This window comes from Haliotis asinina, chromosome 5 (genome assembly GCF_037392515.1).
Source record: "Haliotis asinina isolate JCU_RB_2024 chromosome 5, JCU_Hal_asi_v2, whole genome shotgun sequence".
Taxonomy (NCBI): domain Eukaryota; kingdom Metazoa; phylum Mollusca; class Gastropoda; order Lepetellida; family Haliotidae; genus Haliotis; species Haliotis asinina.
Genome location: NC_090284.1, coordinates 56,519,067 through 56,630,940, shown reverse-complemented (window position 1 = coordinate 56,630,940; position 111,874 = coordinate 56,519,067). Strand labels below are relative to the sequence as shown.

The 111,874-nt window shown below is 39.8% G+C and overlaps 7 protein-coding genes and 1 long non-coding RNA gene across 8 annotated transcripts; 3 read left to right on the top strand and 5 right to left on the bottom strand.

Moving 5' to 3' along the window:
• Positions 1-6,607: 6,607 nt before the first annotated feature.
• On the bottom strand, positions 6,608-10,144 carry LOC137284723 (uncharacterized). The gene is made up of 2 exons (XM_067816642.1): positions 9,646-10,144; positions 6,608-8,951 (listed from the first exon to the last, which is right to left on the bottom strand). Exons 1-2 carry the CDS (start codon positions 10,061-10,063, stop codon positions 8,524-8,526), a joined length of 846 nt encoding a protein of 281 aa, XP_067672743.1. The 5' UTR covers positions 10,064-10,144; the 3' UTR covers positions 6,608-8,523.
• A 396-nt stretch (positions 10,145-10,540) lies between these two features.
• On the bottom strand, positions 10,541-13,769 carry LOC137284457 (uncharacterized). Its single transcript, XR_010956905.1, has 3 exons — positions 13,662-13,769; positions 11,053-11,209; positions 10,541-10,752 (listed from the first exon to the last, which is right to left on the bottom strand). It is a non-coding gene; the product is annotated as an uncharacterized lncRNA (long non-coding RNA).
• Positions 13,770-16,443: 2,674 nt separating this feature from the next.
• Positions 16,444-30,899, top strand: LOC137284889 (uncharacterized). The gene is made up of 11 exons (XM_067816918.1): positions 16,444-16,579; positions 20,876-20,970; positions 21,265-21,374; positions 22,195-22,317; positions 24,472-24,706; positions 25,451-25,610; positions 26,335-26,522; positions 26,816-27,001; positions 27,095-27,176; positions 27,735-27,784; positions 28,099-30,899. The coding sequence occupies exons 1-11, from the start codon at positions 16,492-16,494 to the stop codon at positions 28,201-28,203; spliced, it is 1,422 nt and encodes a 473-aa protein (XP_067673019.1). The 5' UTR covers positions 16,444-16,491; the 3' UTR covers positions 28,204-30,899.
• A 3,950-nt stretch (positions 30,900-34,849) lies between these two features.
• Positions 34,850-55,342, bottom strand: LOC137284888 (tRNA-dihydrouridine(16/17) synthase [NAD(P)(+)]-like). Its single transcript, XM_067816917.1, has 12 exons — positions 55,184-55,342; positions 50,373-50,629; positions 47,026-47,185; positions 46,322-46,434; positions 45,419-45,501; positions 44,824-44,927; positions 43,578-43,722; positions 43,270-43,366; positions 42,199-42,296; positions 38,590-38,788; positions 36,875-36,950; positions 34,850-36,022 (listed from the first exon to the last, which is right to left on the bottom strand). The coding sequence occupies exons 2-12, from the start codon at positions 50,601-50,603 to the stop codon at positions 35,793-35,795; spliced, it is 1,536 nt and encodes a 511-aa protein (XP_067673018.1). The 5' UTR covers positions 50,604-50,629; positions 55,184-55,342; the 3' UTR covers positions 34,850-35,792.
• LOC137284887 (cilia- and flagella-associated protein 52-like) lies at positions 55,341-65,978 on the top strand. The gene is made up of 12 exons (XM_067816916.1): positions 55,341-55,549; positions 58,471-58,679; positions 59,213-59,349; positions 59,782-59,910; positions 60,464-60,563; positions 61,108-61,382; positions 61,693-61,768; positions 62,461-62,573; positions 63,174-63,322; positions 63,425-63,755; positions 64,256-64,493; positions 64,991-65,978. Exons 1-12 carry the CDS (start codon positions 55,492-55,494, stop codon positions 65,135-65,137), a joined length of 1,962 nt encoding a protein of 653 aa, XP_067673017.1. The 5' UTR covers positions 55,341-55,491; the 3' UTR covers positions 65,138-65,978.
• Positions 65,979-72,545: 6,567 nt separating this feature from the next.
• LOC137283611 (ubiquitin-like protein ATG12) lies at positions 72,546-77,517 on the bottom strand. The gene is made up of 4 exons (XM_067815202.1): positions 77,320-77,517; positions 75,358-75,494; positions 74,841-74,903; positions 72,546-72,794 (listed from the first exon to the last, which is right to left on the bottom strand). The coding sequence occupies exons 1-4, from the start codon at positions 77,492-77,494 to the stop codon at positions 72,735-72,737; spliced, it is 435 nt and encodes a 144-aa protein (XP_067671303.1). The 5' UTR covers positions 77,495-77,517; the 3' UTR covers positions 72,546-72,734.
• A 7,738-nt stretch (positions 77,518-85,255) lies between these two features.
• LOC137284885 (cytochrome P450 3A5-like) lies at positions 85,256-97,009 on the bottom strand. The gene is made up of 14 exons (XM_067816915.1): positions 96,691-97,009; positions 95,884-95,980; positions 95,417-95,460; positions 95,037-95,133; positions 94,596-94,712; positions 94,422-94,510; positions 93,460-93,608; positions 92,531-92,664; positions 91,052-91,133; positions 89,895-90,052; positions 89,134-89,222; positions 87,495-87,632; positions 86,758-86,914; positions 85,256-86,001 (listed from the first exon to the last, which is right to left on the bottom strand). The coding sequence occupies exons 1-14, from the start codon at positions 96,762-96,764 to the stop codon at positions 85,906-85,908; spliced, it is 1,521 nt and encodes a 506-aa protein (XP_067673016.1). The 5' UTR covers positions 96,765-97,009; the 3' UTR covers positions 85,256-85,905.
• A 5,940-nt stretch (positions 97,010-102,949) lies between these two features.
• LOC137284884 (tripartite motif-containing protein 2-like) lies at positions 102,950-108,614 on the top strand. Its single transcript, XM_067816914.1, has 3 exons — positions 102,950-103,045; positions 104,892-105,195; positions 105,361-108,614. Exons 2-3 carry the CDS (start codon positions 104,934-104,936, stop codon positions 107,028-107,030), a joined length of 1,932 nt encoding a protein of 643 aa, XP_067673015.1. The 5' UTR covers positions 102,950-103,045; positions 104,892-104,933; the 3' UTR covers positions 107,031-108,614.
• The last annotated feature ends 3,260 nt before the right edge of the window (positions 108,615-111,874 follow it).

Here is a 111,874-nt window from a genome sequence, read left to right as displayed (position 1 = left end):
AGCCTACCTTTCGCTCTCTTGTCCATTCGTGACAAGCTCGTGTTATTCCGGGACAGGAATGCGCATGTCCATGATGTGACCTTCACCTGGGGAGTTCACCCCCACTTTCTCATCTCACGCAATGTTAGGAATCCAGCCATACATGTCTCATCGTGTGTCCGACCGTCGTTAATTCTGACCGTCGTCATTGTCTGCTCGTCATGCCGAAGACCCGAGTTCGATTCCTCACATGAGGACAAGGTTTGAAGCCCATTTCTGGTGTCCCCCGCTGTGATATTGCTGGAATATTGCTGAAATCGGCGTACAACCATAATCACCCAATTCGGGTGACGGTTAAACGTACCCTTTTCCTTCCGGTGCGTCCAGTTTGACGATTTCCCATTGTGCATATTCATCAATGAATACACAATGCACAAAAAAAACGTTTGATTGGTGAAAAGGGAAGTCACATTCAACAATGAGCACTGACCGTTGTTATGACAACGCTGCAAGCATGGCAAACGGTTGATGCCAAGTCCGTGCACTCGCTAATCTAGGAAGACAGAAATTCAAATACAGCTAAGAGTGCTCAGTGGAGTCAAAATCATTTTCTATATTCCCTTGGAAGTGTAAATATGTTAATTTCATGAAATTAAGCAATCCTTCTGATTGACTTATCTTATTAAGTTACAATGAGTAAACTGAGTGAATGAATAATATTGAACAAACCTCCAGATATCATGTATTGGAGGTAAATTTCACATTCAATGTCTGGACTGTCAAATGAATTTAATACTACTACTATGAATACGAATTTAATACGAAAATTTAACAAAACAGTTGTTTTGCATATACACGGTTATGTCTAAACATATTTATAAAGTTTAGTTCAGAATATTATGCTCAGATGATACAATCCTAGACAAATCAAAGAGACATTTTTTTAAAAAAATGAAACAAATTGGTCAAACGTAGCAAGAAAAAATAATGTTTGATGTAAAAAACTGCACCTCACATAAATGGGGTTATTTTACCTTCAGAAAGCAAGAATCTGCATCCGAGAGTATATATTTCTTACAAAGTCCGGTGGTAGTATGACCCCGCACTCCATGCATTGAAATGTTGAAAGTGCCACACCTAATAGAAGAAAAGTGAACTATATAGCCTATACGACCCCGGACAACGTCTTTATTGTGAGTAACACAACGTTTCGGCGTATAACCTCCTTCAATATATGTCTTTGATTTATCTGATGGAGTAAGGGTATACTCCGAAACGTGTTCCTCATTAAAAAGAGTGAGTGATGAGTGAATCTGGGGTTTAGGCCGGTTATAGCAACATTACGGCGTACGGGGGAAACCAGGAATGGGCTTCATACATAGTGCCCATATGGGGAATGAAATTCTGGACTTTGGTATGGGGAACGAACGCTTTACCCGCTAGACTACCCCCGACCCTCATAATAGTGAGTGAGTTTAGTTTTACGCCACACTCAACAATATTCCAGCTAAATAGGGGCGGTCTGTAAATAATCGAATCTGGACCAGACAATCCAGTGATCAACAACATGCTCATCGATCTGCGCAGTTGGGAACCGATGACATGTGTCAACCAAGTCAGCGAGCCTGACCACCTGACCCCGTTAGTCGCCTCTTATGACAAGCACAGTCGCCTTTTATGGCAATCATGGATTGCTGAAGGCCTATTCTACCCCGGGGCCTTCACGGATCGACCCTCATAATAAAGACGTTGACATCCATACCACTCTCCTCATATTGAAATATGATTCCTTTTGTTTGAGATTACATGATTGGATTGTCATATTTTCACTTGTTAATATTATTTTGGTGATGGATGTATAAAGATATTTATTTGGTAAGGCCTTGTACATATTTACAAATGTTTGTATTTAGAAAATACAGAATACACAGTGTCATCTGAAGTAAATACTGATCGACATGTGAGAACAAACCATCACTACACGTTGTGTTCTTGAAAAGGTATTTTTATTGTAGACGCCATGCAACCTTTGGCCAGAGACTTTCATGTTTTCCGAAGTAATGAATTGTTTTCGAGAAAACAAAACTAACTGCATTTTAGGGGGGAATCATGTTTTTTTTTCATACATTTTCCCCAATTTTTAAACAATGATGATAAGGATTCCCACAAATTACAGTTCAAAATGCGGGAAATTAAATACTGAATAATATTTCACGAAATGTCACTAAATTTGATATTCAAATCTATTCTTTCAAGGCCTGGCCATAGGAGTACGTGTGAAATATTTAAACGACGTCACCTCGACTCCCAGCGCACAAACATCCGGGTCGGTGATTCTAATGATAAAATCAAAGTCAGTTCTTAACAAAAGCATGTCACTGAATTCTACTTGCAGGTGTACCTTGGCTATACAAGATCGTCTAAACAACATTCTTCTCGGTAATGATTTCAAGATCCTCTCAAGGAAGGTCACTTTCATGAGTGAAGTGAACAGGAAACGGTCGTCATTCACTCTGAGAGTTAGATCTGCCTTCCAACTAGGAAAAAAGTTTAAGTTTGCTGTCAAGTACTCAGTCGCCGGCTACGAGGTGTGTTCATCATGTTTACCCTGTTGCCATCATGTTAACCCTGTTGCCATCAAGTTTACCCTTTTGCCATCATGTTTACTCTGTTACCATTATGTTTACCCTGTTCCATCCACGTCATGGATGTGTTGTACAGCTTGTTCAGCTTGACCTGAGCTACTCTGCATATGCATAACCCGGGAGGTCAAATGACACAAAAAGCTGGTCGAGTTAACTTCATTAAATAGGGGAGCTGAGAATGTTGTTTTTGTTGCGTTCATGCGAAACTTGCAGACATGAATTCGTTTCAGAACTTGCTCCTGAAAATAACTCTTCTGCAAAAACAATCATTTCATGTTTTAATTGAATTGTTTTATAGTCTTAAGCTATCATTTTTACAACGTAAAGTCAGTTACTCTCAGAATCTGCTGCTGCTGCTGCTGCTGGCTTCCTAAAAGCCCGAATAGAAAACATTAAACCATCTGTAGATAATTGTTGAAGGACGTTAGGACATTACTGAGGATTTCTCGACACCGAGATGTCAAACGATGACCTTAATTGTCTCGGTTGTTCGGACATGTTGACAATTACCCGACAAAGGCGCAACCCTTCACAAAGATAATAAACTCAACCAGTTGTGACACGGCCATGCAATGCATTTAATTTTTGTAATCACTTGATCAGGTCAAGCTGGACTGTAAGTATAAAACAGATGGTCTGGTGGAAAAAGAAACGAACGTTTGAATTACAAATAGTCCCTGGACACGCTTAAATCTAAGATTGTGGGTTCGAATCCCTGTTCGCATTGTTTCCCATTCTCTTCCCACAGTGGTTACTTGTCACATCTTCCTACGTAACCTCTGTTCTAATACGACCCTTTCATGGTGCGAGTGTTCAAGACTCAAGATAGGAGGCAATCAAATTCAGTAGTGCAATCAGCGGCCTTGTTTCAAAAGTGATCGTTCGCAAGATCTCGGTAATTTCCGGATGCATCGTGAAAACTAGAACCTCTTCCCGAGCGCGATACTCAAATGTTTCTTCTAGACAGAACTCAGTCATGTCATATTTGTTTCTCCACATTGCTTGCATTTGTCAAGTTGATTCTAAGTCGATGTAACACGTGTTCTGGTTGGACAGAAAAAGGGAGATAAATCTGCTGCCATTTTTTGCAGCTAGGGGATTTTATGAGAACCGCTTAATATGGCCGTATTAGAACAGAGGTTCGTAGGAAGATATGACAAGTAACCTCTGTGGGAGGAGAATGGCTGTTTCCAGGTTTGTCGATTTATGGGCTTTACCGAAGTGGTAAAATTCTGACCGTCGTTTCTTCGGGTATTTGTAACACCGCATGTTGCCATGATGCCATTTTGTAGGTACATTTTTCAAAGCGGTGTAAGACCAAACGTAGTCACTCAATTAAAATCAGATGTACTACAGATAAATGCCAGTTATTTTCTGACATTTGAGACCCGTGAAGGTCCGGGGTAGAATAGACCTCCAGCAACGCATGTTTGCCATAAAAGGCGATTCTGCCTGTCGTAAGAGGCGACTAACGGGATCGGGTGGTCAGGCTCGCTGACTTGGTTGACACATGACATCGGTTCCCAATTGCGCAAACTAATACTCATGCTGTTGATTACTGGATTGTCTGGTCCAGATTCGATTATTTACAGACCGCCGCCATATAGCCGAAATATTGCTGAGGGCGGCGTAAATCTGAACTCACTAGGAGGCTTGGCGTAATTCCCATTTACTTCCATGTTAATTCAGTGTAGCATAAATAATTTTCATGAATTAAATTTTCGCAAGATCCATGTCAAAATTTGCACCTTTGGGAGGTGTCGGTCTGTAAATAATCGAGTCTGGACCAGACAATCCAGTGACAAACAGCTTGAGCATCAATCTGGGCAATTGGGAACCAATGACATGTGTCGACCAAGTCATCGAGCCTGACCACCCGATCCCGTTAGTCGCCTTTTACAACTTGCATAGTCGCCTTTTATGGCAAGCATGGGTTGTTAAAGGCCTATTCTATCCCGGACCTTCATGTGTCAGTATCACTAAGTGATTGTTTGGCTACAACTAGACCCTTGTCGAGGTAAGATATGTTCTAAGTGAGTGCCTGCATATATTCAAATACAAAGATATGGTGTACATAATAACATATCATCAGCTGTGTTTTCCACAGAACCTTTAACAACCTAAACGCGCGCAAGTATTATTTTAGTGCTATTTTAGTGCCGTTCCTCGTGTTAATTGCAAATGACTATCTTGTCATTCAAGCCCCATGGCTTCTCTTTCGGAGACATAAAAAACTTGATAATTTGTTGGTGATTACAATTTTTAAGTCTTTGATTCGTTTTCTTTGGTGCCTTTTCTTGGCTGAAGATCCGGGTAAGAATTGGTCTTCAGCAGCCCATGCTTGTCGCAAGAGGCGACTAACAGTATCGGGTGGTCAGGCTCTATCACTTAGTTGACACGTCATCATATCACAGTAGCATAGATCGATGCTCATGCTGATGATCACCGGATTTTTTGGTCGAGATTCGATTATTTTCAGACCGCCGCCATATAGCTGGAATATTGCCGAGTGCGGCGTTAAACAATATAATTGTTATTAACCAACCTGCTCTCCTTGGGTCTGCACTCGTCACCTTGTTTTGATTCCAGGTAAAAGTGGACGAAGCGAAGATGCCCCTATTCAAACACAAGACGGACAGCAGGCCATATTTGTTCAACTGGTACGGAAAATGTCACTTTGCGAATGCCCGAATGCATTACTGACCCTTTCTGAAACGAATCCGTTATTCTACCAGTTGTAAGGACTACTAGAAGTATGCTGAATGGAAACATACAACGGTGGCAGATTCTCACACTGATGTAAAAGCTATTTCATCATGTCCATGTCTGGAAAGAAAGATCCATTTTCATCAATGTTAGAACTTGAAGGACGGAGAGATCATGTATACAAATATTAATAAATAATATATCATTACCATGGCAACCAAGCAGTCTCCAAGTTTGCTAGTTTGAGTGTGGTAATTCAGACAAAAGCCAAAATTGTCCATTTTGACCCGGAGATATGTTGTCAACTCGGGTACAGATCACTATATTATGATTATAAAACGGTTACCATAGAAGCAGTAGAAAATGTCGGTTACTGTTCCGCACCTTGATACTTCCAGCTATAGTTTTTAAAGCGTTAGCACGTTACGACGAAGACCCGAGGTCGATTCCGATTCCGCCTTTGTTCTCAAGGCAATCCCGGGGCTCCGCTCTTTACGCCGAAGAAACACGTTCAATTTTTGACATGGGCACTTTGTGTGAAGCCCATTTCTGGTATCCCCGCCGTGATATTGCTGGAATAGTGCTTAAAGCGGCGTAAAACACAACTCACTCAAGACAATCCTAACTTCGACGAGGCATACCGGATATTATTGCCCTACAAGGAAGGTTTCATAGATAAGTATATTAGATTCTTCGTTGTTACAATATACTGACGTAGACAATCAAGTAGACGTCTGATGCTTGGAGACCAGTTTCCAAGACACAATGACCGAGTCGTAAATGTTTTGAAAAGTGTTTTAACTGTGGCTTAAAAGTGCGACATTGTGTGCCTGTTGCAAAGACACGACCGACCCCGTCTTCAAAGGTAACGTTCCCTCCTTAGGTTCCTAGCCCAGCGTAGACAATTCAGCCGATGTCGACGGGTTCATGACAGGGTCGATGGCGTTCCTGTTGGTGCGGTGATCCAACACTGTTGATGCTGAATACGTCACTGTTCGCAAATGAAAAACGCGTCATCTTGCGCGGCATTTGTCACTACTCACCACTTCCGTTACCTCGAAGAGCCTATCACGGAATAACACGAGTTGGAAACGAATGCTTGTGCGGTGGTTGCTCTCGTTCATGCACTTCTGCTCCTGTCAAATGTCTGGCAAGATTGGTTTACCTGCCTCATTAAGTCTGATGATGATCTGACTAGTACAGCCGAACGTGCTGTCGGTGTAGTTGTTCGGTTTATAGGTCATAATCAACGCCACAATATTTTCGACCAGGCTGTATTGTGTACATCAGTTTATTGCAACGACGAAGAAGCTAATATGCTATTAATACAGTCCCAAAACTACATGCGAGGACTTTTTGTACATCACTTTAGATGCAAAAGTATTTGGCGGTCACACTGATACACTCTCCAATGGTATTTGTTGGCCATTTTTTTCTGCACATTTTTTAATTTTTCTTTTTTTCAATTGCATATATGCATAAGGACAGATGTTACACATGCGATACGCAAGTAGGTGTATAAAGCGAGGTGCTACAATGCTTCTAAGTCAATCCACGTTTATCTGTGTTTCACATAGAAATGAAAATATTATCCACGGATGTGAAAGTACCATCCTCTGAAATGTACATCATTTGGCTTTGGCCAAAATTAATTTGGAAGCACAGGTTTTCTCTAATGACATATCTCTGGTATGGTGTTTCTCTTCCATAAGAGTCACACTCTATCTAAGCTGTGAGCAAATGCGTATGTTTTGTCTGTTAGTGTATGGAAGTAAAGACAAGGTCGTAGATTAAAATTAAAGGATAGGCTGAAACAGAGATAGACGATAATCAAAGGTATGAGTGTAGGTAGGAACAATGACCTTGCCTCTGTTTTGACCTTGACCTTGGTCGAATGCAGTCGTCGAGTTGTTTAAACTTACTTTAAGATATCTGATACAAGAAACGATACGCCATTCTTGACTGAAAGCAAAAATCAACGTTACCCCATGGAGTGTGATGCTGACACGTTGCCAGTATGTTACTGAACACGAATGTGTTTCTGTGTTACAATATGAATGAGGGTTTGAGTGTTTTGGATGAAGACCTCGCGGATCGTAGATGTGTACCACATTGAGAAAACCCACGTGCTAAATATCAAAGATTCGAATCGGAGCGAATCGGAGACTCGGAACACATGACACAAGGGTTCGCAACTGTCTTCAAAACGTCTAGTCGAACGGCGTTTTCACAGTTTCTCACTTTTGTATACCAGAACTGCATTCATAATTTTCTCGACGAAGATAATTCTATTCACATCGGTGATGAGAAGGTAAGGCGGTAGGAGTTTGCGTCATCGGAAAGTAAGTCACAGAAATATGTAACCTCTTGTCTGTTATCACTCACGTCATGATGATTCTGGTTAACGCACGCAAATCAAATGTTTGCAAGGGGCATGGATGACCGATTCATCTATAACGCCACACTCCGATGTGAAGAGTTGCGTCCCTTGGGTGCGCCGGTAACCTATGGTCGCGGTATCGAATTTGTTTCAAGGTTTGTCAGAAACCGAAGAGTGGAGTGGTTATCACCAGTGTGGTAAATGTCTGTGATGTGTATCACTTCAAACAATTCTCAACTTTTATGCCGTCTTACTATGTATAAAATCTTCTCAGAAGCAGTAACTTCACACCCTTGTTTCCACAAAATGACGTCCCAATCTGGTGAAGATGTTCGAATCTTCCTCGGTCTTAACGAGATGACCTCAGCATGCATTTTGTTCTTTATCGTGGCATGATATTTCGCTTAAACCACTAAATCTTATGTTGGTACTTACATTTAGTTTTATTAATCAACGGCATTTGTTGCACAATTCATCAGATCCATTCATTACCTTCAGCAAGACCTATATGGTGCAAAGGTCACCGTGACCCCGTCAACGTTAAACGACTATGATGTAACATGTGGCGTCAACCCCACGTAGATAAAACTTATGATGCACACATCATCGTCATCCACTTTAACCATCGACTATGATGTAACAAACGCCGCTGTCAACTACACAGGAGTAAAACGTCCGCTGTGGTTCACACGCTATCGCCATTCATAGATAGGTAATGAGGAGAATTGTATCTGAATAAGGGTACTAGTGATTCCCTTATGTATGTAACCGTTGCCTCTTGGCTACAAGATTTTTTCAATGAAAATGAGCATTTCAACTGTGCCGACGCAACAAAACTCCACCATATGTCGATGCCACAGAATCACGTTTATCTCCATGAATAACGGTAGCTCCAGAACCCTTGATGAACCACACCTCATCATCTGCCTTCAAGAACGTCACCGTCAGCAAACTGGCAACACTCTGTGTTACAGAAGTTGACGTTTCCGTATGCGCATGGCCAATGACCTCATGGCTGCTTTTGGCGTAGATGCGGATAAAGCTGTTGGGTTCAGTCAGTCTAACGCTTGCCCATAACATATACGAACCACTGACCGGTGCTCTGAATACTCCCGTGTCCTTTTGGTAATGTCCTCCAGAGTTTATGTGAACTTTGTCAAATCTGAGTATGTCCTTGTCGCCTACACTGTGCAGGGAGTGTGATAACGATACTTTAAATGAAACGTTTGTACGTATTGCACCTGCAAAGAGAATGGTGGAGAAGTCATAGCTGTCAAGTTTGTATTTTTCAAAGGCCAGACGGTAGGATGAAAGAATTATCAAATTAAAGTGTATTCTCCTAAAATATTGAGAAATATTAATAACATGGCGTAAGTACTAATAACAGGTAGCTGAAGAAACAACATCGTAGAAATGAACAATCCAACACCAAACAATGCATGTTTGCATATAAATAAAGGTAATTACACATAAAATTAGTGTTACGTCATTTTCACCCATCTTCATTCTGTTATCATACATTTACATCAACAATCAGCCCCCGAACACTCAAGGACAGATAATCCTATTCTTACCATCTTAAAACTTTACAGGAAATCCACTGACAATGTTGTTTTGTTCATAAACAATCTATTTGGGGCATATTTGTCTCCAGGGCTCTAGGAGTATATTTTGATTTATCTTAATACCGAACATACCTAGTCACACACAGTATTCCACCTTGTCAGTTATCCAGCATGTCATACTATCGGTACCCTTCATATGACGCCAAATATATGAAAAGGTGCAAGTTTGGTTCTGGCAACAAACTGATTGGTGTGCCTAAACTTCTTCCTCTTTTACCCCATTCCACTAGCCTACTATACATATGGTCCAAGTTAAACCTTGTTCCATGAGATATACAAGCCGTAATTATTACACTGCAATCACACTTACCAATTATGTCCGATATATTAGCAACTGAGTGAGCATTGCCAACACAGGCGGTCTTTACTTGCCGGCTTTCTTCCTGTAAGCGTGATATTTCTGATCGTGTGACGACCAACTCGTCAGATGCCAGCTTCAATATCTGACACTTGGCATTCAGCTCAGTCCTGAGTTTAAGACGTGCATCTCGACACTCCTTCAGTTGGTTCTTTACGCTAACCAGTTCCGTCATGGTAGATTTGAGTTCGGAGTCGAACTGCTCCTGTAGTGTAGACACCTGGTCTTCAAGACTGTTTATATGGGAGGCAATGCTGCCCAAGTCGGTATCGCCATCGGTGTTAAAGATAGATGTAATGGGACAGTGGACCACGGGGAACGCTAGTACCAGTGCAAGAAACAGGCGATGTTCCATATTGGTATCTGACATCACCCTCTCTTACCTGCATAATTACATGTAATGATATAACGAAATGAGCAATGGTTCGGTCCACGTGCCCTGCTATAAGATAAGGTCCATGTTTTTAGTATGGAAGTCCAACAGCTGTTTCAAATGATGTAGGATAACAGACGTTGACAGAAGATAAAGGAACCATGTTGTACTGCAAATGACACATGTTCAGGCCCAGATTTCTCAAAACAATCTTAAGTCTAAGATTTCTAAAATTTGAGAAAACGAAGGAAAAAGCAACTGAAAAACTGAAATCGATAATAATCTATAGTGGATAGATTACTTAAATTGTATTTTAGAAATGCAATTAACTTAAATTGTTATATCCAGCTGGTTCAAATTGTTAAACTCAGTTTGAAACTTGAGTAGACAGTTTTTCAGCGTTTAAAACAGTATGTACGTGTAATGAGTTGATGAGGCAAATATGTTTATCTACAATAAAAACAACGCACAAAATCAGTTCCGCATCTTTTTTATAATCCTTGAATTACATCATTGCTATTGCTTTCCATTTCATCATTGTTTGCCGTCCAGTATAATCCATACAAACCAGACCGTTCGTAGACAAACTATGTGTACAAAACTGTCGCTGGTGTTTCGTGAACGTCTCCGAATGGGGGAAAAAGTCAGATCGGTGCACGCTGAGCGTCCATTGTTCTTTAAGTCATCTGAAATAGACACAACACGTCAAAATGTAATTCTAGACACCCATTTGTCCGGAAACTATCTGAACCGCGATCAGTTTGAGACAAATGAATTCATAAAATTCAACATGTTATACTATAAATCAAAAACTGGGGACTTGTTTTTAAACAAAAATACACGTATATACTACCATTTCGCCTATATGCGAGTATACGTCTCCTACGTTTCCGTCGTCCTGTCAGAATTGTTGCCATAATTAAAATGCATTTCGACACAAAAAGGTATAATAATTCAATCACTTAAATAGAAGGTTTGCATCTCACCGTCAAAGAAGACAGCGTCTACTTGGCCTTTGTCCCGGAGAACATGCTGTACTTGTACACCAGGAAGGCGGCCATAAACAGCAGGAGGAGGAAGAGAAGCGCCAGGGGTACCGCCTGGGTCAGATGGTGGATGTGTGGGATCGGCATCGTGCCCTCTCTGGGTGGCATATGGCAAAAAAACATCTGTACTATCATCATCATCATCATCATCATCATCATCATCACATCTATTGAACACCCCTTAAGATTCTTCTGAATGACCTCTTAATTGCTTTCATCAGATAAACACAGAACACTGAAAAGACATTATTGATGACAATTTATAAATAAGATTCTGCTGAATGACCTCTTAATTGCTTTCATCAGATAAACACAGAACACTAAAAAGACATTATTGAAGACAATTTATAAATAAGATTCTGCTGAATGACCTCTTAAATATAAATACTCCACGACGTGTTGGGACTAGTTGCTAGAAAGGTCCCTTTATTAGTTACAAGGAATATATTTAACTATAATCTGTCCATGACTAAAAGCTCTTGTCATATGTATTCCTATTTGAAATTACAAGCTGTCACACTCTAGGGTTCACTGATAGGTTCGGGGCCCTACATGAATATGAGTATAAGTATAACTGAAATATGTAATAATATTGATGCCGCGCAATGGAAGGAAATATCCACTATACCTGAGTCAGCCGAATTGTTTTCTAAAACTGTTTCGGTAAAATAATTCCGTAATATAAGCAGGACTCTTCGACCTCTGGACATTGCACAGTTTTAGGAGAGTGCATAGACAAAATACTTGCAGGAAAAGGACTACACAGCAAACACAATTATTTGAGAACACCTTGGGAGATGGATAATTCCTATGACACTATAAAGACGTTGAGATAAGGTGTAGCAGGGAGAACCACGAACAAATTGTAACTACCCGTTTTGTGGTATTGTTGAGAAGTAAGATATGGCTTATCGGCCGTGTATGACTGCCCAAAGAAACCGCCATTGTGCAGTCATTGCCGACGTGCATTGTGGCGCAAGCGCAGCATACCAAGAAAATCAGATTCAGAAAAGACGTGCTCTTCCGTCAAGACAGAACAGTTCAGATATTGCAATGGCTACAGTTCACCACTGTCGACATTCTCCTCATCTACCTCTCTCAGACTTCCATCTCGTCCGAAAGACAGACTGCTTTACATTTTGACTCGACTGATGACGTCATAACAGTTCTAGGGAACATTTAAGACAGCCAATGGAGTGACATGTAAGAAATTGGGTTAAAATCTCTTAAACCTCGATGGCATTGTTCCTCATTGCTTTGTGCGGAATAATATGAAACTAACTCAGTGCAGATAAAGAAGATGGAGCAGGAGCTAGGATATTTACTCTTTGGTACAGGATCACAGCGCTACATGTTATACAATGGCTCTATACAGCTTTTAGAGTTATGCTGTTGGTCGTAATAACAATACGTAACGCATTATCATATCATCTCAGTATGAACAAACTTAATGCATAACAACTTCTTTTATTTCGTGTGTTGTTTTGATATAGATTCTTGTACCTTTGACAGTCTAAGTAAACTTAGACTCAGTATTATTCGTTACACCGCTATACTAAAATTATGTATCGAAACGTCGCACTAACGAAATAAAAGGTGTTATCCATAACGTTTGTTCATATTGAACTTCCCAACCTCTAAAAAGCCACTCGATCAAACAAGATAAATTCTGGTACTGGAAACACATACTGGAATCATTATGCTTGTAAGAGGCGTCCAAATGATTTTTATTGGTCGGGTGATCGGGTTCGGTTACATCTGCCAGTTGCAGGTCATCTCAGTTGAGTGACCCGAATCTCTTGTACCTTATCGCAGGATTGTCTGGTCCAAACTATGATATAAAATAGCGCCACCATCTCGCTGAAATATTTTCAGATGAGGCGTTCAACAACAAGCAAACAATCTCCGAGTGGACATTAGAATGGAACCATTTAGGGCATACAGTAATATTTTGCTGGCCATATTGAGAGAATATGGCTTACACGTTCTTCCCATAACTATAAGAAGCGGGAGACGGAGCAGGTTGCACTTAATGTGCTTAGTCCGGAAATTCCAACGACATAACCACGCGCCTATCTCACCGCTCATGTCCACACAAACCGGTACCCAAATCTAGCAACAGGTTTGCTAGATCCAGAGAGTTATCAACACGTAAAGAGTTAATTTAAACATCTTAGAAAGAAAGCCCTATAATTATTACTGTTATTACTTTCCGGCACTTCTAATCGGCAAAGAAAAAACACGAATGAAAAAATCATATTGTTAATATCGAGTTCAAAAAGTGAAAATTTGCAATAGTACACAGGAAATTCGCAAACCACTAACTGTTCTAGATAAAACTTCCATGAGCAACTACGCATTTCGCCAACAAGACAATTCTACGTTTACCTCAAGAACTCTCGTTCCAAATATAGACCCTAACGATAACCTAGCTATAGCTTCCGTTGGCTTCTACGTGGAGAATATATCACTGGAACCAGTCGGATCGAGCGGGTGGTAAAACTACTTATTTCGATCAGTTTGCTTTCTTGGAATCTATATTGACCTACCAGATCTGTCTGCGGGGATCTGTATCACGGTCGCATAACACTTTAAGTATTCTCTGCTTCTGCTAACTTTCTGACAGATGAATGTACTTGTGTTCTACGTCATCAGATCATGCGTACACAAATCTCAGACTGGCTTGTTTTGGCAGAGCCTGGAAACACCCTTCCCGTATTGCTTAAACATCGTGGGAACTAATTTATAACACGTGTACTTGTACATAATCGCAGATGCATGACTGGCATATGTTACATGTTTCCTAAATAATTGCTCTCTAAAGTGTGCCTCGGCGCATATTCTAAGACTCACATAATCTGATTAATGAACGGCTTCATAATGCATATGAATCAAACAGTCTCTCTAGGTGTATAGTAATACATACAAACATGTGAAATTGTCATGGGTGCATATGTCCCTTGAACATAATGTTACAACGACATGGTACCGCTTTCAAACGTCCCTTGTGTTCCTTTCTATCATCTACGAGACCTTCCCCTTCTACGTACGAGAATTTGTTTAATCGTCACAGGCGGATACTAGGGTGGAGTGCAGGGGTATGCACCTCCCTTTTTGTTCTGAATGTATATTAATTGGCCTTTGAAACTCTCGTGAAAACGGATGAAAATGAACTCTGCCCCTTTTCTATAAGTATCCGCCCCTGATCATGTGTGTATAAATGTTATTCTCTGTGTTAATTTATGTTGTCACCATTACAGGAAGACAAGGCCGTGGTTTCTTGAATTGAAAGAGCAACATATCTGATTTGCTATTCATGACTTATAAAATTTTCACTTAAGTTACCCATGAGCAGTTTACCTGCCCTGACATCGCAAAATGACGTTCTAGTGCAAACATGAATGTATAATGTACATTCAGCCCTTAGATTCTGCTCTCGACTGGGAACACACAGTCCCTGTTTGTGTTAGTGCTGTGCTTGCGTCTGCGTCTGTGATTGGTTGCGATGTGTATTAACGCGTGACCAATTTCAAAATGTCATATGCTAATGATCCTTATGACGCTAGAAGAAATAGAAGATGTGTCCAAGTTATTATTGTAGCAGTTGTTAACAGAAAGGCCAAAGAGGTCTGATGTATCCTACCTTATCTAAAAGACTTCGTTTGACGAGGTAATTGAAATTTGATTCTAACAGATTTAATGATTATTTGAAACTCCCACGAAAATCTTCTGAGAAGAAAAGGAGGACATTTAGGAAGCTGTTCGGCCCCGAGAGAGTATTAATCCGGTTAGAGCGTCCGCCAGAGAGCTAAAGGTCACGGGTTCGATCCCCAGCCGCATCATACCAGGAGCCGTAAAATATATGCCTTGGAATGATAAAACAAGGAGTTATCCGCTCGGAGCGAAATATTCTTGAGTATAACGTTAAATCCCATTTCGCTTCACCTATTAGGCTGCATAGAAGAATTAAAAGTTTCTCGGTTACATCTTTTTCAAAAGTGACGAGGGCGGTAGGACTTTTTAAAAATTTTGATGGGAAAAAAGTGACGAGGGAGGTACTCATCTTTGTATTTTTTCTCTCAGAAATACAGCTTGGAAAGTTTAGCACATTTGAATGAGTTGTAGATTCAGTCACACTCGTTCTTACAGACACTCATTGTTATAATGGACAAATGAATGATCGTGACGCTGCAAAGTCGAAATTATTTTTTTAATGGCAATGAAAAATCGTTACGCGCACAAATAAAGAAAGACACCAGAAATTGGCTACACACATTGTGCCCGTGCAGGGAACATTGAATCTGGATTTATGGCGTGACAAGGGAACACTTTAGGCACAAGGCTACCCCACCGCCCCAGTCAGTTTGAAGAAAGTCTCTCGGCTCCATTTTATCATACATGTATTTTATAATTTTTACGAACTTTTTTTCTGTAAGATATTTCATTTCGGAGACCGCAACAAGTTTTATGTTAAATTATGATATTAACATGGGTAGAGGTCCCGCACTGTGATTTATATACACTATATATGCTTACACACACGTACACACACGTAGGCTTCACACACGTACACGCACGTACACACACATGCATGTGCAATGTTATGACTCGATATGGTATCCCATTATACAAGACACTATTATGGATGACAACTTCTTTAATTCTTTTAGCACGACGTTTCAAGGCTAATTCTTGCCCCTTCGTCATCCACCTGACGAAGGGGCAAGAATTAGCCTTGAAACGTCGTGTTAAAAGAATTAAAGAAGTTGTCATCCATAATAGTGTCTTGTATTACCTCACCAACTTCTAAATGCCCTTGAAGAATGGTATCCCATTAGTTGTAATGGTGTGTAAAGCTATAGAAACTTGAGAAAGCTGTATCCGCTGTTGCTCAGTTTGACACACCATAAGTTTGTTTAGGTACGCTGTGTTTATATGTCAGTGTGGAAGGCAAGCTGGGGATTTACATGGGGTTTGGATATAGGCCTATGCATTCTATTCAGCGGAGTTTGCTTGCAAGAACTGCGGACTGCGGGGGATGTTCTTCCAAAAAAAAATTCTCCTCAGGTATACATATTTCCTCATTGTCCGTAAGTAGCGTAACAATTCGGGATATTCTCATCCCATCCCAAGCTGCATCAGAAATTAAAAGAACTGAGATTTTCCTGACAGAATGTATTTTATTTCATAACCTTACCCATAAATTTATTTCAGTGACTGTTTATGCTAAAATGTTAAAATATTGTTTCCGCTGGCGATATTGCCCAAGGTAACTACTTTAACAGTGCGCCGTTTCCGCCAATTACGCCGATATTTCAGGGGACTCAACTTTACACTACACCGGTTAGTTGTCGCAACCTGCAGACTCACGCTGTCAAAATGTCGGAGGAAGAAGGGTACCCGGTTCAATGTTATGTCTACGATATTTCCAAGGGCATGGCACGTTCACTATCCCAGGCATTCATAGGTATGTAGCTCCAAGTGTTATGGCTGAAACACGGTCGGACATAAACGGAACGCGCCGCTGACATCATGCTGTAATTTTCAATCACAACAGTTCGGTTTTCGATCAGCTGATTCATCGACTTAATTAATTAGATTCACCCTTTGGACGATGTACCTGGCATGATTTGCGTATTGTTTGTGATAGAGTATGTTAGTCTGTTACTTTTATTGTAATCATGTTTATCATAGAATGGTAATTCGATGTTTTATTATTCATAGACGCGAATCTATTATTTAAACAGTTTATGATTTATGATAATATTATGATAAGCCAACTATCACTTGTATTAAATTCTTATTATTGTGAAATATTTTGACTTGTTATTATGTTTTAATGACTATAAGTGTTCCCAAGTCGATTTCCCAACCCAATGAGATACTTCAGGAAGTTATATAAATGTCAGGGGTAGACATCTTTGTTTAACCTTACTAACTCTTCAGATCCTTTTGGACTGGTTATTAAGGCAAGGTGATATGATTTAGGGGAAAGTCACTTATCCTTCCATATTTTCACTGTCTCAGACTAACAGACCATTCGCTGTGTCTATCCAGACATATATGATATTCTGGTAGGGATGACACAGCTGATAACAACGTTGATCCTTCTAGAATGTGAGAGCTTCCTCTGATGAGTCAACACATTCACTGTTTAGACCATGTAAAGCCTAACTAGTGGTTTAACTAGACCCATGTTTGAGTAGATTATCTTTGGATATTTTCAAACTGCTTCAAATAAGTTACCCCTGGGTTATCATCCCCTCACATGGATTTAGTCAGCATGTTCCTATGTTTTGGACAAATGAAAATTGTAAAATTTACACAAGAATTACTCTAACATACAAAATCAATGCTAATGTTTCATAATTTCCTAATACTTGAAATATCAGTATCCTCAGACAATGGACAGTATTATGTCCATATTATGACTCTCCATAGGATAGTGTCTGCTTAGTGCTTCAGTCATAGCAAAACAACATGATTTGCTGATTATGTTCAAAAGGGAAATTAGAGTAAGTGTTCAAGTGTTCACACAAATGAGTAAATATTATAGTAATACATATAAAATATGTTAAATAGACCCGGTATAAACCTTCACTGCAAATAGTTCATAATTCCCATGTTTATCACTTAGTCACGATTATGCAATCGACCCAAGATTCTTAGCAGTGGTTCGTAATTAATATAGAAATGGTCATCAAACTGAAACATTGCTCAGACAAACTCTCTGTAATAAAGAAGTTGTTCGTCCACATATTGTTATCCTTCCTTGATGATATGTGACATTTAATATGACCTGTATCATGATACCTGCAAAATCACATCGAGATTATTACATCCAAAAATGTGTCATATGAGTTATATGAAATGACTGTGAAATTAATTTTGTATTGCCCAAGCAAGGGAGATGGTCAGTACCCTGTTTTGCAAGAGTTTCATATAGGTTGTGTGGCACACTTGCGAGTGTGATACTTTCTGTATTATCCATTGTAGTCATGTACATTTGTGCAGTAAAACATGGTACACAAGTGTGACTGCCCTGTTCATTGACATCACGTTCAGTCGTGTAATCATGCCACAGAGGATGAAATACAGAAACAATGTTTGTTAGGCATAAGTGACATGGGCTCATGTGCACTGGTTATGTATCACCATATTGATAATAACTATTATTACCCCCTTAATGGATAAATGTCCATTGACATGAGCTTCAAAATGTACCAGTGTGTTACATTTGGGGATCTCTATTGCATTTTGACAGGGACTCTGATCACCTGATGAGTAACAGGGCGTGTACTCACTGTTGGCAACCAGGACTGGTGCATGTTGAGAGTGGCTAGTGCAAATCTTTGAACTGAATTGAAGGTGTTAAAACTACCACCTCTAACCAGGTTGCTAGGGGGGAATGTGGAAGATTTCCTGTATATATCTTTGTGTATAAGCGCTGAATTAAAGTTTGGCACAAGTTGTTGAAAATGCCATCATCACGTTTTCCCAGAAAATGTTATAATTTAATGTTATTGGATGTATCCAATGGTAAAACTAACTGGGCTGCAAAACTTAGAATGTTGTTATATAAGATGGGGTTTGGGTATGTGTGGGAAAGACAATGCATTAATAATATTGATGCATTTTTATAAACAAGTAAACAGGTATTTAGACAAGAACTTTATTTACAGTGTATACAGGTGAAGAAATTCTGTTTTGCTCTTGCTCACTTCTGTTGCAGTTCTCACCAGTTAGCCATTGAAAATGGTAGATATCATAATATACCTAGATATCTCAGATATTGTAATATGTGCTCAGGTAACCATATTGAAAATGAATACCACTTTCCCTTAATTTGTCCAACTTATAATCATCTGCGCACTCTTTATATTCCTCAATATTATTATAACCCTCCTACTCTGTTTAAATTCAATGCATTGATGTCTGTAGACAACCCAGTGGGATTAAGAAATCTTGCAATGTATGTCTTTCAGGCAAATGGACTGCATAAAAGCCGTTTGTTGGCTGCAAAATAACTCATACAATGCTGTGTATTATGGGCCGATGGCCTACATACTCCTGAATGAAAAAAAAGAAAGAAGGGCATTTGGATGTGGAATGCATAAGAAAAGCAAGATTTATGGATGTCAACTTCATTATCGTGAATAACCCGATGTTTTGGAGCATATGCTTGCACCTTCATCAGAATACTCAATCCATGATACCACAAAGCAGTTCACAATACATAGAGAAATAAGTGTACACACTTGACACTGATGTACAGGCATGATAGACACTTGTCGTTGGTCAAAATATTTCATTACTGTCATCATTATGTTTATCAATAACTGTAATGTATATAGCTTTAATCCTTGTCTACAAACCAGAGGGAAGTAAAATTAATGAAAACTGTATGCCTAGGTGATGAAAATGGGGGTTGATTTCACTTTTGTGATATTATTTACATGGTAACTATCAATATCATTATATCACGTGTCTGCCATTACATCAATGATGCAAGGCTACAAATTGTTGCATAACACACCACATCACAACATAATGTTAAGTAACAGTTTATAATAAACATGTTAGACATGGTACACTTTTAGGACCAAATGTCAATATCATCATGGGCTATTTTCATATTCTAGCTGAGAAATATTTCAAACTCTTTTTGTTTTTCATGTTGATGATGATTTGTGTCATATGGATACTGTATGCATGGCAGAACGGACACTCTTATTCAGTGTATTGCAATCCTAGAAGACCTTGGTTTCAATTGGTCTTCATCACCCCGTTTTTGTCACAAGTGTTGTCTCATTGTCAGGCACGCTAGGTGATGCATGTTGTCATATCCTGTTTGTGTCTGTGTTCATGAGGTCAATCACCAGATTGTATGGTCCTGACTTCCATATCTACAAACCATCCAGCAAATTCTATGCTTTCTGGTCCTCCTTCCATACATTATTTGAAAACTGTGCACTAGATGCTACATAAGTAGAACATAATTAGATCATACACTTGAACTCGTATGCATACCAGCCCATAATAATGAAATCAAGTATATTATAGTATCCACCCTGAATATAGGATGGTTGATTAGAGCAGAGAACATATAATACATTTTTTTATTATATGGTCTCTGATTAGGGATTAGATGGTGATGATGATGATGATGATGATGGTGGTGATGATGATGATGATGATGATGATGTTTGCACGATGTTGACAAAGAAGTTGTATAGGATGTTTTGCACAATGTATTATGTTTAGAACAAAAGGATGATGCTCTATTGTTCAATGTACTAAAACACTGATATTATGCACAATGCATTAAGATCAACATATGGAGGACGAGGAGCGATTGTACAATGTGTTACATAACGTAATATGATAATGAATGATGGACAACATTGTCCTGCAGAATGCTCCATGCAATGTACGATGTCAGTGTGTGCTTTGGGAAATAAAAACACTTTAAAGAAAATATGTACAAACCACCATCATACAGCTGAAATATTGTTTGGGTGCATCGTTAAGGAGGAAACGAAACGTCAGTATGTTATAATAACCACCAGAGGTTGCTGTGGTAGCCTTGTGGCTGTAGTGTTGACCTGAAGACCCGGGTTCTATTCCCACAATTTCTGGTGTCCAATATTGTGATATCACTGGGATATTGCTAAAAGTGACGTAAAAGTAAACTCATTCACTCACAGGTCCATATTGATATATTCAGGGAATGCAAAGGAACCTTTTGCTCTTGTCTTTTCAGGGAAACAAATAGATGGAGTATGGCACACCGGTATTGTTGTGTATGGAGAAGAATACTTCTTCGGTGGGACTAGTGGTATAGAATCATGTCCACCGGTAAGTAGTCAGTGCAGTTAATTCAAACATTGAAAGCTAATGTTGCTACCAATACTTGTCAGACTCAGTAAGCATCAGTTAAATTTGGTCTGGATTCTATGTAATTTGTAAGATAATCTCAGCATTCTGGTCATCACTGACTACTGATATGTTGTAAAGTACTGACATGCTTCTTTGACTGGCGTTCTAGAATACTGACATGCTGTACTGCAATTGACAGGCCTCAGTGATATACTTGTACAGTGTAACTCTTGTATGATCCTTGATTTTTGAGAAGGTTTGAGTTTCTTTTAGGGAGGGACTATACTTGGACGTCCAGATTCCATTGTTGACCTGGGAATGACTCAGATACCTCGAGAAATGTTCATGGACTACCTCAGTGAACTGGCAACAGGCTCATTTAGGTGAGTCCATATAAGTCAACATGCAGCAAGGTTGTTCATGATAGCCAATCTTAGTGAACAGGTAGCAAGCTCATATAGGTGAACAAGTTTAAGGTCAGTCAAAGAGCAAAGTATTTTAGAGAGTGTATGTGATTCTGGCAGGTCCAGTAGTTGTTGTTGCTTTTGTATTCCTTTATTGTATCAGGATATAGTAGTCACAAACATGATTCTTGGCTTGTTGGAACCATTTCCATCATGCTTATGAATTTTATTGGGGTGGAAGATCATTGTCCTGATCCAGCTCAGTTTGTCTATCAAACCAAGAGCTAGCTAAATTACCATTGGAACTGGCAATAACACTTAACCGAAAACTTACAATATCACAATGCCATTTTGTATGTGTTTGTATTAGTGCTGTGTATTGGCAGCAAAGCTGTATTGCAATATATTGCGATATAGATGTCCGTATTGCAATTCATATTGCGATATATTTGGACCTTAAGTGTTCAACAGTGAGTGGCACTGATTGTGTATGTCAATCATATTTTCTACATTACAAGCCCCTAGACATATGTTATGGTTCTGATAACAGCAATCTGAAAATTCTGTTGCATAGTAATGAATTCTATTTTCCTTTTTATACAATTTATAGTATGTAGTTTTGTCTTTGAATAACAAAGCAAAACATACATATCATTTATAATGTGTACTGCAATAAGCCAGTAATACTGTGCAGCCCTAGTTAGTACATACTCTAAATCATCACACACATTGCAGTAGACATTGTGTATGTGTACAGTTATCTCCCTTGTTAGAGTTATCTCCCTATTCACTGTTTCAGTGCCACCAAGTATCACCTGTTGGAACACAACTGCAACAACTTCAGTGCTGAAGTGGCCCAGTTCCTGACAGGGAGGAATGTCCCTGCCTACATCACCAACCTCCCTGCCGAGGTGCTCAGCACGTCAGTACCTACAGTCTTTAGCATTACTGATATCACTTTGATGGAACTAAAATTAATGTCATTAATAATTTTCACTTCAGTGTATATTTACAAATATCAATGTATGTCCTCTCCATTATACAAAATATGAACATATATGTGTTTATTTATGTGATAAAACAACTGTGAAAATCAAATGCTTGGAGAGCGTATGCTTACAGCATCTACTGAGAATTTCAGTAATCACAGGAGTGTGTGAGTGAGTGTGTGTGTGAGTTCAGTTTTACGCCATTCTCAGCAATATTCCAGATGTATGGCAGTGGTCTCTAAATATTGAAGTCAGGGTCTGACAATCCAGTGATCAGTATCATGAGCATCGATCACAGACCAAAAAGTCACAAGTATATGGATCAATAAGTACATGATATGTTATTTTTATATCCCCGGTCCAAAGTAACGGGGGACATAGCATTCGTTCCCTCCATCATTCTGTCCATCCTTCCTTCTGTCTGTCCATCCTTACATCCTGAAACTTTGTCTGGACCATGTCTCTTAAAGTTTACCACCAGACTTCACACACATGCTAAACATTACCTATGAATGTGCCTTTTGCTATTTTGAAGTTTGTCAGAATTTTGTTTTTGCTGTTTTCATGGAAACCCAACTTAGTGCCAAATGTGCTTGATGGTTTAGTCTGGAACATATCTCTTACAATTTACATGGTAGGTTCACCAAACTTCACACACATGCTAAATATTACCCATAGTTGTGCCTTTTGCTATTTTGAAATTTTATCAGAATTTGTTTTGTTGTTGTTTCCATGGAAACATGACTTGGTGCAAAATGTGTTTGATGGTTTCCTGGCCACTGAAACTATGCTTGCTAGACTTACCAAACTTAGTACACAAGTTAATCATGACCCACAGATATGCCATCTGCTATTTATTTGCAGAATGTGATTATTCAAAGTGTGATGTTCACTTTTCAATTTTTGTGGTCTTTCTCCATGTCATATGTACCAACATGTTGTTTATTCTCTGTATCTAGATCAGTTACTTCCTTGATCTTATCAACATGTGATTAATTGCTTGTATCTACATGGGTAGTTTTGTCCATGTTGTAAGTACAAATATAGTTCTGATTGATTCTGAACAGTTAATTTCTTCATTTCATATATGCAGTTTAAGGTGTGCATGTCAAAACTATTATCTAGCATGTATATTAAGTTCAGTAGAATCAAGGAGACGTTTTTGTGAGCTGTTGATCCTTGTCACATTGTATATTGATATCAGTCATTTCCATGTCCCATAGTGGGAAGTGGGGTATGTGAGCTGTGCTTACTTCTACACTGGTAGGCTGAACAGCAGCCTATCATTGATGAAGAAAAGCTGGAAAAGTCAAATAGCACACTGAATGGTTTAGACTGTAAAAGCATCTTAGTGTGATGGTGTATGAACACAACAGTGTCCTGGTTAAGTCACTGCAAGCTAAATCATATGATGCACATTTTAGACATGTGAGAACATGATGAACCCACGATGAGGTATGGTGCTAGTAATTGAGATGTTGTAAGCGAGACTTATCTTGGATTCAAACTTACTATAAACAGATGTTGGTATGGCACAACTAAATGTGCCCCCTGAAGCAGGAAGACTATAAAAAATATATGCTGATTCTACATCAGTCGGAGGGACCTGGAAAATGTGGATTTTTAGTTCCACCCACAAAAACTATTTTGTTTAAGATATTTGCTAATGCCAGTGGTCCATGAGCATTCTGCTGATTAATACCTATTGTTTTGTATTTTTCAGTAAGAAATAGACACAGTTATAATGCATCATGATGTAAAATTGCATAACCATTTTTATGCCACTTTTTAACAGTATATTTGCACTTCTTTGTCATGCAAAGGACATAAAATGTTCAAAACAGATCTGAAATACCCTGACTGAATTAACAAAAGATAAGTAAGGAATGTAAAACTCGAAAAGCTGCATATACAATAGGTCCCTGACCTGGTTGACTCATATCGTCGTATTCCAGTTGCAAGAGCTCATGCTATTGATCACTGGATTGTCTGGTCCAAACTTGATAATTTATAGACGTTATAGCAGGAATATTGTAGAGTGTGGCGTTAAACAACAAACCAACCAAAAAACTATTTTTTATTTGCAGACCATTTGGTGCTATGATCAAACCTTTGATAGATTCCATGAGTGTCCAGCCAGATGGAGGTCATCCACTCTTCCCCACAGAGCCCTCTACACAGAACACTGCCCCCGGAGCCATGAACACACTCGGAACAGGAACATCCACCAGAACGCGACAGAGAAGTGGCAACAAAGACTCCCCCTCTGCTTCAAAATCCGACCAGCTGGAGATGACAGATCCTGTCATGTACAAACCCACTGTGAGTACTTAGACCAATGTACTGGTCATACAGTTCCAGAACAGGGTACATAAACACACACAAATGAAACTCATTGGTTGAAGAATAATTTAATCTCCCAGTTCCTTTGGTCACTCTCATGTGTGTGAGTGAGTGAGTTTAGTTTTACGCCACACTCAGCAATATTCCAGCTATATGGCGGTGGTTTGTAAATAATCGAGTCTGGACCAGACAATCCAGTGATCAACAACATGAGCATCGATCTGCGCAACTGGGAACCGATGACATGTGTCAACCAAGTCAGCGAGTCTGACCACCCGATCCCGTTAGTCGCCTTTTACGACAAGCTGAGTCGCCTTTTATGGCAAGCATGGGTTGCTGAAGCCCTATTCTACCCCGGGATCTTCATGGGTCTCACTCTCATGTAATAAGCAAGGGTAGCTGAAGATGTTTTAACCCTATTTTTCATGATTATCATACCTGTAGATAACTAGAATCCTAACATTTCAGAGCAATTGTTGCTGGTGTGTGTGTGTCTTTTTGCTGATTAGTTTTTGTACATCAAAATAAATAGGTAGCACTCTTTTAACATGGATAGTGCCACCCACTATTAAGGAAAGTTAACACAGGCACAACTAATTACAGACCTCCATGATATTTTGCTGAAATAACCTTGACTTCAGTTAAGATCAAACAAATGAACAACACTTGTACTGTAATCATATAAGGCAAAAGCCTCCGTACCATATTCCATGTTTGTTTCAGAACGTGGTGGAGAGGTGTCGGGGTGAGGAGATTCGGAGACTGCTGCAGTCCCGGCTGTCGCAACAAGAGTTCCAGGTGTGGGAGGAGATGCTAGAGTACCTTGCTGTCAAACATAGTCAGTGCTCCTGGTCCCTTGGTAGGAACCACCTGCAGGTGCTTGGTAGGTAACAGAGCTGAACAGTTCCTAAAACATTCCATGTGAGCAGTAAAGGTGCTGGGTAAAGGGAAAACACCTCTGCCCCTGGGGATTTCCCGACCCCGATGGTTTTACATTGTCTACCAAAACCAAGGAGAAGTGTTTATATATGTATACCACCAATGATGGATAATTACAATGTAGATGATCATTTAATGAAGCTACATAACAATAACTGAAGCACACATAAAATCAGGTTAATGACAGGAACAATAAATGGATAATTCAACCCCACTTCCTTCGTCGAGAAGGAAAACCTGGGAAGAGGTCTTACTAATGAGAAGTAAAACCTGTCCCTACAAAACAAAAACCTCAAATGTGGTTATTCTGGAAAAACAAGAGATGATCTTATATATGGTGAGAAGCACACCTTAGGTATATATTTAGAGAACAAGGCTGGAGTGAGAGAGTTGAGTTTTATGCCACACTCAGCCAATCAAGTGATCGACAACATGAACATCGATCTGCACAATGGGTAACTGATGATGTGTCAACCAAGTCAGCGAGGTTAACCACCTGATCCTGTTAGTTGCCTCTTAAAACAAGCATAGTCTTGTTTTATGGCAAGCATGGGTTTGCTGAAGGTCTATTCTACCCTGGAATGGGAGGGCAGTTTTCTCCTAGCTAAGTGCAGTACATCATAAAGCATGGAATATGACAATACAACCATCCTTTTTTCTAATTACAGCCAAAGTTTTATGCAACAGAGAAGTATCAGAAACTCTGAAAGTAAAGATTTGTGAGATGCTACAGCTACTGGTGGTTCAGCCAGACTTCCTGCAGGTTATCAGCCATGACTCTGCCCATATGATGGGCTACATCCTGAGTCAGTTCAACGACCAGACCATACAGGTTCAGACTCATATTGTACACATGGTAAGTGGGAAGGTCTTTGCAAGAGGCCAGGGTCTCCTTTCATGAATCTCTAAGGTGATCTTAGTCACCTTAGTGCAATGTTGAAGAATGGGGTGAGGATTAACCTTAGTAGAGGATGCTTCGTTAAAGGAGCCCCAGTACTGTTTTCATTGGATACATACTTGGAAACCTCTGATTCTTCAGGTATACTCCTTGCAGTATTTCTGAACCAAACTTGAAAGATTAACTGGTGATTCTACTGGTCCCACATCTGTGTTAGTATGGAAATGTGATTCCACATTGTCTCTTGTCAGCTGGCCAACATGCAGGCAGTGGAAAATGGTATTGCCACAATGGAGAAGGTACGAGTCCCCAACACTGATGGTCTTAGCGTTCACAAGAAGTCCCAGCAGATCGGCATCTCCTGCCTCACCGACCACCACGACAAGGACCTTCTAGAAGCAGCCTCTGCCCTAGCTCTCAACATCAGTCTTAACGAGGTGGGTTGGCCATCAGACATGGATTTTGTAATTTGGTTATTGTTTAGTACCATGCTCAACAATATTCTTACACTCTGTCTGCTCGTGTTGCAGGTGGAGGATGATGCAGAGGTCACAGTGGAAGTTGCTAGTGCAGTGTTGCAGTGTCTGAATCAGGACATGTCAGAGAATGGAGGTATGGATTAATGGAGGGAGGGATGGAGGGAGGGAGGGGTGGATGGATGGATGGATGGATGGATGGATGGATGGAGGGAGGGAGGGAGGGATGGAGGGAGGGATGGATGGATGGGTTGGTGGATGGATGGAGGGATGGGTGGATGGATGGAGGGATGAATGGAGGGGTGGATGGATGGATGGAGGGAGGGATGGATGGAAGGGTGGTAGGGTGGAGGGAGGGATGACACTAAGACACTAAGACTAGTTTCATTTAAGCAGCACATGCCTATTGTCTTAGCTTTCTTTACAGATTACAAAACTGTCAAGCACTTAAGCTTCGTGCAAATAGAGCTCACCATGATTGCTAAACTTTGCTGACTTTCTCAGCAAAGATTTGTTTCTTAAGTTAGATGCTGTTGCAGTAGGATATCGAAGAACATCTGCTGCAATTTTAGTTGTCAGTATGTCAGTAAGTATTTTCCTTGCTAAGACAGGATTGGGAATAAGCCACCAGGCTGTAACATGTTTGAGAGGAATTTCTGTAATTCTGGTCACAACAGCTACCTTTTATTTCCAGCTCTCTATGCCCTGTCCAGCCTTGTGAGATTTATGCAAATTAATCCAGAGGTGAGTTTGTGTTTTATTTGAAGCTGGTAAGGCTGTTTTGATTTGTCTTCATGTCACAAAACTTCTTGTAAATTCTACACAAAATTGAGACTACAATGCATCAGTTATATCATTGGTTAGTTACCAGTAACTTGTATATTAATTTCTGAGGACACTAACAGATTTATCATCAACATTCTCATATTGTGGAATCATCTTTATTGTATGAATTGTTTTTGTTATGATATGGCTGAGACATTGCCAATGTGATGTTAAATATTTAACAGTAACCAAGAATCATTCACTGTTCATATTATTTGGTCTTCTTGATTCAGGTCAAGGATCTGGTCGTCGTAATGAGTCCAGACTGGTCAGCATTGTCCAAGCTGTCCGAAAGAGCCAAACAGCTGTGTGACATGATCAAAAAGGCCATCTCATGAAACCAGTGCACATTAGTCACCACTGGAAAGATGAGGACTGAAGAGTAGTCTCCCCTTGTACCAGCATGGAGCACTTCACAGATTTAGTTTACATGAAGAGTTGCATGACCTTTAGATTCCTCTTCAGCCCTCTCTCTGTAATCTACAAACATATGTTTACTTGTATGACAATATGAGGTTTGAGTTTAGAGTTGAAGCAGTTAGAATTGCCTCAGCTACACCTGTACTTGTTAAAGATAATGGTTGGCATTGTACATTGTTGAAGATAATGGTTGGCATTGTACATTGTTGAAGATAATGGTTGACATTGTACATTGTTGAAGATAATGGTTGACATTGTACATTGTCGACGATAAATTGACATTACATGATTAATCCATTCTAACATAGGGACTCTGCTTACCATAACTTCTCCCTCCAGTAATACACAACCATTTGAAACACAGCCTTCCCTCCAACAGGCTGGACAGATCTAGCACCTTAGTGTGATGGTCACATAAACATAATAGCAGATCAGGGTTTGAATCCCAGCTCTTTGGTCTGTTTACACCACACCTGTGCTTATTGGTTCTCTGTCATTGCGAAATTTAGCTGAAATACTACTCACAGGTGTGTTCAGCCAGCCTACTCAATCATTTTGTCAAACAGTGTTCGACACTAACAATTGCTGTTGTCCAAGTCCTCCTCAGCGATATGACAGTTGTAAGTGTATGTTAGGCAGGGAGGAACAGTGTTATTTACAATGGTATGACTTTTAACATCAAATCTAACTCCGAAGGAGAATGATTATGTGGACAGCAGTTCTCAGTGGTTTCCGTCGTGGCTGTATTCTCATTCTGATTATGCAATGAAATATATACCTGTTAGAACTCTTTCTAGACAGGACCATTGTGTATATTGTCCATCAGATCCAAGGAAAACCTGTTCAGTGAAAAGCAACATGTGTCTTGTGTACATTCTACAGTCAGTGTGATCCCAAAATATTGTTGGTGATTTGGATAAACACTTACGATAATGGACTCTGTCGAGTTTGCAGTAAAATGTCAGAGCAGCAACTGTTGAGTCCAAAATACACATGTATTCAAACCATGTTGTTCAGTCAAATGTATTACATATGATACTGGCCATTTTAGCTGTGTGTGACAGATCATGCTCTTTGATTACATTTATGTTTTCAAACATGCTGTCTCAGCTGCACAGGCACAATTCTGTCTGAAATGCATGCTATTGTTTTGAACGTCGATGAACAGCATATGCAAAACTTGTAGGACAAACAACAATTTCTTGACAAAACTACACTGTTGACTTTCTGTGTTACAAACATTGATGAACAGGACATGTGAAAATGTGCAGGACGAACAACAGTTTCTATATAAAACTACACTGTTGACTATCAGCGTTACGAAGATTGATGAACAGCATATGTATGAAACATCAGTTTCTAATCAAACAAAGCTATTGACATATTTGCTTTAAACATCACTGAAGAATGACAGAAATATATGACAGCAGAGATCATTGACATGATTTATGACAAACATTGTAAAAATGTTCCTTTCCCTTCCATGTTGCTCCAGAGATGGATTTGTTCAGTGATTTTCTCATGTAGACACTGATGAGAATTGTATCTCGCATGCAGTGCATTGTTCTTGTTGACATGTTTTTAACTGTTGAGAAATAAAGCCAAAAATGAATGTGGCATTGCCACCACTGTATGTTGTTAAAAGTGGAATTATACCGCTCAAAAGAACTTAAACTTCTATTGAGTAGTATAATTTACAGGTCTGTTACAGGCAAGTTTCCTCAGACGAAATTTACATTCATTTTTATGTAAACCTATGGCTTTTTTATGCTATTGATGTAATCAAATATTTCCAGGTGAGAAAGATCTTAAGATCAATGCTTCTGTTCCAAAAGACTTTAAATTGTTTGACTCTACTAGTCAACATTTGTTTAGATCCCAAATAGTTGTCTTTAAGGTGTGCTCCTTAGCAAATGTTGAGTAATATAGTTCAGATGATACATGCTTCAGAAATCGAATGGCATTGACTAAATTTGAACAAATGATCATAAATATGTGCTGTTAGCATTTACATAAGTTTATTGTCCCTTTTTTGTTTCTTTATCAAATAGAATGTATAAACCATCACACACCTTTACACAACCATCGTTCATGTGAGTTGATTTCAGTGTTGCAATAATCACGTTTAGTGAACATTGTTCCAACTATCATCGATCTATTTACATAGACATATATTTGCCAACAATGATAGATTCTTCACAGAAACATTCTAGCTCAAATGTGGGAAGCGTAAAGACATCGAACATGTTTTTATTGCAATATATATATATAAATATGGCCTATATTTTACGAGCAGAAATATCTTAGACGAGGTCTGTGATATGGTGGTACATATATGTTGGTATGACACCTGTTTTGTTTGCTCATGTAGTCGCCTTCAATACGTAAATGCGAAGATGTAGATTGTGTGCCGGTATTCTGGTTCATTATTCCTGTTTTGTAGCTTTTTGCAAGTGAATTTCCACATGTGTACAGGTTAGAATTTTTAGTTTCAATAATTTCAACTTTTTTATAAATGTTTTGAGGCATTAATTTATTTGTTTGCATTATGCCTAACTGTCCATAACATAATGATAATTAAACATCAATAAACAAATATATATCTGCACTGTCATACAATGTTTGTTTGCATATAATTCACACCAACATGTATGTGGTTTTATTTGTTTTCTTGTTTTCCTTTTGTTCTGAGAAGACTTTTTTTAGAGTGACTGAGTGAGTTTGGTTTCACACTGCTTTTAGCATCATGCAGTAATATCATGGCAGGGAAACCCAGAAATGGGCTTCACACATCATACTCATGTGGGGAATAGAACCCTGGTCTTTACTGTCACAAGCGAATGCTTTAACTGCTAGGCTACCCCACCACCCCGCTTCATTTACAGCAAGCAGTTGGGTACAAACATGATAAAAATGTAGGTGTAACGGAATGTTTAAATAAAGCTAGGCCCTTTTAATATTACAGATAATGTTTGGTTCGAAAATGGCAATGTATCTTTAAAATCCTTTAATGTATATCCATGTCACATCTTTTTATTTGATGATATGACTGATATTCAAACGGGAATAATGAATGACAATTTTGGGAAATTATGTGAAAAGAAAGCTTTTATATAGACTAGTGGTGTGGAAGCTAACTAGTGTATACTCTAAACATTGTAACATCATCTGTATGTCCACTTGTGCCATGTATGCATGTGAGTCATCTGGTCACTTGCATAGGTCACATGACATGTAGACCCTCTTGAATTGTTGCCATGTATGCATGTGAGTCATCTGGTCACTTGCATAGGTCACATGACATGTAGACCCTCTTGAATTGTTGCCATGTATGCATGTGAGTCATCTGGTCACTTGCATAGGTCACATGACATGTAGACCCTCTTGAATTGTTGCCATGTATGCATGTGAGTCATCTGGTCACTTACGTAGGTCATGCCACAAGTAGATTCTCCTGATTCATTGCCATGTATGCATGCGAGTCATCTGGTCACTCACATAGGTCATAGACATGTAGACCCTCCTGAATTGTTACCATGTATGCATGTGAGTCACCTGGTCACTCACATATGTCATGTCCCAAGTAGATCCTTCTGAATCTTTGACATGTAAGTATGTGAGTCATCTGGTCACTCACATAGGTCATGTCCCAAGTAGATCCTTCTGAATCTTTGACATGTAGGATTGCTAATCTGTCCAGAAGCACCATGTAAGGGTGCATGAAAAGGGTGAATCTATTTTCACACTACATCATACCCAGTATGAGAGGTGCATGGTAGCTTTCATCCATACATCTCATACCCGTGAAGGTCCCGGGGTAGAATAGGCCTTCAGCAACCCATGCTTGCCATAAAAGGTGACTATGCTTGTCGTAAGAGGCGACTAACGGGATCGGGTGGTCAGACTAGCTGACTTGGTTGACACATGTCATCGGTTCCCCATTGCGCAGATCGATGCTCATGTTGATGATCACTGGATTGTCTGGTCCAGACTCGATTATTTACAGACCGTCACCATATAGCTGGAATATTGCTAAGTGCGACGTAAAACTAAACTCACTCACTCACTCACCATACATGTCACTGTATTCTGTACTGATCAATATGGGTATGGATAGGGAGCTGTTCCATGCTGTTAAACATGTTAATGATTCCTTACTCAATTGTCTACATGGCTTCAGATCAAATTTTATAGGCTTGAGTTCCCATCTAATATTTAATATTTGCTCGCATGACAAAATGTCCAAACAACTCACATTCAGTCCTTGCCAGGACACTTAGAGCATTCCTGTCAAAATTTGAGCAGTGTTTTTTTTTTTCAGATGACATGAAAGTCTCAATCATGCTTCACTATGTATGCAACATTTGTTCTGTCGAAACTTTTTGTGGTCATGTTGTAGCTGTGAAAAGCAAGACAATCCCACCAAAATGTGAAGGTAGCATTGTACACCTTATGGTGAAAAAATCTGATGGCAGCATCTATCTGTGAAACGACGCAGCCATTAACATATTTTGGGATGCCTCTAGCAGCGTTATCACAGTCACATCGACCCTGCTTCAAATCCCCCCGATATCAGGAAGCTTGACAATTCTATCTTGTGTACTTTTGGGTTTACCATTCGCTTATTTCCATTGCAGTACTACTAGTGACAGGCTTATCGTACTTGTGTCTATCAATATCTTTTTGAAAGTTTCAGAAGTACAGAAATCTTGGTATACATCTGTATTTAAAATGTAGCAGCAAAAGTCTTTTTTTGAAGAAATTAATTTTTGTCGAAATCCAACTTATATTAGTAATCTGACTAATAGTTTCAGAAGAACAGTAATGTGTCATTTTGTTGCATCCATGTTATGATAGAGTGATAAAAAACAGTCTTCCTGAAATAAGGAAGCTACTTTTAATCTTTCAAATAAAACCTATATTAGTAATTACTGAACAGTTTCTTGAGAATAGCGATCTGCTATTTTTGTTTATACTAAAAAATGTTCAGATAAAACACTTAAGATGAAAAGCTAGGACTCGTTTTTCAATGAACCTTAATATTGATATTTGTGAGGAATTCACTTTGAGATAAAGATATTGGAATCATAACAGTATCTATCTGATTATACACAACTCAAAATAGAAGGAGCACCTCGTTCTTCATATTACTATAGTTAATATGACGTATGATAGTTATTTGAAACAACCGGATGTTCCTAAACTCCTTTGAGTAGCATATTTCTATTTACCTAAAATAGTCCCTGTTCTGCTTTCGGGAAATTATCGAATTCAGTCAATGTTGTCTTCAGCCTATGTTTGTTTTGCTTGTTGTGTTCATGATCATCATGCTGTGTATGTCATCTGTAATTTCGTTTTGTCTCGGAATAACCCACACTGTATTTATCATGTTAGATAAACACGACCTGACCACTCAAGCACATCTTCCAAGACTTGCTACTCATCTACACCCGATGACTGTTTTTTTGGTTAATTTTGTTTTTATCTGATTTTTCATAGATGCTTTTCTTGTTTCATGAGTTTATATTCATTTGTTACTTCAAAGTCAAACTTTCATTCCTTCATAGAATTATGTGACCCTGTTTGACAAGGGACTGAGTTTGATCAGCAGGTCAGATCTGGAAGAATGCAATGGACCTATCAAAGACAATTCATCACATAAAAATATGTATTTCTGATGTAGTTGCTTTGAGGTTTGGTTAGACGGATTGAAACAAATATTTAGTCACATTTATTGAAGATAAGGGTTCATACTGCATTCACACCGTATTCGTTAGTTATTACTTCTTATTTTATTCTGTCTGGCAGAAAACTGGGTGTACATATTTCATTTAGCATTATATTTGTCGATCTCGTTGGAAGATATTGGACATGATATTAAAGATACTAGTGAAACCGACTTCCTCTGTTTGTTCAAAGATTTTGATTATATGTTGATTTCTAGTGGCTTTGTACAGTGAGTTTTGTTTTACAACAATATAAGGAATATTCCAGCAATAGCACGGGACACCAGAAATAAACTTCACACATTGTACCAGTGCAGGGAACCAAACCGGGGTCTTCGAATGTTTTTAACCACAAGGCTACCCCATCATCCCTGGGATATTCTGTCTCCCAGACCCAGAAGAATAAATCAAAGCATTGTGTGCATTTAACAAATTTGATATTTTGAGGTAAAGTGGTTGTTGAAAAATCACATCAGTTAAATGGGGCGGGGGCCTTATCATACTTGGAAGGTCAAAAGGCCATGGCAAAATATTACTTCTGTTCTTCAATTAATTTACCATACATCTGATATTACTTAGGGACTGCTAATGCATGAAAGGGAGGGAAGTCCCCATCTCTGGTTATCCATGTTGAATGTTGCCATGGTTACAAGATGATACACTTGGATTTTCTGACAAAGCATAATGATACAGCAAAATATTGTGGCACTTCAACATACAAAGTCCATGTTTAAAGTTGAGGCGTATAATTACCACCTTAGCACAATGATTCGTTTGGGGATAGACCCAAAGTCAATGCAGCCAAACTTGCAGGCTGAATAATACATTCCACTATGACTATATCTGACATATTTATTCCCAAGAAGGTCACATATAGCTTTAGGCATGACGGTTACCCCAGTCTGACTTATCAGTGCAGTATCAGACATAAAAAGCACTGTACACGGAAAGCATGGAACATGGGACATTATTGAGTATGACTGTCCATTACCTTCCACTGTCCAACCACATAACACTCAGTAGGTGTCTGATGTTTGTGTGTGTTTGTGGTTTAACACTGCACAATTATCTTTCTTCATGATAGCAAACCTTACTGAGTGAGTGAGTATGGTTTTACGCCACTTTTAGCAATATTCCACTATTATCACAGTAGGGGTCACCAGAAATGGGTTTCACACACTGTATCCATGTGGTGAATCGAACCCAAGTCTTTGGCGTTGTGAGCAGATACATTAACCATTAGGCTACCCCTGGCAAACCTTAAGGAATGAAGTCTGGACAAGACAATCCAGTGACAGACTTCAAGTATCGATAATGACGTCAACCAAGACGTCAACCAAGCAAGTCTGACCATCTATTACCTGCTTGTTGTGACAAGCACAGATTAAAATCACTGGAGTCACTTTGACAAGATGTTTTCCTCTGTCTCAACACAAACATTGAAACTTTAAACAGGAAAATCATCGTAATTATATACTTAAAAAATAAAACTGATTTTGTTTACTACAGCAGCATTTGAAGGATTTTAAGAGATTCAGTCACCAAATTTTACCCAATACAGTTAAAACGACTTCTAAACTGTTTGAGGCAATACCCACCTTCAAACTCTAAAGTTCTTAATGACTTCTTCATCCATGTGTAAATCACAAGATCTAACATACCTGTCTAATCATCTCCATGGCAACACAAATATTATGATGTATCGAATGTGGCAGTGCATCGTATGAAGAGATAAAGTCTCAATCAATGAGATGGGATGTTACATTTACAGTTTCCATGTGCTACAAAACTACATCTGGTATTTCAGCTGAGTTTTTATCAGCCGGTAAAGAGTCTGTGTGGCATAAGTCTTCAGCTGGTTGATCAGCACTTGCTGTGTTGACAGATTTTGACTCCTGACACTTGGTGCCATTACTGACGCCGTCCAGGGCTAAGACTACACTAGCGGCAGATTGTTGTTCACTCTCTAGTCGTTTCCTCTCTGCCTTTGTCTTGAAGGTAAGGCCATGACCTGGAATACAATTTGAGTAGTCTCGTTAGGGAGCGAGTGAGTTTAGTATTATGCTGCACTCAACAATATTCAAGCTATATGGCAGTGGTCTGTAAATAATTGAGTCTGGACCTGACAATCCAGTGATCAACAGCATGAGCATTGATCTGTGCAAATGGGAACAGATGACATGTGTCAACCAAGTCAGCGAGCCTAGCCACCGGATCCTGTTAGTCACCTCTTACGACAAGCATAGTCACCTTTTATGGCAAGCATGGCTCGCTGAAGGCCTATTCTAACCCGGACCATCACAGGTTGTCTATTTAGTGTGCCCCATGCTTTTGATGTTTTGATATGATGTAGCCTCTATATCATGTGACTATAGCAACATGTCAGTACCTTGTTATCAGTGATCTACTTATGTCCATCCATGCACTAACATCAACAACTGTAAAGTCAAGTGAGAGTTTGGGCTAGTACACAGAATACTTCTGGCACAGACTGCAATGCTACAGATGGTAGTGTATGACACAAGGCTCATCTGAGCGCCCGAGACAGGATAGATTTCTGACTGACAGTCCAAATATACAGCTAGTCAGCCAAATGGACATTTTGAAGTCATCAGCTCTGATGGCTGACTGGGTTTTTTCAGCTTATTACACCGATGATGGCCGTCTGTAAATAATCGATCAGGCAATCCAGTGAGTGACATCAAATCCATCGGTCTACACAACTTGGATACAACAATAACATGCATGGACTAAGTCAGCAAGTGTGACAATTTTGTCAGAAAAGAACAATATGATTTTTAATAGATTCTACAGTCATAAAATATGTTCAAATAATCAATACACACAATGAATTGAGACCCACCAGCACAGTCCAAGGTCTCTTTCACAGACTTCTTCTTGCAGCAGCCCTTGCATAAACTGAATTCACATTTCTGACCCTGAAAATAGAAATGTTTCAGAAAATGTACAAGTTAGATCCACCACAGTCTACTAGTGATTTACTCAAGAGTCGCCCGAGTGTCTTGAAGTGTCAAATATTGGTCAATAACAGCCATATAAAGGATTTGAATATGTTTATGTTTTTGACATAAAATAAATGGGGGTAAGAAGTTTCTTTTACTATTTAACTGCATTCTTCAAAATTCTTTAATCAGTAACAGTCAGTGCCTTGTGACAAAAATACAGATAATCAACCTCAGTGCAGAGAAATTAGTGATGTCATTTTATTGTTATGTACCTGATGGCATGACCAGCTTTGTGATGCAATGTAATTGCACTGACATAACCTGTAGGAGCCATTTTGGGATGACAATGGATTAGGACATCTTTGTGATGTTATGACTACCTGACTGAGTTTGGTTTTACGCCGCTTTTGGCAATATTCCAGCAGCGTTGCGACTGAAAACACCAGAAATAGGCTTCACACATTGTATCCAAGTTGGGATTTGAACCCGGGTCTTTGGCGTGACGAGGGAACGCTTTAACCACAAGGCTACCCCATGATGTTATGGAGTTACCACAGGACATTCTTCAATATGATGACCTAACATAAAACATATCTACAGAACATGTAGGTGTGTGTCAATGTCCATGAAAAAGGACTAGTGCCAAAACCCTAATTAGTCTGAACCATTGCAGGCTATCTCAACAAATATTTAATAAAGGCAAGAATTTTATGGATGTCAACTTCTTTATTATAATGGACACAGCGTTTTGAAATATACTGTTACTCCTTCATTCACCTGATAAACGAGCAAGAATATAGTTGAAAATGTTCTATCCATCACAATAAATAAGTAGACATCAATAAAATTCTTGCTTTTTTGTCTATCACGTCCAAATGCCATTCAGAGACTCAACAAATACCTATTTCAAATGATGCCCTGATTAGCAAAAGAAAGAATTCCACTTATTTTCCTGTAATTTATGTTAGAGTTTATGAGATCAGGTGAAACAAAAAGCAGTTAATCAAGCCTCCTACAGTCAATCAATATTATCTAGAACAATGTCTGTTGCTTAAAGTTGCACCCAGCAATAGTCCAGTATTCCAGCAAGATTCTGACAGCGATCTGTAAATACTTATGTGTGGAGCTGACAATCCAGTGACTGATATTATGAGCACTAGTTTGTGAGACATAACAGGATCCATCAACTGAGTGCCGGAGCTTATGACAGAGAAAGCCTTGAGAATAGGGCTGCAATGCTTCAACCACACCTCAATTTGACTTTCGATATTCAACCATCGATTCAATAAGTCTCAGTTTGATTCCTCCTACAAGTAAATACATCAGATTCACGGAACTTTCAGAGTTCAGGTGAGTAGGCCTTCTAGCATGAAACAATTCTCATTTGAGAATTAGCCCAGCAGCAAACCAATCTCATTTTGCCTTAATTCAGCGCTCAAAACTGCTCAAGAGTCAAAATTCTGTTCTCGCTGTGTGGAAATAATGTACACAGATAGTAAAATATCACATCAAAATAGTGATAATGGACATTGATAATCTAAACTAGTGTGTCAGATTCGATTTTCGATGAATACTACAGAATCTCTGCCCCCTGCAGGTAAGATAAAAGTACCTTGGGATTACAACATGTGGCACATGTATCGTACGTCGTCTTGTGGGAAGGATCAAAGTTCTTCTTAGGATGTCGCAACATCTTCTTCAGTTTATTTTTAGACAACCCTTCCATGGCTAGGGCATTCAGCTCATTGTTCCGTTTCAAGTTGAGGCGGTCTCGCTCAGCACGCTTTTCTCCATTGGCATTCGGGTTGGGACTGAAGCACAAATACCCATAATCTAGTAAAAGCACACATGAAACGTAAGACAAACCTTGGATTCCACTAGCCGAAACATGGATCTTAGCACAATTTTGGCCCATTTCTCTGTTACCATGTTACCAATTAATTACATGATCTAAACAGGCTGCATATAATTTGACTAGACAGGCCTCATACTAGTGGCTGCTCTAGCAGACTGACATATTGCTGAGTCAATGTGAGTTTGTCAGTTAGTGCAGTTTTCAATGAATTATCTGGACACGCTGATATTCATCTCCAAGAGTCATCAGAAGATGACATATCCCCCTGGTCCCCAACATGTTTGAAAGAACAAATAATCTGAGTGTTACTCATTGTTTTTTTAGACTAAGTTTGAATTGTTTCCATGGAATTCATGAAAATTATAAATGCCATATATCTGTAACCAGCAAAGTCACAATTTCAAGATCTGTCTCATATATCTGGCAAGATCAGTTGAAAGATATTAAATGGTTTTCGAGTTGTGCTCTGGGAACGAAGCCCACCCCTCCATTTTAAGACCGAAACGTTTCCATGGAAACCAAGAAAATTATACATCACAAAAACCTGTAAAAACCAAAAGGCACCACTTTGGGGTCTGCCACACATATCTGCCAAGTTTAAAAGACAGATATTAAGAAGTTTTTGAGTTCTGTTCTTGAAATGAAACACACCTCTCACTTCTCAGACTACGTCCGAACCGTTTCCGAACCGAGAAAATAACACATCACAAGATCCTGTACATAGCAAAAGGCCCCACTTCAGCATCTGACTGATATACCTACCAAGTTTTGCCGAAAAATATTGAACGGTTTTTGAGTTCTGCTCCGGAAACAAAACACATGTCTCACTTTTGAGACTATGTCTGAAACGTTTCCATGGAAACTGAGAAAATAATAAATCACAAAAACCTGTAAATACCAAAAGGCACCACTATAGGTTCAGATTGATATATCTACTAAGTTTTGCAGGAAAATACTGAATGGTTTTTGAGTTCTGCACCGGAAACGAAGCCCATCCCTCCATTTTGAGACTATGTCCGGAACGTTTCCATGGAAACTGAGAAAATAATAAATCACAAAAACCTGTACAAAGCAAAAGGCACCACTTCAGCCTCAGACTGATATATCTACCAAGTTTTGCAGAAAAATACTGAACAGCTTTTGAGTTCTGCTCCGGAAACGAAACACACCTCTCACTTTTGAGACTATGTCCAAAACATTTCCATGGAAACCAAGAAAAAAATAAATCACAAAAACCTGTACATAGCAGAAGGCACCACTTTCGGGTCTGCCAAACATATCTACCAAGTTTCGCAGAAAAATATTGAGCGGTGTTTGGGTTCTGCTCTAGAAACAAAGCCAACCCCACCATAAGACTAACACCAAAATGTTCCATGGAAAAACAAAAAAAATATAAATGCCAAAATTCTGTAAATATCAAAAGGCACAACCATAGGCTGAGATTACTATATCTATCAAGTTTGGTCTAAAAATATTGAACGGTTTTTGAGTTATGCTCCGGAAACAAAATGATTACGGACAGACGGACAGACGGACGGACGGACAGACGAGGCGTTGACTATATCCCCCCGCATTACATGCCGGGGGGATAAAAAAGACATTTCTCACTCAGTTACAAATTTCTGTCTCATGTAGTAATAATTATGTATAATGATAACCAATATCACCACACTTCGGAGGTGACTTTTGTTTCGGTGGGAAAAGGACCAAAGTAAAGAGAGTGAGTCGTGTTTTATGCTTAGCAATATTCCAGCAATATCATGGCAGGGGACACCAGAAATTGTACTCAAGAGGGGAACTGAACCCATGTCTTAATTGTGACAAGTGAATACTTTAACCAACTGCATGGACCAATGAAGAGGACACAATGGATTTAGTGCCTTGTTCCACACTACTGCAGTGAATGCAAAGTTAAAATGCACCACAGTAAAGCACGTTCACAATGAAATCAAAGGGATCTCTAATTATATTTGGTGTGAGGACAAACGTCCCTTTAGACAAAAACCTCTAGGACAAAACCCCCTTTGGATAAAAAAAGAAGATGTTTTCTCGACTACAATATAATGAAATAAAGGATTGTGGGACAAAAACCCTTGTGGACAAAAGATCCTTGGGATAAAAAACCCATAAGGACAATAAGCCCAAATGAAAACCTGTGGACAAAACCACCAAACACTGACTTAGGTGACATGTTTTGATTGAATAAGTCATAGAGATTATCAGTGATAGGGATTAACACACTTCATTAATTAACTCAGAATTTCATGTATGTGATGTTGCTAAATAAAATACTTGAATAATAAACAAACTTCATTATTATTCATTAGTAGCTTCTGGGGTTTTGCCCTACATGGTATATACTCTTCAAAAAAAGTAGGGGAACCTGAACTTTTAAGTCTGGTAGGAAAAAACCCATTGAGAAACGTTGCAATGACATTCATCTTGTGTATGCAGCATCATTTCACATTATCACCTCATGCAAACACAATGTATGTGAAGCATGTGCACAACATGGGAGCCTCCTACACGTGCATGGGGTGTCATTATGAATCTTGACATTTTTCAGGCAGGTCGCATTCTCTATCTATTAAACTTGCATGATACATCCACAAGTCGCTAACTCTTAGGTTAGTCAAGCTGGATGCAAGTCGATGTATCACGCATTCTGATTTGATAGAAAGAAGGGAGATACTTCGAGTTGCAATTATTTGCAGCTAGGGGATTTTATGAGAACCAGCAAATATGGCCACATTAGAACAGAGGTTCGTAGGAAGATATGACAAGTAAACTCTGTGGGAAGAGAATGGGCAGGTCAATAAATCACTGTAGACAATGTTTTTTGATAATTTTCTTGCATCTGTGCATGGTCGGTTAGATAATTTAAAAAAAGAAAGTGATTTGTGATTGGTTTGATCAACTTCCCAGCGTAGACACCTGATTAGATAAAAAGACCAAGGGAGGTAATAAATTTATCGAGCAGAGCAGTAGATGCCTCCTGCGTATAGTGGAGACTTATCGGAATGTATACCCTGGAGATATCGAGGATGCAGGGCCCCAGGGCCCTGTTTCACAAAACTCTCAATGCGCTATGACTATCGTAAGTCAGTGTTACAGTATTGGAAGTATGAATGCTATGAGAAAAGTTACGAGACCTAAGGCTTACGAGAGCCTTGTAACACTGCCATGGGACACTGTAAATGGGCTTCCACCTTGTGAGGATTTGATCCCTGGTCTTCTGTTTGATGAGTGAATTATCTTACAACAAGGATGTCCACTACCAGCTCATACTGAAGTGTTAACATCCAGTCTTGGTACCGTAACCCAAGTTGTAACTAACTTTCAGTTCCTACCCCCCAGGTCACTCACCCAGGTCTGACATAGGGCTGACAGATCCAGTAAGGTAGAGGCAGCTTGGTCCTGGTGAGGATCTCCTCTGGGGAGACAGCAAACTTTGCCATGTCCTCCTACAGCATGAGGTAGAAGCTACTGATGATACAGAAACACAACACCAACAGAATTTGGCAAATCTACCTTTTTGTACACTTTGTATATGGAAAATACTGACAATCTATTGTTGACTAGGAATGATTACTGTTTTGCTCATGTAAATTACAATGTTGGACATCACACTGAGTTCCATGTACAAGCTGAACAAGGTTTCATGCTCTACAAGGTTATTATATCAACCACAAATATCTCTTTGGTTAATCAAACTTCAAAGCTTCAGCTATCCAGGGTTTTATGCCTGCGATCAGAAAGGATGCAAGGATACACACAGAGATCCTAACACTATGACTATAATGCAATATCATGCATGGCACGAGACACTAGAAAATGGGCTTCAAATGTTCAGCTGCCACTACAAATACATAATGGTTTATATAGCGCCTGGTATCCAAGCCAGGCCTGCTCAACGGCACTTAGTAGGAGAAGGTTTTTCAGCAGTCCCTTGAAAGGTGCAACAGAATCAGCTGCTTGACAGGCAGAGAATTCCTGAGCTTTGGTGAAAAAACTGACAAGGCATTATCAGCTTATCTTGAGTTTGTAGAAAAGACAGAGAGCTGGAGTTGGGTATCCATGTTATGAGACCCATGTTATAAGATCATTACACTATGACTATCGTAAGCTGATGTTAAATTATGAGAGTTAGAACAGGTGGAACAGAAACCAGGTCCCCAAGCACTTGGACTCTGACAGAGATGTTTAGAACTGTAAGCCATCTACCAATAAAGTGAGTGAGTGAGTTTAGTTTTCCTCTGCTTTGCGCACTATTCCAGCAATATCATGGCATGGGACATGAGAAAATGGGCTTCAAATGTTGTAGCCGTGTGGGCAATTGATCCCGGGTCTTCAACATGATAGGCAAACACTTTAACCCTAAGGCTACCCCACCACCCCTCTACCAATAATCTGGGTGACTGAAGGATAGCCCATTACCTGACACTTCTCCTGGATGTGTTTGTTGGCCAGTCTGAAGTCGTTTACAGTCTTAGCAGTAGCCACCTCATCCCTGACGTCCTGGTGTACCTGCAATCTACAACAGCAGTACAGCCTTTAAGTGAGTGAGTTTACTTTTATGTTGCTTTTAGCAACATTCCAGCAATATCACACTGGTGACACCAGAAAAAGGCTTCATATGTTGTACCCATGTGGGGAATCGAACCTGGGTCTTCAGCATGATGAAGATGCTTTAACCAATAGGCTACCCACTGCCCCTGTTAGTTATGAGAGGTGGCAACACTTACGCATGGTGCAGGATCTTGAAGACATGGCCACGGATGTAGGATATTGGACAGGGGTACTCCTTGACGAGGTCCAGGTACTCCCCTACCATGTCCCAGACTAGGGGCTGATTGCCGCTGAACAGGGCAGGGTTGTGCAGGTTGCCCTCTGAAACAAACTGGAGTGTTAGAACACATGTACGTTTTAGTGTTTGCACACGTGTATGTATCACAGGTGAACACCATCATTTATCTTTCACTGGCTGTATGCCATGCTATGATGCACTATTTCATACCTGCAGACACATCAAGTACTAGTTCTGACACACCCACCTGCAGGCACATCTAGGAAGTACTGACACACCCACCTGAAGTTACATCAAGGAAGTACTGACACCCACCAACAAAGTACCGACACACACCTGCAGGCACATCATGTAAGTACTGACACACCCATCTGCAGTCACATCAAGGAAGTACTGACACACACCAACAAAGTACCGACACACACCTGCAGGCACATCATGTAAGTACTGACACACCCATCTGCAGTCACATCAAGGAAGTACTGACACCCACCTGCAGACACATCAAGGAAGTACTGACACCCGCCCAGCAAGTACTGACACACACCTGCAGACACATCAAGGAAGTACTGACACCCGCCCAGCAAGTACTGACACACCCACCTGCAGTCACATCATGTAAGTACTGACACACCCATCTGCAGTCACATCAAGGAAGTACTGACACACACCAACAAAGTACCGACACACACCTGCAGTCACATCATGTAAGTACTGACACACCCATCTGCAGACACATCAAGGAAGTACTGACACACACCAACAAAGTACCGACACACACCTGCAGGCACATCATGTAAGTACTGACACACCCATCTGCAGTCACATCAAGGAAGTACTGACACACACCTGCAGACACATCAAGGAAGTACTGACACCCGCCCAGCAAGTACTGACACACACCTGCAGACACATCAAGTAAGTACTGACACACCCATCTGCAGTCACATCAAGGAAGTACAGACACACATCTGCAGTCACATCAAGGAAGTACTGACACCCGCCCAGCAAGTACTGACACACCCACCTGCAGACACATCAAGGAAGTACAGACACACATCTGCAGTCACATCAAGGAAGTACTGACACCCGCCCAGCAAGTACTGACACACCCACCTGCAGACACATCAAGGAAGTACAGACACACATCTGCAGTCACATCAAGGAAGTACTGACACACCCACCTGCAGACATGACACCCTGAACACCTGTTTCTTTGATGCACTGTTCCACATCCTGGAAGTACTGAATGTTTCCATTAGCGAACACAGGGATCTGCACTCTTTCCCTGTATATGAACATAGCTTACAATAAATATGGGAGAAGTCACAGAAACTGACTGTATATGTGAGACCCTATATCCAAGTCACTTGTACTATAGTTGCAGAAACCAGATATAACTTTCAGACTGCTTTGTTCAATTACATGAGGAATGTGGAGTGAGTGTGTTGGAAACCAGTTTTAGTAGCACTGGAAATATAGTAGACTGATTTTATCCATGGAACCATTGTGCAGAAATCAACACAATACTAAAGACAGAAAAATATAACACTACAGGGATTATGAACATACTATACCATAATCTCAAAGACTACTTGTATCATTTTGACTACACAGAAATATGAATTAAAAACTGAAAATGAAAATACAAAACATTACAGTGATCATGTATATGATGTGTTTTCTTTCACAATGTAATCTAAATTATGTCACAAACTGACATCATATACTGACTTTGGGGACAATATAGAAGGCCTCATGACCAGTGTCTCCACCTACCTGACAGCTTTAATGAACTCCCAGTTAGCGATGCCAGTCATGGGACCCTTCTGTTCCTTTGTGCGGCCATGTACTGTCAGCAGCTTCAACATACCATCTTTCAAGTCAACAGCAAACATACACAGAGACTTTCAAGTCAACAGCAAACATACACAGAGACCTTTAGACAAATGTCCACTTCAAATTTGTTTAAATCTTTATTTGTTGTATAACGCCACACTATTCACATTTCCAGCTAGTTGAATACCCAAGTCTGGGCTAGAAAATCAAGTGATCACCATCATGAGCATTGTTCTGCGCAGGTGAGATACAAATGACATGTGCCAACCAGGTCAGTGAGCCTGAACACCAGATCCTAAAAGCTAACCCTTGCAACAAGGAGACGTGGGGTAGCCCAGTGGTTAAAGCATTCACTTGTCATGCCGAAGACCCAAGTTCAAAGCCTATTTCTGGTGTCCCCTGCCATTATGTTGCTGGAATATAGCTAAAAGCAGCTTAAAACCCAACTCACTCACTCACTTTTATGATTTGCATGAGTTGTTGACGATGAATTCACCTTCACTGGTATGTTCATTAAGGAAGACAAACACTTGCCTTTATAAAGCTGTATTGTGTATGTACATAGAAAACACTTGTAATTGCACAACCTGATCTGATGAAAAAACACAGCCACAGAAAGTCATGAAAGACCGAGGTGCTAATCTACATGAGACTCAAACCCATGAACATAGAATCCTGTCATAATAAGGGATGCAACTCTGCATAGACGTTGTGGCAATTGAAACAACCACCTTCAGCCACCTTATTTCCATATCAAAAGGAAAGTGAAACATTTATCCAAGAACAACATTATGAAAGTGCATCTGATTTTTTTCTAATTCAATTCTAAGACAGCCTAGGTACCTGGCATCCAGCCTTCTCCAGCATCTGGGCATATCGTACAGTCTTCTCCAGACTCTCAAACACTCGGATCTTGCAGGTGATGGGAACCTTCAACTCAGCATGACACAGTTTCACTGAAAGATACAGACAGATATTGCCTTAAATAGTTCAAAAGTATGGTTAAAGCAAAAAGATTCTGTCACAGTTAATGTTGGTGATTAGTTGAAATCTCCCTACTGACAACAGATTCATTACCAGAGAACAATCATTGATAAAAATTGGTTAGCATTATTTTTCAGATTTTTCTATCCAGGATTGTTTATTTGGATGCAGGGGTGTACATCCCCCACCCCATCCTGAAAGTTTATATGGTGACTACTGAAATTCTCATGAAAATGAAGTGTGCATCCCCTTCTTTCTCAATAGTGTGCACACACTCTCAAAAAGCTGCATCCCCCTGACATTTACCTGTGAAAACTCAAATCTGAATTAGGCAATATGGTGATTGATATTATGAGCATTGATCTACATACCTGAAATACCATGGCATGCATCAGGCACTCACACACGTTTGTCACCTGATAATAGCATAAGTTCCTAAAGTCCAGTTCTACCATGGATCACCTGATACACAGGTTGCAGATTTAGACATTTCCTCAACTGCAGACTACATTCAAAGGTCATGGTTTACAAACATTTCAACCACATGTACAAAAGAGACCCACCCATTTTTTCCAGTAGTTCCCATTCATCTTGGAGGAAAGCACCATAATGACCTCGACGAGCTATACTCTGGGGGCAACCAAGGTTGAGGTCGATGGCATCACAGTGAGATTCAGCTAGTTTAGCTGCCTTTACAAATGTATCTGGATCGTTGGCGCAAAACTGGAAATGAGATGGATAATGTTTTCTTTGAGATAGCACAGTATGATAGATATGTAATGGTACACACCAGCGTGAGAATGTATGGATGACAATTTCTTTCTCATGAGGAACATACTAAATTGCAGATTCCTGGAGTGAGTGAGTGAGTGAGCGAGTTTAAAACGAGAAGAAATAGTATACATTAATAAACAACAGTTCCAAATTATAAATGTTCCATCCATCCAAAATGGCTGGTATCATGCAACTTTTCTTTCAAATATGGAGCTCCATGAAAAAAGGTAAGTTAGATTAATACTCCCTAAAAATGAATGTACTATTTGGCAAAAGAACTCAAAGACAATAAGTCATAGGTTAAAGTTTTGGGTATTCTTTAGAATAAAATCTGTATGCTATTACCCCCAAGGCCAAGTGTGGCAAATAATCCACATTTGTCTTTTGCAAAGGAACAATCATTATTTTATCATTTCTATATTCCAGTAAACACCACTAACCCACACCTTTATTGTTTCATGTTTTTTAAAAACCAATCAAATCATTTTAATTATGTGACAGTTTTGCCTAAATTCTATTTTACAGATAAAATATTTTCTAGACATTTCCTTTAGAAAATACCATTTCAGCAAAATGACTTTGTATAAATTGTAAGGTTTGGGTTTCCAGGATGGTTAATGATAATACTTTAAGTTTATGTTCATAACGACATATGATCATATGCTTGTTCCTTAAATCTTCCTGAAGAAGGAGCAAAAAAACGCTCTGAAACATCATTTATTCACAGCAGGGAAGTTGACATCCATAAATCTTGCTTTTCTTTTCTTGCTACAGTCACCATTTTGATCTGTGTAAGTTTGGTTTTCAAAGCATATGCGCCAACACAGGTCTCCATACTCCACCTAATACAGTGGGCAATTGCATGGTTAATGCTCGCGTATATATTTCATTCTGGCCTTGAGCATGAAGTCCAAATTCAATATCATAACTTGTCATTTGTAGTATAACAAAAGGGGTCACTGGGCCTGTAAGTGAATATGATTATTGAGTCACCATGAGTTTTCAAGTTTCTAATAAAATATTTAGCATTCAGAACAAAGAAGCTGACATCCCTTGTCAATCTTGTTTTTCTTTCCTTATGCATTCAACTTCTAAATGCACTTCAAAGATTTGTAAATGAAACACATTTTATTCTGATTTCAACAAAATAAGACAACTGAAACTGAAACATGGTAACACATTGCTGCAATCTGAGAAACAAACCATGAACATCAACAAAGCTGGAAAATATGATCACCATGACTACCCCACAAATCTGATTGTTGCACAGAGTTTAGACAATTGTTCTGATTGCATGAACCATCACAGGCGGCCACACCAGTATTAAGTAGAGCCATCCCTCGGACTTCTGCCTGTCTCTTCCTCGTACTGCCAATCAAGCATCATGCTTTTAGCATCTGATTCTGCTGCCATTCCCTGTACTGTGTATGCCTCAATTCTTCACTTTAAACAGGATTAGGCTCAGGTCAAACTTGTCATCTAACATAGTCCTAAAGATGTTCAATGAGGTTTATATCTGGGCTCCTTGAAGGCCATTGTAATGTTTCGATGGAATTGTTCTCTTTATAGGATGATGACAACAAGCGACAACCATGTGTTGTCATTCATTAATATCTGATGACTAACAAAGTTAACATAATGTGGCCCAATGGTGTCATCCAGCACTTCCTGTTGGAAACATTGACCTTTGTGTTACCCAGGTACTACAAGGAGATCAAACTTGAAGCAACACAAAAGGCAATCCCATACCGTCACTGATGGGTACAGTTGCATAGATCTCATAGATCATCATTCACAGATGATACGACATCTCTCCACATGACAATGGCTGTGCGTGACATATACATGAAATCAACTTTCATGAGTTCAATGAACCCTTCACAATTTCCTCAAGTTGCAGTTCTTGGAGTTTGCACCATACCAGGTGTCTATGCCTGTTCCTATCTGCGAGGAAGGGACATCTGATCAGACGCCGTACCCTCAGACGTCACAGTCTCCTTCTGATGGTAATGATGCAGAGTCTGAGAGATTCCCACTCTCTATTGCAGTTCTTCAGCATGGTTTATCATACTGATGTCTTCCCAGACAAATCTACACCCCATCATCATGGCCAATGGTGTCCCTCTGGACTGGAATGACACTTTACTTCAATGGTGGCCACATGGTTACTCATAGTTCAAAAGATTCTTCTTCAATGCACTGTATGTATTGTTCAAGCTAACACCAATGTTGCGACAAGACCCTCTGTAGATTACCACCATCTATTTTCTGAACGTCTACATCTTGCCTTGTCAAAAAACTTACTGTTTAATACTGCCGTCATTTAAATAATTTCAGAAAATGGTAGCACACATACTACAATTTTGAAACTTATACTCCACTTTGCTCAGGACCATCACATCATATGAAAATGAGACCCACAGGAAAAGTGCAGTTGGAAACTGTTCCAAAGGAAAGCTTGTGGTCAGAACAAATCCAGTATGTGTCCTTTATGAATTATTCTACCTTTAATTGATTAAAAAAAAGACGTAAAAGGGGTAAAGAAGAGCTGGAAACAATGAAGCAAGATGTAGAACTCTCATCACAGTGCACACTAGGTGTCAATCATGTGGGGAAATGTATATGATATTGATCAGCATGAAAGGCAACCACCATCCCTATCAGAAAATGGATGTGACCTGTTTGAAAGCATATGTTACAGCAATATCAGAAGCACCAACTGTTACCACCTTAATTGCTGATGGAGCGGTCAGTGTTCTAAATATGAAACTTGGTACTGTCACATCATTTCATAAATGTCCTCACTTGTCCCGTGCAGTCATCAGTAAACCAATATTTACACCATTCTTCATGTTGCTCATGCTTGAAAACATGGCCATGAAAAGATTATGTTACGAACATTAGCTGCAGATGTTGTAGTGCTTTCAGTAACACTCTAAAGTAGACAAAGTTTGTGGATGAACAACTTCTTTAATCAGGAGATGCATCAAACCCTACGGATGAACAACACCGGGCAAGGGGGCTGTCAATGTGTCATAGCTCTTATTTCACACACAGATACGTAAACCTTCTAAGCCTTTTCCTTCCTGCAACTGAAACATGGCATCAACAGCATAAAACATGTAACAGTAATTACCTGCACAATAAGTGGCCTGTCACTCTCACACGTCTGCAAGCAGTCCCTCCTGTAGGTTGGATCTCGTGCAAACAAATTGGCGTGAAACATGGGGGTGTAACACAGTTCTGCTCCATATCTTCGACTCAGCATTCTCCAAGCTAGTTCACTTTGGTCAACCATTGGCGCCACAACAAGACGAGCTGATTTTAGCTTAGTCCTCCAGAATTCAAATCCTTCTGGTTTTGTCATGATAACTTGTGAATTTGTTTCAGAACCTGTGAAATATAGTTGTAAGTTTACTGACAAGAAAAATCATTTCTCATGTTTAGTACATACATCCTCTCATATTTTACAAATACATGTTTTTTAATGATAATGATAATTATTCACACTCATAATAACAAACATCATATGGATATATTCACATCATTCTCTAAACTAGACTTTATTCGGAAATAACCTATTTATCAAAATGCCATTCTGTTTCAATATTTATCTTTAACAACTTTTAAGGTTCCTGTTTCCTTTTGCTGTGGTCCTAAATAGCTGAATATTTTCCCAAACACTGTCATGTCTCAGCAGATCCGTGGAGAATACCTGAGGTATAGTGAGAATACAATACATGTACTTTGTACTGTCAGGAATTTACGAGACACGAATTCCTACAGAAAAAGTCCAAATACTTACTGTTTAAAATTCCAATCAAAGTAACAATAAGTTTTCGCTAAGTGTCCTACTAGCCTAGCTATGGTATGATTTGCAGTTTAATTATTGTCACAATTAATGTGATGATCACAGTACACTATATAGCTAGTCACTAACAGTACTACTAATAATATTTAAGTGTCTGGGAACTCAATTATTGTCACAATTAATGTGATGATCACAGTACACTAGTCATTATAGTATTCCCAGAAATTATTGAGAATCATGTTGCGTCATGTAACTCATTACGTTTATTAACTTCTGGCGTTTTACTTAAATAAACATGTTAAAACATCATCCTTTTACAGTCTCAGTCTTATTTTAGTACTTTGTTAGACCTCCTCACTCAGCAATGCATGCCTGAATACGCCTAGGCACACTACCCATCAAAGTTTGTAGGTAATCGTGTGACAGGGTATCCCAATATTGGACCACCTCGGCCTTCATATCTTCAATATTTCTCAGTCCCTTTTGATTTAGTCTGTCCTTCATGACTCCCCACACATTCTCAATTGGGTTTAGGTCTGGGCTGTAACTGGGCCAGTCTAAAACTTGAACATTTTCGCCCGACAACCACTGTTTTGTGTAGCGCGCAGTGTGTTTTGGGTCATTATCATGCTGGAAAATCCAATCATCTTCATACAATGTTTGTGCTGTCGGAAGAAGGTGACCATTTTGAATGTCAACGTATCTTTCTTTTGTCAAGTTTCCCGTGAAAACACACAATGGCGTCACTCCGCGAGCCGATATGCCACCCCACATGTGAAACTTCGGGCTATGTTTTGGTCGCTGGTAGATAGGTTTGACAGTATCTTTGGTCCAAATTTTCACACAATTAGGGAAAAGCCAAACAGAACTTTCATCCGAAAAGAAAACATTATCCCAATCTTGATTTTCATGAGCCCGACACCAGTTTAAACGTTTTTCTTTTTGTGCATCTGTCATCAACGGCGAGGGAATTCCACGTTTTTTCACCCAATTAAGTCTCTGTAATTCCTGCCTAACTGTTTCATTGCATACCTGAGGACTTCCTCTGCTAATCATTTCATTTCTGATGTTCTCAACACTTTTCAATTTGCCCCTACTCACAATCTGCCCAAGTCTTCGGCGATCCACAACACTGAATTTCCTAGGCCGACCTGCCCCTGCTTTGTGCTCTATCCCGGTTCCTGTTTGAATACTCTTCAAAGTTCTGTATACTGTAGACAGAGGAATACCATGTCTACAAGCTAACACTTTAGCATCAGCCTTACCCCTTTCAAAATCATTTAGAATGAGCTTTCTTTTCTCCCTTGTTGTAAATTCTGCCACGTCAACACAGGAAGCCGTCTGCTCAGACAAGGGAGATAACTCTTGGCGTAATGAGCTGCCTTCTAAGCCTTCAAGAGTTGTCTCCCTTATTTAGTATGCTTAGCGTATAGTGAAAGCCCTTTTTCCAATCTTTGCATCATTAGAAAAAAAACAAAGATTTTCTCAATAATTTCTGGGAACACTGTAACAGTACTACTAACAATATTTAAGTATCTGGGAACTCTATGTCATTATCCAGGATCCCTGAAAATTAAGAATATTGGACCTGAAATAAGGGACTCACAGTAAATCCCGCTGTAGTTCTAACAGTTTTTCAGCATGACATTACTTACTAATGCTCCATACTACATTAGTACATGGGAATTTATTTTCTTAAAAACATAACATATCAAAGGCTAGTTTAATACTTTTTCAACCTTAATGAACTCTATTTGACAAAACTACTTTGAGCATACTTTAATGAAATTTCATGATTTTCTACAATAAATCTCATTAGTTTAAAAGCTTGTAACTCAATTAATCTGTTCGACAGTATCAAAGCTAATTAGTCTCATAGTCTGATGCTTGTTGAGTCTCTGTGTTAACATGATCACGGACTGACACAGGGACACAATGTCACAACTAACTAGCTTCTGACAGTAATTATAATCCTTAACTGATAATCAGCTTAAGATTAGGATTAGAACCACTGACATCAAGTACTACCAATAAACTATTCTGTCAGAAAACAAAGAAGTTGATCAGCGTATCTTGCCAGTATATTTCATGAAATAAACATTAATAAATATTGTCTTCATATGTGTATGAAACACAGTTAACATACTTTTACACACAAAACCCCAATCTTTGAAACAATTTTCTTGAACTGTATATGTATAATATTTGTGATTACACTTTCATAGTTAAGTACATGTACAGAAGAAACTAACTGTGTGAGTGAGTTTAGTTTTACGCCACACTCAGAAATATTCCAACTATATGGAGGTGGTCTGTAAATAATCGAATCCAGTGATCAACAACATGAGCATTGATCTGCGCAATTGGGAACCGATGACATGTGTCAATCAAGTCAGCGAGTCTGACCACCCGATCCCGATAGTCGCCTCCTACGACAAGCATAGTCGCCTTTTATGGCAAGCAAGAGTTGCTGAAGGCCTATTCTACCCTGGGACCTTCACGGGTCTAAATAATCGAGTCTGGACCAGACAATCCAGTGATCAACAACATGAGCATCAATCTGCGCAATTGGGAACCGATGACATGTGTCAACCAAGTCAGCGAGCCTGACCACCCGATCCCGTTAGTCGCCTCTTGCGACAAGCATAGTCGCCTTTTTATGGCAAGCATGGGTTGCTGAAGGCCCAGGACCTTCATGGGTTTCAGAAGAAACTAAGAAAGCGTATTGACCACTTTCTACGAGCATTATATAGCATTGTGCAATCATCAATTCTGGCCTTGAGAGCCATGTCAACTCATACTTATCAGAGGGGTGCAGTTATCAGAGGGGTACACAAAGTCTGCAGTCTAGACCTCCACTTGTCCAACTTCAGTTTTTGTGGAAGTCATGATGGCTAAGGAGGTTAGGGACTTTGTGTGCTAACACCTCTGATGTTACATTTACACTTTCTATATGGCATTGTGTAATTATGTCCGTTACTGTCAGAATCTTATCTATCATCACATTCATGTGGAAATATGTCCACATAAAAATGTCACATTAGGTTTTCTAAGATGCTTCACTAGAAGATCAAGGCACAGAAAGAACTTTACCTGGCAAAGTGTACACTCCCTTTTTGAATAACGTTGCACTGAATTGGCATCTTAATAACATTCTAGTCTGCACCCTTGTAATTAAACATACACCTGGAACTGTACTGCTTTGTGTCAGTTGCCATTGCCAAGTACATTTTCCTACAGCTTTACTAACTTGGTTTACACCCTGTTTCTTTGTTTGCAGTCACTTCAGTTGGCTAACATCACTTGTGGAAACATTATGTTTAACTTTTTTTCGATGGATAAATACCTTAGGTAGACTCACAAATTTGAACAGCAGTGTTTGCTAATTAAGCCTATGTTAAATGTCCCAGAATGCATCCATTGGAATGTCACATCACTAGGAAGCTTGCTCTATATGTACAAACAAAGCACTTATATCAGAAGTAAAATGTGACATTCTGTATTGTTCCAGGTTATTTCCAACATTAGCAAACTTAACTGAAATAATAAAAAGAGGATGTTTTTAAAACTTGAACATAAACACCCATTGTGTTTTTGGGTAGCATGTATCTTAAAGCAGGGCAGTCTCATGAATAGAACAGAATGTCTCATACCCACTGACAAGAAGCATTGTTAGCTATACGTACTACATTTTAGACCCTTCCCAAAAAACTTGCGACTAAGAAGATTAAGATTATTCAGGATTCATATTAGTTCTAACAGCAACGCCACTTACCATGCTATAAATTTTCGAATCATACATTTTTTCGATATATTTTAAAATGTGTGGAAAGACGTACGTAGTTTTTAGAATACTGGACTCTGGTATGAATATGGGAATTGCGAACTGCTGTGACTACACAGGAACCCGATATCGCACTGTAGGTTAAACATAGACCATAGATATACACCCGTCATATATATTACTCTATTGATATATATGAGGTGAGTGTATATGTATGGTCTATGTTTAACCCACGGCCACAGTGCGATATCGGGTTCCTGTGTGTGACTAGTGTGAGTCGTGTGACCAGTCGTCGAGAGGTAGCTGATTTCATGGCCTTACGGATATTTTAACTGAACAAAAGCGTATGTACCTCTGTCTGTACTGTGGTAACAGTGATCACTGAATCTGGGTAGAGCCGGGTTTAATCTCACAAACCAAAAACAGACCAAGCCACCATCACATGGTACGTTTCGTGATGCAACGGTGTGGAAAAACAAATGTTCGGTGGTTAGAGTTATCTACCCTTGAACGACATGGAAACAGAGGGCGCGTCGACATCGCCATTTTGGTTGCTAATGACAACAACAGCCACTGCAGAAAGCTGTTTGTTGTGAGACACGAGGTAAAAAGAGTTATTTCTGCCTCTGCACAGGGAAGAGGAGTGTGTAACTTCCAAAGATGGCAAACACAGACTATTTAGACACTATGCAGCTGGAGAGAATAATCGGTTTCAACGGTAAGTGTGTTTAGAACATTGGAATTTTGTTTGGAACGTTGTTTTGGAATCTTTTCTATGGGTTGTCAGTGTCTTTCAAAACAAATCGTGTTTCAGTTCTTTTGGCATCAATGTTTGTTCTTGATGATGTGATGTAATATGTTGTTTCGTAAATATGATTAATATTTTGATTAGATCGATAGGAAAAACGTATAATATTGATGCCTATACGGTTGATCGAGTTTGTACACATGGATATTCGGATCCTACCCAACGAAATTTCTAATCCCAGGTCGGTGTCAGACCCGTTGTTAGTTTCAGGAAAATCGCTAACCCATTGTCAACGTCTTTCCAAGTCATACCATGATCAGGGATAAGGAAAGGCAGGGGTCATGTGCTATTTTGCACATCCCAGGTAACATGGCTGCATTGGGTCACTGCGGTAAAATACTGTAATAGCCAATACTGTGCCTTCCTTTTGCCAGTCATATCATCCTGGCTTTTTAATCAACATATATGATTCTTCATTGACTAAGAAATCGTATCTTGGTTTTCTCTACCATCCATCTCTTGCAATTGTGACAATCAGCATTTGTAAAGATACTGTGAAAACCCTTTTGCTAAAGTAATTACCTTCGCGCAAGCTGGGTTCTTCCGTGCTGCTTCTGAAATGGAAATTGAATTTGGACGCAAAAGTAAATAAAGCTGCTGTATCAATAATTATCCAATTTCATTAAATATTTTAATGTATATTATTGTGTATTGTCATATATAAAGTTACAAGTTTGACAATTCTAGATTGCTTTACCTCTGCATTCCCTTCTCACAGAGGTTACTTGTCATATCTTCCTACGTTACGTTGGAAGATATGACAAGTAACCACTGTGGGGAGAGAATGTACCCCTGGGGTTCCTTTCAATTTTGATTGATATTTACTCTTAAAAATGAAAATTTCACTCTGTCAAGTTTGTATGTTTCAAACACTTTCTTTTCATAATATAATTTGACATTTTAACAATCCCAGTCAGTCAAGTATGCATTGTTTTATTATTGTTACCAAATGTGGTACTGATCGAAAAGTATATGTATTTCTGATTACAGAAAACAGTGACAAGTGTAATACTGAAATGAAATGCTGCAGTAAATGGAGAGGATGGCCAAGTTTAACTGAGTGGCACTTACGTATCAAATTACAATCATTTCCAGATAACCCATTTATCCTATATATATGTTTACATATATTTTAAAACTGTGAAAATATGGTAGACCATACCTTTCTTTAAATGATCCTGGTATATCGTGTGGAAAAGGGACTTCATAATAACCTGTAAATCCTCGGACAAGTGCAAGAGTGAACAATGGTGTTAAGACAGCACTCTAAGAAGAAATTCTTCTGTTGATAGTCTGCAGCAAATGGCTGTTTCAAATGTTTCCATTGTTTGTAGTTTCTGTTAAATTATTATAAGACTATGAACGTTTATGATTCGCCAAAACACTTAATTGTGCACTGATTGTGTGAAACTGGACAAGGGCTTTTTAGATATATTTGTATGTTAATCTTCAAGTTTCACGACTAAAAGTAGCTCCTGGCAGATGAACTGATAAAGGGGTTAAATTCAGAACACATGGGCCAGTGCTGGGAACCTGCTGGTACCAGCTGGTGGCTGAGAGACAGTGGCTCCCCGGCTCTGGCCCAGTGCTGTGACAATGCTGTGAGCACGTTGCTGACACAAACCGACACAAGCGTAACTCGCGGCACTAATGCCAGCATTGGGCCAATGCTACCATGCTACCTGGGATTAGAATAAAAAATTATCTACCTATTAAAAATTTAAAGGGGTGTTACTTGACCAGTGATGGTGATGAGGAATGTGCACTGTGTTCACGATAGTGTTCCAAAGTGACAGGACATTGGGTCCTGTAAGTTTCAGATGTCTGTCTGACCGACTGAAATTTCACAGGACCCACAGAATTAATTGAAACAAACATTTCAGATTTAACATTTCTTATAATTGACAATGAAATTATTAACATTTTGTGATAACAAACATAAGATTTATAAACAGCCAAAACATGTCACATGCCACAAATAACCAACTTCACACTAAAACATTGTGAAATATTCAGTCAGACACTGGGACTAGTGGTTTAATTTGGTGATTTCTATCTGACCACTGGTGAATCTGTCAGATTTGTCAGAGGGTCAGACGCTATTCGTGAACACTGATGTGTTCAAATAACTTCCTAAATAACCTGCAAAGACTTGGCTTTGAACTGATCTTCAGCACCCATATAGTTGCTGTAAGACTGGCAACTAATAGGATCAGGTGGTCAGACTTGCTGACTTGGTTGACACATGTCATCAAATTATCTCAGCTGCGTAGAGTGATGCTTGTGCTGTTGATCACTGGATTGTCTGGGATATACTTAATTGTTTATAGACCCCCACCATATAGCTGGAATATTGCTGAGTGTGGTGTAAAACTAAACTCACTTGATGACTACTTAATTCTTACTTAACAGTTTCTAACTTTGAGGCAGCCATGTGTAAACACTTGAAGATTCCAAAGCTGGAAGACATGCATTTTACTGGATTCTGTCTGCCATTTGATACATCTTATATGGCTATTATATTGCATCACTAATAACATGGTGATAAAGTCTACATAAGGCACAATTACTCTGCGTTTGCATAGTTTTATTATATAATTAGAACTCAAAATTGAATATGCAATTTTTATAAACAGTCACAAATAAAAAAATACTTGAAATGAAAGTTCTATGACGGCTTACAAAAACCTCATCATTGGAATCAGAGCTGTATTTGAACAGAAACACATTTCTCATTAACTTTGGTAATTATTAGCATGACATTTACTTATGAAATCATCCAGTTTAAACCATTGTGTTCTGTCATAAAATAACATGTCATCATTTTACAGGGTCTGTACCAAATGGACTTAAAGTTCATCCAGACCGTCAACATCTCATTTACCCACTTGGCTGCAACATCATCATTGAGGAGATAGCTAAAGATGGTTTTGGCACCCAGACTATCCTGTCCAAGCACACAAACAGTGTGTCTTGCCTAGCCATTTCACCCTCAGGAAGATATCTGGCCTCAGGACAAGTGACACACATGGGCTTCAAGGTAAATCATAATGGGCATTGGATTAATTTAGTACAGTAAGAGGCTGTGACAAGGCAATGAAGGCTGACATGCATCATGACATTGGTTACTAAGAATACGTTCAAACATGAGGGGCAGAATAGAATGGCGCAGTGATGCCAATATATTGTGATGTAATGCAAAAAGTGTGTATTATTGGTGCCGTTGATCTTTCACCAAAGCATGATAGAATACGCTATACATGGAGGTAGAACAAACTATATTTCTCAAACAAGCATGTTTTCTATACCTGGTTAATTATATTTGTTAAAGGAAAAGTGACAGTCTACACTGAAAAAAACTTACATATTTCCCTTTTTGAAACATAACACAATAGGTTAATATGTGTGAATAAGCACACAAGATTTTGTATAAGATAAACAAGTGAGTGTTGAAGAAGAAGGGTCACATCATGATCCTCAGGGCTCTTGGAGTGGCATTCAACAGTTTCTGTACTTCAAAATTTTATGCTATGAAAACCTGTCTGGCCATTGATAAGAAATTTTATCTTCCAGGCTGTCATTATCATCTGGGACTATATGACAAAGCAGCCAATTCATGAGGTCTCTCTACACAAAGTCAAGGTTCAAGCACTTTCCTTTTCCAAGAATGACATCTACCTAATCTCACTTGGCGGGCAAGATGATGGATCGTAAGTCACCATAAAATGAGCAAAAAGTATTTTTGTAAATGACCTTTAAAAATGCAGATGTTATAAATACAGGTGGTTTTTTCACAAGATTGAATTAGTCAGGATTGTTTATTCTTTTTTCTGTGGGGACAGGCAAAGTTGTGATGCTACAAAGTTAGAATTTAGTAACAGACATTACATTACTGTTCCATTTTTTTTATTTTCATTGTCCAAACTGTAACAATGAAAGAAATATTTGTGTTCTGACATGTGCACACTTTCAACCAGAGACAGTGTTATCTTACGTTAATTTGTAAAATCTAGGGTATAATTATGATCATTTATTAAAAGTTTGTAAAGTTGAAGCTTCTGAATGAAAAAGCCAAATATTCTTTATCAGTTCAAGTGTAAGCTTGCAATGTCCTGACAAGACATGTGCTTGCTATATTTTAGGGTTGTGGTTTGGGATGTTGAGAGAGGCGAGGCAATCTGTGGATCCCCAGCTCAGGTGGAAAGTGCCGGAAACACATACTGTGTTTGCGCTTCTGATGTGTCAGAGAACATCTTCGTCACTGGAGGAGAGTAAGTAGCTCATCTGTCTCACTTTCTCAAGGACATTTCTGGTATCCCCAGTTGTGTCTATAATATTGCTGGAATGGTGTTAAAAACAAAGGTGTAAAACTCTCATTGTTAGTGGTGATATTGTTTGATTACTTCAAAAACAGAAGACATACAAGGAAAAGCAATGTTTATCTTTGATTTCATATAAGCTACTGCAGAACTATCAGTTCAATATTATTTCAAGGTATCTTTGTAATTGGGGCATTTGTAATTCTATGCTGACACATTAAGATAATCGTCAATGGAACACAAGATCATGATTGTGAATGATTTTCATGTTATTGTGAACAAAAAGCCTAAGCTGGCTTATGCAAATAAATCTCATAATAACCATCCTCTTAATAATTTGCATCAGTGACTAACTCAAGGATATAAATATTGTACACAATTTCATTTTGATGTCTTTTTTTTTCATATAACTGATAACTTTCCTTTTAAGATTTATCAGTGGTATTTGAATTTATATGTTTTAAAAGTGATGAAAGTGTTTATAAGTGACATTCAAACTTTACAGAAATACACTGCGAGTGTGGGAGCTTGATGTAGAAAACAGAAAAATACGACCTACTCCCGTGAACATGGGAGGTCTCAAAAGAACTGTCTCATGTATACAGGTGGGTTTATCAACATGCTTACAGAGTGGATAAGCTCATTCTATTGCTATGATAGTTTGGAAGCTGCTAATGAAAGATGCGTTATTTGACTTGATTTGAGCATAATATTGTTACTTCAAACTGGTGGTTAAAAAGGGAAGAATTAAATGGCCACAGGACAGTAAGAATGGAATGTTTTCAAAGGATGATGAAATTCTCGTCACTACAACTGGTGTAAGTCTTTGTTTATATTAAGCACAAGTGAACATCATGAAGAAATTTTGTTTGATAGCTAGACTATTAGTTTTAGTGGCTTGTCAGTACTCATGTCTGGAAGAATACTCCAAACTGGCTCATAGCACAAGAAACTACCTGTTCCATATGGGGATTATGGTACACAAATAAGTTGATCACACAATGTAGTGTTATCCTCCCTTCCTGATTTTATTCAGCCTTCAAACTCAAATGTAGAACTTTGATAATTCTGGAATCTCATCATGATGTTAGATTTCTCACATAAAATGTGGATATCAATGTTGACCTATATTTCTGACTTCCTCATTAGATGACAGACAAGGGCGACGTGAACCTCTTCTTCTGCGGCACAAAATCTGGTGACATCCTTGCCATCAACATGAAGACATTCCGTCTGCAATTCCTTGTGCCAGAGAAAAACAAGTTCAGCTTGGGTGTCACTGCCTTATCCATTGTCAAAGTTGATGAAAGTGGCGAAAACTTTGATTTCCTGGTTGGAGCAGGAGATGGCACACTGGCACAGTGCAGGATCAAGATCGGCATGGATGGGAACAAGATCAAGTCATCTCTCAAACAAAGTGTCGAGTATGCAACCATCCTATTATTTCATAAATATGAATGTAAGATCTGGAAATGAAATTCACTTCAATATAGTGCCAATATATTTTCCAAAACAGTGACATGTTAACTTGCAATAATTGATTCTGAAGGTTTAAGTCCTCGAACTTGCAGACTTGGAAACTTGGGAAACCAGTTGGTCACTGATTTTTGATATGCATCGCCTCATTTTAGCCAATTATGTCTTTGTGGAATGGACAGTAAAAAAGGATCTATTTGAAAAACTTTGTACTTTTTGCATCCATGTAATTATGTCACATAATGATTGCTTCTGCAGGCCCTGGAAAGATAAGCTTGTGAAGAACAAAACAAATGCCTTAACTTCCATAGCCCTGAGAGGATCTGGACACCAGGTAATAAATTGGTGCTTAAACGTTTATGGTAATAGTTGTAGTGGGCACACTGGTACTAGTGGTCCGTAACATGTTTGGGCTCATATGCTGGTCCAAACTGCCAAATTTCACAATGCACTGTGTTCTATCCCCTAGCTGTAACAGGACCTGCATACAGGGGATCTAGTAATGACATATACTGCATCTGTGCTTGTGAGTTTCTCGAAAGTCATAAATGCCCTTCACATTAGGCTGTCATGTAGATGTAGAGAAGTGACAGACATGTTTGCTAAATCATTCACCTACTGCTCACTGAACCAAGGTTCAGTGGAATGAGTGGAAGGTTGGTAAGGCGATGTCTGCATCAGTCTAAAGTTTACCTAAAGATGTACTTGTTGCTCTGTCAGATGCTCAGCATTAAGTGCTACATCAAGACATGCTTTGCTTATCACCAGTATACTGTTTCTAAGTGGGATATCCATGTTCATATGGTAAAAAGTGGTATCTCTGCCGGTTAACAAATTAAAATCTGTCCATACTTTACAAGAAGACACAATCATGTGCATGCATGTTGTTATATAAGTGTAATGATTACATGTTGAAGTATAGGAGTAGATGAAGCTAAAACTTGATCATTATATGGATATGGATACCGATTCACATGGCTCTCTCTTGTCTGGCCTTGTGTTATATGTTTCTTGATTATGTTCCAGTTTTTTGTTGGAAGTGACAGTTCAAACATCTACAAGTTCAACTATCCTGAGTTCAGTTGTGTCCTCACGAAGACATGTCACTCGAAGCGTGTCAATGACATCATCTTCCCACAGTAAGTGCTACAATTCATGTGATGCTTACTTAAAGTCACAATGTCGCACCATATTTCTCTAAAAATACATAATGTATTTCTCTCAATAATATTAACTATCAGCCCTCAGGGAAGCTACCATAAAATGTATTCGAAAATAATTATGCTGCATTAAATGGACTCTTGCGCCATCTCCCAGCTGAACATTATTTCAAGTGAATCCCATAGAGTGATGTCCCTTTTAGCATTCTTACCAATTATCCTGTAACACAACTTGTGATTGAGACCAGTTCAGCAAACACTGACAACAATGTGTGTGTGTGACAGGTTTCTATTTACGGAGCAGTTGTTTACACTTCGTATACAGAAAGTGTTCTCAGTTTGGAAGTTGTTTGCCTTAAAGTTTCAGTTATCAATTTCAGGCAAGCTGTAAGGGATAATAAGTCTTTTATTGCATTAGTAGGATCTAAAGTAAGTGCATAGGCTCCAATATGTATACTATAGTCCAAAATTTTGTCAAAATGTGTGACATTGTGCCTTTAAGAGGTTAAACGGTCCTCTCCAGAATAAATATCAATGATCTGTGAATCTATGGATAGTAGTTGTCTGCTTTGTTTTCAGTGGATCATCTGAGCTGATTGTTACCTGCCAGGAAGAGGAGATCAGAATCTGGCATCGGGAGACTGGAAAGGAAATCAGACGTCATGTTGTCTCCAATATGATGTGCAATGCTCTTGACATCACCAGGGATGGCAAAGCTATCATCAGTGGTAAGTGATTACTGAAGTCTACTGATGCCCATTTTATAGCACATTAATTCTTGACTCATGTCTGCAGAACTGTCTTAATTCCTACATATATTTTGTTCACAGCCTGGGCAGATGGGAAAATACGAGTGTTTGGTTTTGGAACTAATGACATCACTGAGAAGTATTGTATCCCTGATGCTCACAACAAAGGTGTCACAGCTATAGCCTGTACATCTGATGGAAAAAAGATTGTGAGTGGTGGGGGTGAAGGTCAAGTGAGGATCTGGAGAGTGGAGGAAAGTTTTGACTCACGAGGAAAGATATCATCCCGAGGAGTTCTTGATGCCACGATGAAGGAGCACAAAGGTCTGGTGTCTGCCATCAAGATCCGAAATAATGACAAGGAATGTGCTTCAGCCAGTACAGATGGAACATGCATTATCTGGTGCCTTGTGTAAGTTTTGATTTATCAGACATATCTACACTGACATTTGTGCAGAATTTCAAACCTTTAGCTGCCAGAAGCTGCTGGTCATGTTATAAAATGTTATCCTTCCTCACTGACATTCCATGACATGCTTTATAAACTGTTTTGACTGATATGGCTTCATGTAAAATGTTTAAACTTTGAGCTCTTGTCAGCAACAAGGTAACTGTAGGGGTAACCTAGTGGTTTATGGAGATAAAAATTTTTTGTGAATCCGTGGTCTTAAATGCAAATCAATCAATCTTTGACTTTGCTGGGAGCCTTATCACAACAAAGGCTTGATTCTTAGTGGGGAGCATGTTCATAAAATCTTGATGCACATTTGGACAAAAAGTAATGACACCCCCCTCAAATGCCTGATGTAGGTGAATCATCTCCCCTTTAACACCAATTTCTATGATAAATGATCTGTACCTAATTCACATTTGGAAATAACAGTAAAAAAGTGAATGCGAAATTTTTTTTAGGAGCCAAGCAAGGAAACAGATTGTGTTTGCCAACACACTGTTCCAGTGTGTGTCATACGGCCTGGGTGGTCATCACATCGTGACAAGTGGGACTGACCGCAAGATTGCCTACTGGGAAACGCTTGATGGCTCAGGCACCAGGGAGCTGGATGGAGCCAAGACAGGAGCCATCTACACGCTTGACATGTCCCCTGATGGCAAATACTTTGTATCTGGAGGAGAGGAGAAAATCATCAAGGTCAGTTGGTCAATAAACAGTTCATGCCTCTGAGCATCATCGACAGATATCTAAAACTACCAGTATTTTATACTGAAACACAATGAAAATGCAAAGCAATCTTTATCCCCTGATCAGAAAAGGTGTTGTTTTCATCAAGTTCATTTTAGCAACAAACCAAATACACTTCCAACACTACTGTTGTCAACTATAGTTTCAGCATGTTTAGGCATGAAAACAATAAATCCCCAAAACCAATAGCCTGCCGATCTCTACACATTATGAGGTTTTATAATCAAAGTTGTATTGTATCTATTTTGAGCATGAATGCAACTATGTTATGTAATGATTTTTCTTGTCATTATTTCTTTATCAGGTGCCAAGTTTATCAGGCTATCTTTCTCTACCTATTAACCTTATCCATTGCAAATGCCTCTTACAGTGCCATCTGTGAGGTTGAATCTTAATGAAGACACTTTATTGTCAGCAACAGCCAAGTTAACCTTGTTTTGTTGCAGCTGTGGAAGTATGATGAAGGGGAGGTAACTCACATTGGCATTGGACACAGTGCATCTATCACCAAAGCACGCATCTGTCCAAGCCAGCGGAACATCGTCAGTGTTGGAACAGATGGTGCCATATTAATTTGGAAATTCCCTGCTTAAGATTGCACCCGACAAATGCAAAGCTAACTCTGAACAACTGGAGTGCTCATCATTAACTTGACAATTTGTCACAAATTCTTTTGCCATTATAAATTCAGCGCAAATATCAAGTCATCTGTCCACCAGTTACATTTTATCTGGTGAAATTCACTTATTACAGATTTGTAAGGTAACAAGGTCAGAAAATTGCACAACAGACCAAGAAATTGGTAGGTTTTCATGATTCATCTATTATATGAACCATTTCATGGTCCTGAAGTTTCCAGTAAGCCAAAAACCCTCTTTGGCTACAAAAAAAATACATTCCAAGAACCAGTTGATGTAGACAGACTTACTTGTCTATCTGCTTTAGGAGTAACAATGAAAGTAAGAAACAAAGATCTATGGATTTGTATGCATGCGCTTGATGTTACTTTTGTTGATTTTGGAATAGTAAAGTGCTTTAAAAATCAATCAACGTATCATACATTTTTGTTTCCTTAGAAATAGGATGACTTTAGGTATGGGAGGTGATATCTCCTAATGTTTTAATTTGTACCTTTAAAACATGAAAACATATTTATTTGTACTATTTGTTAAAAGGTGATTTTAGTGCAACTACTTGTGACGTGTCTGATTGAACTTCCACCTGTGTTTTGTTTCTGTGTATATAAAAACTACATGTCCATCCAACTAGATATAGACTAAGTAAACAACACATATTGTATATATAACAGTGACAACTTTCTCCGTAAACATTTTAGAACTTTAGAATAGATCATCTGCCATGTTGGTTTTGCAGTCAGCAAACATTGTACAGACGAATACTCTCTGTTTGAAATAAATACACTTTTCACTTACAGTAAGTTGTTGGTGCTTGATTTAGGTTATGATATATCATTTTCGATTGTTTTACGGTGCACTCACCACCATTCAAGCGGTCCGTAAATAATCAACCGTGCACCAGATAATCCAGGAATCAACAGCATGAACATAAATCTACACAGTTGGGATACAATGACACATATCAACCACGTCAGGGAACTGTTGCTCAAACAAAGAGTCATCCAAAACTGTGTTCCACAGGAGATATTGCTTGTGTGAGATCAGACGATATCTCCTAGGAGATATCACTCTGACAGTAGATTTTGCACAATGCCCTCACAATGCTATGACATCATGTGCTTGATGATGTCACAATGCTATGACATCGCTGCACAGCAAATCTAATGCCAGTGCTATGTTCGCTTTTCATTGAATGAAGAATAATTTTGGATGATAAACAGAATCTCACTTGTGTCTAGTGATATCAATTATATCAACACTCATTGATAAAGGTAAAAATATCATTGGCAAGCCTCAGATATTTCTTACTTTATCAACTCATGTTGATATATTTGATATCAGTAGACATGTGAGATTCTCTATATCTAGGCACGTCATCATGATTTCAGTAAAAAAACTAAAAGTTACTAATTGTTGAAGTTTTTTAGGTGTGTATCAGATAATCTAAAGAATCTGTGTGACAGCACTTTGCTGTGGGGGACACTAAGCATGCAGACAAATATGCAATCTTCCATCTCTAAAACAATCTGATCTTATTCACATCTTAATGTTTGTTATAAAAAATTATGATCATTTGGATCCCTGTGTGATAAATGCTAAGATATCAGCTTTATCAATCCATTCTACAGCAGAAAATCTATGGAATGATTTACTCATCCACATCAAGAATATTAAATACAAATGAACCTCAAGAAAACCGCCAACTTCTTATTTCAAAGCAAATGCAGTAACCACTAGGTTACAGTGTTTAAATTCCTGGGTTCGCTTGCACAAACGATCTTAGCACTACGACTATCTTAACCCTATGTTGGAGAATGGGGATTACAATGACTGAAGCGCTAAGATCGTTTCGTTTAAGTGGGCCCTGGCATAAAAACACCTGATACACAGAATTTGTTTCAGTATCATAACTAACTTGACTTTAAAATGAGGTATAATCAGCACTCCAGCCTAATATTTTGGCAAAAAGGATCCTTTGTATGCAGACACCTTGCCTATAGAAACTAGTGCAGGTTCAGTAAACTGGCATATCAACCAAGTTCTTGGTCAAATATAGATGGATGTTAGTTGTCAGTTGTATCTGAATAGGCTGACACTATAAAACCACACCAGTACAAGCAGCCATAAATGCACATAGAAGTATTGGGCTTCAGCCCAATGCTTGCATGCTTCCATGCTTGCAAGAGGCAACTAACACAATCGGGCGATAATGCTTACTGATTTGGTTGACGTATGTTATCATATCCCAGTTGCGTAGATTAATACTCCAGCTGGTCATCACTGGATTGTCTGGTCCAGAAGCTATTATTTACAGACTGCCACCATACTGCTGGTATATTGCCGAGTGTGGTGTAAAACTAAACTCACTCACTTTCATACAAGACTATATTTGAAGCTCCGAATGTACAAAATGTACATGAAATGTAACCTGAGGACAAGAATATAATGAGGAAGTGAATAAAATGTATTTTGTCAAATAGTCCAAGATTTTTTTCTAGAGAATGACGATCTTAAGTTTCAGAGAAACAGTAAGTATATAGGTCCCCAAATATTGCATGACAGAACAGAAATTGTCATTAACCAAAATTAATTTCAACATCAACACACCAATCAAACTGCGCCATTACACAGACTTGATACATTCATGTGTACTATGAATACTGATTACACTTATGAGTATATTAGTTAGTGTCATAAATATTTATACAAACCTGTAGAAGTTATGAATTCTTTGAAGAATGTCCTCTTGGGGTACATATATAGCATTAAAATGTCCATTTTAAAATGCCTACGACAGTTGTAACAATATTTCAATAAATATTTTACAAAAAAAAAAAAAACTTGTTTTGTCTCGTGAGACCCCCCCCCCCAGCTAAGAGCAGGTAACTCTCACCTTCTACCTCGTACCTCACTTTTCATGCTGAACTAGTCAGACAGAATGTGGGGAGGTGGTTGGTCGTACCCTAAGGAGGACATTGGAATTCATAACCTCTACAGGTTTGTAAAATTCATTTTCAGAAGAAGTCCTCCTTGGGGTACATATATAGCATAAGACAGACTCCCAACGAACGTGAGTCAGGAGTGGCTTTCTGTCTGCTAAAGTGTTCCCTTCTCACACTCTCATACACTCATAAGCTGCGAGAGATAGTGAAATACACTTACCAATCACCGAGACTGCTAATGTCAATCAGGCGGGGCGTGGTAAATGAATGTAATAAGAGCCAATGAGACAAGGCGCTCAAAAGCGACGGATGTATGCCCACGCCCCCAATTCTACACTGAAAATTCCCCAAACCAGCGAAACAGTGCTGGGAATAACAGTGCATAAAAAATTAATAATAGCGTATATCGACACTATAATGAAAATTGTCACCACTACCAGTGGGCGAGCGAACATTGACCATCCAATATCAAACGCGAGACGGTTAAATAGATTTAACCAATCAGACAATGGCTACTATTTAGGAATCGGAGGGACTTTCAAACTATTCAAGTCACCGACACCGATCTCTCCACAAACAAAAATCCTCATAACACAATTATTTGACCTGCAGTATGTACACTTTGGGGTTTCTGTTGACATGGTTACCATTAGCTAATATTTTCGCAAGATGACATCCTTGAATATCGCCAAAACACCATTATCAGCGACTGTTTACTCACCGTTGTCATGTTTGTACGTACGCCGTGTGCATCACCCGGAAGCACGCATAAGCTAAATACAATTCGGAATCGTTTGGGTACGAACCTTTTCGAGATAAAAAGTTCAAAAGGTTTGTGCGAATGTGCGCTTTCGCGATTTGGTAAGCTGTGTTCTGATTGGTCAATATCAAAGGCTACCTGAAGCAACCTCCCAGTGCAGCATCCACTGACATTGCATGAATGTCGCCTACCCGCCTGCCAGACGTTACCACCAAAAGAAACGAAGCCTTCGAGGTTAACAGCTGGAGAGAAACTGGACAGTCAGTCAAGAATGACTGACAAGTCCCACGACGGACTAATCCGCCGGACCATTGGGCTGATAGTATCCACACCTGCTAAGAAGCGCTGCACAAGAGGGTGCTGCCCCAAGAGAGCACCGTTGACAGGAATATGAAATGTCGAAATGGCCGAGGAATAGTCTCGGATAGTAGACATGGCTAAACCAGTCTCTAACCGAGACTGTAAAAATTCAACTAAAGCTGAAAAAAAGGGATCAAGAATCCCCATGTTGACACACCAGCGCGTATAACAGGCCCATCTATCCTCATACTGAATGTTTGTCGAATCACTCTGCGAAGCCAGAATTATGCTCTCTTGGAGGTTCTTCCTAACAGTGGCCAAGCCACCCACTGAATCCTGGCATTTGGGTGCGCCAGTGCGTTCTGTGAAAGTAAGTCCGGTCGAAAGGGCAATAGGACAGGAGGCAGAGCCAGAAACCTGATCATTACCGGAAGCCAGCTTTGAGACGACCAAAGCAGTGCAATGAGCACGAGCAGTCGAGCTGGTTAGGTGGCAAGCTGCAAGAGGACTTTGGGAATCAGTGGTAGAAGAGGGCACGCCCACAATACCCTGTCCGTCCAATCGAGCTGCGATGGCTCTCGGTTCCAGTATCCGAGAGTAAAACACCGGAATCTGGTTCGTTCCCCCCAGGAGCAAACAGAACCACCTGGAACAACCCGAACAACTGGGAGATACTCTTGAATATCTCCCGATGCAACATTCACTCGTGCAAGGCCAGGACAGATAGAGCATCTGCTCAAACATTGTCCACCCCCGGGAGATAAACGGGACACACCCAAACATTGAAACGGTCGCACCACAGAGTGTTGAGAATAATCTTGTAACTCTGAGTATGAGACCACATCCAAGCCAAAGCGTACTGAATGAGTCGCATCCTCAACCGCGCTCTCCAAACAACATCCACTGTCACCGCCATGTTGCCTAGCAACTGGAGACAAGTCCGAGCCAAGGCCGAGAGGGACTCGAGAAATTGGAAAACAACTCTCTGAACTTTGGAGATGTGATTCGAAGACAGGGAGACCAAGCCTTGCGCTGTTTCGAACCGTGCGCCTAAGAAGATCAGATCCTGTGTAGGAACTAGGTCTGATTTCTTGAGATTGATAATCCAGCCCAACTTGGGGAGAAAACAGATCACCGCAAAGTTCACACTCGACTCAAGTGAGCGGCAAGTGCCCGAAGGAGCCAATCGTCCAGGTACGGGTGACAGCACCTGCTCTGTGACCTGGCCACTTGCACTGGGATTAACATAAGTTTGGTGAACACCTTCAGAGCCACAGCAATGCCGAAGGGAAGCACCTGAAACTGATAGCATACCCCGTCGAAGGAAAACTGAAGGTACTTCCTGATCTCGGGATACATGGGATCGTGCAGGTACGTGTCTTTGAGGTTGATGGACGTGAGCCAGTCACCTCTTTCTACAGATGAGATGACTGACCGTAGTGTCTCCATCTTGAATGAAGGTACCTGCAACCTGCTGTTCAGGCCTTTTAGATTTAGAATAGACCTGAACCCTCCGTCCTTTTTGGTGACTAGGAAATAAGTCGAATAAAATCCCTCTTGTTCCTGTCCCAGCGCATAAAAACAGTCGTTGACCACCAGGGGATTGTACAATCCGAGGTCCCCTATCAGGTATCTTCAGTCCAATTTGGGTAGATCGAAGCGAGAAAGAGATCCTGACAGAAGAGGATTGACCACTTCGGTGAGAATAGATGGAAGGATACGGAGTCAAGTATCTGCCACCTTAGCTGGAGCGAACGCCTCGCCCGGGAGCCGAAACTCCACGGGGTCAGGCGACGCCGAGGCAACGACGACCTGAGGCAGAACAGTAAATGTACCTACCTCAGCAAAACGCCGAGCGAGAAGGAAGACTCACTCGGCCCACCCCAATCCTCACCTTCCTCCATACTCTCCTCGACACGATCCCCCACCAGCGACGTCTCTGAGTCAAGAGACAGCTCCAGAGAATTGGTTGAGGGAACACCCGTGAGGGAGAGAGGCTCAAGCAGAGCTGAGTGGCCTAACGAAATCGACCCAACACCCGAGATGGAGTCTGGGTGGCTGATAGCAACGCTCCCAGTTCAGACACCGCAGGGACAGAATCTGCCAGACCAATATTGGGAACCCCAGAGTGGTCAGATGCTGGCCCAAAGTCGGAACCGGCTCACCCCCTAAGGAGATCCCCACACCAACACCAGAGACTTGGCTGGGGATTCCTTTGGGTGCCCCGTGTGTAGACACCCTCAATTACGGGCCAATGCTAATCTCCTGGCGGAGACCAGACATCGCGTCCGAAATGAGCGTATGTACTGAAGCCATCTGTTGTTGAAGCAAAGAGGAAATTAGTTCAAGTGTTAAAGGTGGAGTGGTTTCAGGAGGAGGTGCAATAGAGGTTGAGGGGGCAGCATAGCACTACATGTTGCACATCCTTTGAACTGGAAAAAAACAGAGCCGAGCTGTGGCTAGTAGCAAGGTCTGCTAATCCATAAAAAACACACGAATATTCAACAGAAAGAATAATACGCACAGGCGGTATTGAACTGTTAAATAATAAAAGCTACTATACCTATAAGGGATAGAAGCAAACACATGTGCATAAGTAGTGAATCCATAAAGGATACAATATTTAGCACATTATTCAACAACAATTAATAACACCTTACTTTCCATAAAAAAGTAAGTATGTAACCAAAATAATATGTAAAAAAATAATCCTGTAGTATGTATTATCCACACCTAATGTCTTTGACAAGGCTGGAAAAAACAACCACGAGGACCGTGCCGACAGCCATCTTACCGGCCACATGGCTGGAAGCTATGGAAGCCACGCAAAGTTACAACATTTCATGAATGAAAAGGAGTGACTCATAAATTGCTGATAGCCACCGTGTGTTAAGAAGGAACCATACATACAGATTTTGGTGCTTTCTCACTCATTTTCAAATTCAACCCGTAAGCTTCACTTTTCTTTAGAGAGCTGTGAATATATGACTGTCCTCGACAACAGCATGAAAAGTGAGGTACGAGGTAGATGGCGAGAGCTACCTGCTTTTGGCTGTGGGGGCCCATTTGGGGGCCGTGTAGGGGTGGTCTTACAAGACAAAACAAGTTCTTTCTTTTGAAAATATTTACTGAAATATTGTTACAACTGTCGTAGGCATTTTAAAATGGACATTTTAATGCTATATATGTACCCCAAGGAGGACTTCTGAAAAAGAATTGAAAAATTTCTACCTCAATGAAATAAACATCTAAAGCTAGTGAGAAACCTGAAGCAAAACCTTAAGAAGTACCGTAATGCTTCTTTATGCCCGACCCATAACTGGACATTGTTCATCTAACAAACAAAATCACTTAGAAACTGTAAGATTTGTGACATAATTTATTTATATTTTAGCCATTCAAACACAAAAGTGAGTCATAATATGCAAACAACAACACACTGACACACAACTCATTCGACTTCCATTCCTCTTATTCCTGGAGATCATCTTCACAGGGTGGTCACGCACCTTCCAGCGGTAGTGACTATTCCAAGGTGCATCACGCACTCTCAGCCCCAAGCCTGAGTCCGACAGTAGTGTAGAACTAGCTTCCCGTCACTTCCGAAACACTGAAAAAAGGAAATGTTTATGAAAGGTGCAACAAAACCATTTCGTTAATAGACCCCATTGTCATGCACATGAGTGGGTGAGCGGGTTAGTGAGTGGGTGAGTTTGGTTTTACATGGCTTTTAGCAATAATCCAGTGGGGGACACCAGAAATGGGCTTCACACATTGTACCCATTTTGGGTATAGAACCCAGGTCTTCCCTGTGGCAAACGCTTTAATCACTAGGATACCCCACCGCCCCATTCCCCACGTGTACAATCTGTGAAGTCCATTCCTGGTGTATCTTGCCATGATATTGCTGGAATATTGCAAAAAGCCGCATAAAACTGAACCCACTCAATCCTTTTCAGTCACAGCTACATATATGATACTCAAGGAAGATAAACAAACATTGAGGGTACCTCAACCCATGTCACCCCTCGTGACCAGTGAACAACTTATAATGTACCCAGCTTATAATGTGTTCCCTGGGCCCAAAGTGTACATCAACCCATGAACAAAAAGGGACCAGTGAGCAACATATTTATCTTATCAAACACCTCAATGTTCATTTTTAAATATTTGAAGCACTGGTATCAGAACATAATAAAGAGTACCCAGCTATTATACAATATCTGACTTTGAGAGGACATAGAAGCTAGATGACAATATGAAAAACAAAAATCAACTTATCTCCCTGCCATCAATTTGTATTCACAAAACAGTGGTAATTTATGTTCATCATATGAGTCTCAATTATTTGAGTTAAAGAATTACTAGCATGAAGTACCAAATGAATTCCCCCAGTTTGCTATACCTAGTGGGTAAAATTGAAAATAATAGCTGAGCCAAACAGAAAACGACAAGGCTAAGATGTGTCCCTCTTTGGAGAGGGGTTTTAGAAGTAAGAACTTGCCCCCGATCCTTTTCACTTTGTGAATAAAATATACATAAACTAACATATATAAAGGCCCTCGGATCATATTCTCAAATCTCATTTACATCAAATCTTGCTGCTTTGAGGACACTCCCTATGTTATGTCAGAAAAACCTTTCATGGTTTTTGACTGACAAATGAAACAGCCAACAAGACATCGACATCATTGAATGCAGCTTTCATGGGTTTCTTGGTACTAGTTTGAAACTAACACCTTCCATTCCTGCCTGCACTCCAAACAATATTTTGTTTGTCCTCAATCATAAATCAAACAACTGACCACAAAGACTCCACAATATCAACAAATAAATCAGATGGCTGCGATTGTATGGCTTTAGTGCTAGTGACTGGATAAATTCTCAAAACCGATGATTGGTTCATTACAAGCAATCAATCGTTGAAAATAATTGGTTAGCATCATTTATCAAATTTTCCTAGTTTTGTTTGCTAATGCAGAAGAAATAGAGAAAAAACGTAGTTCTTTGTTTGGGGGGGGTTGGTTTTTTTTCTTTCGCAATACTACACAAAATGCATTTGTATCTTCAATATATGACTCTTATGTTAGGAACATAAATTTTCTGGCATCTATAAGACTTGGAATGAAAGTGTCTGGGACCCCCATTTAGTGGTCCATAACGCCTGAAAATTAAGATTACAAGTCCCAGCGACCCTTGAAAACAGGACTCAAGATAAATTCCTGGTGGTGTCACTCCAGCCTCTCAACAAAGAAGCTCAAGGAAATATAAAAGCTGTCTTGAACAAGAAGCCTGCATTACAATTATAGCTCATTGTAGCTTTTCGCATCTGTGATGGAAAACATTCTCTGTTCCACCTAAATAGCTTAGGAGTCACATGCATCAAGGCCATGTCTAAAAACACAACATACATGAGTTAAACACTTATTTGGAAATGAGAATAGCTCCAAAACGGTGTTTAAGTATACATCATGCTGAAGACATGGGTTCGATTACCAACACTGGTGCAATGTTAAGCCCATTTCTGGTGCCTGGCGGGATATTCCTTGGAATAACGCTCAAAATAGCATAAAACTCACTCACTCCATCTAACTACACAGGTGTCACATGGTTTCTGTCATGAGGAACCAGTCTACATGTGCTCAAGAATACTTACATCAAAGAGAACTCCTACATCTGTGTCAGGTGATGGAGCAAAAGACTGGTTTACGTACAGAAACTGAAACAGAAAACACTATGAGTAAATATGGACAACAGACAGAACATTAAAGCAAAATGTACAAACTGCACCCTTCAAAAAAACTTTAGTAACACAACAATTATAATGGTAATGATAAGAAGTCAAAATTTCAAATATCTAAAAGTCAGGCAAAATCTGTTCAGCAACATTATCACTAAAGTGGTCACATCATTATGATTGTGACATTTTATGCATACATACAACCAGTGAGTGTCTTGCAATCTCTAATTACAAACACTATACACAGCCACTTAACAGCACCAAAATAACAGCTCTAAGTGAATTAATCAATAAATACTAACAAAATTTCTGACAATTTAGTAAATGTATTCAGATCATTTTAAACAATTCTGAATGTTCTTGGGTTTTGTAATTGTAGCAAACTGTTGTTTACCACAAACACTAATGTGTTTTCTGCTTTGGTACTACTTACCAGTGACTCTGATATATCCAGCTTGATGTACTTCCTGATGAATTCACACACCCAGCTGATTCTCTTGGTTCTGTCTACTGCCCACTTCTTCTTCTTCATGATAGGAGCATCCCCAGCTGGTTTCAGCAGTACATCAACTGCACACATACAACAATATCTTACATCAACACAAAATAATTAATCGCAGTGAAACTTATGTTACATATTCAATATCCTTACTGACACCTGAAAGTTAACCTTTCAACCCTTGTTACAGTAAAGTAAAGAAACTATAAGAATGTGTGTGAAAACGCGAGTCCTAGTCTCTACCTGTCTTGTTTCCTCCCAAATCTACATTCTCTGTGTATATGCATATTCAATACTCTGGGTTCCCGGTCAGGCTCCGTAAATGACAGTCAGCAGTTCACTGGGTATCTACTGATCAACATCTCACATGTCCTTCTTTCAGAAATAAATATGCAAAAGAGTATGATATCCATAGAAAACCTTAAATCTGTCATCATAATAAATGTTTAAAAAAAAGTTTTGGCATGACCACACGAATACCGAAAGGACTGGACATCATTTGTAGTGTGTTATGACATGATGTTTGCTTCCCAAGTTTAAATTCCTCCCACAAAGATCATCTTATCGTTGGGCCTGACCCCAACCACCATCTGTGACACCCATCCCGGTTTGGTTTTTCAGACAACCCCTTCTACCTTTTTATTTTTATAGTGATGGAGAGACTACATCCTTAATAGTTTCAGCATTATAGTTATTATTTTAACGTTTTATTACTTTTTTATAATGGAGCTAAGTTTAATTCAAAATGGGCATTTAAAAAGTGTCATTTGTAATATGGTATCACTGCACATGGATTTGCAGAAAGCCAATACTGGTCTGTTCCAAATAAAGACATTAGAAAACAAAATGCATTCTCACTCTGTACTAATTTCTCCTCAGTTCCTCCTTGGTTCAATTGTTATTTCATACTTCCACATTTTAACTACATAAATTGTAGATAATAATGTGAAAAATGTTTTCTTTTTTCAACAGTATAATTCAGCTACAGACAAGTCAACTCGAAGTTGTATTCTCATCGTCATTGGTTCCTAACACTATCATATCCTGAAGCAAGCTGAATTTGACGTTCTGGTGATTTCAATGATTGCAAAACATAGCAAGCGAAAATTCGTAAAGATCAGGCGTCTGCTGGTCACTGGTAATATATAAACAGGAAGTTACGTAATCACTCCCTCGCATTTCGGAAACAAAAGTACGGCTCATCATCGAAAACCCATACAAAATCCACAAATATAAAGAAGGGCAATAGTTTTACTGATACCTTGTGTTACTTAATTTTGTAACACCAGTGTGTAATTGATGAATATATTCTTTGTCATACAAGTTTAGTAAAACAAAACTGGGCTTCAAAATTCCATTGTTCGAAGCCGGTGACAAGTCAGTTTTCATTTCAGGCAATCAAATAACGGTATCTTACTTGTCCATGGACCACTAGATAATTTCCACTTATGGTTTCAAAATGCAAATATTCATTTCATTTCATATCTGCTCATAATGAAGCTATTAAATAATAAAGTAGAACTAGTAGAGAGTGAAACTATCACTCTTTGATTAATCGCCAGTAAACATTAACATCAAGCAAGTTGTCAGAAAATCAAGACAAGTGGAAAATTAGTCCCCCCTGTGGCAAGTGGCTTTTCAAAATATTTTTGAACCCCTGTAAAAGATTTAAATGATATAGAAGTGAATTAGAAGATGAAACATACGTTTTCGTCTTACATCGTCGAAACCCCCTGACACCAGCACATTCATGACGAAAAAAAAGATACGTGTATTGAAAATTGCAAAAATACTAAAAATTGATGATAGCACTGTCATCTTAAACACCAGTGTTCAATCGATATGCTGAATAAATCGATAACTCTGTCTATAGTAATCAGCTGTGAAGCGGTGTACTTTTCATCTTTTGATGGGTTGCACTGGCAGATCCTGCTGACTGACTGTCTTGATGAGTCAGCCCTACGTCGTGGGGAGCATGTTCCACTTGTTCATCAGCTTTATCTGTCACCTTTTCTTCTTGGTCATTGTCTTTCAACCCCCTCTCTTCCGCGTTTGTGTTTTCATCCGACATACCTCCCTCCTCCTCGCAGCGACAATCATGAGAAGATAACTCTGTAACTTACCAGCCGCTAAACAGAATCTTGCCTTACTTCAGATTAACAGACCACCGTGACATAAATGAATATTGCGGCGTTAAACAACAAGGACACAAACATGTCAACTTAAAAAAATGCATTAACTTATACGGCTCCTCCCGTGTGTTTTTTTCTGTTCGATCAAACTGGGCACACAAAAATGGCAACATTAAAAATAAAATCCTTAATTGGCTTGTTAATCAACATGTGATTGTGTAAACTTAATTGAGACAGGAATCAAGAAGTGCCTCGTTAACTAGTGAAAGGTCTCATGCAACCCAAATATCAAACATATAATAAGGGCTCATTGAGTGTACAGAAAGATGATCAGTTTGATGGGCATTTTAGAAGTATGGCAAGTCACAAGAAAGTAAGATTCGTCATGGGTAACAACTTCTATTATTGTACATGATGCGTCGTTTCACTATGGATTCATATACCATTGTCAAACAAAATCATATACACTAAAAAATGTTGGGTTTTGTATATACATGCTCTCTGAATTTGCGTTCGATCCAATCAAAAAATAATCTCAGTAGATATAGTGAAGTACTGCATGGCTGGAAACTGTCATTCGTCCAAGTACAAAACAGGACTCGAAAGTGACAATAGTTCCGGTTTGCACCAGTTTACTTCAATGGGTGTAGTTTATTTGCAACCTACAGACATAAAAAACATGTCATGTGTACAAGTATCACACCTGCCTAATTACATAATGTGGCGGGCGCACGAGTCATAAATCAATTTATTTTGTTTTGGGCGTATAGCCTGATAAGTGTTATGTTCAAATTGCATGTGATCAGTGATTGAAGTTGTGTATTGCATATATATTGTCTTTAGCAGACAGACAGGCAGACATGTAGGTGTCAATAAACCAGACATTGAGCTTTCTCTGTGACAGTTTCTCTGTGGTCAGGCTGCTTACCACAATCAACAATTTTTTTTATCTAACGAGTAGATTATTTACTTGTTTGTGTTAACAACCAAGAAACTACTGCTCACGACCTCATACACCGGGCATACACATACCTATTCATTGCGCATGCGTTGTGGACGCAGCACAGCACAGCTGTTTAAACCACTTTTTCCCTCAGCGCTGGGGAAAATTAACTGAATCGTTTGAACTCCGATTTCGCGGGCTTTTTTCATCGCATTTTTTCAACTTAATAGGTTGAATTGGGATTTTTGATGATTTGTTTCGGTATGTGCATATCGAAAGGTATCGGAATCTGCAAAGTTGTCTTTTACGTTGCATGTGGCCTTTAACGCCGTGATTGACCAATTTATAGTAAATCTTCTTTGAGAGGCACTTGAAAAGTTGGGAAGTACAATATATATTCTGTCTCACAGTCCATGAACCACGCCATTTTGCCGCTAAGCCTTCTCCACAGTGTTGAAGTCTTAAGTGAAGCAAGTCCAGATTTCCTCAGGTTCTAGTCTCCCTCTGGATCCTTTTCAGTTAAAACGGTTTTGTTTCTTACTATCAAAATTACAGAGAGAGAGACAAAACATTAGACTATTCAACATGGACAACGGTTTTGTTGACTATTTGGGACGGATAGTGGTTAAGTTGTACAAAGACTTTCTTCAGGTGAACCATGTCATCTTGTAGTTTAGTTGAACAGATGTTCCTGGTCCTTCTGGTTAATGTAGAGATCATGCAGGTCTTAGCCTTAGGAGGATGACTTCCGGGTAAGTCGGGCTAGGCGGCAGACTTTGTGTGCTGGCGATTAGGTGCCTGACTCTGAGGGTGCGGGTTCGAATACCGGATGGGACTGAACCAAAAAGTACTAGAATTTGTACTTCACTAAGAAAGTGTTATCCCAAATATGGCATGTTACATCTGACTACTTTCTAAATATCATTGTGTATTCACAGGAAATGTATTGTCCTAAAATGCTTGTAACCAAAGTCTTCTTTGCTAACCATGGCAAACCCAACTATTTACGGAGGACAGCAGATACTGCTGGATGGCTACAGATACAGACTCAACAACCGACGACGGACAATAGAAGTCTGCCATGATAAATGCACCACTGCCGGGAAGTTTGTCTGAAATCAGTCCCCACACAACCGTCCACAAGAAGATTAAAGAACTCTGCAGATTGTCAGGTACAGACTGAGACAACACCAGTGCCGATCATCTTCGACAAGGAGATTTAAAGACTGGACAGTCAAGTCCTTCTATTCAGTGAACATTGGACTCAACAGGCAGAGACGAAAGATCATGTCACCACTTCTCCAGAGGCAGAAGGGCCACTTTTCCAGGGGCTCAGTGAGGTGAATCCACCAAACTGCTTCAAGCAAACTTCTGATGAAATAGACGACGACAAGACCATCTGCTTCGCCACAAGTGACCACCTGACCCCCATGCAAGAAGTTAACACCTTCTACACCCTTCCATTCCATCTAGTGGCCATCGTTCAGGACGCCTGACTCGAGACCATGGTCGACGCACCTGCCATTGCACAGGACGCCTTCCGCGACTACCTCACCAGCATCTGGGTGGATCAACATAATTCCGGGCCGGAGTCTTGAACCACTACGAGATCTGAGGCCAGAGGACGAACAATTATCTCCATGTTTGGTATTCTCACCTCAACAAGACTCTGCAGAGAGTTCATACTAACATTCTGCGCCTGTTCCACATTCAAAAAGCCGGTATAGACACCACCTTTTCCAGTCTCAACAACATTATCTCTACTTTCGCACCATTCGTCACCACTCGCCCCTTTCCATAACCTCCAAGAAGACCTCGTCACCGACTCGATGCTTGTTGTGTGCAAAAATACTACAAACCAGTATCTAATGTAAAGATTTTTCCCTTCATACATATAAACTAAACGACAAAAGAAAATGTAGGTGGAGTTTGATGAGGGGTAAACACAACAAATCAAACTGTCGTAGCGTGTGTATATCGTGAAAGTAGGGTCAGTGCTCATTATTAGGCCACAAAGTTATTGGAATACAGGGAACACATGATATGTGGGCGTTAGTTGAACAATGGTGGGGGCAAACAACTGCGATGTCTTAAGAGCCACACATGATTGTCAATCATTGTCCAAGTTTACACACAAAGAACATGTCTCAATATCGTGTATGACCCCCACGAGCATCAATGCTGCCATGACGTGTCGTCTCATTGATTACGTCAGGCGTCTGATGACGGGTGGCGGAGTTCTCTGCCACTCTTCTCTCAGGGCACGTTCCATCTCATCTCTCGTCACTGGAGTCTGTTGACGATTCCTAAACCGTCTGCTCAGATGGTCCGTCATAAAGCACGAATTTTTTGCGTCATGATATTTTTGTGAGTGGCGACCAACAGACATTTTTGCGTCACCATATGTTTGCGACTTGCCTAATTCTCAAGACATAGTTTAGTTTGACAGTTTCAAATCTTACTTGCATCTGAAAGTTTTATCTGAAGTAAATCCAATCACATATTAAAGTTTGCCGCTAATCTGGAACACCATTTAATGGAGTACTTCCGCAGGTATGCATCAGTGATGTTTTCCTAAAAACAACACTTGCTGCATAGGCCATATAAGCTTAAAACAGTTCAAAGGGATTAAATTAAATGGAATGACTCTGATAAATTGGCACCGATTAAGGACCAGTTTAGTCAGTGTCATGAAAGCTATCCACGCCCGCTGGATGGTCTCGACCTTTCAAAAAGTCTCCAAGAAATGTGTGTTGCGTGGTTGGTGCTTGTCTGGAGTATCGGATGTACTGACTGAGGGACTTTTGTTCAGGTATCCATTGTTTGACATGTGGCACCTGAGTACGAGTAATGCTAGTAATTAGTCATTCTTCGCGTTGTTGTCATTGCTTAATATATGTATTGTCTAGATCAATTGTTAATTTATATGAAGTGGTGAATAATAAAGCGAAGATAGGACAGGTTGTTTGCTGATTATTCATTGCATTCTACCAGCAAATTGCGTCATGATATTTTTTGCGAGCTTGAGTCATTTGCAAGTTTCGCAAAAATATCATGGTCGCAAAAATTTAATGATTTACAGTATGCTCTAAGGGGTTCATGTCGGGTGAACAGGCAGGCCAAGGGAGAACATCAACATTGTGGCGGTTGAGGAAGTCCTGTGTCAATCTTGCTGTGTGGGGTCTGGCATTGTCATGTTGAAACACCATCCCCTGTAGTTGGTTCCGCAAGAGTGGAAGCACGACTAGGCGCAGAACATGCTCTCTGTACTGAACAGAATTCAGGCTCCCTTGCACAATGACCAGGTCAGTTTTCTGTTCCTCACATGTCTCTGCCCTGCTTATTTAAGAAAACAAATCCCATTTGCAATTATTAAACCTTTTCGATGAATATAATTGGAAGTAATATGGGAACATGTGGGAGATAATTACGTCAGAATATGTCTTATAGAATATGTGTTACATGTATATGTTTTTTCCTTCTTTTAGGAGTATCAAGGAGGCTTAATTTTGTGAAATAAATAAGAAAAATCGAAAAGAGCAATACAAAGTATGAGTCTTTCGGTAATGTTAAATACCACGAAAATCAAACAGGGGTAGAGTTATCGTTCCTGTTTGAAGTAGCTCTGATGTACCAACGCCAATGTGAAATCCTTCGAGACCGGCAACTATTCGGCTTGTCCCGTTTTTCATCAACGAATACGGTGGCTGAGGACCTAATATCCCTCGCATCTGGCACTACTCGACAATTTCAACGCTTCAGCATTTAATATAATTAGAGTTCCATATACTACTTTTTTAAGGCCTGGGGGTTTCAGAAACTCTCAAGCTAAAAATGGTTGTCTAATGGAAAGGCTTGGCTAACTATCTATGCTCGACGCTCTAATCATTTAGTACATAGTGGAATCAGAAAGTCATAAGGTCGACAGGATAGTCCAAATAATAAAAAAAAACCAAACATCCGGTAAAAGGCCTTCTACCTGCCAAGCCATAGCTCAATAGCGCCGGTAAGTCTCGCGAGGCTCTACCTCCGGTATTAAACTGATTCCCGGCTGCCTTTGCGCGTTCCAGTACTTCCGGTACCAGATTTCCGGTGAGACCCGTATTTTGAAGAGCCACCTCTGTATCCAAATTGCGCGACCGCCAAATATGACTTTACTGGACTGGACCAAGTATACAATCATTCTTGACTGTCACAGCTGGTGACATTCATATTAGTTGGCTCATATACATTTGGGGATGGTTAGATATGAAATTTGTTATTTCTGCATAGATTATCGGTTCCTTTCTGTCAGCTGAAAACCACGAGGCCATTTGAAAGGTATGAAAGGTTGTTCGTCAATTCAAAACATTGATTACACAGCAGACTCGTTTCCTGCTGACTGGGTTTCGTCGCGCAATAACCCGTCCAGAAGACCAACTCATTCAAATGGATATATGGATATTAATCAGCATTATTCAATGCATTTAATGACTTGTATATTGCAACACTACGCTCCTTCTAATCCTTGCAAACACGTCGGGCACCCTTGTACGTTAAAAAAATAGTCTTAGTTAACGACATGCTTCCTCGACATAAAATGTAGAAGTACGATTATATTAAACGTTAAAATTAAATTTAATTTGTTCATACCATTTTCTAATGAAGCAAGGAATTCGAATTCAGTGTAACCATAGTTGTTTGTAACGCCTCTTTTCACTTTCACTCGAGAAAATTCGGATCGACACAAACGTAGGCCATTGTCTGAATTGGTTAGGAGACTCGTGTTTCATTTTGATCAGAAGTACTGAAGTCTCGCAAAGTGCCGTAATCTCTATCGGTGTTTATTTACAAAACTCCAAAAGCCTGCATTTTGTCTCACATTCGTATGCTTCCGTAGATAACAGGTCCACAAGTGAGAAATAACAATAATACATCAATTTCGGTTTGGCAGAATGGTTTGTGTATTTATTTCAGTTTCTTTGTTTGTATTTGTTATAATTTTGAGGTTTGTCATAATTATTACAACTATATTCTGTTTGATTTATGCTTACTTGAAATATATTAATTTTTTGAAATCTTGGGTTTGTTTTCAATACCTTGATTGTTGTCTTGTTTAGTTTTTCAGATTGCATACGATTACAATACTGGATCAAGACTCGAGACTTCTGACTTTATTGTTTAATAAGAGAAAAATAAATATTACATACTTTCCAATTTTTCTTGTTCCATTTCTGTGGCCATACAACTGCATATCGCTGATGAAATTCAAAGATGCACCTAATGCCAAAAGCAGAATTGTCCCAGTTCCTAGAAGTGTGGAATAATCCTGCTGCCACAAGTGTCATTATTCCGTCACCGTAAGGAGGCAGGGTAGGCTAAAGTTTAATCGTTCTCTCCTCGCGCCAAAGACCCGAGTTCGATTCCCCTCATGGATACAATTTCAAACGACCATTCCGGCGTCCCCGCCATATTCCTGATATATTGTTAAAACCGGCGTAAAGCTAAACTCACTCACTCCATTTTACTAACTGACTTTTACTCCATAACATTTCGAAAGAGTGAGGTCCTTGCCAGTTTTGCCATCACATCGCACTATTTTGTCCAGCAGTATTCAGAAATGTTCAATGTCGGTAAAGTCACATCCGTAACATTTGCAACTGTCTCATCTCTAACTTTGAACAGTAAGCCAGCGGACTGACGATGAATAAAATAAATATAACACTAATAATGTGACGCATTTCATGGAATTGTTAAATTTAGATCACGTGGTAAAATCTTTCAAACATTGCTCTGCTTGGGAAACAATATTTTACTGTAATTAATTTAAATGTTAATGTGGATGAAGAAACGAGAGGGCATTTCACGTACACAGGAAAGTGGTATGTACAAAAGGCAGATAGACAAATACACAGTTTATGTACATGAGTGGCCAAAAGGCCAGTAGTACACATCAAAGTGCAACAGCATGCAAGACATTAACAGTTTATTGGTATGTCAAATCGTAAACGGCAAACTGTGGCATGGAAGGTGCTGAAAGGCAATGTTATTCGCACATGCTCCCAAAAGGCCAACAGTACCTTAAGTATACAATCGCACTGAACAACCACATTGCAGATTCATGAACAGTAAGAGAAGGAGGCGACTGGAATTTTCCATAAATGAAAAGAGCTTTGTGTACGAACCCGACGTCAAACATCACCGGTCTAATTCAAAAGCGATCGGTGTCTGATACATCTTACGTTTTTCTTTTTACATAATGCAGAAAAGAGTACCCTAGGTTTTTTTTAGTTTTTTGTTTACGTTTTTTTCCAGTGAAATACTTCAGTTTTGTCAAAATGAAAGGTACTATGACTCGAAACAGCTCTCATCCAGTTCTGAGTGAAACATGTCTTTGAGAGGCATTTAAAAATTGTAGCAGTAAGGGCGGATAACTATGTATGAACTTCTTTCTTATAAGCCACAGCAGTAAAGAAGTTGTACATCCACATGCCATTATTCTTTCTTGAGTGGAACATGTTCAAACATGCTAAAGCCGGGACTGAATCCTCTTCATACTGAATTAAAATATCCCCGTAATATATGTAAAAATATCGGTTGATGTTTCTGATCATCACATCAATGGTGAAATCAAAGTAGATGGTATCGAAATTCAACCTCTTGTTTAACATGGCGACAATCCACAGTCTCGTGAACAGTTGCCTAGTTACGTGGTTGTATCATACTCTGAAGTCTTCCCACGTTGGTTTTGTATTTGTTCACATTCAACAAGATATGATTATTATCACACGATTTTTTATTTTTGTGCCCTCGATTTCTTTGGAAGTTTTGTTCATACTCTCATCTAAAGATTTTTCGCCAATCAGACAATCAGCGTGATGACCAGTGCAGTGTGATAGTATATGGTTTAACGCTGCGTTTAGGAATATTCCATCCATATCACAACAAGGCTTCACCATCGGGCTTCACACATTGTACCCAAGTGAGGAATAGAACCCGGGATTTTCAGCATGACCAGCGAACGCATTAACTACTAAGCTACCCTACGTGAAGAGTAAGGTCATGGTGACCCATCCTTGTGGGAAACCACTGTTCCCTCAACAAACTGAAACCTAGTATGAAACCTAGTAATCTATCCCAAAATTGTAATTGATCATTAGTTACTTCATTGATTTCAACTAGAAATCATTCATTAGATGCTTGAGCTTTGCAGAAAACGAAATAAGAAATCTATTCATACACGTTTACACGCATAACATATTAGGCAACAAAATGTGCGAAGTCTACTATCATGTCTACTATCATGTCTCGGTAAATCTATTCTAGGGATTTTTAAATTAGCTGACGGCCTTGAAACTCGGACAGGCGCTTCCAGAGCAGCATCATAGTGCATCCAGTTTCTTAAGGTCGGTGTGGAGGTTTCTCTTTTCACTTGTCTGACCAGACTTGGGTCTTCAGCATGATTGGCTTCTTGGTATTTAATATGCCGGTGTGTACAGTGACGTTGTCTAATCCGACGTATGCCTGAAAATACCAGCAGTTATAATAATAAAACTCTATTTAATATGCCGGTGTGTACAGTGACGTTGTCTAATCCGACGTATGCCTGAAAATACCAGCAGTTATAACAATAAGCCTCTATTTAATATGCCGGTGTGTACAGTGACGTTGTCTAATCCGACGTATACCTGAAAATACCAGCAGTTATAATAATAAACCTCTATTAAGAATTTACTCAGGAAGAGTGGAAAATGTGATAGAAAACATCAACTGCTCTGACTGCAAAGTCCATTGTGACCATCAGGCCATAAGTGTTCATGGAACTAAGTTAACAAGCAAAAAATAACCCTCGAAACACCACACACACACACAAAAATCGGTCAGCGTTGTCAGAATTGCTGAACATCAACGGCTGCGTGCCATGGCTATTTCAATTTCAATAATGAAAGGCATTTCAGTCCTCTTCTACAGGTGTGAGTGAGTGAGTTTAGGTTTAAGCCGCTTTTAGCTCTATTCCAGCAATATCATGGCGGGTAATACCAGACACTGGCTTCACACTTTATACTCATGTGGGGATTCAAACCGGGGTCTTTTTTTTTTTTTTTAAAAAAAAATAAATAAATAAACTTCTGTGGCCGAGTGAGTTTAATTTTACGCAGCAATATTCCAACTATTGGGTGGCAGTCTATAAATAATCGAGTCTGGTCCAGAAAATCCAAAGATCAACTGCAAGAGCATCGATCTACGCACTTGGGAAACGAATAATATGTGTCAACTCACCAAGGTGTCCTCTGTTGCCACAAACTGAATCTTTTTGAGAATCCGAGCAAGCGCCATTTTCATCTCCACCTGTGCAAGCCTCATTCCCACACACTGACGGGGACCATGGCCGAAGGGGAGATAATTCATGGGGTCCATTTCAGATTTTCGCTCCCATCTGAATTGAGGAATAGTAAACATTTGTATGAGCTGAAAGTCTCCAGCAGAGACCCACCCACGATTCATACATTCTGAGGGGAGTAAAAACTAAGTTCACAACAGCAATCCTCAAAGGAAAAAAACTATGGACATTTTTTTCATGTCCTGAAAAGTCATATTTATACTAAAAAGCCACCAGTACCAAAGCTGACATGAATGGATAGGAAACTGTGGAAAGGTAAGTGAGTATAGTTTTAGGCCGCATTCAGCAATATTCCAGCAATATGACTTTGGACTGTAAATAATAAAGTCTGGACCAGACAATCCAGTGCTACATATCCTGAGCATCCATCTTCACAGTTGGAACACGATGGCTTGTGTCAACCAAGTCAACGAGCCGAACCTTGCAGGGGCGACCTTCAAAGACAAGGTAGGTGACTGATTGATTGAGAGAGAGAGAGAGAGTGTGTGTGTGTGTGTGTCTGTGTCTCTCTCGCTCTCTCTCCCTCTGTGTGTGTGTGTGTGTGTGTGTGTGTGTGTGTGTGTGTGTCTCAAGGAGATGGACACTAGAAATGGGTTCAAGGCGTGATGGTACCTACCTGTCTGGTTTGAAGCTTTCTGGGTCAGGGTATATATCACCATCCCTGTGTATCGGAAGGGCAGGTATGTGGACAGCACAATCCTTGGGGAATGTATAACCCTTAATGGTGACAGTCTCCGCTACATAACGGCTTATTCTGTAACGTGTGGAGAGTCTGAGTACATTGTACTTGCGTTCACAGTGACGTTAGCAGGGACAATTATTAACATATAATGACAGTGAGTGAGTACGTTTTATAGCAATATTCCAGCAATATCACGGCGTGGGACATCAGACATGGGCATCACACATTGTACCCATGTGGGGAGTCGGACCCGGACCTTGGGCGTGACAAACCAACGCTTTAAGTTCTAGACTACACCATCGCCCTATGGTGACAGCGAAGACAGAAGGTTTCAGTCAAATTTATAAGTGTGATTTCAAAACGCGTATTTTACGCAATAAATACCACATTTACTCAATTAATTAAAATCTGGAAGTACAAAAAAGAGTAGGAATCACTTAAAACCAAATACGTTAATAATACCTTGCGAACATTACTACGATACACAATTTGGCTTGCGTATGATAATTCGTCTTGGCGGGATAACTACCACAGCATAAGCAAATTTTAAGTGATACCTACATATTGTATACATATATAACCACTGTCCGGAGTTTACTGTAGTAGTCACGTGACTTCCACGTTGCGTGTTTTAAAATGACTGTGGAATAATTAGGCAATATAAGAATTACTAAAAAGTTTGATCTATTGAGCGGCATTTAATTTACATATTTAGAGGTGTTAATTACCCAAATAAGGATAAGAAACCTTGTGTAAAAGTACTCAATTCTCTAAACTATTGGGAGTAAACAAACTACTAATTATTCCTAAAAACATGCAAATACATGCACTCATAAATTTGCTTGAAAAATTATCTGGAGCCCTGGATATTAGCCAAACACGCCCTTGTAATACAAAGCACAAATAGCGATTTGAATCAGTGGTAGTTTCATAAACAACTTTTATTCTAAGTTGAATAAAACTGTGAGATTTAAATGTTAACTTGGCAAGGTAAAATTATGATTCGAAATCTTAATGTCACTTTATTCGATTTACTTATTTGTGTATAGTGAAATTAGTCACTACATTTTCACTGCTGACGGATAATAAGTATCCGTTCCTCCTGGATTCCGCGCACATCACCGCGCACATAACCCTTTGATGCGGAAAAACGTCTGGTCTGCGGAAAACACATTTCCATGGAAATACCTGCAGAATGTGCCATTTTTCTGCCGCGGAATTATTTTGAAAGTTGAATCAACTGAAACGAAACGTAGGGGTAAATGCCAAAAGTAAGACTGGTTACACAAAATATTTTCAAAATATTCACGAATAAAGATTATTTATTCATAAGGTAATCCTTTCTTAAGTACCTTAAAATAATAATATTTCAATTTGACACAGCATTTGTCTTCACAAAGGCTATCTTTTTGAAGACTGAAATGACATTATTTTGCTGGTTTTCATTGCAAAGGGTAGCTTAGTAGTTAATGCGTTCCAGGAGGGACTGATCTATACAGGAACAAGTGAGACTAGTAAAACATAATTGCTGGAGTGACATTTCACATGGTTTACACATCCCCTTGTGTCTCACCCAGTTACAGCAGGGTACAGTCTGAGAGTCTCCGTGATCACGTGATCCATGTATTTCAGTTCCCCAATGTTATCATAATCAGGATTTTTCTGGAAAACAAATGTCCAACATCGGAACTCATGTGAATATTTAAATACCTGTGGAGGTTAAAACGTCTTTATCGCAAAGATTGGAAAAAATAGTGATTGGTCCTGATTTCAGGCACACAAAATGTCATGTCAAAAATTCTAAAGAAATGGTTGATGTGGAGCATGTAGCAGGGCGCCGGGACACCACAAATGGGCTTCCCATTGTGAACCCAGGCGGGCGAATTGAAAACAGGTCTTCAACATGACCACCAAATAAACTGACACAACGTTGTACGGAGGCACTTTAAGCATATACTGACGTATCATGGCAACTCAGCGTCAAGCAAATGGTCGTGTTTATATAATGTGAGAAGCAGATAAAGAACACAGAAAAATTCAAGCGTTCCTTATATAGTTTCCAGATTTCATCACCAGCTTTGAACAGCTCTGTGAGGAAATTTAAGCTGTTTTCAGTTTTTAGTGAGTTTAGTGTTATCATCTATCCATCGTTCTATCTTATGCGTCTTTGGCATTGTCGTTTGAAGTAAATTGTGATTCTGTCTACAGGAACTCTTACAATGAGGAATATGTAATATGTAATTCATATGTAATTTTGTTTCGACTTAACATCCCAGCTAAATTGTGTGCAGATGCAGTGGTCACGAAAAACATCCTGGTTTAAAAATCACACACATCTCCCAGAACCGAATCCACCTCTTCTGTGAGTCGCTTTTGTACGTCCGGGTTCTTTGCCAATGCGTACGCAACAAAATGGAGAGTGTTGGCCGTTGTTTCGTATCCAGCAATGAAGAACAACAAAGCTTGACCTATTATTTCGTCGTTGGTCAATTCTGGAATTGATAAGAACATTGATGTGGCACAATAACACATGTATCTGTGTGTAATGTTCAATACAAAGCTTAAATATGTTTCACAGCTACTAGTATATGGAATATACTGTTTGAACAAAATATGAAAATGAGTGAAAAACTTTTAAGATAAACACGCTGTTATGGTGTTACATGATGAGTTTCAGTATATTTGAACAGCTTCTGCACTTGTTTAACATAGTTTTTGAATAACGAATCTAGTCTGTCTAAGTAAACTTAGTCTCAGTGTATTTCGTTACATTCCACCACTGAGTCTAACAAAACCTAGTAGAAGGTCGCGTCAGGTAACCTTTGAGCTACTTATAACCGTACAATCAAACGCGAGACGGTTAAATAGATTGAACCAGTCAAACAACGGCTAGTATTTAGGGATCGGAGGGACTTTCAAAATATTCAGGTCACCGACACAGATCTCTTCACAAACAAAAATCTGTATATAACACAGTTACGTGACCAGCTGTTGGGGGTTCTGTTGACATGGTTACCATTAGCCAATATTTCCGCAAGATGACATCCTTGAATATTGCCAAAAACACTATTTTCAGGGACTGCTTACTCGCCGTTGTCATGGTTGTAGCGTAAGCCGTGTGCATCACCCATTCGGAATCGTTCGGGTACGAACCTTTTCGAGATAAAATGTTCAAAGGTATCTGCGAATGTCCACTTTCGCGATTTGGTAAGCTGTGTTCTGATTGGTCCGTCTCAAAGGTTACCTGACGCGACCTCCCATAAGGTTTTGTTAGACTCAGTGGTGGAGTGTAACGAAAAGTACTGAGGATAAGTGGTGGAGTGTAACGAAAAGTACTGAGGATAAGTGGTGGAGTGTAACGAAAAGTACTGAGGATAAGTGGTGGAGTGTAACGAAAAGTACTGAGGATAAGTTTACTTCGATTGCGAATCTAGCTTAATTTTCATCATTCGAAAAACGATTAACGAAAAGTGAATTTGCTGCTAACAAACTTTTTCTCTGCGATTCACTATGTGAGCCTGTCCCATCATCCTCAGCGTCCATCAAAAGTTGAAAGAAGTCTTGTCTTTTCATCTACAACAGAATCTGGTAAGGTTGGTTCTCATATGTATCTCGCACACATCAACACCACCTGTGTATCACAGTTTCAAAAATTATGAAAGGAAACACATCCTAGGATAAAACGAATTGATGATTTTTGTGGCAAGTGCAGTTTTGTTTTCAAAATGCAAATGATTTTTTTAAATTTGGCCGCTTTGATTAGTGCGTCATTCACATAACGACGAACAAGCTACTGCGAAAAGAAATCCGTTATGAAGGTTCCAGACTCCCTTCCCGTAACCTCCAAGAAGAAATTTGGCTTGTCCCGGAATAACGGGAGCAAGTCACGAACGAAGCTTGGCGTTTCGGTTCAACCTTGTACCAAAGGTATGGTGCAAAACGACACAAACTTTGGCCTTGATTTTCGAAGCCTTCTTAGCACTAACAGAGCTTCGAAAAAACCTAGGTCCAGGAATTATAACTGGGTCCAATCCACGATAAGAGGTAATCACGCGTCTAAAGGACACAGCACTTCAAAGTAATTTGCACTTCTTTAGACTATGGGACCACAGATCTCAGAGCAAGTAGAGCTCACAGGAAGCGATCTCAGCTGTTGGCTTCCATTGTTTAGCCTCCTGCTTTGTCGTCCTATTTATGTCGTTGTTCTTGTATGTGCTGTACAAGCTCTCTGTCTCACAGCATTCATTCACCTGATGTATCCGTGGAGATCCGGGTTAGAATTGGTCTTCAGCAACCCATGCTTGTCGTAAGAGGCGACTAACGGGATCTGGTGGTCAGGCCGCCTGACCTGGTTGACACATGTCATCGGTTCCCGATTGCGAAGATCGATGCTCATGTTGTTGATTACTGGATTGTCAGGTCAAGACTCGATTATTTCCAGACCGCCGCCATATAGCTGGAATATTGATGAGTGCGGCGCAAATCTAAACTCACTCACTCATTTACCTGGTGAAGGAGTAAATTGACTGCAGATATAGTCTTCATATATGTGTTCCTCATAAGAAACAACTAGACATCCGTAAAACTCTCTTCATTGTGTTTATATATCACTCCTACGGCTAAATAAATAAGTGAAATGTTTCTCGGACATCGGTGCGTCACTTATTTATTAGTGCGCGTAACAATTTTTACTGCCATTAAAAAACATTAATTCTGACTTCCATTTGTCGACTATAACAATGCGCGTCTGTAAGAACGAATGTGACTAAATCTACAACTCCTTAACAAATGCTAAACTTTCCAAGCTGTATTTCTGAGAGAAAAAAAATAGAAATAAAAATGTGTCACCTTTTTCTATCAAAAATTAAAAAGAAAAGTCCTGCCGCCCTCGTCAATTTTGAAAAAAGAAATGTGCCAGAGAAACACTTAATTTCTTTTTTTTCATGCAGCCTAATCTCTTGTATGCCTACCTTCCCGTCCTTCAGATCACCCTTGCGTTGTTCAATCATTTCATTCAGGACCTTCGTGAAGAACTTAAGGGTGCTCGGCGAAAACGTGCTCACACCTAGGGCTCTGAACAAGGGGGTGAGTGCGGGAAAAATCACTGGAATTTGATAACAATTATTAAACAACACACCTAAAATGACGAGCTGATTGTGGTGAATCATCAATGTAGATGCTAAAACATTGATTTTGGTGAAACAACTGTTTACGTGTCCCCGAACTTTTCAAATATTTATTCACTAAATTCAATTTTGTATTTTAAAATATTTTAATTAAACACTACGAAGGTATTTCAGAGAAATTTCAAAGAGCATGTGGTAAGATAGGTTATAAGTTAACATCATGAAGTAGTTTTAAAAAATTGATTAAAGCAAAGAATATTATCATAGGGTTTGTTGCCCTATATTTAAATCCACGGCTTCTCGAACTTTGCAGTATTCCAGAAATATTATGGCGGGGAACGTCAAATATGGCTTTCACATATTGTGCTCATGTGGGGAATCGAATCCGGCTCTTCAGCATGATAAGCGGCGCCTTACCTCTTGGCTACCCCACAATCCTGGGCCCCGTTTCACAAAGCTCTCGTAAGCCTAAGATCTCGTAACTTTTCTCGTAGCTATTATGCCTCCTATACTGTAACACAGGAGCTACGGATGCTATGAGAAAAGTTACGAGATCTTACGCTAACGAGAGCTTTGTGAAACGGGGCCCAGCATTATATGAAATACATTTGTGAACTATGTATCCTGGATTTAATACCTAACAACGTTCACAATTCAAATGTATACTGTCTTTTTACACTCCGTAAACACATGATCAAACGTCCTACATCCTGATCAAGAGCTACGACCAAAGATGCGGAAACCACAACTAGCACAACAAACTATTCACTTACACACAATCATGACGAGAGGGTTTTGGATTCCTTCCCCGAAGAACTTTTTTGCCTCATCAACAAAAGCATTTTTGGAATCACTTTGAGAATCCACTTCTATCCCGAACGCTGTGCTGGATATGACGTCCATTGTGAATGCCCCAAAGTAGCTGGAAGGGAGTTCATACATTTCATTGTACTTTCCTTACAGCACGAAATACTCTGGTGACACTGCACTGTTTGGGTCATCCTCGATATCTCCAAGGTATACATTCAGGTAAGTCTCCACTAAACTCTGGACGCATCTACGGCTCAATTTATTACCTCCTTTGGCTGGCTTTTTATCCAATCAAGTGTCTACGCTGGGAAGTTGAGCGAAACAATCACAGCTCAATTTCGCATTTCAAATCATTTAACTTGGCAACACAAACCATGCTTAGGTTCCCTGAAAGCTTTAGAGGGAGTTCTTGGATATATATTTTTTAAGTTTCGGACCTATAAACTTGTCTGTGACTTCCCCGAAATATGAGTCGCACTGCGAGCAAACCTTTGCATTTGCGACCGCTACCATTGTTGACACTGGCAAGATCGGTTATAACTGCGGGCTAGCTGATTGGTTACAGTGAAAATGCAGAGCCAGCAAAGGGAGGTAATACAATTATCAGGCCGACCCATAAATGCGTCCAGGGTATAGTGGAGACTTATCGGAACGTATACCCTGGAGATATCGAGGATGTATTTGGACACGATTGTTACACCACGCCTTGATATGAGTGAGTGTAGTTTTACGCCGATATTAGCAATATTTCAGCAATATCACGGTGGGCGACACCAGAAATGGGCTTCACACATAGTACCTATGTCAACAATCGAACCCGGGTCTTCATCATCACGAGCGAACGCCTTAACCACTAGGCTACCCCACCATCCAGCCTAGATCATATGACATGATAAATACATGGCTGAGAGAATTACAAACTTACCGTTTGACATCAATACTTTGGTTTGACTCTGCCGCCTTAACAAAGTTATTTGTAAGAGTACAGGCACATTGATCTATTCGGTCGCACATCTGAAATACAAGTTCAGAAAATACTTTTAAAATATTCGTTTCTTGTCACACAGTGAAAAACATACTGAATAAACACATAACTTACCAGGCGAAGTTTGGAGCCACTAAATGTAGGTGTAACAATATTCCTGATTCGTTTCCAGTTGGCGCCTTTCTCAAAGAGAATACTTTTGTCCACTGGATAGTTGTCCAAGGCAATGCTCTGTAAGGTTATCAAACACCACGTATGTAAACATAATATGATTGTATGATTGTGTCTGGTTTCAGAAAGTGACTATTCCATTCTTTATGTGTTCTGAGTTATTTCATGCAAGCGCTTATTATGATGTGCACGTGGACATTTTAAGCATGTATGTGTGTGCGTGCGTGCGTGCGTGTGTGTGTCTTTAATTCGACTTCCCATGTTATCTTCTCTCCTTAATACTCAGCATAGTTTCTTTTCATTTCTTTTCGTTTATAATAGATACAAATATATCTTTATATCATTGAGAGGGAGAGAGAGCAAACGAAAAAAAGAACAAAATACTGTTCTGTCTGTGAAGTGCTGGAAATCCTTGATCAAGATCTCTCTGGCAATTTCCGGGTCCGTCACCGTGATCATCGGTAGTCCACCAATAAAAATCCTTGAAAGACAACAAAACATCGTATGGTTCTTCAGGCTTAATAATGAAAGTAGGTGATGGAGATTAGCTTCCAGGGTGATCGACTCGTATTATCCTACACCACTGACGTATATTCAATATCTATGTTTTAAGGGCATATCAATTCAATATTTGTGGGATTGGCAGTCACAAATGCACATGCTGAGGAATAATTAAGCTAGTCTATGGCACTTCCAAGAGAGCTGCCATGGCTCCATTCCGTGAGAATTTAAACCTAAAGACGTAACACTGAAAGAGGACATACCCGAATACTTTACCATACTTTTCCCAGTCTTTGTTGTTCGGTCCCTGAAACAAAGAGTGACTGAGTTAAGTTTTATGCCGCTTTTAGCAATATTCCAGCAATATCACGGTGGGGACACTAGAAATAGACTTGACACATTGTACCCATGTAACGAATGAAAACAGGGTATTCGGTGTGACGAGCGAACGCTTTAACCAATAAGCTACACCACCGCCCCCGAAGGTTCCCGAAGCTTGTCCATTTCATTCGTCACCACTCGCCGCTTCCCGTAACCTTCCGGAATAGAGGGAGTTGAGTATTTGAATCTCTGTTCATGTATATTTCAAAAGACAACATATAACTTTACACGACATTCATCAACTCGTCAGCACTTGCTTTTTTCACAGGCCGACATTAACAAATAATGTTGTTTCTCATTATTTTTTTTTTAAAAATAAAATTAATATGTGTCGTAAGGATGATCTCACCTTCAGAACAAACTGATGGAAATTCCCGATATAAATCACAGGCTCTGGACCAGGAATACCAACATCCTTAAACAAGCAGTTTCTCTTCTTTCCATATCTGAAGATAATGTAAGCCACATTTAGAAAAAAGGTTAGGTCTTGCCAAGCAAGCGGCAGTACGATGCTTCAGTTTACGAAAACGATTCGTACTCTTGACACGAATATCCATCGAATATTAGTAACAAACATTTTTATAAGAAGGAAACGTTAAATGTATTAATATTAATGTTAGGTCTTAATTCAGATGAACGTATTTCGCAGCAGGTAAACTAGATAAACATTACAACTTACAGGTATTAAGTCATTTATGTGTGGACACCAAAAACGATTTCAGTACCATTTATGGTACTTGTTGGTACCTGCCCTGGCGTTCGGCATTGATGGGTGAAACAATCACTGGCCGGCTTGGAATCAGTATAATGCGTCATGGTATCTCAGTGAGATAGCACTGGGCTCGTACAAGAAGCCACACACGCATGCACGTCGACATATGAGTGAAATGTACATAAGTCCGATGTCAGACCCCATATCCCCCAAACTCACTTCTCATTAGCACATGAATCAAGCATTCACAACATCCCATCTTAGGATTACAATCGTGTAATTTGTCAATGCTCCCGTGGTGATTATGACACAACCCCTTTGGCACTTCTTGGTAAAACGGCCTTGACCTTGTCAAAAATTGTGGCACTCTCTCCAAATGGAATGCTATCCTGTCAATATTCAGTAAACACATTATAGGATCGGTGATTCAATTATTTTACTTACGCATAAATCAGAAACAAAACCGCTATCCACATGATCCATGTTGTGGAGATATCAAGACAGCCGAGAATCTCCATGGTGAAGTATCCACTCAATCCGGGCGGGCAAATCGTAGTTTCCGGGGGGAAAAAACAACAACCCAGCTCAGCGCAGAGCAGTGTCCTAATTCCGATTCCCGAACAACAAGGTGCCGCTAATGTCGTTCAATGAACGTTTGACTGTGTACTATGGAGTAATACCAGACCTGCTGGGTTAAATGCAACCTATGTCGCCTGGGCGATAATGGCTCGGCTCGTTCATGGGGATTGTATCAAAACGGTTTGAATACAGGTTAAAGTCAATACAGGTTAGTTCAGTACTTGAGACAACAAAGTCCGAGTGATCTAGCTTATTTAAAGCATGGCAAGAGCACAACAATGTTAAGTATTTCTTTAAAATGAAACATATATGTCCTAAATCAGCAAAACGATCGGAACTACACGTTTTTCTTCATGTGGACTTTAGTCGGAGGGTCACACAAAACAGAAAAGTTGTGGCATTTATTACACGCATTCAGGGGCCGATAAAGCGTTGCGTATAGCCCTAAACGAGGACTATGAAACCGTAAAGCAAGAACTTGTCGGTTATGTCATTGTCGAGACGAGTTCAGAGGGCTACAGAGCTCTGACTACAGCCCTTAACGTAAGGCGGGTCGTTTGGACAATAACCACGAAATGTGCGTGTATGTCCTGCTGCATATAAACATGGGACGAGTTCGAACACGTCCCTTACGAAGTCAGACGAAGTAACACCTTCATAACAAAGTGAGTGAGTGAGTTTAGTTTTACGCCGCACTAAGCAATATTCCAGGTGTATGGCGGCGATCTGTAAATGATCGAGTATGGACCAGATAATCCAGTGATCAACAACATGAGCATCGATCTGCCCAGTTGGGAACCGATGACGTGTCAAACAAGTCAGCGAGCCTGACCCCCCGATCCCGTTAGTCGCATCTTACGACAAGCATGGCATCTTTTGGCAAGCATGGGTTGCTGAAGGCCTTTTCTACCCCGGGTAACCCCGGTCTTCACAATGACTAATGCAACTGAAGTCATAAGCAGCGGTTGTGATGTTATACAGAACTGTAAAAAAAAACCTGCTCGACGTAAATCAAAAACATTACTGTGACCACAGTTCTGTATCCAGCTCACAACAAAGTGCACGCTTCAGCTCACCGTTGGACGGATGAGTGGAAGAGCGGGATCCCAGTCAATAAAGCGCCCGTTAAGTTTAATTACAGATTGTCACAGTCCTCCAAATGTCGACGTACGTCGTTCGATGTGAAAACCTTAGAAATGGTAGGACCATTAATGTGAAAATAACGGAATATACTGTTTCTAGAGTTTAAAGAGACAGTGGCTACGATGTGAGTGAGTGTTTTGAGTTTTACGCCACACACACAGCAATATTAAAGCTACATAGCGGCGGTCTGGAAATAATCGAGTCTAGACCAGACAATCAAGTGATCATGAACATGAGCATCAATCTATGCAGCTGGGAACCAATGACATGTGTCAACCAACAAGACGAGCATAGTCGCCTTTTGTCTCAAGCAGGGGTTGCCAAAGACCTATTCTATCCCGGACCTTCACGGGTCCTCCACGACGTCGTAATTAATATAAATGGGTTCAAAACTTGCCACCATACGTAAGATACGCTCCAAATTGTATATTTACGGTAAGCCAGAAATAGCACGATCACCCACTCTATATTAGTCTGTCTGCTGTGTCTGAGAGAGCAATACACGTTAAAGGTACACAGACAGCGTATTTACAGTCTAAGTACAGTATAAAGAGTTATATTTCACACCAGTACGACTGGTCAACGGTACTAACGTTGTCCTATTTTTTCAGGCTTCTGGAGTAATTTCTCGTTTGCGACCAGCGTGTGTAACCCATGAAGAATCGGATTAGAACTGGTCTTCAGCAACTCATGCTTGTCGTAAGAGGCGACTAACGAGGTCGGGTGGTGGTCATGTTGAAACAGCTGATATCAATGCTCATGATGTTGATCACTTGATTGTCTTGTACTCGATCATTAACAGACCGTCATCAAGCACGATGATACTAGACTGCATGTTGTTTTAACTGCGCAGCAGTGTCTTTTGTCACACCAGTGTCCATGTGTGTCCTCGGCCCCTCAAGATCCCACTATTTGCAGCCCACTAAACACGACTGGGATAAAACTGAGCGCCGAATACGTGGAAACAGTCGCTACTGAACGTGTGAAAGTGCTCGTGAACTGCCTCTTGCGTAGTGGCTCATTGTTATAAGCCAGAGGGGCAGTGAGATAGCCTAGTGGGTGAAGTGCCCGCTCGTCATGCCGAAGACCCAGGTTCGATTTCGGTGAGTGAAACGGCGGGGAGTGAACCAGGATTGGACACTGACTGTCCCATTGCACAACTTAGGCGTGAGGAGCGAACGCTTTAACCACTAAACTACCCTACCGCCCCAAATGAATCAAGATGGCCGCCGATGGCCATGGCAGTGCTCTGTAAGCATTTGGTCCTGTCCCAGACAGTATACTTGAGCAAGTGCTCTGCGTGCACAGTAGTAAACGGGTACCCGATAGGATGAGATATTACTTACTTTTGAAAGTATGTCATTTTTCATCGTCATTCGAGACATGAACTATTTCTCTATGTTTGAGAATGTTGCTGTGAATACAATACAATATTTATTTTCATGCAGTAGTTCTAAGAATGTTGCAGTAAATACATTACATTATGTATCCCATGTAACATCTCGCCTCATCATTAAACTTCCGGGTATATGGTTGACAGTATTGGGTCATACTTTCATCAAGACTACAAATAACCCGTGAGGATGCGGGTTTAGTAACCCATTCTTAAAACTGAACTCAATCGCTTTCTGAAGACATTTATCATTTATTCTTCATAATTTGATCAGTAATAATTGTAATGTTTCCTTATCAAAATCACACTGTAGGCTATTAAACTGTTTGGGGTGTTATTACAGGCTTCATTCGGAATGGACATCTTTATACACACCGGCATATTAAATAGAGGCTTATTATTATAACTGCTGGTATTTTCAGGCATACGTCGGATTAGACAACGTCACTGTACACACCGGTATATTAAATACCAAGAAGCCAATCATGCTGAAGACCTAAAGTGAAAAGAGAAACCTCCACACCGACCTTCAGAACCTGGATGCACTACGATGCTGCTCAGGAAGCGTCTGTCTGAGTTTCAAGGCCATCAACTGCTCTAGAAAGATACATAGGAGAAATGATATATATACATATATATACACACACACATATATATATATACATATATATATATATATGAACTTCCCTCTCTTTTCTCCTGTTTGTACTGTGTAAAAACTGTACCAGTAACTTGCGCATCTAATGAGTGAATTATTCCAGTTGAACATCTCATAAGCAGAGCGAATGAAGATTAGTTAAAATATTTAATACATAGGTAATAGATTGTTCTGACCAAGGGGTCGCAGTTTGCACAGATGAACAGTAGTGTTCGACAAAGATGTGTCATCTTGCCCTTACTCTCTATCCTCTAAAGCGGCCGTTGTGTGGGACAGACTTTAAATTCAAATAGGGCGATATGACCTGAGTAAGTATTCGTACCAAGGCTGCTGATTATCATGAGGCACTGAACAGGGAGTTGAATACCGACACGAAATATACTTTTTAACCTCTGATCTGCTTGTAAGAAACACCAGCCGCGATTTCTGCATTTATGTTCGTTACCTTTTTTAATCACACGTATATTCAGTCCCATTTTATCATTGTTGTCTCTCGTGGTGGGGTAGTCTAGTGGTTAAAGCGTTCGCTCGTCACGTCGAAGACCCGGGTCCGATTCTCCACATGGGTACAATGTGTGAAGCCCAATATCTTGTGTCCCACGCTGTCTTTAATGCATCGTGAAACTTTACTCACTCACTCTTTGTTGTCAGGAAGATGTTTGAGCACATTCTAAGGGAACACTTCTGTTCAAAGTTTCTTTGACCAGACAGTATTACTTCTTTAACTTCTGAAAATAACTGGGGCTACCATTGTTAGCGAGTCTTCAAATATGGAAATATGCAGTCTAAGTAAACTTAGTCTCAGTGTTATACGTTACACTCCACCACAGAGTCTAACAAACCCTAGTAGAAGGTCGCGTCATGTAACCTTTGAGCGACCTATGACCGTCCAATCAAACGCGAGAGGGTTAAATAGATTTAACCAATCAGACAACGGCTACCACTTAGGGATCGGAGGGACTTATAAAATATTCAGGTCACTGACACCAAAGACCATATAATCTATTGTGTGGTGTCTGCTGACACAGATCTCTCCGCAAACAAAAATACGCATATAACACAGTTATGTGACCTGCACTATATACGCTTTGGGGTTTCTGTTGACATGGTTACCGTTAGCTAATATTTCCGCAAGATGACACCCTTGAATATTGCCCAAAACACTATTTTCAGCTACTGTGTACACACCGTTGTCATGGTTGTAACATGTGCATCACCCGAAAGCGATCGTGCGGTAAATAGCATTCGGAATCGTTCGGTTACGAACCTTTTCGAGATAAATAGTTCAAAACGTACGTGCGAATGTCCACTTTCGCGATTTGGTAAGCTGTGTTCTGATTCGTCAATCTCAGAGATTACCTGACGCGACCTCCCATAAGATTTTGTTAGACTCTTTAGTGGAGTGTAACGAAAAGTACTGAGGATAAGTTTACTTAGACTGGGAAAAATGAAAACCGTTTGCGAAAACTGTCACTGACTCGCCACCACATGTGTTCAGCAATGCCTAAAGTCAGGTTCATAAAAAAAGTTCTTTACCATTTACCGATAAGAAAAAAACACACCTGCCTACATTTTGAACTGTCAATGAATCTGCTGCTAACAGTTTGTACACATGAGGCACTATGAGCCGCAGTAAAATATAAATTGTCTTACACAGCCACTTTCCCGTGTACTACGGGACTTTGGGCCAGATGTTAGCTGTAGCTCGTTCATGAGAAAAACGTTAAATATACATATTCAAGGATGAGTCAGTCTGTATGTCCTTCTGTCTGTACATGCAGTAACTTAAACAATATCAATGAGTTGTACCAGTACTTACATGTCCATCCGATAAGAACATTCGAAAGCATAATTGTTACGAGTGTACTTTCCGTGATTTGAGCTGTTATTAATTATTATTGCGGTAGTTGTAATTGAGTCACAATATTTAAGGTTTTAGTGTTAGTTATTATGAGTCACATTTCCTACAAGGAATTATTTAAGCGGCATGCCTCTAAGGCAATACTTTGGAGTTATCTGCCTATGGCTTTCTGTTTGTTGACTTCCTATAGACTGTTTCTAGAGGCCGAGAGGAACAAATCTCAGCTGTTTAGGGTTCGACGGGACTTACAAAATGTCCTGTCACTGACACTGATCTCTCAACAAACAAAAATCCGCATAAAACACAGATACTTTACCTGTAGTATATACACTTTCGGGGTTCTATTGACATGGTTACCATTAGCTAATATTTTAGCAAGCTGACATCATTGAATATTGCCAAACCCGTGAAGGTCCCGGGGTAGAATAGGCCTTCAGCAACCAATGCGTGCCATAAAAGGCGACTATGCTTGTCGTAAGAGGCGACTAACGGGATCGGGTGGTCAGGCTCGCTGACTTGGTTGACACATGTCATCGGTTCCCAATTGCGCAGATCGACGCCCATGCTGTTGGTCACTGGATTGTCCGGTGCAGACTCGATTATTTACAGATCGCCGCCATATAGCTGTAATATTGCTGAATGCGGCGTAAAATACAACTCACTTACTTGAATATTGCCAAAACACAAATCCTACAAACGTTACAATACAAAAGTAGTTACATGAAGACATAAATACAAAATATACAAATAAAGGTTTCTTGAGATCCAATGCTGAGCCCTTCTCCTTATCCCAAGGCGTAAAACTAAACTCACCCACCAACAGGTATTTCCAGAGTCCCACAATCACGATCGCGTCTTCTTCATGTACAGGCTGATTCAATTTATTCGTCACCACTCGAACTACATGTCCCGGAATAACACGAGTTGTTACGAATAAGGCCGGGACACATTTTACGGACAGTGCCGAACCGAAACCGAGTATGGGCAGGAGTCAGCCTGGTTCCCTGTGTCTGTTGCGCCTACGCTACGCTTCGACACAAACAGTGTCGGAGTGTAGGACAGGCGCAGCAGACACAGGGAACCAGGCTGGAGCAGGAGTAAACGGTTTCGGAACGCACGACTTTAAACAGTGCAGTAATCGCACTTGGACACACATATAGGAAAGGTAAACATTCATGCTTTTAGTCGTTTGACTAAACGTAGATCCTGTCAAACTGATAGTACGGGTTTATTGTTTTTAAGTCATTGTACTACAAATATGTAGGTGACTGTATACATGTTGTAACAAGGACATCACTTCCGCTTCCATTTTGCAACTTTGCCGTGGCATAATGTCACCTAGCATTGAAACTTACTGAATAGAGACAGTTACAAAAATACCTGATCACAGACTGATTTAAAAAGAGTTGAATATTATTAGCAGGGATAATCTACAACAGGGACAGTTCAGTCCCTCGTTCTCTTTACCATTATTACTAATTAACGTGTGCCTCATCATGTTCCAACGTACACAGTGACTTGGCTCATTCTCAGCGTAACTTCAGCAGTGTTTAACAGAACCTCAGCCAGTTTAGTGTATCAGTCGGAGTTTTACAATGAATGAATGAATTATGGTAAGAATTAAGACCAAGAATTATAAGTTAATGAATGAAAGAAATATTTAAAAAAAAGAAAATATGTGATTGAATGAAAGAATAAATGATACATCACGGCCATGCCTCCCAAAACATGTTTAAGAACGCAAAAGTATCGCTAGAACACGTGTTAACATCAGCTGTCCCTTTTAGAAAAATCTACTTTGAAACATTTTTGTTCACATCAATAATTAATTCAGATATCTTGTTGCATGTGAGGAATGGCATGGACATTAACAAAATGTTAACTGACACTGTTACACACCACTGAAAAACAAAGTTTGAACTTATCACAAACCGTTATAAACACCTTTCCAGTTTTGTCAAATAATAAGATCAACAAGAGAGAAAGACGTGACAGAACCATAACCCTTATGCATCACCAGCATCAATGACGAATAAGATCAGATCGTCATATTTTTCACACACATCACATACGCCCTAACAATGTTTTCCAAAATCATAAAACTATCACTATTACTTGAAAACACCTTTCACCTGATAGTATATCCCCGTCATAGAAAATAAAGGTGTATGTGAAAGATGTGTTTGAAGCAATAACTAGGAACACTCGAACAACGTCGTGTAGTATTTAGTTTCATAAAACTATCACTATTACTTGCAAATACCTTTCAGCTAAAGGTATGTTTAGGAGTTTGTTCTCCCTCTCTATATAGACTCCCTGATATTAGCAATGGCCTGTTCCCCACCGAATTATTTCGGCGAGCGTATATTTGTCTTTTTCTCTGTCTTTTTCTCTATCTTGCGCAGATGTATGTCATAACATAATTATATTCGTTCCGATTCGTTAAACAGTCGGGGTGTTTTGAATTTCTGTTGACGGGTGTTGGTAGGATTTCTAACTCAGTGGGTGAGTTTACATTTTTACCGCCTTTAGCAATATTCCAGCAGTTGCACGGCGGAGGACACCAGAAATGGGCTTCACCCATTGTACCAATATGGGAATCGAACTTGGGTCTTCGCTGTGATATGTAAAATTTTATCCACTAGCCTAAAGTGGATAATGTGTAAGTGATATATTGTCCAAAAGCAGTAGACGGTTTCAGTTTTGTCTGTTATTGTTCAAGTTACTGCATCAGTCGCTGATGACGTCATGGTAACCATAGCTGCCGTCTGCACACAAACAGTATCTTCCTTCGAAGCTGTGTTAGGACAACAGTGTGCAGTTTTCTGTAAGTCCGTACCATCTTGTTGAGGGACGAAAGTCTGAAATGATTCTACTTGGGTGAAACCCCCAAACAGTGTTCTGATGCCGTGAAATCCAGAATCAAAATAAAATAGGTCGAATCGGGAACCGCGTATATTGTAGATAAAAAAAGAGAAACAAAGCATGTCACGTGCACGTGAATTTTACAGGTGGCTACCACCGGGCTAGAGAAAATAAAGGATAACTTCCTGATGTGCTGTATCTGCTTTGAGATGTACACAGACCCATGTACACTGAGGTGTGATCACACATTCTGCAGGAAATGTGTCACCTCATACATCCAAAACAGACCAGATGTTGTACAGTCCAAGACCATCCCCTGTCCCTGCTGTCGACAAGACACCAAGGTCCCCGACCCCAGCAGATCGGTGGAGGAGTGGGCGGGGCAGATCAAACCCAGCATTGTGATTCAGGGGCTGATTGACACCTATAGGTCCGAGGTAACTCCGCGAGGTAAAGTGATATAAAGTATGATCTGATCGCGTGCATGTATATGTGTGTATTACTAAACCAGGGAACGACTTAACATTGACATTTGTATGTGTTAAAAACGGTCTTATTTCATAGCCTTTTCAAATTACAAGGAAACTAAACTTGTACTTGTACTTGTGTTTACAGAGACGTCAAGCACCTGTTGTACGATCTGCCAAGAGCTAGGGGAGACAACTCCAGGGGCTGTGTGGTGTGCTGAGTGTGAAATGTACCTCTGTGACAAATGTGCGAAGATACACCGGGTGACCCCTACCTTACTGAACCATGACTTGTGTGACCTTTCGACTAGGTCAAAGGTCAAACGGAGGATCAAGTGTACGGAACACAATAGTAACCGGGTTGAGTTCCACTGTCAAGACTGTAGGAAGGCTGCCTGTCTGACATGCAGTATCATCTACCACAGAGCTTGTAAGGCTGTCGTCACCATTGAGTCTATGAAGCCAGTAATGAAAGCAGCACTGATGGAGAAGAGACTTGGCATGGAGAAAAGTCTGAAAGTGAGGTCGAAGAAGTTAGACATAACACACGAGAAACTCCAAAGTATGTCTAGAATCACAGAGTCAGCTGTTCAAAAAATTAAGTTGATCAGCCAGACAGCCATTGACAAGATTAAACAGAAAGAAACACAATTGTTGGATGAACTGAATAACATATCACAGACATGCGCCAACCACCTCCAAGCTGATGTGGAGCTGGAAGAGATCGAGATGCAGATGTACAGACAACATTGTGAGTTCATTGACCAGGCCTTGGCATCGGACAGTGAGATGGACCTTTATGAGGCGTATCAGGCCTGGGAGTCTGGGGCTGTAGAGGGGGAGGATGTCAGGGATACAGAGGCAGAAGACACCCGGAAAATAGATGACATCATCTTTACACCAGACACTGACAAGGTCCTGCAAGCCCTAGATGACGTACAGCTGGGGACAACTGACGTCACATACCGGGATCAGGGTACATGCCTGCCATCTCCAATGCTGGTTGACACGGTGGATGGGAGGGTGACGGTTGATGACGAGGTCCCTGGCTTATATGATGTGACAGTTCTGGTTGTAGATGGTGTACAGACACGTGTTGTTACGGACCTGGATAACATGTGCGTGAAATCTTTCTTCACAAGAAATAATCATTCATGCCATTCTAGGCTTCCCCTGGATACCGCTCCATATGGGATAACAAAGTTGAATTACAAGCAAGTGATGGTTGCTGTTCCAGAGTCCCTTCAGATTGTAACAGTAGAAGTCACCCCTGACCTGATTCTGCTCTCGGCCATCACAACACGTACCAAATACTACAGTCTGGTTCTTTTGAATCCTTCATCTCTTGCAGCAGGTGGTGACGGCTGTGTTGATATCCTGGACATGGCTGGACACGTGTTGAGGTCAATTACCATATACAATGGTGACTGCCTTTTTCAAGACCCCGACCACATGTGTGTCGACAACAAGGGTAACATACTCGTGTCTGACTGTGGGAATGAGTCTGTGATATGTCTCACGTCAGAGGGGGATGTTGTGTGGAGATACGCCCCTACCGGAGACAGAGAAATCACCAACCCTTGTGGTATCACAACAACCAGCACGGGAGACGTGATGTTTGCAGACGGAGACACTAACAAGATGATACAGTTGACAGAGTCGGGGGAGTTTGTCAGAGAACTGCTCACACTAGAAGATGATGATGAGATGGACACGGATGAAGGTGATGAGGCACAGATATATGGTATATGTTTTGATAAGTACGGTTTCTTATTTCTATGCACAGACACGGAAGTGAAAGAGTACATGTTTGCCTAGCAGAAAACAAAAGAATGAAAGTACGTGCAGAGCTGTGGTTTAATCGTTTTCATCTGACTGTTCGTGAATGCTTTACATGAGGTTAGTCTGAAAATGGCCAAGACGTACGAGTGTCGTTATCGTATGAATAGCAGACATGCAATATTCAGATAAGTCACGATCATTTTCAGAGAATTGCACACATGCATTATTCAAAGAGGTCATTTGAGCATGAAGTGAAATAGTCCACGTGATCATCAGTTGAAACACACCGGTGGGTACGTCTGTTGGTGAGATTGCTGGGGTGACCTGAGCTACATAACGACTACTCGATCTCGACATTGTACTGTACCTGGTTCCAGCTGAGGTATGAACGCCCTAAGCACAGTAGTCTGACAGTGCCTGAACCACATTATTTTCCTTATTACCGTGCCATTTCTGCAGTGATGCAGCCTTAAATAAAGCAAGTCTAGATTTCCCCAGGTTCTGAAGCTCTTATCTCCCCGGGGCTCCTTATATGGGTTAGTCAAAATTATATATGTTCAGATGCTAATTCAGTTTTGATACAAATGATCGTCATCACAACCTGAGGAAATAAACCATGTTGTCCGGTGCAGCCACATGCACTAATGAGTCACTTCCAGCAATTAGCCATATAGACAGATGACTCAATGAAACACATCGGTGATGGTGATGGTTGTAGGGATACTCAGACAGAAAAATGGAATCTTAACAAAATACGATAATGTATATTCTACCTTGTTAATATTTAACGATAGTCTGTTTTTGACTGACATGAAACGCTAGCAGCATATGAAGGTGTATGGCATAGGATCCATTAGTCTGTCTCAAAGACCGTGAACCGAACTTTTCACCGTGTTAGCCGTCCCTGCAATGCTTAAGCTCTAAATGAAGCAAGTCTAGACTTCGTAAGGTGCAGGATATTCCATCGCACTGTGACTCCTGTGGAGTTAGAAAACACATGTGATAATATCGTAGGAGAAGTAGATTCGGTAAGATTGCATGCATTTTGCTGTTTTATGTCCTAGAACGATCCTCAAGTTTGAAATACTTGACATGACGTTCCTATTCACATTTCACGTTTCCTTTTTTCACATTTCTTAGAGAGTAGACAATTGTGTTCCAGTATAAACCCAAATTAATAACTGTAAATTTCAGGGTTTTTTCGCTTTGCATAGATTGTTTGTAGTTGAACATGACGATGAATGAGGTAGTTTGTAATTCAGTGGAAAATGGTGTAATGCCACTTTGCACACTACAGTAATTCAGTTAGATGAACGTGAAGACGAGCGACACAAATTACTATCGTATAGTATCCAAGAGTGGACAATGAATTTGGTGCTTCACTTACATTCCATGTTCACTTATGGATCATTCCAATCAAGTATGACTGGATCTGCAAGTGTAAATAGGAAATGTACGCTGAAGCACAGAGAGAGATAGAGAAAGCATCACACTTTTGTGTTTCTTTGAATATTACACTACTGTAATCGTACTCATACTTTTGCTGAAATATTCTCATCCAGTCAAAACAGTCCATGAAGAATCAGAAGTGAGATGAAATAAAATGTGTTTGATTAACAATTGTAGTTTAGAGTTGATTATTTTTTCGATTCACTGACTGATGATGTGGTTCGAGAAACCGATGTGCAGACTATAAGCATCCAAATAGAGCACCGGATTCATACAGTTAGCACATCGTTTTCTTTTTTATTCCTCAGTGAAACGAGAAACGAAATCCTCAGTCAGTATTTATGATCTAATTGTTCCCAAAACAACATCGGCAACAGTTTCATAAAGACCATCATATGTATGAAAGCCGTCAGAAAATAAGAGTTAGTGAGTGAGTTTAGTTTTACGCCGCTTTTGGGAATATTCCAGCGATATCACAGCGGGGGACACCAGAAAATGGGCTTCACACATTGTGCCCATGTGGGGAATCGAACCCGGGTCTTCGGCGTGACGAGCGAACGCTTTATCCACTAGGCTACCCCACCGCCCTCAGAAAATACGACAATGAATCCACACTCATGCGTGACGTGTGTAAGATTATTTCTTTCGGATTTACAAAGGGTGAAATACAAAGTACTGATGCTTGTGTTTAAATTAAAACACAAACTGTCTTCAAGAGCTGATCACAAGCCATCAACCAGGCAGAGCCTTACGGTCAGCTAGTCAGAATCTGCTTGATCGCCCATCTTCAATGTCAGCAACCTACGGTGATCGTAGACATGCAGCAGCAGGCCCGGCACTATGCACAGACAAACTGTAGCGCAAATGGGTTGCGCAGCATAGAGAAAATGACCAGTCTTCTTACGTGCGAGCGAAGCATACTATTTGGCTATTTTTTAAATTCCTGACGTCAAGAATCTGTTTTGTGAACCTTGCCCTCATCTTTATTTTGTATCGATACAGTCATTCAACTGACTGTGAGCTGTACGTACCAGGCCTTTTCTTACGGACGGAGTGGCCACGATTTGGGACGATCGAGTTTGGCAGCCGAGTGACAAATTACCACAGAAGGCGACACAAACCCATTGATGCAAATCACACCAGGATAGGACGGCCGAAAAGGTAGATTTTCAGATAAATTTAATTTGATTTTTCTTTAACCGCAAACATTGTCACACTGAAATTGTGTAAAACATTTTGTTAGAAGTATTGACAATATCATTCAAAGCATCGTGATATCAAAGCAACGAATCTTACATGGAAATATTGCTGAGTGCGGCGTAAAGCTCAACTCACTCACTTACATGGAAACGACCGGCTTCAGCAATAAGATCATACCCTCCTAGTACTCTTGTGTTTCATGACACTGATCCAATAGAGACAATTTTAAAACAAAACTAAACTTTCATATAATAGTTCATATATTTGAATAATATTAGTATCTGTCGGTCCCCATTCAAATGGGCGAAGATATCTCTTGAACAGATCCTACTGAAAAGTGTACTTAACAGCTTGCTGCTGCGGAACGAGCAGATAAATGTCTACTACCCGTGATACTGGGCTGACGTTAGGTGTCGTGGAACAGACAGCTAGTATATACCATGCATGAATCATGGCGTGTTTGTCTTGATTTGATCACGGTATTTTCCACACGTTGTCATCAAACAACAACTACGGTGTCGAAGCATAGCGTAGTAAACCCCGTAGCCTTGCTTCAAGTCTGTTCTGAATTCTTAGCTCATGGACGTATAGTAGTTCTATCCTTCGAAGAAGCAGGCCTAAATAAGCGAACAACACTGGCCCCAGTCTTTTGTTTATTACTTTGTAGAATTTATCATTTAAACTATCAGTTATTACCTTTGAGACTTGCGCAAGTCTACAGATCCCGGAAACCAGGCTTTTCTAAGACTGGTTTGGTTGTGGTTTAACGCCTCAACAATATTCCAGCCAGGACCAGGCAATCCGGTGACCAACATCATGAGCATCGATCTACGCATCTGGAATACGATGACATGTGTCAACCAGTTGAGCGAGTCTGGCCACCCTTCAGTTACTCCCATCTCCGTACATGCATCCATTCACACCTAAACCACTTGGAGTACATGTTATCCTGACCACAGTATCTACACATGCATGTGTCATTGTTATTCACTTTCTAACCACTCTACATCTTTTTTGTCTCTACATCGCTGTATATATTCGAACATTAGTATATCAGTACGATTCTCTAAACGTGTAATTCAACGGTGAGTTGAATTTATGTCGTCGAGTGGCCTTATGGTTTAATAATGACAGTACATATTTGACATGCGCATACAACCTTGCTTATATCCAAGAATTACACACAGACAACTGTTAGGAATATATTTAAAGCATCAGACGTTATTGTTAGCTTGTCAACTTTGATATTTTTGGAATACTTGAATGTTTTTGGAGTTCGGAATGTCTTTGACACATTTAATACTTAAAGAGCAATTAAATATAACCATGATATTTATCTTTATCAGCGTAATCATCCCTTAGTGCACAAAGAATAAAAACTTTCAAACTTTCTGATTTCTACAGAAATGGCAGAAACAAAAGTGAGCAGCCGCATTTCTTGAAACAAGAGACCGTTTAAGAGATGTGGTCCGTGTGGAAACCATACTGACAAATCATCATTCAAATTAGAAGTATTTCAATTAAAGAAGCTCATTGAATTCTAAACACTGTGCAGTCCTGCTCATATGGTAGATCAACTTCAGACGTTTACAAAATATGTATGATAATCATAAAGAGCGCTTTGAGCGTGCACGAATGTGTGAAAAAGCGCTATGCAAATGGAACTATTATTATCAGTCCGACGAAAAGCCTCTAAAACCGATAATCTCATGGTGCTATCCATGGCGTTTAGCAAAGCCATTTATCTTTTATAGTCAAAGATCCCTTTTGTATACAACCACCGTATTGAAGTAAATTTAGTACACTGAAGTGTTTTGTACATGTATACTACTAGTTTTTTAATAAAGGTTTCTAAAAAGATTTGAATTCAGAGATGTTCGTTTGGGCGGAGCTCTCTTACGTCACGTGTATTTTAAATAGATATTTCCAGGACGAGGGGTAGACTAGTGGTTAAAGCGTTCGTTTCATCACACCGAAGGCCCGTGTTCCATTCCCCACATAGGTACAATGCATGATGCCCATTTCCCGTGGAATATTGTTGGAATATTGCTTAAAGCGACGTAAAACCAAACTCACCCACCAACAGGTATTTCCAGAGTCCCACAATCACGCCCGAGTCTTCTTTGGAAAGCACCCGTGAGCAGGGACACTGAACAAAATGGGTGACAACAACAAAACCTCCCCACTCCCTACAGTTATCATCACTCCCCCAAGCCATAAATTATTAACGG

Bases quoted from the DNA above. Each gene is read 5' to 3' on its own strand.
- LOC137284723 (XM_067816642.1), bottom strand. From the start codon at position 10,063: ATGTCAGATACCAATATGGAACATCGCCTGTTTCTTGCACTGGTACTA. The intron at 8,952-9,645 runs GTAAGTGTGATT...TTCTCTTTGCAG, and splicing joins TAATATATCGGACATAATTG to GTGCAATACGTACAAACGTT.
- LOC137284889 (XM_067816918.1), top strand. From the start codon at position 16,492: ATGTCGGAGGAAGAAGGGTACCCGGTTCAATGTTATGTCTACGATATT. The intron at 21,375-22,194 runs GTGAGTCCATAT...TCACTGTTTCAG, and splicing joins CTGGCAACAGGCTCATTTAG to TGCCACCAAGTATCACCTGT. The intron at 27,002-27,094 runs GTGGGTTGGCCA...CTCGTGTTGCAG, and splicing joins TCAACATCAGTCTTAACGAG to GTGGAGGATGATGCAGAGGT.
- LOC137284888 (XM_067816917.1), bottom strand. From the start codon at position 50,603: ATGACAAAACCAGAAGGATTTGAATTCTGGAGGACTAAGCTAAAATCA. The intron at 46,435-47,025 runs GTGGGTCTCTTT...TGTATCTTTCAG, and splicing joins GGAACTACTGGAAAAAATGG to TGAAACTGTGTCATGCTGAG. The intron at 43,723-44,823 runs GTGGGTGTGTCA...AGTTTGTTTCAG, and splicing joins TCAGGGTGTCATGTCTGCAG to AGGGCAACCTGCACAACCCT.
- LOC137284887 (XM_067816916.1), top strand. From the start codon at position 55,492: ATGGCAAACACAGACTATTTAGACACTATGCAGCTGGAGAGAATAATC. The intron at 58,680-59,212 runs GTAAATCATAAT...TTTATCTTCCAG, and splicing joins TGACACACATGGGCTTCAAG to GCTGTCATTATCATCTGGGA. The intron at 61,383-61,692 runs GTATGCAACCAT...TTGCTTCTGCAG, and splicing joins TCTCTCAAACAAAGTGTCGA to GCCCTGGAAAGATAAGCTTG.
- LOC137283611 (XM_067815202.1), bottom strand. From the start codon at position 77,494: ATGTCGGATGAAAACACAAACGCGGAAGAGAGGGGGTTGAAAGACAAT. The intron at 74,904-75,357 runs GTAAGTAGTACC...TTTCTGTTTCAG, and splicing joins TGGATATATCAGAGTCACTG to TTTCTGTACGTAAACCAGTC. The intron at 72,795-74,840 runs GTAAGTATTCTT...TCCTTTTTTCAG, and splicing joins ATGTAGGAGTTCTCTTTGAT to TGTTTCGGAAGTGACGGGAA.
- LOC137284885 (XM_067816915.1), bottom strand. From the start codon at position 96,764: ATGGAGATTCTCGGCTGTCTTGATATCTCCACAACATGGATCATGTGG. The intron at 87,633-89,133 runs GTGAGACACAAG...CACACGTTACAG, and splicing joins CTGTACCCTGCTGTAACTGG to AATAAGCCGTTATGTAGCGG. The intron at 86,915-87,494 runs GTAGGTACCATC...TCCTCAATTCAG, and splicing joins GAAAGCTTCAAACCAGACAG to ATGGGAGCGAAAATCTGAAA.
- LOC137284884 (XM_067816914.1), top strand. From the start codon at position 104,934: ATGTGCTGTATCTGCTTTGAGATGTACACAGACCCATGTACACTGAGG. The intron at 105,196-105,360 runs GTAAAGTGATAT...TTGTGTTTACAG, and splicing joins GTCCGAGGTAACTCCGCGAG to AGACGTCAAGCACCTGTTGT.